The 144,179-nt window shown below is 25.8% G+C and overlaps 3 protein-coding genes across 5 annotated transcripts; 2 read left to right on the top strand and 1 right to left on the bottom strand.

The window, feature by feature from the left end:
• Positions 1 to 7,533: 7,533 nt before the first annotated feature.
• LOC145833967 (uncharacterized) lies at positions 7,534 to 52,070 on the top strand. 3 transcript variants are annotated; one of them, XM_082941255.1, is made up of 14 exons: positions 7,534 to 7,743; positions 8,403 to 8,662; positions 17,463 to 17,616; positions 20,176 to 20,310; positions 22,855 to 22,998; positions 27,896 to 28,019; positions 32,236 to 32,357; positions 32,645 to 32,750; positions 33,046 to 33,162; positions 37,926 to 38,058; positions 38,825 to 38,980; positions 39,709 to 39,896; positions 47,162 to 47,294; positions 48,936 to 52,070. In XM_082941255.1, exons 1-14 carry the CDS (start codon positions 7,547 to 7,549, stop codon positions 49,232 to 49,234), a joined length of 2,268 nt encoding a protein of 755 aa, XP_082797381.1. In that variant the 5' UTR covers positions 7,534 to 7,546; the 3' UTR covers positions 49,235 to 52,070. The 3 variants fall into 3 exon arrangements, with proteins under 3 accessions (XP_082797381.1, XP_082797382.1, XP_082797383.1); XM_082941256.1 differs by lacking the exon at positions 47,162 to 47,294 and having other exon boundaries at positions 48,936 to 49,149; XM_082941257.1 differs by lacking the exons at positions 7,534 to 7,743; positions 8,403 to 8,662 and adding an exon at positions 16,743 to 16,938 and having other exon boundaries at positions 48,936 to 52,069.
• A 22,199-nt stretch (positions 52,071 to 74,269) lies between these two features.
• LOC145834213 (uncharacterized) lies at positions 74,270 to 116,384 on the top strand. Its single transcript, XM_082941590.1, has 9 exons — positions 74,270 to 74,357; positions 74,413 to 74,577; positions 80,431 to 80,548; positions 81,654 to 81,776; positions 89,548 to 89,755; positions 92,908 to 93,117; positions 105,062 to 105,176; positions 113,329 to 113,484; positions 115,232 to 116,384. Exons 1-9 carry the CDS (start codon positions 74,318 to 74,320, stop codon positions 115,348 to 115,350), a joined length of 1,254 nt encoding a protein of 417 aa, XP_082797716.1. The 5' UTR covers positions 74,270 to 74,317; the 3' UTR covers positions 115,351 to 116,384.
• Positions 116,375 to 140,268, bottom strand: LOC145834214 (PCI domain-containing protein 2-like). The gene is made up of 10 exons (XM_082941591.1): positions 140,158 to 140,268; positions 135,457 to 135,623; positions 135,041 to 135,148; positions 134,109 to 134,252; positions 133,965 to 134,039; positions 133,453 to 133,548; positions 133,349 to 133,395; positions 122,597 to 122,771; positions 119,314 to 119,506; positions 116,375 to 117,098 (listed from the first exon to the last, which is right to left on the bottom strand). The coding sequence occupies exons 1-10, from the start codon at positions 140,182 to 140,184 to the stop codon at positions 116,943 to 116,945; spliced, it is 1,188 nt and encodes a 395-aa protein (XP_082797717.1). The 5' UTR covers positions 140,185 to 140,268; the 3' UTR covers positions 116,375 to 116,942.
• Positions 140,269 to 144,179: the final 3,911 nt, after the last annotated feature.

Here is a 144,179-nt window from a genome sequence, read left to right as displayed (position 1 = left end):
GCAATTTTGTGCCCTCGTCCAAAAATTTCTTCGTGCAATTTTGTGCACTCGTGCAATTTTGTCTTCATGCAATTTTGACTTGTTTCCATAAATAGTAAATACAACAAAAATATATAAAATTTTTGCTTTATAAAATAACAATCTAAACTTTTTCAACTTTAGTTTTACATAAATACAAGATGTATATATCTACATATTTAAAGAGTATGTATCTATTTATATATTTTAAGAGTATAGTGACCTCTCGCGAATCTACGCACATTGTGTCCACAGCAAAAGTGCGTCACTAAACGAGAGAACGTAATTAAACGATAGGTTTTTTGTTGCATTCGAAAACTTTTAGAGGTTTTATGAGTATTTTTTGTATTTTTTGAGAACTCTAAAAGCGTAAATAAAGGATAGTGCATAACTAAACGAGTGCGTAGGCTCTCGAGAAGTGATTATACTGTATAGACCAAAGTTCCCACTCTCTTTTTTGTAATTGCCTTCTTGGAAGTAACTTGAAAAATAAACGCCCCTTATGTTAGATATCGCTAATTTACTAGTTAGTTACTCATTTACTTTTTTCCCCTACTAGTTATTGCTCCCTGATAGCCAAAACTATCTACAAGAAACCTTGTTGTAAGAACTTAATTCGTAATATATATAAGCAAAATGGACTTTTTAGTGTCAAATACTAAATAACAAACTAAATATACTAAAACTACAAGCTAAAAAGTAAAAGATATATGACTGCTAAAAATTGTTGATTCCCCCTCTAACTAACTATGCCTATAAAAGGGCGATACTACTTCCTTTAAGGAAACCCTGGTACAGATACTTCAAAAACTACATTATTTCTAAGAAATTTGGTTGTTTTGTTTAGATCAAACAACTAAAATTAAATATATGTATATATCAATCAATAGTCTATGATATAGCAATAAAAAAAAGCTATAATGGCTGAACAGATACATAAAAATTTTGATAAAAACAAGTCCAAAAAGTTTAAACTAGAAACTTATGGTCTTTTAATATTTAAATTATGAAAAAGTAAAATAAATATATAAAAGGAACAAAGTTATTTAAAGCTACAACTCTAAATAGTTTTTAAAAATATAAAGCTACGTTTTAGGTTAAAAAAAGTAAACTTTTTAAAAATAAAAAATATATAAGTAAGTTTACGGTAAATATAACTAATACTACATGAAGTAACTATGAGGACTTTTCCTAAAAAAAGAAAAAAATGCAATTAAACTTGACGTAAAATGACGTTTTTTAAAGTAAATTTCCAAGACAAAGCTACAAACATTCAAATTAAACGGTAAGTATTAGATGAAGATAGTTAGAGAAATTTAATGATAGTAGTTTTCAAAATATTCTTAACAAGTGTGTTTCATTATATAATTGCAAAAAAAAAACTTTAAAATAGAACGTAAGCACCTCATACCTGTTTTTAAGAGATCCAAACAGCTTTATGTAAAAAGATGCTTTTTATGTCAACCTTTTTTCTGTAATAATCTACTATGATTTTTTTTTGAAGTCTTTTTGCAAAAGCTTTTTAAAACAACAACCTATTTAAAGCCTTAACTGATTCCTCAAAAATATATAATCTAAATTGTTTGTTATCTACTCTAAACTGAATTAAACTCTTTTAAACTACTAAACTAAACATAAAGACTAGCTGCATTTTATCTATGTTTTGGAATTTTTAATATAGGTTTACAATAATAAAGTAAATCTTGTGATAAGAGAAACCAAGAATGTTGTAAAAATAATATTTAATATGCTCCGTTATATAGTTTTTTTTAACTTATTTATATGAAAACGGATGTAAATAAAGTAAAAGTTTGTAAAATTTTAACAAGCATGTAATAAATTAGCTTTTTTCGAAATTTAGACTAGTTTGTTTTTATTTAAAAAAAGTTCTTTACTATAAAATTTAATGTTTTGTATTTAATGTACTTCTAAAAACTTCTAAAGTTTCTTTTTAACTCTAAAACTGTGTAATGTATAACCAATGCTCATAAATATTCCCTGTTTACTGTTTTTCCTTTATAAATTTACACAAATATTTTTTTTATTTCTTATTAAAATAATTGGTACACTCTTCTTAAATAAGTAATTTTTAGTTAGCTACAAGAATTAACACATTATAAATGAAACAAAATAGTATTATTAAAGGACTTGTATAAAAGTAGTCTACAAGTTTGATGAGTATATGTTTGATAAATAAAAAAAATGCATGTAAGCTGTAAAATCTAAAAACAAAAAAATATTTTTTCTAGTTTAAAAGATGCTAAGTTAATAAATAAGTATTAGTACAAACTAAACTTTAAAAACAATATTACGACACAAATTTAAGTCTTTTGTAAAGTATGGTAAAGGTATAAGCAAAAAGTTTTTATGTATGGTGAACAAATAAAACACATCTTTTGCTAAATATCAATATGAAGCTTAAAAAAACATAAGTAATAAACGTTGTAAAGTAAAGCTTGAAGCTATAAAGTAGCTTTATTGTGCTTTCAAAACTTCGTACTTATTGCTTTAGTTTTAACTATGTTATTTCATTAAAAAATTATTAAGCTTTTAAGGTTTCTTCTTGTTAAGTTTCTAACAAATATTAAATAGGTACTACACACATTTTAAATCATCAATATTAAGGTCACTAAAATTTAATAAAACTAAGAAAAAATAAGTTTTTAATAATATTTAAAGTTAATACGGTTTTAAATATATTTCCCAAATATACAAACAATTTATATTTAATACAGTAAAACTTTCATTTAATTATTTAAATTTAAACGCTAAAAGAACTTAATATACTATATATTATATTAATTTGAAATAAATTACAACTAAACTATACGTATCACTATTTTGCATATAGAATTTTGTTTACTGCTAAAAATAAACTATACGAAAAGGTTCTTCTGGTAGATTTAAAGTACATTGATAACAATCTTTTTTAGATTTTCTAATAAAAACTGATAAAAGCATTTCATTAAAGAGTTAAAAATTTTAAAAATTAAAAAATAATAAAATATCGATAAATAACGTTAGATTATAGTGAAATAAAACTTATATAGAAAATTAGAAACTAGTTTGATTTAATAGTTTTCTGAATTAAAACTAGACCATAATATAAAGTAAAAAAAATATGAAACTTGCACTATCAAACTATGATTTTCTTATAAGCTTATGAGATTTTAATTTTACAACCTGAAGAGAATTTTGAAGAGAAAAAAAGATACACACCTTTGTATAAAACCGAATAAGTAAAAGTTGAAGAGCAAGAAGGAGTAAATAAATAGCTTTTTGAAAAAAGCTTTTAAAACTTTATAATTTTTTGAAAATATCAAAAGTTTTTTAACGAAAGATAATAAAGCATTTACTATATATTTCAAGACGCGATATGTAATAAAATTATATTGTTTCAGAAAATAAATTTAATTAAATACTAACTACCTTTTTTCTTTGGATTTATTTCAATTGTAGTTATGGTTTATGTTTGTTAAACGAATAACATATTATTAACAGGATTTTTTTTTAGAAGTGTTACGTTTAAGCTTTATGTATTTTTCAATGAAGTATTTTTTAACTAACAAAATAAATCAATGTTTGATTTAAAATATGTGTAAAAGTGTAGTTTTTTAAGCTTATTAAACAAAAACTTTAATTAGATTTTTTTTTTTAATCACTATAAACTATTTATGAAGATAATTACGTTCTGCTTATATGCTTTATTTAAAAATATTTATAATTTTCAAACGTTTCTGTAATTATGGGTAATAATTTTTTAAACCTTTTACTGCTTTGTTTGCTTGCTTTAGACAGTGTTTTTTACATAAAAACAAAGAGCTAGTGTGTTTCAAAGACAAAAGCTCAATTTATACACGAAAGCCAGGTGTTTAAGATGTTTCTTTGTTTTAATACTATACTATTTTTATTTCTATCGAATAGATTACCTAATACAGATATATTTAGATGCTTCTATACTTTAAACTTTATTGTTTTTACTAATAGTTAACATGAAAAAAAAATTAACAAAAAAATTATGAACAGTATAGATTTTTTATGAAAAAAATAAAATTTGATGAAAAATGTTAATGGTAATAAATTGTTAATTCAAAAAACAAAATTGCTGTTAATTTTAATTGTTTCTATTATAAGTTAGCTAAGTTTGAATAAAGTATTTATTTTATAATTTTTTACTATTTTATATATACTTAAAATAACAATAAAAATGTTTTTTTTAATACAATTTTTTTGATATATAAGTAAAACATTTTTGTAGATTTCTATTACACAACTATAATTAGCTTAATAATTTGATTAAGTATGATAATTTTATTCTAAAAAGTACCTTATTCATAGTTAAAAATCTAGTTTCAAAGTTTAAAAATTATAAAAACATTTAAGTTAAAAAATGAAAACTTGTTATAAAAATATGTTTGACTGCTAAACTTTATTTCAAAATTTCTGATTTACAGCAGAGGAGTTATTTTTTTAGTTTTAAAATCTTTAAATATACTTCAACTAAGTTTTTTATTGAAAGAGAAAAGTTTGAAAGTCGTTTAAAATTACATTAAGTTGTTAAAACGTTTTTCTTTTAATTATAACTATCAGTTTAAAAAAAAATAGACGCAGTTGTTTTATAATTTATACTTTATCGTTCAAAAACAACTGTTTTTAGTATGTTCTACTAAAGTATCATCTACCTTAATTTTTGTTAAATATTAACAAAGTTTCTCTGTTAGCTAATTAAAGTATTTAAATGTTAAAAATTTTTATTTTAAATTTCAAAAACGTTGCTTGTCTGGATCTTTAACATCAAACTTTTGATTATCCTACCTATTTAACTATTTTTTTAAACTTTATAGATGGAAATACTTGATTCCTTAATTTCAAATACCCGTGATTTTTTTGTATAATATTATAGCTTTATTACTAAGTGTAGTTGTCAGTTTTTGCTAATTTAACTTTTGTACTCGTAAATACAATCAACAGTGAAAAGTGCATTTAAGTAAAGCTAAGGTATAAAAGCCCGATTGTTTAAATAGCAATAAACTCATTTTTAAACTATGATGTAAACGTTATTTCGTATTAGTTTTTGAAAAACGAAAAAGGTTTATCTTAAAAGTTACTTAATTAAGTTGTCTTCTACTTTTATTTTTTAAAATACGTAATTTTAATCTTAGTCTACTCATAAAAAGTTTGTATGAAATATTTAAAGAAAACATTGCCGAAATTATAACAAGTCTAAGCCTCGACTTACATATGCCGTGAGACAAGCTCAAGTTAACATAAAGGCTTGTGGTCTGATGATCTAGGTTATATGATCAAACTTTTATGATAACCTAAGCTTGTCTCACGGCATATGTAAGTCCAGGCTTAGGCTTCTTAAACTTTCGCCGAGCTCATTACATAAGGTGAGTTCCAAACAGGATACATACCAACATTTGTATGGCAAGTCATCAGATACATGATATTTAGGTATAACTAGCAGCAGAATACCAACTTACTTGCAAGTACTGCTTTGTTATGAGTCATATAGGAAAAAAAAGGTAGATTAAAAATGGGTACAAAAATATTTTTTTTTAGTTAATGCTAATAAAGTGTTTTATAAAGAAGTGAAAGTTCATTATAAAAATATATTGTATCTCTCTGAAAAATTTTCCAGGTTTAAATATGACTTGAAGAAGCTACTAGCGCATCACAAGTCATTAGCGAAATGTAATAAAGGTAAAGAAATAGACAAGGGAACCATACACTTATGGCCTAGAGAGACTGGAAAGTAAATGAAAAAAAAATGACGATATTAATTATTTTTATCTCAAGAAGAAAAACATCATATAAGAAGCTAACAGAACAGCTAGTTGTGATTCTTTAGACAAAACAAACTGTGAATATTGTTTTTTTAAACTACAATAAATGAATACATGTTTCTAGACAGTCTACAAGTTATCGAGGAGGATAGGATGGAAGTGATATACCTGAAAAAATAAGAAACGCTTTAGAACTAAGCTAATGTAAAAGCACTTTAAATTCTTTGAACTTTCGTTTTCAATAAAAATATCAACGAATTTTTGTGATTTATGTGTTTTCTTAAGAAACAAAACTGTTTAAAATATTTTTGTAAAAAAGGATGAAATATAAAAGTTGATATAACCACAAAACTGAAAACAAAATAAAAAAATGTATAAAATAAAATTTGAACCTTCCTGTTGACCTTTTCAAAAACTTCAATATAACTAAATTTCTAAATACTATTAACTCAAGTTTGATATCAGCTAGGAGGCTAATTTTTTGTCTTGTTTTCTATATTATTTAAAATACTGAGAAAAAAGTTACTGCAAACTCTAAATTTGGGGCACCAGGTTCACCCTAATGTCTAGAGTAAATATAGTGTCTCAGAGTTTGAATTTCGAAATGTTTTAGTTACGACTTCTCCTTTGAAAGTCCGTTGGACAAAAATATACAGGCTTAGTTGCGAGAAACCGCTGTTGTGATCAATTGACGCAGGCAAACGTCGTTGGGCTGTGAACAATTTTGGACTTTACCCTCAAACGGTCGCTTCAGTGCATTTGCACTTAACTCCGCTTGGTTAAGATCACAACAGCGGTTTCTCGCAACTAAGCCTGCCTGAAGAGTCCTAAAAAGGACGAAACCGGTCGTAGGTTGTCTCGGATGTTGTTGGTCGTGCGGTGAAGTTCATTGTTTACTAATTTAAAAATTGATACTTTTTTGTTTGGTTTTAAAAATACAAAAGAATTATTTACGTATTTTAGATAAACTAAAGGTGTTTTTAAGTTTGAAAAGTTTCGTTTCCTAGGTAGTCGATAAAGATGTTTGCTTTAAATGGACCTAGAAATGAACCCAATACTATCCCGTCTGTTTGTTTATACATTTTAACAATTAGTCAACAATACTAAATTTAACATTTTGTAAGCTTAAACTTAAAATATTTTTTAAAGTATACTTTAGTTACATTTTAATTCAACAAGATATTCTACTAACGTGGCTTGGCTTAAAGTACTCTAAATTAAATTTGATTAGTGACGCAACTTTCTATATTCAGTGTTATGTTTTAGTACTTTATTTGTTATTTATATTATATACTAAAAGAAATATCAGTTTTCAAGCAAACAACTTTATCAGTAAATGAGAAAGTTATCCTTAACATTAATTTTAATACTTTAGATAAAGATAATTATTTAAACATTTATTCGGTGTAATTCAAAATAGTTAAAAAATAATAATAAGTGTATAGTTTTAAACAGCATTAAGTCACGTAACTATCTTATTATTTCAGTTCCCGTCAAACCTGGTTGCTATGTATTTCAAACAGTTTAAATAATAACTTCTACTTCCAAATTTTAATAAACATATTTAAAATATCCTTTAAGGACAATGTTTTACGAATGTACATGATATGTTTTATATTAAAAAATTACAAACAAAACTTTATATACTTAACCTTGTCGAAATTATTATAAATAATGCTAAAAAAATTAAAGTTTACACTTATATAAAAATATTTATTGCAGATTTATAATCTAATAAAATGAAACTTTACACTTTTTGTTGTGTTGTTAATTACTTTTTAAGCTTTTGTTTATACTACACAAAAGGAATTGCTATACATCCAAATGCTTATGAACATCTAATTGCACCAAAAATTGGTCAATATGAATACAAAAGTTATCAAAAGTCTAACAAACAAAAGAACACAAACTTTCAAACAATTCAAAGTTCTGCGAGGTAAATTACAAACTTTTTAAATTTTGAGCAAAGCTAAAACACAAGTAGAGCTAGTATACAACTAACCAAATTATTATTAACTTAGCTAAAAAAAATAGTTTTAATTCGCTGTTTTTTTTTTTCATTCTTATAAACAAAAATCTTTGTACTAGTAAATGTCTGAACTTTTAGTAACAATGAACTGTAAATGTATTTATAAAAACAGAAATCGACCAAGAATTAATGTTTTTATAAATAAACATTTACTGACATTATAAAAGTAGCAGAACTGTGTTATTTTAAAACAGACTTTTATTTTTAATCATGAACTGTACTAAATGTTTGTATAAAACAAGTGTAAATAAGTACTCTTATTTTGTTGTAAATTCTTGTAATGAGTTTTTGACTACACTAAGTTTTGAAAAATCAGACTTTTACTGAGTTTTTCTTATCATAAAGAAAAACTTAGCTTAATGTTTATTTGAAAATTTACAAAATAAAGTTCTAAAGTATGAGTTCTTATTGATATTTGTATAATTTATCAACATTGTTCTACAGATTTTTGGTAACTATTTTAAAATCAATTTAAACGTTATACGTTCTTTGATTTTTAGCCGGAATTCAAAGATGTAATTTATTTATTGCTTTGTTAGTTTTGTACGAATGCTAAAAATTTTTAGGTACCAGCGAGTTTATGTTGCACAGCCATTATCTGTTTCAAATAGTGATAAGGATTCTAAAGCCTATGTGCCAAGAAGAGTTGCTAGTAATACATACAGAAAACAAACTATAGTAAACCCTCGCGTTTCAACAAAATCTACTTTAAAAAAAGAAAAGTATTCAGCATCTCAAGCAAAGACCCACAAACAGCAAGTACATGTGTACTTACACGATTCCTCAAATTTATCAAACGGTATCAACGTTACTGTAAAAGGAGGAGGTAAAAATGACGTCTGTATATTAGTAAAGCTAAAATAGTTAAAATTTTCAAAATAAACGTTTAGTTAGATTATATTAAATGATTACACTCATTTAAGATTTAAGAGCTTTTTATAAGTGTATAATTAAGCACTTCATATAGTTTACAAACATTAACTTTTTAGTTTTAACTATTTTTATAATAGAACATGTTTAAGTATATTATTATATGAAGTGTTCTTACTGATTTATCATAATTTATACTCAGGGTGTCTTGACAAACTGCAAAAACGAAAATCAATATGACTATAGCTTGTTAAAAAAGTATCTTTTATTTCGAAAAGAATTTTTTTTAGTGTATACTTAATCAAAATAAATACGAAAGTATTACAAAATAGTTACAATTTCATAACTTTATAAGAATAGTATTACTTAATTAAAAAAATTGATAATTAACTGCTACAGCTATAATTTAGGACTAAAAAAAATATTTGTGACACCAAATTTAGAGCTTTAGAGTCAGAATTGACGATACCATCGATACGATGTACATGGTTCAAAAACTTTTGCACATGTTAAAATTGAAAGAGTGTGTAGTTTATATACCATTTGCAACCAAGTACATAGATATTACTTTAAAGTTTTGAAACGATATAAAAAAGCTAACTCTACAGCCTGGAATCAATATTGATTGATGAAGAACGACCTAAGTTAAATACGCTAATTGCATTAAATAGAAAAACAAAACTATTAACAATTTTAATTTAACATAAATTTACTTTAGTTTTACTTGCTAAACTCTAAAATTTGTATTTATTTGAACTCATTCATACATCATAATTTAAGCTTGTTTTTTAAATTGTTTAATTGACCAAAAATTTTTCAAATTCATTAAACATTTACCACTTGAAACTGAAACTCGTGTAGTTTTGAAATGCTTTGTGAAATAAAGTATAAAATAAAAATGAGTAATCTCTATATACTAAGTTTGAAATGGTATATAAATACGTTTAAAAACCTTCCTATAATAGTGTATATTATGTAATAGGAACATTAAAAAAAGCGCCACTAATCAAGGCTCTGCATATTAAAACGAATTTAAAGTTTTTTTAATTTTTAAATCCGTTTAAGCATTACTCAAAATTTTATGAATTATTAGTTAACTTAAGGCTTCTATGTAACGATCCTTAAAAATACTAAACAATTATTATTTATTATCATTTATCATTATACAAAGTGTTATTTAACTAAAAACTACTATAAGTTATCTATAAAAATAAATGTTTAAGCCAAATATATATAACATTTTTAACTTAAACTTAAAAAAGTTAATAAATGCAAAAATATTGTAGTTAAACTAAAAAGTATAACGTAAAATTAATGACTGTAATTTATAACGGTTGATCTTGGTAAAATTTAGTTATACTTGTTGAGTCTTTAAATTTATGTTTTCGAAATTAATGCCTATCAATAAATAACAAAGTGTGTTAAAAATATAAAAATTTACTAGTTTGTTTAAATTATCCTGTTTTTTTTGTTAGTTTCACGTATTAATTTTTAAGTAAAAAAAAACATAAGTTACTACAATATTGATTAAAAGAACCTTTGTTTTTTGGGATATGTTAAAGAGTGTTTCAAATTTATGTCTTAAACTTCAAAAATCTAACAATTTCTATAAGAATAAGTTTTTCAATAAAAAAGGTAATGATAAGTTAACTTTACCAATTTTTCTAAACTTAAACAAACTAGAGAAATTAAATAAACCAAAACACTAATATTTTTATAGGTTTAGTTTTGTAGCACATACTTTTATAGGGGAGTCAATTATTTCTTACCTGCGATCACTTCTAACCCGATCAGTAAAAAGTTTCTTTGTTTTTAGGTTTTTAAATCAGGATTTATTTAAAAAACAAACTAATCTTAAGAGAACTGTTCTTACATCAAAAATTAGATTATCTAAAAAAAAAAGTGTTTAGATAGTTTTACTTAAATAATATTTTTAGTATTATTATTATTTTAACTTTATATAGTTGAAATATTTTAAATAGTTCACTTTTTTTTTACAACAATCTGCTTCAATAGAACTTTTTTAGATTAAAAAAAATTTACAAACTGTTTAATTTTTTTACTAGTTCTGCTTCGTAGGACTAAAGCTAAACGGTCAGTCGACATGACATGCTTTTGCGGTTTGTTAAATAACATAACTCTCATATAATTTTTTTTTGTAAGAGGTAAAAGTTATAACATTTTACTAAATAAAACAAAATTTATTCAAGCTCGCTTAATATTTGTGAAGATTTCATTATCTAAATAGGTTTGTGGAAATTGTAGAATATTTTGTGCAAGTTTTTAATCTGAAAATGTAAACTAATCGAATATAAAATAGTAATAGGTTATCCAACAACTATACAACATTTGCGCTAGACTTATATCATAGCTTATATACTGCATTAGAGGAATTTTTTTATTTAAAAGTTGTATTTGTAAAGGTTTTACTTAATGTTTGTATAGTTTTAATTAAAATATGATTTAAATATCAACTTCAATTAACGTATTATAATTTCAAATTAATTTTATTATTTTACTTTGTTCTATCAATTTACTTAAATGGAAGTTTTTTTTTTGATTATACAAGATTTACTAAATTATCTCACATTTTTCAAATTTCTGTGTTAAAAGATTCTAGCTGCGCAAAAAGCAAAAAGATACAACTTAGATATAATTATTAGAGCTTAATTTAAGAATCTTACAATGAAAAATAAAAAATAAAGTTAGAAACAATTCAGTAAGTCCTGTATAATCAAAATATAAGTTCCTTTTAAGCAGATTGATATAAATAATAATGTAAAAACAATGAAATTTGAAAAAAATGGCAAATTTAAATAAACACAAATATAATTTTTTTCAAAAAACTGTATAAACATTAAGTTTTGTTTAAGACAAAATAAATTGAATTCTGATATAAGGACAATTATATTAATATAAGTATGTGGTTAAAATAAATTCTTATTAAAAAATCTTCAAGTAAGAAATTTTTGCTGACCGGGTTAGAAATGAACGGGTTAGAAGTCTTTGGGTTAGAAATTATTAAGTTAAATATGATCGGGTTTGAAAAGATCGGGCTAGAAATGATCGGGTTAGAAATGATCGTGTTAGAAATTATCAGGTTATAAATGATCGGGCTAAAAATGATCACAGGTTATAAATGATAGAAAACCCTTTTATAGACACTTTAAATAAATGACCGTCTTCGGATTTTTTTCAAAAAGTTTTTCGATAGTCTTTAAAAAAAAAAGTTTTTTAAAAACTACTATAATTAAGAGGTAAGTAGTCACTTCATATGATTTTACAATATTTTCGATATTCTATTTACAAAAGCTATATTTGTATGCAATCTAAGTCACATGACTTACTGATTAGGTTAGCGTTGTTTAAATAGGTTTTATGATCAAATACAACTACATTTATGCTTTATACCATTACAAATAGTTTACCAAAACTCCAAGACAGTATTTGTGATTTGAAAAATGTAAGGCTGAAGTGTATAACTTTTGCAAAAATTTTTAAACTTTATTTTGTTCTTGTTTTTAAATTTTATACAATTTTAAATTATTATTTGGTATATGTAAAAGTAAAATCATAATAACTTTTATTGGTAAATTTAAACTTAAGCTATATACTTTCATATACAGCAGCGTTTTGAAGTAAGAAAAAATAAAAACAACATAAATTGGTTTTAAGGCATGGTTGTATGTTTACTGAAGAAGTTGAAAAAATATTTAAAATCAACATTCCTTAAGTGTCAAAATTATTAGTTGTTTAATTCTTACCACATTGGTTTTAAAGTTGAAAAAGCAATGTTGAGTCAAAAGATTTAGAACTTATATGATAAACTTTTTATCATTACAAGATAAATAGAAGTAATGTTTTAAAAAAATATCTACATATTTTGATTTAATTTTGTTTTTTCTTCAGAAATAACTAAAATATTTCTTAGTTTTAAAGCATAACTGTTTTTACTACAAAAACTGTAAAAAAATCTTTATTATTTATTGATTTCTAATCAAAATAACTTCAGTTGTCAAGTAAAAACGTAATGTTAAATCAAAGAAATGATTTGTGTGTTTTTCGAAATATTTTAAACCAAAAAAAAAATTATACCCGAAATTGTTATAAAAATGATGACTCGTGCGTAAGTGAAAACTGGTGCAAATCCTCTATCCGTTCATAAGGTTATCCGGAAATTTTTACATACATTCCTCGTAAAACAAAGGAAGTTCTTAAAGTTGTTAAACATGTCTACTACTTTTTGTTTCAAGTATATACCTATGTATGTCTGTTACGTTTTTATTTTTTATAAGTTTCTAAAAGTGTATACATATTCGATATTTCGTTTCACCAAAAATAGACCTTAAATATATAACTTGCTTTTTTAAATTAAAAAACGAACGTAATTGTTTTTAGGGTAAACTTTCTTTAATTTCAAACGAACATACAATCTATGCTACAATTATGTAAGAAGTTATTTACTCCTTGATTACTTATAAACAAATTTTAGAAAAAAAAAAAAACTAAACTTTAAACATGTGTTTTACAAAACAAAGAAAGTTGACATAAAGAAAAAAAAAACAGAGGTATATAGAAATGTTTAAACTTAGTTGAAAAAACTGCTTTTTAAGTAAATAAAGATCTAATAAGGATGTTTTTAAGTATGTTTTAATCAAATTCGAAAAACTTTTTTTTACGTTCTGTGCTAACTTTGGTACTTTTTCAAAAATAACTGCTTATTAGTTTGAAAAAAAGGTTGTATAAAAAGTTATTAATTATTTTTGTAATTTTACGTTTCGTTTTTATTAATCAAAAATAACTAAGCTTTTCTAAAAACAAAACATTATTTTTTTTAGTATAAATTCTACAAAAGAACTATTTTTTCTTTTTTTGAGGAGCTTAAATTAAAACTATTATAATTAAAACTACAATTTAAAATAACTTAACAAACTATTAGGAATAATAGCGTTCAAATAACTTCGTACTTTTTGCTTTAAAGGTTGCAATCAAAGTTCTCGACTTAAAAAGGAGAATGATTCAATGATAAATTTTTAAAATTTTATTACAATACAATGTTTCACTCGTTTAAAAAAACGAGATCTTCAGTTGTTTAAAATCTGTAAAAATTTATGTGATAACAAGTAGGAAGACATTAGGCTAAACTTTAAATAAAAGAAGTTAAAAAGAAAAAAGTATAACAAAAAACTGGGTAAAAACTAATTAAAACCTATAGTTTAAAGTTACCAGCATATGATGATTTTAATGTTGTTAGGCTAAATTTAGGAAAATGCACGTTACTTAATAATTATACAATCTTAAAACTTAAACAAATAAATAAAAAATATACAATAAAAAATAATTATACTAACATTTAGTGGCCTTGTGAAGTTTGTAGATAACTAACAAAGAAAAACATCTCTTTAACTAAACCTTCAAGTTAAATTTACTCGTTTAAAAAAGTTTGGCTATTGTATTATGACGTAATTATATATTGGTTTAAATACTTGTACAAATTAAAATAGATATTTGCTAATCAAAACGCTCTTAAGTTTTGAAATAAAACTTCTTAAAGTGTATACAAGAGCATATTAACTCGTTCCTTTTATTTAAAGATGTTCCCAGGTCAGCGTTCGCTATTTCCATTTTTTCATAGGAGCAGGTCCTGCAGATTTTCTGCGGTTTTCAAATAACTTCAACAACTTCATTTTATAACTTCAGAATACACCGACATATATCGTAACATATTTTCTTAAGTATAAGAGTTTTTTAGGAATGTTTTTTTATTTACAGATTAATTTCAAGTTTGTGAAAATGGATTTAAGCTTGAGTCGTCGATAAAGTAAAAAAAAATACTCAGTAAAATAACAGTATTGTAATTAAACTACTTTGTAGATTAAGTGTCGACTTTGTTTGATAATAATAGTAATGAATCTTAAATTATAGTTAAATCCGGGTCATAAACTGACAAAGTTTTTTAATTAAATCAATTTAGTTTTTTTTAAACTTTATTCATTTTTAAAGCATGTTTCAAGTTATACTTTGTTTTTGAATTTTAAAAAACGTAAATAAGCTCTTTAATTTAATTTACATTATAGCATAACCTCGTGGATATGTATTTTTAAAGTTGGGCGTTTTTAAGTACTTTAGATTTATAAAACTTTTCAAACTTAAGTTTATTTTTAATTTTTTTTTACAGAATTAAAACATTTAAATGTAGCATATTTTTGATTTAATATAACTAATACATTAAGAGCTTAAATTTTTGCCGAAAGTTACCATAAAAATGGCTATATAAACAAAACAAATAAGTATAAATAGATTAAAATTAAAATAAAGCAAAAATATAATTTACTTTGCATAAAATATATAAAAGTTGTTTTATAGTATTATAACTACTTGAAAAAACTAAGGTTGCTTTCATGATTTTACAACAAAGGCATCACTATTTTACAACTATTAAAAATAAAAATTTAAAATAACTATTACTAAACTGTTTTTTATTTATAGTTTATAACAGTAAATAGTATGGAAATACACAAATACGTTAATGAAATGGAATAATAACTTTATTTAAAAAAAACTTGTATTGTAGAACTACTGTTTTAATAATAATGAAGTACACAAGAATTTTTAAATTTACTTACTATAAAACATATTTTTATGTTATTAAGCTTTAAAATAGAAAGAAAGCATACTTGCATAAACTATTTACGCATGAATATTCGAGAAAAACATACAAAACAAAAAAGAATAAATTACGATGTTTCTTTTAATATTTTTAACTTCAATACTTTTTCTTAAAATCTTTTAAGGCAATCTAACATTATATAGCTTTTTATTACTAGTATTTTTATCTCTTATAATTGGAGATAAATGCTGCGTTTTTTATATGCTTGATTTCTGTTTTCTTTTTTTTAATTTTCGTTCTCAAGTTTGCCTCTAACAGCGAGAGCTTGATGAAAAAGTGCTAATTACAGCAGTTAGAGTTTAGATATACAAACTCAGTTTTAAAAAGTTGTCAATAAGTCATGATAAAGAAAGTAGATACTCAATAAATAGCTTAATTTTGTTTTAAACTTATTATCTGGAAATTTTATTAAAATTTTAGGATTTATTCGATTAGAATTGTAAGCTAATGTTTACAATGAGCTTTTTGCGACAATTTAGCGTCGTGAATGAGTTTTTTTTAAATATTAGGAGCCATTCATTTCATTATTGTTCAACGTACCTAATAAATTGTTGCTTTAAAAATTTTCAAATACTTAAACCAATTTAATTTGGAGTTTTGTTATACTTTTTGTTTTTATGGTGCAATATGTGTTAAGTCAAAGTTTTATGTAATAGTTTATGCAGAAATCATAATCACACATTTATGAAAGATCTATTTAAATTTATTTGTTTTTATTTATCTATATTTTTTGCTCCAGATATACTTTAATAATGCTGTTGTTAATATTGAGATTGAGATTAAAAAGTGGCTTTGGTAACTTTTGTAAGAAGTCAAAAAATATAAAACACTTTTTTTTTTGAGAAATTTCAAATTAAAAGTCTAACTAGTAGTTCTTTTTGAGATAAAAGACTAAAATTTTCATAAAAAATTTAGCAATTAAAATTTAAGTTTTTTGAATAATATCAATGTAATGAATGCCTATATATAATTAAACCTTTTACTTAATTAAATATGTAATTTTTTTTTACTATAACAACAGTTTTTTTTTTGTTTATGATGATAATGAAAATACATTAGAAAATCACAACTTTTATAAACATATTTTTTTAAATAAATCTAATACGTCTTTTCTTTCAGCTTTAAAGCTTTTTATCTTACAAGTTAATTGAATATAATTTAAACATGTTTTTCTATCAAAATTTTGCTATATACGAAAATTAGAACAAAACATGTTTACTTATTGATATATATACTTATTGATTATATTTTTTGTTGTATAAAACTGATACTCAAAAATTAATTGTGTTCTCTTAACTTAGTTGTACATGTATAAAAGTTTTACACTGGCCGTAACAGTTTTGTGAAAATCTTCTTATGTAGATTTTATTGTAAAAAACATTTCATCACATAAAAATTGTCCTTGATAGTTTAATTGATAACTAATGATTTCAAGTTCGACTTAATCATTCAAAGTTGTGGTGAAAAAAGTTAAAAAGTTGTCCTAATGGTTTTGAAGCTTTGGTATATAGGAATTTTATTAGTATTTATCGCCTTAACAGTTGAACCATCATTCAGCAGAAGTAAGTGGTAATAAATAGTTATTTTATCACCACATATCTTATTAATTTCCTTACGTAAAAATTTAAAATAAATAAGTATTTTCTACTATTCATCCTACTACTATATTATTTCAAATAATAAAAAGTGTCTTTTAAGAAATGATGTACTTATACACAATTAACAATTTTGACTTTGATATTAGAGACTTAGTTCTTTAAATTTTAAAGTTAAGTTCATGTTTTCTGCTTGAACAGTAAAAAATATGACACAACACAAAATATAATAGTTATCAATATCTTTTATTATTTATAATAAAATAACTATGAAAAACAGTTAAAGCAAACTTATTAAAAAAAAAGCGATAGAAGCTCAAACAACGTATCTAACTAAAAACACCAACATTTATTATTTATTTTACAAACATTGTATATACTAAAGTAAAAAGATAGTTATTCTAAAGAAAATAATTTAGCGGTTTTTTAACTGTTATATATATATTTTTAAATTAAAGATTTAATTTCAATTATAATTTATAAAAATACAGGCATCGTTAAACCAAAAGTTACAGCAGTATTGAAAGGAGAAAGACTAAACCACAATGTAAAACCGCCATTGGTAAAAAACACGTCATCAATTGATGAAGTAGCAACGGTAAGAAAGCAAAATAGAAAACAGCAATGGATTCACAGTGCTAAAAGGTATAGACTTGTTTTGGGTTTTGGTATAGAATATATTCAATACTAGTTTTGTGTATTCCTACACTGCTTAATTTTTTTTAAACATTAATTATTGCTCAAGTTGTCATTAATCAATTAAAATTTTTTAATCGGTATGTTAAGGCGTAATATGTTCACATTACTTGGTCTTTGTAGTAGATATGAAATTAGTTTACTAATAGTACGTGAAAGGCTTTTTTTAAGTGCATACAGTAATTAACACGAAAACTTGCTAATTTATATATTAAGTTTTATGAGTAATAAAAGAATATTTAAACTGGCGTGTTTTCTATTCTTTGTTTACACGCTTATTTTTCAATTTTAAATCAAACTTAAAATCTTAAAATTTTAATTTATAAACTATCTAAAAAAAAAGTTAAGTATTTTGAAAATTAAGTAACAGCTTAATAGTCTGTGTTTACTACTTATTTTTTATTATCAATCGTCTCTAGTTTTAATATTCTAAAATTATTTATTTAAAAAATATAACGAAAAACATTTCATTTTTTAAAAATTTATTTTAGTACTTTCGTAGTAAGGCTCATCAGAAATTGTATCTTACTAAGTTAGAATGAATAGAAATTGAAATAAAATCATACTGTAGTTTAAAGTTTTGAAATATAAAATGACGTAATAATCGAATATTAAAAGTTAACTAAATGCTTATGCTGTATACATTTGGTAAACTAATTAAACTCGTTAGATTAAAAAAAATCTAAAACAAATCAAACCAGCGATAAAAATTAAAATTAAAACTACACTTTAACAAAAAATTTAACTAGAAACTAATTACTTTAAAATTACTTAATATAAGGATTTAAAAAGTCTAGTTTGGTATACGATCTTTTTTTGCTTACATAAACTGGGCCTTAAAGATTGAATACATAAGGCTTCCAGAATATGCAGTTGAAAAGAGTTCTCCCATCTCACTAAAAATGAAAAATTCTCCTTTTTATAATTTTAAGCACACTCATGATTGTCCAACAAATGTTGCCAAATCGCCGAGAAGTATTTTTTCGTTGGTTTCTTCGAACGGCCATCAAACCAGCTTTTCAAGACTTTCGGAAGATGCTGATCGATTTTTACATGAAATCTTTGAGATGTTTTTCCCACGTAGTCACTACCACAGTGACAACTAAATTTATAGATGATGTTACTTTTTTCTTTGGTAGGAGAAACATCTTTGTAAATTCCACTTAGAGGTCGATAAGTATACAAAATTGTTCTTAAATAAACAGAGCTGAAAACCTGGTTTATTTCCTCAGAAATTTTCTTAGAAAACCTCTCAGAAATATTTCCAAGGTAAGGAAAATTTAAGTACACTGGACATTTCTGAGGGCCAATTATTTTTAAAGCAGTTGAATTTCTAGCTCTTGTTATAACTTTCGAAACTACAGTTAAAACAAGAGCTAGAAGTTCAACAGCTTTAAAAATGATTGGCCTTCAGAAATGTCCAGTGTACTTAAAACTTCCTTACCTTGGAAATATTTCTGAGAGGTTTTTAAGTACAAACTTTTATAACTCAAATATTTTTTTTTGTTTATAAGATAAGATTAGTAACATCATCAAAGGAACGCTAACATTTAACATAGTAAACATTTTAGTAATATTTTGTCACTTATAACTACGCTTTTAAAATATATTTGACACTTAAAAGATAGAAATTTATACTTTAATATTTACTGGGAAGTTTTAGCACATACAAAAATCAATTTAACTTAAAACACGACTGTGATTTTTGTAATAAGGAAAAACATGAGCGGATTATAAAACTGCAGTTCTGTAATATGCATTTATGATAATTAAATTAAAACAAAATATATGATATTTTTAACTCATGTTTTATTTTATTGTCTACTTAAAAAACTGACTGATGCAATATAGTGAAACATTTGTACCAGAACACCCCGTAGTGTTTTATTAGTAACATATACTGGCACCTACAATTCCTGGTAGAGAGCCTTTCTACTTTTATTATGTTAGAAAACTTAAAATACCAATTTTTATAAAAGTAAAAAAACTAGTCCTTTTATAAAGATACTTAAAATTATACTTTACAACCTTTAAAATAAAATCTGATTATGGGTAATTTAAAAAAGTATCATTAATAAAAGATTATTTATTATATCTTAATAAAAGTATTTATTGATGAAAATTTTAGAATATTTATTATGACATAATATCTATTTTTAAACTCCTCGACTATGATAGTATTTTAAAAATATAAATTCCATGAAAGCCACAAAAATGTGGGAGTATTTCTTTATACTTAGAATTTCATATTTATTATTTCATTTGCAACTGATACGCATTCTTATAACCTTGTTCGGTAAATAAACTGCTAAACTTGTATAAAAACAAACCAGTCTATTTATACATGTCTGTAAGTTGTATCAATATATTTTCTCATGATATAACATTTTATATTCTAAAGGTCAAGTATGTTCTAGGTATAAAAAGTAACAATAAGTATTATTTACATGACAAAAATAACTATCTAGTGCCTGTAGCTAGTAATCACTTGAATCTTTATATTAACAGAGTGATAAACAAAAGTAGAAAAACACTTCAACCAGCTACATTAGACAAAACAGATAGTCTAATTGTTTCAATGCCTAAGATAAAAGAAAAAGTTCGAGCTTTACATCAAGCTTTAAATTCTCACCGTCAGCGGAGGTAAGTATTTGCTTATAGAGTACATAAAGTTTTAAATGCGTTTATTTAAAAAAACATTCTATCAAAATATTTGTTGTTAAGAATATTCCTAAACTGGTTAAATTAGCTTTTATTCTTTTTACGAAATTTATCTTTTCTTGATAGTTACATGCTTTTATGACCTATTAAGCACAAAAAAGTATTCGTAACTACTAGTCTAAAGACACATGCTTTAAAATTCAATAAAAAACAACCTTATATATGGGTTAAAGAGTTTATTTTATTTTGAATATGGTAAAAAATATATATATTATTTAAGACTTTGATTAAAAGTACCCATAATATCAACAATTTTTCAAAAATTTAATATTTACATACTTTCCTTTACCATACAAAATGAGAAAAAGCATGATTAATGAGTTAATTATAAAATACTGTTAACAAAACTTTCTAAATTCAATGTTTTTATAATTAAGCTTTGTCAGTTACCTTACTTTTTTAACTTTTTGTTTTAGCACATTAGTCGAAAGAGTTTTAAGCTTTTCATTTTCATTAAATTATTAAAAAATTGTAATACTAAGTTAAAAATAAAGGTATTTTTGTATGTTGTTATTTTTGTAGTTAAGTCTTACCTTAAATTTTTAAGACTAGTCTATCCTACTAACGTGTTTGCTAAAAACTGTGGTTAACTTTAATGGTCATAATGTACAAACATTTATTTTTTCAAAAACTCGTTACTATGCTTAAACCATTTTGTTTTAGTTTCAAATGAAAAATAGTTATCTAACCTTTAAAAATATATAATAACTATTGAAGACAATACATCTTAAGACTTAATTATCCAGATAAGTAAGTCAAATAGTATACTCTACTAACGGCATACATCCGTCCTTTAGAAAACTAAGTTTCTGCAGAATTTGTAAATGTTATAACATTAAACGTACTATAGGAAAAAGCAAGCATAAAAAAATGTGTACAGTATATGTCTGTGTTTTCGAAATTTCTTTCTAAAAATACGATCATGTGTATCAACTTTATACCATACTATGTGATGTTTAAAATTTTACGTATGTCAATGCAACTTGGTTAATAGTGTAATTTTTAAAACTCAATATACTTTTTTTTTAAAGTGTTTAAAATATCTTTAGAATATAATCATAAAAATTGTATTAACTTATTTTAAAGTTCTAAATATTTGGAAAATTCGTTATAAATAACCTAGATTTGTAAACTAAAACCCGTACTTAAAGTATTTTTACATAACATTCAACTAGTTTAGTTATATTATACTATGGATTTCTAACTATCTAGCAGGAAAAGTACATGTAGAAGCTGAAGGTATTTTTAGGTCAGATATTAACAACGATATCACATTTTGTGTTATATTATAATGTATAGCATTTATTAGTCTACTTTATACTATTTTTTTATTTCACGTACAGAAGCTACTATTCAAGTATGAATTATATTATAAACTAAATAATATATGCCAACTAGTCTAACTAATGCAAGAAGCATTTAGCTCCAAAAAAATTGTACATAACTTGAATATATTGTTCTGACGTAACCATTATTTTAAAACTTATAAAATATAGTTTTATTCAAAATCTTGTTAAAGTTTAGTTTTAAAAAGAAATTAGTTTTACAGTGTATTCAAATATCATTACTAGTTTACGTACTATTGTAGAATGTTTACTAGTTTCTAGGTACCCTTTGCAACTTGATATAAAGAAATTGCTCAATTTCATGCTATTATAGCTTTTATTTTTCACAATTTCCTTCGACATATACTTTATGTCGTTTTCAAATGATGAAACTAGATTAAAAGTTCCATACTAAGTATTCTGAAATGTTTTTAAAATAAAATAAGTATTAATATATAAGGATATTTTATAAACTCTTGATTTACTATGTAGTATTAAATTCTTTATTTTTCACTTGCGAAGGGTTTCCAATATAGTATAGAATTTTTATATTTATAACAAATATTTTTAAATGTGCTCTTAGTTTGATTTTACCTGGAAATGAATGTTTATTTAAATAATATTTCGTTACAATATTGTTTTTATAGAGTTTTTTTAAACTATTATTGTAAAAACATTCAAAACAGGCATCTAGCTAAAACATTTTTCATAAAGTCCAGCTTGAAAAATATTTTTTTCTACTAAGACTATCCCGCTGACTACAAAAATTATTTACCCCTGTTTTGAGGTTGGTCTACTGACAAACCTCAACTTTATTAATTTTTTAGGTGTGACGTTTTTCAAATAACAAGATCTAATGATTTTGATAAAAAATTCTACATTTATTTTTTATCCTTTGTTATTCATATTAATCAAATTACAATCTACTTACAAGTGTTTCAGTGTACAACCTTACTTTATTTTAAGCACCTAAACTTTAATAGACTGCTCTATCTGTTTTGAGTTACTTTACATTGTTAGTAATTACAATACCATTTTAGTCTAGAGAAGCTAACATAGAAGTACCAAATATACGCTAAGTTAATCAATACAATTGTTTTATAGTAAAAACAATTGATTTAATTACAATTTTTATTTATAGCCGGTCAGAACACAAACGTATTTGGAAAGATATATCTAAAACGAAGAATGATGTTCGAAAAGTTTTGAAAACGATCGCAAGTATAAAAAAAAATAACTCTGACTTTAGAGAAGGGTTGAAAAGATCTACAGAAGACTACAACAAGTAAAGCCATATAAATTTTACTAAACATATTTTAAACTAAAACATAAAATGTATAATTTATTATGTTCTAACTATTAGTACTAAGCGATGGTCTTATTTTAATCAACTTTTATAAACTAATTTTTTTGAAGTGTCTAAGTATATAACTTAATTAATAGTTTTAAATCTATAAGTACTTGCTTAACCTTACAGTACAGTCAAAGTATATTTTACACTTAAAAATTTGTTTTAAGCATTAATATTTTGTTAGTTTTTAAAACAAATTAAATCTTACTTTTCAAATAGTTTTTATAATAAATAGCAGTGGCGTTACAGACTTTTTAAGATGGGTTAGCAGATACTCTATGTGTCCGATGATGTAATATTCTTTATAGTACCTTTAAACAAAACACCTTATAAAATGAAGTAATGTCTACTACTTTATGTTATAGCATTTGTTTATAAGATTATAAACAAAAGTATGTGTTTGTAAAATTAATATTTATATTTTGTTAATGTTTTTTTATGTAATTTTTTAAGAATAGTCGTTTCAGCTGTCAACTAGCTTTTTTTTCAAACCAGCTGGTTTTCAATCTTATTAGCTTAACTAAATCTGAAATAGTTTTTCTAGTTTATTTTGTTCATATACTTTTAAATAAAGTTTCTTCTAGATTTAACTGAATGTTCTATTTAAAATATTAATAACTTTGCAAGAAAATAAGAACTAACAGTGCAAACTAGATTTAGTTTATTTTAGTACTTGAGAAAATATACTTTAAAACCAAATACTAAGTAGTACCTTTTTTTTTTGTATGTATTTTGAATGTGGTATTTTAGACAACATTTTCAAGACAATTCTTTAGAAGTCTTAGCAACAGTTATAACATTTTTTTTAAATAAATAATAATAAAGGTAGTTTTTATATAAACAAATGGGTATATCTTAGGTTGAGCTACAGGTTTTGTTTAAAAGGAAAAGTTGAATACACTTTTATTTAAACTTTATAGCCCAGTTGGTTGAACAACTGATTTAAGACACCAATCTAACAAAAAAGTTATTAATTTCTAATGAATTTCTTTCTGAAGAATTTAAAACTTAGCAACACTTTTATTTGAGAAGTTTGAACCTTAACTTCCTTGACAATTAAAAGTTATTTTTTCATCCAAACTATTAGTTTTATTTAATTTAGATCTTTTTAAGTAAAACAGAACTATAAGAACGAAATGTTTGGGAATTAAAGTATAATATTAAAACTTAAGTATATAAAAAAGTTCAAGCTAATAGAAGATTTTAGTTTATTGGCTTTTAAAGAAAATGTTGAAATGTTTTTACATTAATGTAGTGCTTAATAATTAAAATGACATGATCACTGACCATTAGTAAGTTTTAGTGAACAATAAGAATCAAAGAGAATACAATAAAGTATCAATAGGAAAATATCATACTAAAAGATTGATGAAAACCTGCTTTAATATAACCCAACTCTAAGTTTCTGTAAAAATAAAATGAACGACATTTTGACTCACATTAATTATTTGTCTAAAGTTTAACAAATGTATTTAAGCTTTAATAACTAACATTAAAGTAAAACAGTAGTTTTTGATTCATAAAATGTGCATATACTTCAGGGCTTCCTAAACTTTTGTCATAAGGCTACCTTTACAGAAATAAAAAGCTATGGCGCCCTTCGAAAATATTTCTTAAAAAATACCCTTAAATGCGCCTATAACCTTTTTTTTCTCTTCATTATCAGCTCCGAAATGTCTAGTGTAAGTTTCAAATTATAGCCTCACGACTCTCTTATGGCCCCCTAATTTTCTGAAATGGCCTTTAAGGGCCCACTTTAGGAAACCCTGATGTACTTATACTATGGATTTTAAAATAAGACTTTAAGAACATTAGTAAATTTCTTTTTAAAACTAAGTTTTCATAAACTGATGATTCATTATGACGTCATAATTGATATTTATTTTACATCTGTTTCAGCTTATATCAATAGCACCAGCAAATTAGAATATCTAACTATTGTTTCTATCTTATAAGTTCAACATTTATTGTTTAAAAATCAAGCAAAAAATCAAAACCGAATACATTAGCATGTGTAAAAGTTCTGTTAAACCAAAAGTTTTAGTGAATAGTGTAAGATTTGTTTTTTTTCAGGATTTGCACAGGCTTCAGAAAACTAGTCAAATCACGCTCCTGAAAACTAGCAAATAAAAATTTAAAGATTATAACAAAAAATATCGAAAATACTTATAAGTTTACAACTTGATGTAACCTTTACAAACATTATAAGTTTTTTTTAAGAATTTAACTTTTGAGGTTAACTTGTTAGATGTAATGATTGTTATATTTGTTCTTAAAATAACTAAGTACTGTTTTTTTTTTTTTCAAGCACATAAGTCATAAATGTTTTGTATAGCTGTCAGTTTAGCTTTAATTAATTAAAAAAGTAAAAATCATTAGTCTTTAACAGTCTATTTTATATTTTCGAGGATTTATGGTTTTTAATTAGTTTCTAAAATAGCTTATCTACATACTAATCTACAGTTTTAGTAGTGTAGGTAGATATGTTATAAAACTTTGTCTAACTTATTAACTAAGTTAACTTGAACTTAACGAAACGTTTTTTACACGATGTATAACTATTTCAAACTAATACAGTAGTGTTATTTTGAGCACAATCAAAATTATCTTATAGAAAATAAAACAATATTTGTCTTAATACCTAATTTGATAAAAGCAATAACTTGATAAGTAGTTTTTACTAAATCAACATACTTTAATGTTGGTTTTTAGTGAATCTTTTAATTATATTTCTATACCAAGTTTTAATTTCCGCTATTTTGGAAAATTAGTTGTTATTTTTGAAACAAAAAATGTTAAGTACAGTCACCTTCCTCTTGAGTTCGCATTCTTTTAGTTCGCACTTCCCGTTGAGTTCGCACTTTTTACCCAAATGTGTTCGAAGTTTAAGTTTTTTTTAATTTAACTAAAAAACTCTACTACTAACTAAGTCTTCATGAAATACAATTTTTTGTTTAAGGTTATTTTATTTAGTAAAAAACTAAATCAAAATAACATCAAAAAAATCTAATAAAAAGTTTGAATCTTCCTAAAAAAAACGAACACAAAGAATAGTGCAGTTTACATCTAAAATTTCATGATTATAAATAATAATAAACTCAAAAATTTTCTTAGACACTGTAAACAAAGACGAATTTTGAAATTTAGATTAAGATCATTTATAATTGAAGTATTTTTAAAACGCTATTGATTTTTAAACATTATGTTTAGCCATTTTATAAAAAAGTTGACCATGATTGCTTGAACTTGCACTTCCTGTTAAGTTCGCTCTTTTGGTTTTTGTTCAATAATTAATAAAAATAAACTTACTTCAAGTATATATAATAAATAGTCAAAAATTATAACTAGTACATTTTTTTTAAACAATTTTTTTTTTTTTTTTGTTCTTAAAAATACTTCCCCTTTAAAAATAGATTATTAAGATGATCAAAATTTCATACAAGTTTTTAAGTAATTTTTTTTTTGTTTATAACTCTAATAAAGAAGTACAAATCTTAAAGCTTAACAATTTTTTCTTAACTGAGTATATTCAATGATAAGAATGATTAAAACAATTTTTTTTAGTATTTATTTCTTTCTTAATTTAAAAACTCTTTGTTGGTTTGTTTTTGTACTTATTTTGTTATGGCAAACCACTAAATAAGAATTGTATAAAAACTATTACTACTACTGTACAATAACATACCTATTAACTTATGAAAATTTAAACATTTAAAAGTTTTATAAGTTTCAAATATAAGAAAATTAATAGTAAGTAGAAATAAGTTTATACTAAATTTTAAAAACTTTTAGTAAGTATTTTAATTTAATAATTTTGAAAATTCTGATAAAGTATTTTTATTTGCACCTTGTCACGACCTTAAACTAAATAATGGTACTACTATGTTATTGTTTTTAGCAACACTTTTACCACTATTAATATTTATGTAATTCTTGTGTATGTTTAAGAATATTTTGTTTTTTGCAGTTTAGCAAACTGAAATTATCTTTTATGTACTCTGTAAACCTTCGTTTTTAATTCTTTGAAAGTTGTAACTAATAATTTCAATTTTATGTTAACTATAATGAGCATTTTTTTAAATTCCGGTAATAAAGTCAAACTAGCAACCTTTAGTTAATTTTAATTTAAAGTTTTATTTAAATTTTATCTAAAAAAATTCTTTTTGTAACTAAATTAAGTTTAAATGTGATTAGAAAACTGAAACTTATTTTTCTCAAATAAGGTACGTAAAAGTCTTCCTTACTTTTGTTACTAGAAGCTAATACCATTTCGGTCAGATAGTTTTAATGGATTTTCTAAATTATACTAATTTTCTTAACAGGACACTCATAGGGTTAACAGTAGTAATGTAACTGTTTCTAATAAAAAGTTTTTTTTGTTGAGCTGTGTCTCCTTTACTATTTTTGAACTTTAGTTTTACTGTCCATAATGTTCTCAAACGTTTTTTTTTTCTCAGTATTTAGTCAATTTCTATTGCCTTACTATCTTTTTTGGAAAACTGCATCAAAAAAATTCATGATATATCTTTACAGCTCTAACTTAATTGTGTTAATTTTTAATTAATTAGTCTAATTGTTTTAATTAAGATCATAACTGAAATAATAGAAATTGTCTTAATATAAATAAGTATTATACCTCGTTTTTATGCACAAACATAAGTCACATAAGTCATACACAACAGAAGTTTAGAATTTGCAAATTATTATATCAGTTTTAGTACGACAGCTAGTAAATTACAAATAAGAAAATAATTACTAAAGTTATTTACTAAGTAAATAATGTAATTTTTTATTACAAACTAACTTTAAAGTCAGCATAAATAAAAAACAGACATAAAAATGATGTCCTATTTAGAATAGAAGATATTGAAAACCATCAGAAAAAACAAGATTTAAGATTTTTTAACGGATTTGAATCTACACAAAACAACTCAGTTGACATTGCCGAACTTAAAGTTAGTGCTTGAATCGATTAACATCAGAAACTCAAACTCTAATAAAATGTTTACAAATTGCAAGTTAACTTTTGAAAATATAAGGAATATATAAGCTTGCAGTTTATTCAATACAAAAAAAGTAAAATTTTCTACAAGAAATAAAGCTGGAAAAGTAGTTTCTCAGTTTATAACAGTTGAAATAGTATTTTAAATTCTAGCATAAACATACTTATTATATAATTACTACTAATAAAGATGTGCGGTATGAGAATGTTTAAATTACTACTTATATCAATGACTTTTAATTTTTAGTTTAATTTCACTTTCTAAAAATACAAGTGACTATTTGCAAAATCTAGTTATAATTAAAAACTTTATAAAGCTTGTTATGTCTGCAGAGAGAGAGCCCTATAATAGGAGTCAGTAAAAAACATCAAGTACAATACATTACATTAGTTTTCATTGAAAACTTAAAGTAGTTTTAGGAAAGGATAGTGTGATAAATTTTACTTTGTTTTTATCTATTGACTCCTATTTAAAGAGCTCTCTTTGCAAACATAATCAACATATAAAGTGTTTAATTATAAAGTAAAAATAATGTAAACGTTTTTGAGACTCTAGTATACTAAATTGTAACTTGTTATTACATTTAATTATATAAATATAAATTTTAGATTGGTTTTAGAAGTTAACTTAAACTTTTTATGAATAATTTTATTTTATACATATTGTTTTAAAGTAATATACTTTAGACCTTTTTAAACTTGTTTTAAATAAAAAAGGTTGTGAAACTTTTCAAAAGCTGAATACTAAACACAAACTAGTGAAAAAATACAATGAAATACACTTAGATGTTCGATATTTAAAATTCGATTGAAAAACTTCTATAAAAACTATAAAGCTAAGTGTTAAATTGTGTCAAAATATCACAACTTAAAATCATTTAATTTAAAAGATTTGTAGAATTTATATAACTGAATTTGGATATTTAAAATAAAAGTTTAACAAAAATGATAGCTGATTCATAATAGTTGTTAATCACCCTGTGTTATTAAAAAAGTTTATTACAACCGTTAACAAACATGCAGTGATAAAACAAAACCAACTTATTAACTAATTACCTTATTTTTGTTTAGTATATTTTACCACTTTATAGAAGAAAACCGATAAAAAATATTATTTTAAATTAAAGTTTACCTAATTAGCTATTCAAAACTAAAATATCCTTTTAATCATAAAAGTATGACGTAATAATCGCGCTAGGCGTGACAAGCTCCATCAAGCAACATACATCGTTTTGCGGTAACTATTGTGACGTCACATTCCTGGTGATATTAATGTCTAGCTTTTGACGAAAGATGATGATGATCAAACATGAAAATTTTTACCATTAATTTTTGGCGTTTTATTATAGTATTTACTTTGTTTAAGCGAAAACAGATTGAATTGCAAACTGATGGTTATCTTTATACTTTATTTCAATACTGAGTTGCATTTTTTCTATATTTAACTTCAGAGTAATATGTTTAATTAAACTAACTTGTTTTTTTATTTTAACGTAAACAAAAAATAGACAAAATTTGCATTTACTGATATCATTTTTTAGTCATGACGACTACCATGTTTAAAAAAGCACTTTTGTATACAAAAGTATAAAAGTTATACAATAACAACTATTTCTAATAAACTAATTTTTTTTTGCCAATATTACCTTAATAAAACTAAAAAGTAAAAGTTTTATCGTACTGACGTATTTTTTTAAATTTTAATTCTTTCAATGTTTATAGTGACAAAAACGTGTTTCCAGTTAGTTTCATTTCACAATTGCGTACATATGTAGTTCTAAAGGTGTAATTATTTTAGAATTTTGTACATTATTGTTAATACCAATTTTATAGAAGAAGTTTAGATTAGTAAGCCTTACTATAAAATACATTTTATTGTTATTATTAGTTTATTGACCGACAAAAATACGCTCAAAATATTTAGTCCTAGGACCTGGTGCACGAAGAACCTTTCGGTTATCAAGTCGTACACCTTTTATCTTATCCAGGACAAGACATGTCCAGGACAAGACGTGAACTAAAATTTAAACTTTTTTGTTTATTTTTATTTTTTAGAATTGTTTTTTTAACTTTTTTAACTAATCCAATTATATTTATTTTAATTTTATTTATTTTATTTTAATAACTTAATTTGTTTGTTTTATTATTTATTTTAATTATTATTTAGTTTAGAATAGTTTAAACAAAATGCCAACTTTCAAAGTTTTTAAACTACTATTTGAACACATCAAACTTTGTTGTAAATCTACTGAAACAATCAAAAGAAATATACAAAATACAATTCTTAACGTGAACTTTATTGAAACCTTTTAATAAAACATTTTAAGGGTGTAAGTTTTAGGTTTTAATAAAAAAGCATCATTTAACATTAGCAATAAACAATTAAGAACAGTCTGTTTATTTTCACTCATTTTAGAAAAGTTTTGTAAAGGGTTAAACGAAGAGTAGTAAAGTTTTATTAAAAGATAGAAGTTACAAGCTAATAGTAAAAAACCAAATCATTCACTTTTTATTACCATTGATGTGATTGATGCCATATATTTATGTTTTACAACTTCTACATCTTATAGCTGTTACGTCTTGTCTTTAAGAATTTAGTTTTAAAATTTGTGTATTTATTTTTCGAATTTAGGATTGAATTAGTTCTAAATTTAGGTCACAAATACTTTTTTTTAATCAACCTACAAGTATTTCTTTGACGCAAACTTGTAGTTAGTTGTTGTTATTGATCTCTTGCATCCAGCTCTTTTAACTTTATAACAAGTAAGATCAGAATAATTTAAAGTTTTCAAAATACAAAGTTATACATTAAACTCTAAATACGGTTTACTTTTAACTTTTAAAATGTTCCAGGAAATGATTAAAGCAATTACATAAGTAATTTTTGTTTTCTTGACTTACAATTTAATCAACCTCCTTGTAGGACATGAATAAAATATACGATTTTAATTGATTTAATAACAAAAACTATCCATCAAAATAAGAAAAAAATTGCTGTGTTACGAAAGGAACGAAGAGAAATGACTATAAAACTATAAATGAACATACTTTTTATGAATATACTTTTTGAATGCGCATATAAGGTCCAAGTTGAGATTAACCTTTGAACTTTTAATTAAACAGTTGTTAAGTTTTCATAGCAACTAAAAAATCTCTGTAAATATTACAATAAAGGTTTATTAATATTTCTAAAACTTTATGTTAAGGAAGTTAACCTTAGGAACTTATGTTAAGTTTATTTTGACTATTGTTTTAATTAAACACGTTTAACTTCTAAAAAAACTTAAATGATACTCTATTAAAGTTGTTTAATATGAATATTTTTCAGAACAAAATATATTTCATGCTTCTTTCGTCAGTTGTATACTAAGCAATAAAAAAAAATTTCAAATCTAACTTATAGAGTAGAAATGCAATCAACGTAATTAATAATAAAGCAAAGAGTAATTAACAGTACATAAGTACTTCTAATTACAATGCAACTAAAAAATAATAAAACAGAGCAACAACTTATAAAACAATTTAAGAAAACAACGAAACAGTATTTTCGATTATAAAAACAACATTTAAGAAAACAAGATTTTGATTGTACTGTTTCGTTGTTTTCTTAAATTGTTTTATAAGTTGTTGCTCTGTTTTATTATTTTTTAGTTGCATTGTAATTAGAAGTACTTATGTACTGTTAATTACTATTTACTTTATTATTATTAATTACGTTGATTGCATTTCCACTATATAAGTTAGATTTGAAACTTTATTTTTATTGCTTAGTATACAACTGACGAAAGAAGCATGAAATATATTTTGTTCTGAAAAATTGAGTCTTATTAATATTGTTTGAAAGAATTTATTTTAATGTCTAATAATGTTTAATATGAATATGGTAAATTGTTAGATTTCATTCGCTTTGAACTTGTTTTAAGCTTTTTCTAATATTTAAAACTATTCAAATTACGGTTAACAAAAAAAATCCTAATAGTTTTCATATAAGCCTTAAGTTTTTTGTTAGTTTATTAAAATTAAAATGATGAATACTATTGTTACAGTTATTTTTATACTCTTCGACCATTTTTTATTGAATTTAAACATTTGTGTTACTTTTTTATATACCGAACAAACTTTTGTTTAAGAAAATTATAGATGTAGTAAAGTTATTATATATTAACCAGGCTCAAGTCCAAACACTAGCAGACCAGTTAGAATTTATGGTACATGAAAAAATGTTATCAAATAATCAAACACTGTTAAAAGTTGACAAAATGTCTAATCATTTTGAAGTTGCAGTAAATGGGTTAGCTGTATCTAATAACTAATTATAAAAACAACTGAAAAAAATAACTGTTATAACTATAAATTTGATGTAAGTGGTTTTTGTACTTAATTAAAATTTACAAGACAAGTTTTATTAGGTCTTTTCTAGTGACATAATAACACTTTTAGATGAAAACAATAAAGCAAAAACTTATTAAACAGTTTTATTTAACTTGTTTATGTTATTTTTCTCTTTACCTTAAACAAATATAAGCGTTTACTTTCAAAGTACTAAACGTAGTTTTATATATAAATCATCTTTTTAAGGCAACTAGAACCACTTCGAGCTCTATCAAAAGAAGAACTACAGGAATCTCAAATATTTATAGAACCTGGAGACTACCGTATGATCGAAGAAGATTATCATGACATTGTCAGAGCTTTTAAAATAAATTATAAATAAGCTGTCAAATATACTAGATTTTAAATGGTTTTTATAGGAATATATTTTAATACTTTAAATAATAACGAATAGTAAAAAACACTACTTGTATAAAATATTTAGTTTCTAGTATAACTTATTTGTTTTCATCAGAGAAATACTGTTAAAAAATGAAAAAATCAATATTTTGTAACGTTAATTTTTCTTTTTATAAATATTTCAAAATTCATTATGTTAAACTAAAACTAAGCTAGTTTTTTTAAATATTAACCCCCGAAAAATTTAGGATGAAGACCAAATTACCGAACCAACAGTAGAAAAATCACAGCTGAGTGATGTTATAGGAAGTCAATCTCTTGTTATTAAAAATCAAAACAAAACAATAAGTTCATTAATTGATAGGGTTATTTTGTCATTTATATTTTAGATACTAAAGTTTTTTTTACGATGTAATAATTCTATAACAAACTATTCATATAAAGTTATATATAATTATACCTTTTATTTGAAAAAATACTCACTAGATACTGTCAAAATAAAACAGTCATTATAAAATCTACTTTATTATTTCGCTTTCGATTTTCGTTATAGAAATTTTATAGAAAGAAAGTTTATACATTATTTTAATTTAAGATTAATTTGAGGCCAACAAAAAAGTATATATTGTTAACCAAGTTGTTACAGAACGATAATAAAAAAAATAAACGAAAACTCATATTTTAAAGTAACTTAACTAAAATCATGAAAATTAATAAACTGTGTTTAAAATCTGAATAAGCAAAATTTTTACATTTGAACAAAATTTTTTGAATTTGATATTCATTAAACATTCTAAAGTTTGAAAGTTTTAAGTTTAGCTATTTCTATCTAAAGTTTTTTTAAGTTTTTCAGCTTCGTATGTCAAATAAACTAAATTAAATTAGAAATAAATAATATAGTTTTATATACTAAAGTAAGAAAATTAAAAACTAAAGCAAATTTAGTAAATAAGTAAACAATACAAAATAGAGGTTGTATTTTTAAAGACAAAAATCAGATAAAAATAGAAGTTTTTTATTAGCTGCAAGTTTTTTAAGCCTATTAATCAATATACATAGAATTAAAACTGTACACTAAGTTGGAACCAATACACTTTGGAATCTATAAGTTGTAGTAGGTATTTCAGTTCTGACAAAGCTGTATTTCGTCTGCTGATAGTCAAGATTTACACTATGTTCTTTCCAAAAAAACTTAGCTTTTTATCTATGAAGGAGAATCTCTGGTCGACAAAAAAAAACTTTAAGAATAAAATACTTTGATTTATTTTACTCTATTTTTGATATTGTATGCTAAAAACAACCATGTTTTTTCTATAGAATAGCTTTTTTTGTTTCGAAAAGTTTTATGAAAATTTGTTCTAACAAATATATGAATTTTTAAGCAGAACTTCGCTTAAATAAAAATATAGCAAATCAAGTTTTTGGAATAACAAAAAAGAAAAAACAACAGTGGACCTAAATTGCGTTGAATTGAAAATAGAAAATAGAAACATTTATGAATTCAATGCTTGTATATTATATTAAAAACTAAATTATACTATAGCGCAAAATGAATATAAGTATCCACTATGTAAAAAAAACTGTTAAAGCATAAGTTGTAAGATTTGAAGTTGTAGCTTTTATTCTAAACTTAAAACAAAGCAAGTTAACTAATTTTTTAGCTGTTTTTATTTTTAACAGCATGTAAATGTTTAATAAAGGTTGAATAAATAACTTTGATAATAGTAAATAGCTTGTTTTACTAAAAGTGTTTAGTAAGGGTCAAAATTTGAATTCTAAAGCTAGTTTTTCAAGATACGTCAGCTGAAAATATTTTAAAAAGTTTAAAAGTGTCTAATTTCGCGTATCAGCAATAACTTTCAATTTAATTATAGTTATTAAACTTAAGGTTTGTTAAAACATACTTACTATACATTTACTACAACTGTTGTTGTTTATTCTTCAACGTTGGACTGGTATCAAAACTTCAGTCGCTTAAACAAAAGACACACTAAGAGTAAAAACAAAAAGTAAACACTAAAGTGGCATATAATTGTTTGTTATAATTGTATATAAAAGAAAATAATTAATGAATAACATACAATAACTCGAAAAATAAATAGTAAATACATACAAAAAAAATACTTTTAAGTAAAAACGCATTTTAAGATAATGTAATATTAATAAAGTACTAAAAGAAAATACAACTAGACCTTTCAAACTAAGTAGTCGGAAAAACTTTTGTTTTTTTAATTGATAAAACGATTTTACTGTTTAGGGGGAAGGCGTAGGTAAAACATTACTGTATTAATTTTTAATCATTAGTATTAAATGTTTTGAATAAAGTTAAGTTCTTTCGAGCTTAAAGAAGTATTTATTAAACTATACTGACAACTAATTTATTTAATTTAAACTTTGTAAGTTTTGATCGAAAATTTTCTACATTCCCGCTAAAAACTACATCATCTGGTAACTTATTCAACAAAATCATTGTTCGGTGAAAAATTTTTTTTTCATTGGCTTTTTGTAAAATCATGTTTGCATTTATTTGTTGTTTCTTCTTAGTACATGGCTCTTTTGTCAGTAACTAAAAAAACTGATTAAAACAATCTTATGTGTACTACTTACGTTTTAAAAGAGAGTTAATAAGTCAAATTTCCCTCTTATTTACTCCAGAGATTTTAAGCCAAGTTTAGTTAATCTTTATTTATATTAAGAGTTGGAAATATTACAACGTTTAAATACTAAGAGATGGAAGTTTTTTTGTGTTTTATCAAAATTCTGATGTCTTTTTAACATAAGAGGAACAAAGTGGGGTATTGTACTCATACGACGAACATAAATCGTAAATAATTTGATTAGAGTTTTAATTGTATTATACTTGAAAATTTTAAAAGTCTGGTATGATGATATTGAGGCAATTTCGTTTATATAATTAATGTGATCATTCAATTTTAAATTTACAGATATAATTATTCCTAAGTTTTTAAACACTTTGAGTTTTTAGTTTTATTAATTAGTAGATCAATAGGGCTAGTTTTTTTTTGTGTGTGTTAAGGATTTGACATTTTTAGTTTTCTTGTATTAAAACATAAATACTGTCAAGATTTAATTGCAAGGCACCATTTGATTTACCGAACATTTTCGTATCATCTGCAAACAAATTCATTTAACTTTCAATACTAACCTCTCTTGCGATGTTATTAATATATGTAAGTTATGACTACTCCACCTTGTGGTACTCCACTAAAAGCAGTTGAAGGATTTAATAATGTGTTGTTAACAAGTAGTCTTTCTGTTCAGTTTAAAAAAAAAAAACTTTTGTAATCAATTAACTATGCTTTTGCTCAGTTTATATTAAACTAAAGTGTTTATTAACCTTTAGTATGGCACTAAGTCGAAAGCTTTTTGGATGTCAGTATATGCTATTATAATATTAATCAAGGTATTAACCAAGAATGTAAACAGGTCAATAGCTTAATAAACAGGGGAAAACAAAACCAAACTGCTTAGGTGTTAAAGATTACGATTACAAAGGTGAAAAAATACTTTTATAGAAATAACGTGTTCAAAAACTCGAGAAAAGCAACTGGTTAGGAAAAATAGTCTACAGTTTAATGGATTGTGTTGTGTACCTTTTTTACGTACTGGTATGACAATAGATGTTTTCCATTGTTTTGGTATGTCAGATAATGCTAAAGTACAATTGAAAATAAGTGACAAAGTAAATATATTGCTAAAAAGTGCGATAATTATCACAACCTTAGAAGGTTTACCTAGTTAAGAACAAAGATTGCCTTAAATAAATATTTTTTTGTTTTTTTATTAAAAAACTGACAAATTTTGATAAAACTAATTTTCAAACTTAATAGCAAAACTTTACATTACTTTTTGTAAACTATTAAAAAGAAAACAAAATATTCTTTTTGATGGTATTTTTAATGTTTCTCTCCTTGATTTTTTATTCTTAAAAATATCGAAATATAATCGAAGAAAATTCCTTCACACGAGCTTTCGACAACAGGCATTAATTCTGTTGTAGACAGAGTTTTTTTTATTTAAGTTTAAGCTTTAAATACACTGGAAGGCTTTCTAGAAACTACTTTTTAAGTAAATGTTAAAAAAATAATTTTATCTATTTCCAGTCGTGGGTGAAAAGTAATGTAATATTCGACTACTGGTTTGTCTGCAATATTGTCAGAACTCTGTTGGTCTACTTTGAGTCAGGTGATACAGTGTTTCTTCTACAATGCACATAATTTGTACATAGCGATTATTTTACTGCGCAAGGAAAACTTGGTAAGATATGAAACGACATTTAAGAAATAGATATATGTTTCACTTTATTCCATTATTTAAGGTTATTTTTGATTGTCATTAGTGAGTGTTTAACGTTACACACCGATAAAAACAACTTGAAATATGTTCGGTCCAACAACTTGGTGTACGAAAAAACTATTCGGTTATCGAGTTATACATCACGGATACCTTTTAAGGTCATGTCCAGGACATTGATACATTGAATATTAATCAGAATAAAAACTTATTACAAGCTTTAGAAATTAAATAAGTTCTTAAAACAGTTTAGTTTATTAAATAAATATAGCCATACCGTGGTTGGTGCATATACTTTATTTATACGATTTTTTCAAATTATGAACATAATAATTAATGAACTTTACAACAAGATCTACGACAACAGCATCCGAGACAATCCTACGACTGGTTTCGTCATAATTAGGACTCATCAGGCAGAAATAATTGCGAGAAACCGCTGTCGGGACCTTAACCAAGCGGGAATAAGTACAAAGTACTGATGCGACCGTTTGTGGGTAAAATTGAAAAAATTGACACAGCTAAATAATTCACAGCCCAACGTCTAAACATTGTCAGATGCCTGATGAGTCCTAATTAGGACGAAACCGGTCGTAGGATTGTCTCGGATGCTGTTGTTGTTGATTTTGTTGTAAAATTCATTAATTACTATTGATGGCGCGAAACATCTAAACTCTGTTGATGATGGCCGTAATAACTACTGGTTAAATTATAAACATATAATATTTTTTCATAGCATGGTCTAACTAAAATAAGATTTAATTAATTTTTTATTAAGTTTTAGTATTTTTTGAAAAACAATTAATTTTTATAGCTTTTGAAACAAGACAAAATGATGCACAATATGATGGAGGATCTGGAATATCAACAGGAATCAACTAATAAGTTAATGAACATTTTAACTAGCCTAGGACAACAAATGAGAGGTCCGGTAATGCAATACAAAGGTAAAAACATAATAACAATTAAAAATAACAAAACAAAATAACTGTATAACACTAATTAAAAATGTAAATAATAGTAATAATGACAATAATAATACCAATATAAACAATAATAAAAATAAATAATAATCTAGCAATAAACTTGAAAAAATCTATAACTAATAAAACTGTTAAAATAACTAGTAATTGAAATACTTTTTAAATGGTTTGTTCGTTCTCTTGGGCCTACTGAAAATTTTTGTTCCTCTTTCATTTAGTTTCTTGCTTATAAGAGATCGCCATGTGTTGCGATCATCAGCTATTTTTCCTGATAGATTAGATTTATATATGATTGTTTCTTTGATATAGTAAAGAGTTTTTAAATAAAGTAAGTCTTTTGAAAATTCTTTTTTTTTTTTTTTCATTGAGTTTGTTAAACTTTTTCGAAAACTTAGGGCTGCTAATGAGCAATCTAAAGGTATTTTGAGGTTTTAGGAATCCTTACTTTTTTTTTCACAGGCTAAGTAACATATTATAAAACATTAAAAATAAATTTACAGAAGGTTCTTCTTTTAGAAGCAAATTTTTTTTGAAAATTTTAAAAGCATTATTTTGAACTTTTTGGATTCAAATTTTTCAATTTTTCTTTATATTCATGTCTTCTAGATAAAAGTAAAAGAATCATTTTAGTAATTAACTCTTTATATTATGTACTATCTTAAAACTAAAAAGTAGTAAAGTTGGAAATACATCATAATTGTTAAATCTAGTAATTAAACATTAACTACAGACTGTCATGACTTATGGCTTGCTGGACATGCAGAAAGTGGAGTATACTCTATTGTTCGCGGAATGGAAATGCAGCCAGTTTTTTGCAATATGACATCACAAGGAGGCTGGACTGTTATTCAACGTAGAATGGACGGCACCCAAGACTTTGACCGAGGTAAAATTTAAATAACTAAATTGCATATTGGAGTTATATACAAGTTATGATATTAATAACTTATTACTTCTGAGAAAAACAATTACTTAGTTTCACCGTAGAGCGGATTTTCAAATTGTAGATCTGTAGTAAAATAATAATTGTAAAAATGACAAATAATTAAAAATTGGTTTTAATTAAGTTTTTTGTTGACAAAATTAAAATTAAATAAAAATCAATTTAGAATTATAATAGTGTTAAAAAACCTTTAATTTGAAATTATTAAATATAATCCATAAACAAATACAATTGAACAATGGTATATAGTGGGGTATTCAAACCAATTTTTTATTATTTGTCATTTTTACCATTATTATTTTACAACAGATCTACAGCTGAAAATTCATTTTGCGGTGAAACTTAGTAATTGTATTTCTCAAAAGTAATAAATTGTTAACTATCAATCTCTCTTGTGGGTAGATTACTGTGTCTTATTTATTTGTTTTGAACTCAATAATTAAGGTATGGTATTGCCTAGTTGCAGTTTACATAACTTACAAAATAAATACATTAAAATATGTTTCTAAACTGTAATCACTTTATTGTTGTAACATTTTTAAAACTAGTTATCAAAAACTCGAAACCTAATACTTGCTTTTTTTTTGAATTTCTTGTAAAAACGCATTTTCAAAATATTTTAGTCTTTTCTAAAGAATAACAGTTTTGATTAAAACTCTTACTTTTTCAAGATTGGATAGATTACTCTAAAGGTTTTGGTAGTGTTTATGGTGAATACTGGTTAGGATTAGAAACTATAAGATGGCTTACTCACAGTAGAATATACAAAGTTGCTTTTATATTCTCTGACTGGAGTAATACCAAAAGAATTGTAAACTACGATCAATTTCTAGTTTATGGGCAAGAATATGTGTTGTCTGTAAGTTTTTTAAACTAGTTTTAATAAAGTATTTGTTTTATAATAAGTTTTTATAAAATTATTTGACCATTATAACACTAAATCGTAATAATAATAATATTAATTTTTTTTAACAAACGAAAGACTAGAAAAAGAAAACATACAACTAAAAGTTAATTGCAATAATTAATTTTACATGCTATTTTTTTTTTTCAACAGGCTTTGGTTTTCAGGCAACCTAGTTTCTGTTTAACTTCTAAAATTTTTTCTAATACATTAAAACAGTTTCAGGACTGTAAAAAAAGTTTTATTGTAAAATTCTGTGACACATACATTTTTTATGAAGGAACAATTATAATTAGTATATTTTTACAAGTTTTTATCTACGGTTTCCCAAGAAAAAAAATTAAAAAATAGGACGCTGTTTTTTAAATTTGTAAAGTATATAAAAAAACACATTTCATTTATTTCTTAAATTTATTTGAGTACTTTCGTAGTAAGTCTTACCAAAAAATGTACCTTACTAAATTAAACTGAATTGAAATTGAAATAAAATTATACTGTAGTTTAAAGTTTTAAAATATAAAATGACATAATAATCAAATGTAAAAATTAACTAAATGCTTATACTATAGAGTAGGGGTGGGCAACGTACGGCCCGCGAAGTGAAAATGACCGGCCCCCAAACCTTTTTTAAACTTAAATGGAATCCGGCCCGCGGAAAAAATTGATCCGGCCCGCTAAGAATTTTCAAAATTTATATAAAATCCGGCCAACCAATGTAAATATTACAAATTTGTAAAAAACCTTTTTAGAATCATTTTAATAAAAGAAAAATGTAAGACTTTGACTCTGAAAACGTTTGTAAAATTGGATTTATATTTTTGTGGTGATAAAAACACTCTTTTGTTAAAGTATCTTTTTCTGTTTTGAGTCAATTGAAGTAATCCTTTCTCAAATTATCCAAAAACAATTGTTTGCTGAACTAACTTTGATGATCTTACCTACCATAATGACTTTCATAAAAAATGGAAGTGCTAAAAATTACCTTTGTCTTTACCAGATGTGTAGTGAGTTGTTTTTATAGTTGTTTAGAAAAGTAAAAAAAATCTTTTTAAGCTCTGACAAATATTTGAAGTCAAACTGCTCAACATTAAATTTTAATAAAATATTTTAAGTTGAGACTACAATTTCCACTCTTTTCTGCTATTGATTTTTTTATTTATGACTTTTTGATTAATTATATGGTTTAGTTTAGTGATGACCAATTGATGACAATAGTTTCACATAATAATGAGTTTGGTCGTCGTTTTGCAGATAATCAACAACTAATAGAAGAATTTGATATTGTGTCATCATAGTTGACGTTTGACAACGAAAATGCACCTAGTAATATACAGTTAGAGCTTTTAAACTTCAATGTGACAGTACACTAAAAAAAATTAAACCTTAAAAGTTTGACAGATTTTACGCCCTACTTACAAGTCAAAGCTTGTTAATTTTGTTAAGATGGCAATGAAGTTACTTGTTCTGTTTGGGTCTACATATACTTGCGAACAAACAATCTCAACTATGTATATAAACAAAAGTTAGCTGCGTTCAAATATTACTGATACCAATCTGCAGTCAGTACTGAGAATATCTACTTCGAATATACTTCCAGATTTTAAACAACTTGTTAAAAACTTTGATGATCCACAAATGTCTCATTGACTTCTTTTTAGTGTAATTATTCTTGCTAAACTCTTTAACCTTACATTTAAAATATAATATGACAGTGTTATATGTTAGTTTCTCGTTTAGTACTATTTTCATTAGTGAAACTGATCTTAATCTAAAAGTCTATTAAATTAATATGCTTATTATGTTTAATTATTAATTAATCTCTTTTTTATTTTAGTATTTCGTTATTTTATGTTATACTTTTATAAAAGTGTTTTAGATGAATTGTTTGATAATATTATTTTTAGAGTACAGAAATTAGTTAAGTTTCATAAGTTGATCATTACTGTTTGATATTTTGAAAGTAAAAGTACTAGAATTTTAAGTCAAAGTAGTTTTTTATCTAGGTTTAACTGTTTTTTAGATATGTTGATATGAAAATTTAAATCAATCATATAATTTTCGTTGCTTTTAGTAGATTTTTAGATAGTTTTTTTATGTATTATTGAACGAGCCAAACTTTGTCAACTTCAAAATATGACCATGAAACTAGTTGTTTTTTTCGAGACTTCATACATTTAAAAACAAACATTTCTGACCATAAAAATTAACAAGGATAAGCTAATTTCAAACCTAATCGGTATTTCAGTGCACTTGCAGATTTAGCCGGATCGGAATAATATTTTCAAATTAGGATCCGGATCTAAAAAAGGATCCAGCTGAATCCGGTAGATCACTAACTCGAAATGCTCCGACCCGCTGAGGACCTTTTTTTTTTGAATCCGGCCCGTCAACTGATTACGTTGCCCACCCCTACTATAGAGCTTTACTGTACTTATAAAACTTGTTAAACTGAAATCAAACTAAAATAAACCAGCAATAAAAATTAAAATAAAGCTACACTTAAAAAAAATTTTTTACAAAAAACTAATTACTTTAAAGTTACTTAATATAAGGATTTGAAAAGTCTTGCTTGGTATACGAACTTTTTCTGCTTACATAAACTGAGCCTTAAAGACTGAATGCATAAGGCTTCCAGAATGTGTAGCTGAAAAGAGTTCTCCGCTCTCGCTAAAACTGAAAAGTTTTTTTTTTTTTTAATTTTCGCACACTCATTATTGTCCAACAAATTTTGCCTAATCGCCAATTGAAAAGTGTTTTGTTATATATTAAACATTATTTGACATTAAAATAAATTCTTTCATACACTATAAATAGGACTCAATTTTTTAGAACAAAATATATTTCATGCTTTTTTCGTCAGTTGTATACTAAGCAATAAAAATATAATTTAAAATCTAACTTATATAGTGGAAATGCAATCAACGTAATTAATAATAATAAAGCAAAGAGTAATTAACAATACATGAGTACTTCTTATTACAATGCAACTAAAAAATAATAAAACAGAGCAACAACTTATAAAACAATTTAAGAAAACAACAAAACAGTATAATCAAAATCTTTATGTTTACACAACTTATGTTTTCTTAACAAAATACAAATAGACTCAAGTTTAATTAAATCCGAAACTTGAAAACGATTTTTAACAATTTTAAATCTTTTTAAATTATAATTACTAGCACAATCAAGATTATTTACTAAGTGTTCAGAAATAGCAGATCTTTTTGAAGCATTTATTACTCTAATAGATTTAGTTTTCTTATTACTCTTACAAAGTTCATCGATACTTTTTGGAATATGTTCTTTTATTCTTTTGCCAAATTGTCTTGAGGTCATCCCGACATAACTAGCTTCACAGAAGCAGTTAAACTGGTAAACTACCATACTTTGTTTAAATTCTGCTATCGGATCTTTTCCTCCAGGTCTGAACCAACACACAAGAACACATTTTTTTACATCCGTTTTTAGAAAGAAAACTTTCACTGGTAACTACTTAAATTTTCATTCATTCTGTAGCATGAAGAGAAAAACAAACTTAATAAGATCGCTTTTCCATCGAGCACATAAGATCTGTTCAAGAGAATTATTTGATGACGAAATAAAACAGATAAAATTGTCATTAAATAAAAATGGTTATCCACAAAAACTTGTTAAAAAAATTATAAATTTACATCTTAATAGTTTGAACAAGATAAAGCCAGCAGGGCCGGAGAAATGCTTGGTTCCTTTAGTATTGCCTTATGTCAATAAGAACTCAGGAGTTTTAGAAAGAGAGATTTGTAAATTAGTAAGTAGGACGTATCATTCGGCCAAGCCGATTGTTATTTTTATATCGAAACCGATGTTCAGACCTGGAGGAAAAGATCCGATAGCAGAACTTAAACAAAGTATGGTAGTTTACCAGTTTAACTGCTTCTGTGAAGCTAGTTATGTCGGGATGACCTCAAGACAATTTGGCAAAAGAATAAAAGAACATATTCTAAAAAGTATCGATGAATTTTGTAAGAGTAGTAAGAAAACTAAATCTATTAGAGTAATAAATGCTTCAAAAAGATCTCCTATTTCTGAACACTTAGTAAATAACCTTTATTGTGCTTGTAATTATAATTTAAAAAGATTTAAAATTGTTAAAAATTGTTTTCAAATTTCGGACTTAATCAAACTTGAGGCTATTTGTATTTTGTTAAGAAAACCTAAGTTGTGTAAACATAAAGATTTTGATTATACTGTTTTGTTGTTTTCTTAATTTGTTTTATAAGTTGTTGCTCTGTTTTATTATTTTTTAGTTGCATTGTAATTAGAAGTACTCATGTTTTGTTAATTACTCTTTGCTTTATTATTATTAATTACGTTGATTGCATTTCCACTATATAAGTTAGATTTGAAATTATATTTTTATTGCTTAGTATACAACTGACGAAAAAAGCATGAAATATATTTTGTTCTGAAAAAGTGAGTCCTATTTATATTGTTTGAAAGAATTTGTTATATATTTTAAATAAGTTATGCACAAAAAAAAAAAAAGCTATTCAAATTTGTAAAGGTATAAATTTCTGATTTTTTATTATCTTATAAAAATCTTAGCATTAATTTCATAAATAAGAATTAATTTTATATTGACCATATGTGATTTCTCATAAAAATCTTATGTCAGCCACTACAGCTTTAATACTAGTTTAAAGTTTTATTGCTTCCGTAATTTTATGACATTTACACAAAGTATACATTTGTAATCAGATTTCACGTTTTAAAAGCTTTGTTTATTAACGCCTGTTTTCAAACTTTTGTTATTTAATAATCATTAGTGTTTTTTTTAATGAATAGATCTGTAGTTTATAGTGCTTTTTAACGTATTTACATAAGTTTCAAAAATAAAAATATTATCGTAAAATACTTTTATTATGCTTTTACATTTTATTTTTTAATACTTATTTAAATTTTGATGTATAGTTAATAAAGCTAGAGTGTATAACTAAGCTTAATTTTGCTTTAATTGTTTAACTTCAACACTAAATTACTTACTTTATTTTTGTATTTTTAGCATCTTAATGACTTAACTTTTACCTTCGAAATAAACTCCTAATTTTTAAGAACAATATATATAAGTTAAAAAACTGTATGAATTAAAGTGCTCAATCTATATAAAAAACTTAAGAGCATAAGTTTATTCAGCAAAATGTTACTAAGCTAACGATGTTTCATCTATAAGGACAATATATAACAAAACACATAAACTGTTTAATTTGTTTTTTCAAACATTTTATCTTTTAATTCAATTTTTAAAAATTTATATTAAACTTGAACGTGTTTTATTATTGTATTTTATATTTTGAGACTCAATTTAAAATCATTCTATAGTAAATTTTATTTTTACTTTACTTCAGCTTTAATACTTAAACTGTAGACTTGTTTATGTTTGTCTTTGTATGACGAAACTGTTTATAAAGAATAAAAGAGTTAATATTCAATATTTAAAGTTTATTAATTAAGAAAATTTAAACTAAGAAGAATTAACCAAAAATAATACTTTTAAAACTGTTTGAAATAACTGATGCAATGTTTTTGTCTCAATTCTTTTTCTGACTAAAACCAAAAATATGACTTTTTAATGCTAAAATACTTAATCAAGTTTGGTTCGACTTTTACAACAACTCATCGTAACTTGTCTGCCTAATGATTCGTCCTAATAAAGATTAATTTAAATGGTCTTACAGTTTAGTAAATCACTAAACCTTACTTAAAACGATTATTTACTAACAATCTAGTAGTAGAAGTTATTGATATTTGATTAAGATTACTGTACCACTCAGGTTTATATCATTCACAAATCCCAAAGTTCGTGTGTAAATAAATACTACTTATGCCAGTTTTGAATGTTAAGTTTACTTTTAACAGTAAAATGTATAAATAAATAAACGAAATAGAAATTGGTTAATCTTTAGGTATAATCTTAAGCAACATTTTGTCAGCTACTTAGAAAACGAGCTATTCTTGAGCTCAAAAGTACATTTAGCATATAAAAGATATGTAAGTAACGCTTTTTCTATATTAAGTATTTGAAAGTGTGACATGTTTATTACTTAAGCATTCTTAACGAAAACCTTTCGTTAACAAAAGAAGATTAGCCACAAACTCATTATACTGTTTTGATGTTTTTTCTAAAATATATTGATTCAAAACGGTAAAATCCTAACAAAAGAGAGAAAAATATTATAAACAAACGCTTTAATACGAAATTAATTAAATACGTTTTTTGACCAATACAACGGCTCATCGTGACTTTGTCTGTCTGATTAGTCCTAATGAGGACAAAACCAGGTCGCAGAACGTCACATGGATTATTCTTGATGGTTGTGAGGTGCCCTCTAGTGCATATAGTATCGTTAACTCGGCTTAGTAATATTTCGTCTTTTAAGGTTTAACAGAATTTAAAGTATCGTTATTTAGATTCTTTTTATGTTCGAAATTATAAATTCAAAGTGTACAAACAACTATATACAGCTATTTAGTTATTTCGAGGCTTAAATTTATATTGCTTTCTTTCAAACATTAGTTTGTTTCATTTTATCTTACTGAGATATTATGCTGTCGAACTTTTGTTAATATTTCTTTATAATAAAATTTATTAGTTATTCTAAGTTGTATTAAAAGTTATATTTAACTTGAAAAGCAAAAATTAATGTAATGTATGTATCATATTTCGAATAGAATAAATGTTTTCTTTTATTATACTTAAATAGTTTATTTGTTTTTTTTAATGTCTAGGCAAGCAGTTCTTAACCTTTTTTTATTGTTTACCCCTTTTTTGGAAGGTTATTAACAAATTTACCTCCAATGTACAAAACAGTGTTTAATTTTAAAGAAAAAACTATATTTTCTGAACTTTAAGTTTTTTAAATATAAAAAATTGTAAAACTTAAATATTTTATTTATCTTAAAAAAAACTACGGTTAAATACTAACTTATAAATAAAAAAGACAATTTAAAAACGATAGTTTACATAACTTGTTGTAAAGAAAATGTACCCTCTAAAACAAAGGGAATTTACCCCAGGTTTAGAATCGCTGGTCTAGGCTATCTTTTACTAGTTTATGTTATACAGCCTTCTGACTCATGTTTGTATGTTTCAATACATTTTCAATACAATTTATTCTGATTAAATGAAGCTTTTAAGATTACAAATACCAAAAGATAATAGTTTGAATACAATTGATAATTAGGTAAAAGGCTTTAGCGGTAACGAAAAGGATGACATGGTTAGTGCCAGCAATGGTATGCCATTTAGAGTTAGACACCAAGACAGATCAACTTCAATAAACGCAAATGCTGGTTGCACTGCTACCAGAAGATCAGGTTATTTCTATTATTGAATTATTATAGAAACAAGTTCATTTGTTTCAGCTATATTCTTCTGATAATAAGAATACTTTAAACACATCATTTTGTACCATCTTAAAATTTTAAATTAATTTGTTAATTATTTAACATATGCTCTTAAAGTTATAAAAACTTTTCAATTTTCAAACTTAGTTTTCATTTTTGTAAAAATAGCGATCTTCAATTTTTAAACTTTAATAATTTATATATAACAAAACAACATTAATAGTTTTTTTAAATAGTCCTAAGAAAAATATGTCTTTTGTAAGTTATTATTTAATTGCTAAAACATTCCATAATTTTAAAGACTTCGATCTTTTAAATAAAAGTATAAGTCTATTTATTTGATAAGAGCATCCGCAGTACCTTGAAATTGTCACAACTTAGTTATCCTTTTTTAAAAAATAAGTAAAACTTTATCGAAAAGAACATAAATTCCTAAGAACAAGAAAAGAAAAGCCCGTTGAAACATCAAACAACTGTTTTTATACTATTTTTTTTTAATTCAATTAACAATATTGTTCTGCCCGCAAATAATGATCAAATCTGCTAAGTTATATCACTATATCATACATTAATATAGTTAATAATGTGTTGTCAAAAAAATCTAAAGATTTATTGCACCTTATTTTTAATCATACATAGATATTTAATTCAAAATTTTAAACATAAGTCACTCATTTAAAAAAGGTTTATTAATTAATTTCGTTTAGTGCATCCTCAGAATAATCTTGCTAAAAACTGATACTATTATAGTGTAAATTTAGTTATAAACAATAATTTTGAAATGTCTAGCAAAAAATAGTTACGTCATAAAGTATAAAAGTCTGTTTAAAATGTTTAAATTAGAATTGAGTTATACTTAGCTGATTTAAAGTAATTTATAAGACAAAATTGACAATTAAAATATAAAACTTACTCATAACTAAAATATAGTTTTATTTCAGTTTAAATTCAGTTTAATTTAGTAAGATACAGTTTTTGCAAGACTTAATTGAAAGTGCTCAAAAAAATTTAAGAAAAAATGAAATGTGTTTTGTTATATTTTTTTAATTAAGTTATGCACCGCAAAAAAAAATGTTCAAATATATTTATAAACAGAAATACTTAATACGTAAATATATAATCCTTGAAAGACATACAGATAAGTAAAACTCTTCTTGGACAACTTTTAAGCTAAAAAACTCTGTTTGATAAATAAAGTGTTATACATTCTAAAAACAGTTTTTTTTTGTTTTTTTACGGTCCTCGCTTGTCTCGATCGTACTTAACATACTGTTATGTTATTTCTTATAACAAAAGAGTAAACATTTAAACAATCCAATTTAAAATAACAGTATTAGCTCTCTTATTGTAATTTAAAGTTTTAAACATTTTAAATAAACTATCAAACTTCTTTTTATAAAAGTCTTAAGTTTTTATACACAAAACTTATTTTATAAAATTGTTCTAATGTTAAATTGCATCTTATTGTAAACATTTTTTTTCTAATAACACCCACACTAACGTTTTTTAGTTACAAAATTCTAATTAATAGTATTTAGAATAACTTTTAAATATTTACTTTCAATTTTTTAAGTTAATTAAAGTTCATTTAACATTGCATAACAAAAAAAGGTTGGTGGTTTCCACCTGACTGTGGACAGGCTAATCCAAATGGCCCATATACAATGTCAGTCCTTGCACCTGTAGAAGGTCAAACAAAAGACTACAACCTAAAAGGAAAAACTTCTCAACCTCCAATGGTTCGATGGTTAACTTGGTGTGATGATACTGACTTTTTAAAATCTATAACTATTCAAGTTATGCCATCGCAGTCGATGGAAGCAGTAACAGATGGTTTAACTGAATCAACAGCTGGATTTGACTCCGTAAAACTTCCAGTTGATGTAGTTTCATCTATTGATCAAAACTGAGATTTCTAAATGAAGTTATGATGGTCAGCTCTAATATTACAGGCTTAATAATTCACTTGGTATAGATTTAAAAATTCTGCTGTTTGGTACAACGTTTTTAACTTCACAAAGTTAGTGAAAGACAAAAGAATAGTACAGAAAAGTCAAGTTTGAAAGCGAATTTACTGCCAATTGTTTTAGTAAGTGGATAATTATTGTCATTAAACAATTTAAAACAAGTTGCTGCTTTGATTTTTTTTGTAACTTTTACAGTTTTGCAAGTTTATTTTTAGCTTCTTTATACTTTTTTTCTAAAATAAGATTAAGTGTGTTTATCAGTTTTACTGTTTAATTAACTGAAAAACTTAAAGTTTTATTAACAGTGTTTTATCTCAGACATTAGATTGTGTAAAGTTTTTACTTTAATTAAAGGTTTAAAAGTCTAAAATTTACTTATTTGTCTGCCGAATAGGCAATCACTGTGTTTGAAGTAGCTAGTTTTTTTTTTCTTTTACACAGCCCTGTATTTAAATTTAACTTTGTCGAATTTTGTTTTTGTTTTTTTTTATATCCTCTTAATTTATAGATTGTAGACTCTTTCACAATTTATTTAATAAATACTATTTTGTTAACTTTGCTAACAACAACTTTGACCACCTTTTTTTGTTTACTTATAGACGTTTTAAATACTTTAACTTCTTAGTATTAACAAATACTTATAAAAAATTGCTAGTTGTTTATCAAAAAAGATGGATTAAAATGTTTAAAGTTAATTAGCATTGAAAAGAATAAATAATTTGATTTAGCAACTCAGTAGCAAATACTTTGCCCATTATTTTGATTTATTTTTTTAATTCAAGCAAACTGTATAACCTTGAGTTATTCAATAAAAAATTTTTGATTTCATTTAAACTTTTAAGAACTATTTCAAAGAGATACACATTACAAATTCATAGTTTATTTCGTGTTGACGCCGTTTAGACTTTTCTTCAGTCATTATCAGAAGCAAAACTGTGCAAAATAACTAAAAATTAATGTAAAACAACCAAATATATAAGACAAATTAAATAATAAGATATATATAAACAGTTATTAATAATACAAAAAAAAACGAATGTTTGTATTGATACTAAAGTTTCTACGCATTACGCGTTTCATCAGAAGAATAATATGGCAAACAGTATTTTTTTTTTAAATTACAAACTAAATTAAACATTTAATTTGCACATCTTTATTTATATAAGCTCTTTATAGTTTAGTAAATTGAACATTATTTTTAAGTTAAAACAAGTAACTATAAAGAATCACAAAATAACACAATATGACGTTTCAAATGAAATTGAACTATTTTAGTTAGCTAATCTTAAAAACAATTTCTGTACAAATTAACTTATGTTTTGTTTTGTCTTGTTTGTTCTTATTTTTAGTTTTTTTTTTTGTTGCTATTGATCAGTGTTTTTGTTCTTTTAAAATACATATTTTGGTTGTAAAGACAGGGTTGCTGTCTTTCTTTTCATTTATTCAGTGTTGACTCTTTTTTATTTTTTTTCGTTTTCATACTTTTCAAGGCTACACAAATGACATGTTTTTTTGTTTCTCGGGTTTTTTATAGTTCTGCAGAGTATTTCCTATTTTAAACTATAGTCTTTGTTCGCGTCTTTTAATTCCCATATCATAGTTTGATAACTCATTATTATCTCTTTTCAATCTGTTATTAAAGGTTTTTATATGTCTACTATATCTATTTTTGAATGTTGTGAAAATTTTGTTATGTTGTTTGTTTTTATAGTATAGCTCAGTAATTTATATTGTTTGCTAGGCAGTTATTGTCTAAAGGGTATTTTTCTTTCCTGAAGTTGCAGGCTTTTTCTTGCTGTTTGAGGTTTAGGTTGTTTAATATCATGTTATAGTATTTAAGAATTTTTGTTTTGAAATTTTCCATGCAGCTATAAGAAATTTTAAGTTTATTCCTGTTAAAAATGTTGTGGCATGGGTGGTTTGCGTCAAAGTGTTTTTTTATTAAACTTAAGAATTCTTTGCCTGTTTTAATGGCTACAGTTAGGGTAAAAGGTGGGTTTAAATAAACAGTTTTTCTTTGCTTTTTTGTTGTTTTATTTGCTTTTGGGTATGTTAGATTGAATTTGTGGTTGGCTGATTTTAGGGCTGATTGGTGATTATGTTTTATACGATAAATTGATTCTTGGTCACTTGATAAATTGTATGTCTTTTGTTAATAGTTGTATTATAGGTAACTGTTTTAATATTTGATTAGGGTGATTCGATTGGTTACTCACATATAAGATATCCGAATTCGGTTTTCTAAATGGGATATATGTTCTGTTGGTTAAGTTTGACTCTATGTCTAGAAAGTCAGTTTGAATTAATCTGCGTCTATCGTTATTTTGAAACCAAATTTATTAAAAGTCTTATGTAGCGCTTTTGCTGTATTTTCTGCGGTTCTCGGCGCAGTTTCTCGGTTATAAACAGTTGTATATTAAAAATTTTAAATTTTTTTTCACCATTTGTAAATGTTTATGTGCATAAATTTTATTGTTAACCTTGTAATTTTACTGTAGTTTATAATTTTGGATATATAGCTGTTTATATATACCTTATTACTTAATCTGTTTTATATATCTAGTTGTTTATCACTAATTTTGTTTTGTTTTGCACAGTTTTGTTTTTGATAATGACTGAGGAAAAGTCAAGATGGCGTCAACACGAAGTAAATTATAAATTTAAACTAAAAAAAGTTATAGTTTGTAATAAACACATCTCAAACAACTGATTAATAATATATGACAAATCATCGTTTTTTAAAGCTCATCTAGACTTTTTTTGTAAAAATAAACATAAACTATAAGTCAAGAAAATTTTTTTATTAGTTATTTATTTTATGTTTTATAAAATTTCCAAGTGTTTAAAGTTATTGTGTTTAAAGTAATTTTCTGAATAAATTTTTGTTTAGTTTTTTTTCAAGTGTGCTTCTCAAAGCGTGCATTATAGTTTTTGGAAATCTATTATACTTCTTTAGCGATGATCAAAAAAATTGCAAACAACTAAAATAGTTTTTGTTTTAAAAGTTTTCATAGCTATTAACACGTACAATTTATTACATCAAATAAAACTAGCTAAACTACTCTTAAAAAACTGTTTAAATAACACAAAGTTTTAGGACTAATGCCATTTGATACCAAAAAGTTATTATACTTAAAAAACGCGGTGTAATTTTTTCAAGAAGACTTGTGACTTATACCAATAAGTTCTAATGTAACAACGATAAAAGTTTCGATAAAAATAATCAAATTTTATATGATTGAGTTTGTCATGATTGAGTTATAATTAATCGATTTTAATATGATTGAATTTGATATGATCGGGTTTAAAATGCACGAGTTTAATCTTAATAAGTATGATATTATTGAACTTCAAACGATCGCGAGTTAGAAATGATAGTAAGCTGTTATTTTTTAAAAGCAAATACAACATATCATTTAATTGGTAAAATGAGTATATAAAGGTATTCAACTTTAATTCTTAAGAAACATTTCAGGTAAGTTATAAACAGAAATTGATAAAATTATCGGCATTTAAACTAACATAACTTCTAAAATAGTTAAAGCTTAAAAAATAACAAAATCAGTTTTTAAAAGAAAAGCCCAATTTTTTTAAATTATGTATAACTTACATCTTTTATTGAACGACGAAAAAAAACGCTCAAAATATTTGATCATAGGACCTGGTGAACGAAAAAACCTTTCGGTTGTCGAGTCGCACACCACGGATAGCTTTTAACGTCTTGTCCAGGACAATAACTCTAAGTTTTATTTTCTAGTAAGTAAAAAAATAATTTATCGGTAGTCAGCCCATTGTGAGGCAGGTTCTTTTCAATAAAAGGCTTTAGAATTTATACAAGAAAACTTATTGGTACACTACTTAGCATTAAGTTTTTTGCTCGCTTCTAATAGTTTTAATTTCAAGTTAGTACTTTGCTTTTTAAAGGTCAGTTTATAAAAACCTTTATGTTAACTTAATAAGCTAAGCAAAAAGCTGACGTTTACTTTAGAAATTCACAGCTAAATATTTAAAAGGAAAGTTATTTAGAGTTTGTGTTAATAATTACTTGTAATAAATTATTTATATTTATGTGAACTTCTGTTATAAAAAGTTTCATGAGTTTTCATAATTTAAATTAAGTTTATTTATTCAAGTAAGTCGGGGAGCAATAAATAGCAGGGGTGATTCTGAAGTTTTGGGAAGTTATAGAATTTTTACTTTATATCTTGCTATTTAATAACCTTAGCTTGTATACAGTATTTGACTCTGAAGTAAGATTTTAATAAAAAAAAGATCATTTCGCTCAAGTAACATATATAAAAAAAACTGCGGTTATTAAGTCACGAAGGTTAAAGTTCAATCTTTTGTTCAGGACAAAGGATCGACTATTAAAACGAGTTTGGGAAACCCTGATGTAGACCTACTGTGTATCAAAACAATTATCCATAGTTATTTTTGTAAGTGCTATTGTTTAGTTTTACACACATTTATAATATTTTCAAAAGTAATAGTAATAAATGTTCGTAAGAAACTATAAAGAAATGAGTTATCTAGATTCTATTATACAAGTTAGAGCGCACGTTGCGTTATAAACCAGGCCAATAATAGTGTATAAGTAGAATCCTTTGTTGATAGCGACATGATGACCCGGACGTCCAGTTATTTATAGCTGGAATTGAACACAGATACCTTCATTAAAAATTCTACGTTTTTTAGATAGGGACAGAGTGGAATAAACCTGATTTAATAATAGTATAAATTTGAGAAACTTTATGGCATTTATTTAACCTAGTCAACAGGTTGGTAAAATTTATAAAAATGAGTTTAAAATTTCTAGTTGGAAAAACAACTAAGTAGTTCGAGTTTGTGATAGATTTGAGTTGTTTTTTTCTAATGGTAATTAGTTTTATTGTGTTTAATTTTATGTTAAAGTGGTTTGGGAAAGGCTAATCGACATGTGTTAGAACTAAAATGTATTTGTGGTGTATGATATTATCGCAATTCATCGTTGAAGCGTTTTTTAAAGTTAATTTTAAAACTTGTACGAGCAAGTTGAAGCAAAAGTTAGTCTTGTTTTCAAGTTGTTCCGCCGTCTCGTCAAACTAATTAAATATAGTTTAATCGTTTTAAACATTTTATTAAAAATTAAAATGAAATTAAAGGCTTCTAATAATAAAACTTTCTTATAACAAAAAGAGTTTTAAACGTCTATAAAAGTTAGCAACTGTAAAGTTTAATTGTTTTGTTTTCAAACAATCGTTTTAATTTGAACTATAATGGATAATAAACTTTTTAAACTGCATGTAAAAACATTGTTGTTTTTCGTTCGTCCTTGTAAAAATATTTGTATGAGGTTATTAAAACTTGTTTTCGAGTGTCGGTTATTGAAGTGAAATTTCTTAAATTTATTAAACTTAATTTAGTTTTATATTTAGCAACAATGTCATGTTCAAACTTTAAACTATAATATTTAAAGTTTTTTTTTACAATGACCTTGTTAATTGCTTGTAACAAACTTTATTGGCATGTTTTTTGTTGTTTTAAAGCTAGCCGTACTTACAAAAAATAATTTTTAACGAGGTCATTCGAGCTATTAAATGTCTTACCCGGTATTTAAAATCTGAAAATAAAAAACAATTTTGTTTAAAATTTGTTAGAATATTAAAGTTTTCAAAATCAGTACAAGTTCACTGGCTATATTTTTACGAAAAGAAGTTTAAACTTTTGAGACGCATGTGAACGCTTGTTTTGTCAACTAATTCGTGTAAAATGTGAAATGTTTTTTATTTTAAAGCTTGTAGAGAATTACTGTATATTGATTGGAGCCAAAAATGTTTCTCAATTACTTTGAAACTTAACAAACTTTAAAGTTAAAATATAAATAGACTAATTGATTAATGTAATGTTGTTGCTAACTAGTAGCATATAAGTTTGTAAATTGAATTTTTTTATCTTTTAATGTTTTAACTTGTTTTTAAAATTGATATTAAGTAGTGACGTACATTCTAATTGCAATTTCGCACGAACGGCTCGAGAAACGAATCGGCGAGGAGCGGTAGAGGAGACTTATGTACGAGGTGAGGAACGAGGAGATGAAAGAGGAGATGTATGGAGAGACGGATCAGAGGATTCCGTAGCGCCAACAGACCGCTGGGTGAGGCAAGGAGACGGATTCCGTGGCGCCAACAGACCGCTGGGTGAGGCAAGGAGACGGATTCCGTGGCGCCAACAGACCGCTGGGTGAGGCAAGGAGACGGATTCCGTAGCGCCAACAGACCGTTTAGGTGAGGCCAGGAGACGGAATCCGTAGCGCCAACAGACCGTTAGGTGAGGCGAGGAGACGTATCAGCATAAACCGGTCAAACGACGTGGAGATGTACAAGGGCGGAGCGAGTTCCAGCAGCGAAGAAATTTTTTAAACTTTCTACATTTGTCTGTCATTTTGAAAACTGTATCATACTTTTATTAATTTTGTGTATTTTAAATTAATGCTTTTTAAACTAAGGAGATAAAAGTCGGCGGTCGTTTTTCGTTAATTTTTCTATATAGGGAGTTTTAAGCATTCTTACAAGTGTTAATGAATAAAAATTAATGTTCTTTTTTGGGAAAACCAAGAATAAATTCTTAAAGTACGAAGGTAAGAGGAGAAAATGTACCGCTTACGCGGTAATTGTCTCTTTTTTACTTTCTTCTTTTTTCTCAAGCGAGTATAAATTCAACAGTCTCGAGTAATAGAGAGTTCTTTTAGTTTCTACTTCATTGAAGCGGTCTGAACTCAGTGCAGCTTTTCGCTGCACTTAAGTTTTAATGGTTTCAATCTTGTTGTCGAATTGATTTCGACTTTAGAATACTTTTGAGTTTGGTTTAAACATTTAGTGTTTAGTTTCTGTTATTCGAGTATTGTCGTCTTTTAAAAGAATTGATAATTTGGTTTATTAGTGTAATGTTGTGCAGTATTTTATCATCTTTTCGTTTCGCAAATTCATTGTAAATATAATCATGATCACAGATTTGAACTAAGTTTAAATTAGTATAAATAACTGATTTATTAAACCTTGAGTAAATAGTAAGTATTTCATATTAGTTTATTTAAGTCAATTATAATTTAAGCGTTATCTTGGGGACTTCTATTATACAAGTTAGAGCGCACGTTGCGTTATAAACCAGGCCAATAATAGTGTATAAGTAGAATCCTTTGTTGATAGCGACAGCTGGAAAACAGCTTAGCTGCTACAGTATGCGTAGGCTTATGACTATGACACGTTAACAATTTAAATCAAGTCGTACACCCCGTCGACGTTGCTAAAGTAGGTATATAAAATGTATACAAAACAAGATATAAAAACTACGAAATTATGAAGTAAAGTACAAAGTAAATGTTTTAGACAAACAAACAAATACTTGAACAAGAAGGTTTTGCTGGAGATCATCTAGCTTTTCAAAGATGGCGGCTTATGCTCAAAACGCCAAAAAAAAGGTTTTGCCGGAGATCAGCTAGCTTTTCTAAGATAGCGGCTTACGCTTAAAGCGCCAAGTGACGTGGAGCTGCTTTTTCTTGACATAAATTCGGTAAGACTTTCTCTCTTATTCGCTCGGCTGCTTATATATATCTCAATTGCATAACAATTCCGCATGATCAAGGCATGGTTCTAATCATTACATGCTGATTGAAGCATGATACCTGGCGTGACTAGTAGTTAATTCTACATGGCATTAGGAAAATGCGTCAACTAGCGGTTATTATTATTTGTTCAAAACAATGTCTTTAAAAAGCAAAGTGTTTTTATCATTTTAAGTATTATTAATAATAAAAAATCGATTTAAAGTTAAAATCATATACAAACTCGATACTTGGACTATCGAAGCGAAATTAATAAAATTTTCACGTCGATGCCCAACAATACTGCTTTATAAGTATTACAAAATGTTAACTCATTATGATAAAAGGCTTTATTTATCTAACATTTTTTTTTAGAAAATTTCAAAACGTTCTTTATTTATTCTCCTCTTTTTTTTGTTTCGTTTCTTTAAAATTTTTATAATAAAAGAGGCCTATTTCTTAAAAGCTTTTCAACCTTTTTTTCAATGAGTTTTTTTTTATAATTCGTATACAACTTAATTTTTAACACCAGAAATTTATTAGTGATTATTCAGAATATACAAAGTTCTTTAGAATAAAATTTTGCATATAAACATAGATATATAGAGTTAAATAAAAACAAATTATACAGTAATCTTCCTTTATTGTACCTTTATTGTATTTATATAGAGTTATTCATTACTTTTCAATACTGGACTTCGGACTGCTGAACTTCAGGCTGTTTATCTCAGGCTGCTTCAACTTGCACTTCTTTACTTCACAGATTTGGTAGGGGTAGGAAACAGTGGCGTAGCGTGGTATTTTGGTCAGGGGGTGCGCAAATTTTTTTCTCAAAAAATCCTCTAAATTAAAACTTTTCTAATTAGCTATAAAAAAACTTTTTGTAAGTTATATAATTGAAATAAATTTATTAAGTAAAATAAGTTCTTTAACTGTTTTAAAAAATATTTATATCTTACAAAATTAAACAATTAAATAAAAGTATAAATTTCATTAGAGTTACTTATACTTGCAAAAATATAAACTTACTAAATAAAAATTGTTTTTATTACTTATAGTAAAATTTATATCTTTAAAATATAATATATTCAATAAAACGAAAGCATCTGTTTTATTTACGAAAAAAATATCAATCTCTTTAATATACAATACAACAGTGATAACAACACCTCATTGCACATAATTTTAATAAAGTTACAGAGAAGTTAAAATAGACCAACTTTATAACTGATGTTACAGTTTATTACAACTTTGTAAAATAGTTAAAAGTATACTCTTTAAATTTAATTAACTTGATTGTATTTGTTTAAAATAAAAATCACAAACAAAGTTTATTTCTCATAGGCCGACACGCTTATCTTGTATGTTTACAAAAATAAAGTTCAGAAAACTAGCAGTAGTCTTAACAATGTAGCATAAAAAAAAATTATAAAATTGTTTAATTTTTCTTTAAGCGTGACGTATTTTTGTAAACTTTTTGTAGAAAAATAATTTGCCATAAGGATATACTACACTGGTGCGCTATATTAATTGTGTACTTTTTGAGTCTAAATTCTTAAGAAGTTAATGAACTTATAAAATGTTTCCTTATGTTTTTCAGAGTTTAGAGTTTTTCATCTACATCGGTGCGCATTTGCAATTACGCACCGAATCAGTATATTGAGTAATAACATGTACTTTCCTAACTTGTCACTAATTGGTATTCAAAATTTCGTTTAACTTTTTGAATACAAGATAAACATAGTTGAAAAAAGACAAATTAAGCAGAAAAAATAAACTATAAAGGATAAAGATATTACATTCTTTTTTTTACATTTTTCTTTTTTGGGTGGCACGCATGCGCCAGTGTCCCTCCCCACGCTACGCCCCTGGTAGGAAACGATCACTTTGGTTGGCGTAAGTATAGGATGACGCATATTGGAAAATCTTGTTTGTGACGTAAAATGTTGATTTACAAAAACTTAATATCTTTAATTTTCCATTATCATTTTTTTAAATTTAACATTTTTTTTAAACAGAAGGTTAAGTTGGGTGTGCTCGAAAGCTGTACAAACAATATAAACGTTTTCTAGCTACAAACAGTTTATAAATATAAAAAAGAACAGATGCTTTAAAAAGAGACAATTTATCAAATTTAGTGGAATGCTTTAAGAGAGATTTTAAAACATTTTTACAATTTTGAATTTGAATCGAGTATAAAATCATTAAAATCTTACTTTTGTTTTTTGACATTTTTCGAGTAAGAAAAGACTAGAAAGTCACTAAAAACTGTTTCTGTGAAAATTCAGCAAAATTATGAGAGTGAAAATTAATACACTTTTTTGTAAGAAGAATCTTATTAGGTTCAAAAGATCAGAACAATAAACATTTATTAGTTAATAAATTTCAACAATTTGTTATATTAACTACATGTACACAGACGTATTTATCGAAAATAATTTTTTTGCTGCAGTATTATTAAATGCTTTTACGGTTCATAGCACAGGTTTCAATACTTTTAGAGAAAACATTTGCGCTCTTCGTGACAACTTTATAAACTGCAATTATTGTATTAAAAGCTATTTTCCCTGGCGACTATCCAGTTTTAAATATCCCATAAACTTTGATAAGACTTTTTTTTTTCTTTTTTGAGTATCACTAATCCAATATATTCAGTGTAGGGTTCAACAAATTATAGTTTAGAGTGCTATATTTAAGTGCTAAATGGCCGCAGGTTTACCTTCTACCGTCTGCATCCTTATTAAGTTTAAAATATTGCGGCCGCAAATTTACCTTTCAAGGGTTACTTCGAGGCAGCTTGCCTACCCCTGATCTAGTCGAACACTTTTTTTTGAAAAGACTAATAAGTTTTGTACTTGTAAAACTCTGAAATTTTGTTTTGAATTAATTTAAGAAAACAAAAAGGTGTGTTGCTTGTACGAGTCAGCAACAGGGGCTCGTTTTTACTTTTTTGGAGCACATGCATCCCCTGAAAAAAAATAAGAAAGTTAAAAAAAAAAATATTTTGTTTTCTAAAAGCGATGTTTAATCATAACTTTTACATATATTATAAAAATTAATAATTTATTATTTTTGAGAATAAACAATTACTCAGTTTCACCGCAGAGCGGATTTTCAAATTGTAAATTTGTAGTAAAATAATAATGTTAAAAACGACAAATAATTGAAAATTGGTTTGAGTTAAGTTTTTAAACAAAAAAAAAATTATAAATTAATTAAAAATTATATTGATGCTAAACAACCTTTAATTTAAAAACTATCAAATTATAGTCTACAAATGATACAATTAAACCATGGTATACAGTGGGGTATTGATATCTAATGGATTTAAAAAGATAAAAACTTTTACAGAGTTAGAAGTTATGGAGTAGTATATACATATTATTAAGCACACAGTTCTAATAATAAATTAATAATGTAATAATGTTCAAAATAAAACCAGGGAGTAAACATTAAAAAAATTTATGAAAGCATTGTTGTTGTTGTTGTTAACACAGTTATATTATGATGACAAAGGATAAAATGGCTTTTTGTGAAATATATTAGATAAGCGAAAAATAGAATGAGGGTTAAATTTCAGATATTAAATTTAAAAAATTAAGATAAAAAAATAAATATATTAAGTTGAGAGATAATCAAAGAGAGTATAAACTACTAATAATCCAACTCAAAAAAAATTATTCTAATTCTCCAATAATTATGATTTACAACTGGAAATAGGTATATTATAAAGCATGCACAATTTATTTTATATCTTAATGTAATATATTTAACTAATAAACAGACTTGAAAAAGAGAAAAAATAAAAATAAAATAGTTTTAACAATTTAAGACTGAGAATGGGAATAATATTATAATACATGTACAAATAATAAAACATCTTAATAAAATTTTTACATATGTGAGATATAAACTATAAATATTCGTTTAAGTAATGTGGGCATTGGGTTATCAGTTCGTTTCTCTTATTTAAGGTTTTTCTTTTGTCTGCTAGGGCTATATGGAGTCTTTCTAGGTTACATAAAGTGCACATGTTAGTATGGTTTGTGTTAGACTTTACTGATTCTACTATTTTCCATTCAACTGAGTATTTTATATGGTTACTGTATAGATCCCATAGGTGGTTTGCAAGATGGGTACAATTTTTGGGTTTACTTTTAAAAGACTTGGGGAAAGAGGTTTTGTGTTCATTATATCTAGACTTAAATGTTCTTTTGGTTGAGCCAATATAAATTTTATTTCAGAAATTTTTTATTTCAGAAATTGTATAAAAATATCATACTGCTGCACACCAAATGTTATGGCCCTTATAAATTCACACAACAAAAAACTCACAAAAAAATCAGATAAAAACAAAAAACTTTGTAATTTTCGATCAAAAACAAACTGCCCCGTGGATAACAAGTGTTGCCTAAGTAATTTCATATATCAAGCTAAAGTTTCCACATCCATAAATGACCACAAAATTTATATTGGTTCAACCAAAAGAACATTTAAGTCTAGATATAATGAACACAAAACCTCTTTCCCCAAACCTTTTAAAAGCAAACCCAAAAATTGTACCCAACTTGCAAACCACCTATGGGATGTTTTAATCTAGTAATTTTTTATCCATACAATTGTTTTTTCGATGTGTTTTTTAATTCGTTAATTTTTATTTTCAAGTCTTCAAGATGCTGTGTAGGCTTTTAATCTCCCTATTGTTATAGAGTAGGGCTGGGCAACGTACGACCAGCGGGCCAGATCCGGCCCGCAAAAGTCAATATTACAAAAATTTTGTGAAACTTTGTATTACAATTTTATAAAAAATAACTGTAAGAATTTGGCTTTAGAGAACGTATTTAAAAATTGAGTTTTTATTTATGTATAGTGATAAAAACACCATTTTGTCGTAGCATTTTGTTATGTTCAAAATCGGTGGTAATGTCTTTATTTATATTGAATTAAACATCGTTATAGAATATGAAATGAAATATTATTAATATAATATTCCAGCACAAGGATGCGAAAAATAGATGCTTTTGAAAACTTAATAAAAATTTGTAAGTTTTAGCTTAAAATGTTACACTCGAGTAATTTTTGTAGTTATAAAATTAATATTAATTTGGTTAAGAGTTATAACAAACATAGAATTCTAAATACTTAATAAACGTTAATTTAAAATGTCATACTCGATAATTTTTTGTGAAAAAATGGATTTGAAATAGTGATTTACTGGATCTATAAAATTAATACCCTGTCGGATCCATTTTTTTAGAGATCCGACCGGATCTTATTTAAAAACTAGTACCTGGTTAGAATCGGGTAATATTTTCAAGTTAGGATCCGGAACTAAAAAGGTATTATCCGGTAGATCCCTTATCTAAAATGCTCCGGCCTATCAAGGACTGAAATTTTTCGGTTCCGGCCCGCCGATCAAAAACGTTGCTCACACCTATTATATAGGATACTCCATATGTTATCGTAATTGATTTAGTTATTTTCTAAATATCATATGAACTTTTTTTAATTCGGATCATTTAATTTCCTTTTCTTTGTAAGTTTTAGAGCTATTATTATGGTTATACCATATACTTTTAAAAGTGCCTTTCGTCGATCCAATATAATCCTTTTATTTGATGATGATATTATGGCTTTGTAAACTACTTTTTTATTAAATATTTATTATCCAACGGACAAAAGATCTAAGAGCGGCAGTTACAAGAGGAAATATTACTTTTAATGTTTACTTTTTTACATAATGCTTTATTATGGATTAAAATAGTGCTTTACAAAAAATTTATGTTTTTATGAATGAAACGTAAAACTAAAATTAAAAATATTTGTTCCTATTTAAAAATAATAATGTTTATAAACTTTAAAATAACCTTTTTTATTTTTCGGAGATACTTAAGCTTGACTTTTTTATTAATGAGTCGCAGCTATACATAAAGCTCTAAGAAAAAAAAAACAATTTCCTTAGCTCTAAATTTACAATAACTAATCATCAATTTATTTAATTTATAATATTAAAATATTTTAAAAACGTTGTTTATAAACTGAAAAACTGTTTTTTATCACCATGCATCAAACTTTTTTTTAATATCAACTAAATTTTTTGATAAACTTTAATAGTTAATTAATATTTAAATATTACGAATATATAAATTAAACTGGAATATTTGTTAAATTAATGAAAATTTGACATTAAGCTAATAAAGTAAAGTTTAGTTATGTAATAAAATTTAAATATAGATGTGCAAATTGAATATTTTATTTACTACCAGGTTTTGGTGGCAAAAAATGCGACCTTTTTAAGTATAATAAAATATTAGATTGTACATAACAATATTGCTTACCTATAATGTTACTTAAAAACCTATTTATGCATTTTAATCTGAACAAAAAACTAAAACTTAAAATATTCCAAAATTCAAGCTTATCACCGTATAATTAAGTAAAATTCGTACTAATTTTAAAACAAATTGAATTTAGTTTGTAAATGTAATCAAATGAGTCAAAAAAAAAAAACTTAATTAAGAATTTTTTAATTTTAAAGCTAATTTTACCTGTAATTTTATCTAAATGGAATTATAAACTATCTAAAATTAGATTTTAAGCCAAGTATCAACCAAACATTAACAAAACTCAAAGTCACTGAAAATTTCAAAACCTAATTTGTGTTAAGTTAATGTAAGAGTCACAATTTAAATGGATATAAGAATTATCTAAAAAATAAATTCTAAAAATTTATTTAAATTGAATTAAGAACTGTCTAAAATTTTTAAACTAAACCAAATATAAACAAAACTCAGTGAAAAAGTCAAAAACCTATTTTGTACTAGTATTATATTCTTTTTAAGTTTTATCGTTCTGGTTTCCAGTTTATTAATAAAATTTGTTTCTGCGTTTACAAATTACGTTTCTGCGTTTCTGAGTTCATTAATTCCGTTATTTTGTTGATGCAATTTGTATCAGATTCAAGTATTAATAAAGCATTTTTTAAGAACATCCTGCATGTTATTGTTTCTGGTTTAGATTTTTTTTTCCCTTTTTAGTATTTTCAAAGTTAATTTGTAGTTCTTATTTTCATTTTTTAATTTGTGTGTTAGTTTTGAAAGTTCAGTTGCTTGTTTGAACTGGAGGTAGTTTTATGTCTTTTGGTTTGCTATTAATTGTGGTGTTGTGTGTTGCTATACGCTTTTTTAGCTGATTAGCACTTAGTCCAATGTATATTTTTGATGAATTGTCTGTTTTTATTGTTGCCTGGCAAATTAAACTTTCTGCCTTACATTCTCCTCCTTCCAGGGGGAATTGTAACCCTAGGCCTGTCTTAATGGATTACTTTTATATAAAAACTAAGTTAAATATTATATAGTTAAATACAAGTGTTTCAGAGTCATAAATATTTCATTCTCTTTTATTTTAGATTAATAACAGCAATGATAGAACAGTTTATAAGAATATGTACAAAACTAGTCCAAATTACATTCACAACACGTATATACAATTAAAACATTAACTGCCAATACATAACAAAAATAGCCGAAAACTAAAATATAATTAATAAAAAATTGCAAATTTGTTATAGCATGTTTGTTTTTACTGCAGTGACATGATTCATCTTTGTTTATTTAATTGTTGTTTGTTTGTTATTTTGTGTGTTTTTTTATTATTGTTTCAATGTTTGTCATGCAAAGAGCGTTAATTTAGCTCGATTAGTATTTTTTGCAATTTAAAAAAAATGTTCAAATTTTAGATCCAATTATTTTTCTATCTTTAAAGCTAACTAAGATCTTATTTGAGTGGGGCCGCTTAGAAAAAATTGTTTTTTGTTTTTGGAATTTTTACTCTAACGGATGTTTTAGCCAAAAAACATAATTTCTTAAATTTTTTTTATCTCAATATTGTTATTTTGCTGTATTCTCAAGGGTTGTTGTTTTTTTTCTTAGTTTCTAATATGTTAATAATATATACAAATATGCTGAGTAAATTTAAAAAACCTTCAACTTTCTAATGGTCACTGTAGCAGATTTTGTTTTAATACACTTAATTATGACTATTTTGAATGGTTCACGCTGTTTTTATCTAAACTCTATTTATGTAAGACATGAGTCATGACTCGTGACCTATGTACTAATATTTCTTTTATGAGGGATTTCATGTTCAATTATTGATAAGTTTAGTAAAACGTCCATGGGTCAAGTTCAAGTCTTACATGAAAACAGTTTAGATTAATAAAAAAGCGTGAACCATTTAAAATAATACCAATCGGATATATTTGTGTATATCATTAAAATATTAGAAACTAAAGAAAAAAAAAACAACAACCCTTGAGAACACAGCAAAGTAAGAATATTAAAATAAAATAAAAAACATACATTACAGTTTCTTGATATATCAGAGTTGTTTTTGGTGTTAAGTTAGTCAGGTTGATTGGTTAACAAACTATTAGGTTAAAACAAACTTTGTTTAGAAGTTTTCTTGAATTAAACTGATTTAAATCGAACAGATAAAAATTAATCAGTTTGGAATTCTTCTGAAACAGATTTTTTTTGATGTGAACTGATCGGATTAAAATTTAATAGATAGAAAATTACTTAGAAAGCAATTAGTTTAAATAATGATCGGCATTGAGCTAAATTATCTAAAAACTGATTCTGTGTAGAACTGTAGATTATCGGGTGAAGATTGATTTTAGTTCTAATTTCTGTGAGTTGGAAAAGATCCGATTGGAAGTAAACAAGAAAAAAGTTTATTTGTTAAAATTAAATCGGTTCAGCTGCAGTTTTAAAGTGTTTAAAATATTTTAATACATAGAATTATGCAAATGAGGTAAAGTGTTATTGCAGCAAAATGTTAAAAACAGCTATACTCATATCCCTAACTTATCTTACTCAAATATATAAAAGTAAGCCATAAAAACTTTATCAATTGAAACTTAAAATAAAAATTATCAAAATATTAGCTAATCAGAAGCGACCTTAGAACTGCAACTGAAGCGATTAATTCAGGTGCAAATTGATCGCGGGTTGAAACATAGCAATTCCCAGTTCAACGCAATTACTACCATTAATATTGTATCGTGTTACATAACAATTTAAATCGTTTTAAACATTAATATATTTCACGTATATTCTATAATATCGATTTATTTAATTACAAGCAATAAAAATATCGGCGAAAGTCTAACATAGCTTAAACTCCGACTAACATATGTCGTGATACAAGCTTAAATTAAAACAAAGGTTTTTACCATATCACTTTGATCATCTGACCAAATGCTTTCAGAAGACTGAAACCCGGGAGTCGGGACCCGGATTTCGTTTTTATTGAAGCTCGCTTGTCAGCCGCAACCGAAAAACTAATTCATTACAAAAAAAACGTATGTTTATCTTCAACTTTCGAAAATTAGATTTAGAAACATCAACTGTTGCTGCTGCTAAGGATAGACAGCTATAATTTCTACCATTAAAGAAATTTTGTTACATGTTCAGTTTTACTACAACCAAATTAATTTACCTTTTATTTTTCAAAAGTTTGTTTGGCAAACTAATTTTAGCTCAATGAGCTTGCCACTAGATTAAAATTTAAATTATAGGTTTAAATTATTTGCCAGGTATTTTAATTACCTTTTTTTGAGTTTTTTTTTTTAGTATTAAGATTTAATTTATTCCCCAGAAAATGTTTATTGTTTCAAGGGGTAGAGTTTGAGACTGATGTTTTTTTACCATAAAAAAAAAAAAGAATTGAATATCTGTCCTGGACAAGACGTTAAATGGTATCTGTGGTGTGCGACTTGATAACCAAAAGGTTTTTTTTGTACAATAGGTCCTAGGACTTTGAGTGCTTTTTTTGATGTTCAGTAATCAATATATATTTTATTACCAAAACATCTATTACAAAACAGGTAATTACCAAAACAGCATCAAGATAGTCAAAACTGCTCTGCTCCACCCCTTATGATGTCAATATACATTGTCTCTTTATTTAAATACCATCATTTATGATAAAGTTTGTTTATTTTAAGATAGAATGTATTGTTAGAAGTTTTCTTGTTGTTATATATATGTTATGCCCAAAACCAGCACTCAGGGTTGCCATAAGGTCAGGAAAATTAGGTAAAACTAAAAAATGACAAAACTCAGGAAAAAAAATTGGGGTTTTTGAAAAAAATTTAGGAAAAGTCAGGAAATTTGAAAAAACGTCAGATTTTGTCAGTTAAAGTTTACAAAGTTCCTTATTTTCTAAAGCCTTCAAATGCTAAAAAAATAGTTTGGTTTTGGTACTGGTTTTAATTAAAAAGTTTAAACATAACTGACTCATTTTCAAAAAAAAGTTTATTTATTAATTTCGTTTAGCTCTCTTCAGAATAACATTGCTAAAAACTATGAATATTGTAGAGTAATTTTAGTTATATATAATGAATTTGAAAAGTCTAACAAAAAATAGTTACGTCATAAAGAATAAAAGTCTGTTTAGAAAAAGTTTGAAAAATAGAATAGAGCTATACTGAACTAACTTAAAGTAATTTATAAGACAAAATTGCTAAAACAAAAACATTTAAAATAGTAGAAATTTTTACCTTAAACTAAATTAAATAAAAAGCACATTAAAAATACGACAATAACAACAACGAAAAATAATACTACTAAAGACCCTATTTGTAAAGTTTTAAATTGTAAAAATCTCTTTGTTTGCAAATTTTTGGCTCGCGAGATCTAATAAATAGAGATTCTAGAACTGAAAGATGGTAGGTGTTTCTAGCTCGGGATAGGATTTCGAACCTATTATCCAGGTAGTTCTCGGCACAAACAGGGTTGTTGAGGAGGTGCTGATGAATAGATGACTGTTCACCTTTAGGCTTCACGTCGTCATTAAAAATAAACCTTTTAAGCTTTTTCGTGACACTAAAAAAATAGTTGAAAATCCTATTAATTCTTACTAAAGTTGCCAAACTTTCCTATAAACTTACAAAATTAAAATATCATTTATAAAACTGCAAATTTTTCTATTAACATATTGAACAACTACCCTACTTGAACAAGCAGTTTTTGTATGCTTTTTAGTATTGATGATTAGTGGCAAGGACACTTCCATTTGATAAACACAAGTATCAGGGTTGCAGGGTTGCCACTCGGTCAGGAAAAGTCAGGAAATCAGGAAAAGTCAGGAAAAATTAAAAAAAATGACAAAAGTCAGGAAATTTGATAAAATTTAAAAAAAAGTCAGATTTTGTCAGTTTAAATTTACAAAATTCCTTGTTTTCCAAAGCCTTTAAATGGTAAAAATTAATTAAAAGTCCTTTAAAAACAGAAAAAAATTCCAAAAAATTCCTAGAAATTTACAAAAATATTTAATTTTATATTCCAATGCCTTCATCTGGTATAAATTAGTAAAATATCCTTTATAAAACTGCAAAAATTTTCTATTAACATATTTAACAAGTACCCTACTTGAACAAGCAGATTTTGTAAGCTTTTACGTATTGATGATCTGTAGCAAGGACACTTCCATAGTGAGACTGTGATATATACACAAAAGTTTATCTAGCATAATTTTAGAATCAAAGTTTTTCTTGTTTAAGTAAATAATTGAGTTCTTTATAACTAAGCAGTTAGTTTAGTATTTTATGTAACAAGTTAATGTGTATACTTAACCTCGTTATAATTTTTTCAAAGTTGTTTAAGTTTATAAAATAAGTTATAAGAAAGGTATATGCAAAAATTAAATTTACTTATTATTTGTATTTTTTGTAGAGTAACTTAAGTTTTTAAAGTAAATAAGAGTATATTTATTTGTTAATAATTTATACTAAATGATAAGAGGAAATATTTTATACAACAGATATATAGTTCACTTTTTTATGTCTTTTTTATAGTTACTTAAGTATATTCTTTTGAATTTATTTTTAATTTAAGGATTTTATATTAAATAGTTTGGGTAGTATTTTATTAAACTAAGTAAACAATTTATATAGGTAGGATATGTTTTAAGTTTTTTATTGTTTAAAGGTTTTAATTGTAAAAGTTTGTTATTGTTTTAAGATTTTAGTTGTAAAAGTTCCTTATTGATATAAGGTTTTAATTGTAAAAGTTCCTTATATGTCATTTTGTTTATTTAGATACATTTATGCTAGGAAATTCTAAAAAAATGTGTTCTTTATTGTTTTAAGATTTAAGTTGTGAAAGTTCGTTATTAATTCAAGGTTTTAATTGTAAAAGTTCCTTATATGTTGTTTGTTTATCTAGATACATTTATGCTAGGATATGCTAAAAAATTGTGTCTTTTTCCAGACAAGCTGTGTTTATAAGGTAATATTACAAGTATTTTGCTGATAGAGCTTTTTATTACAAACATCTATCATACACAGATGGTTCAAGTGATGTACTGGAAGTTTGATGATAGAATTCAGCAAAAAACTGTTGTTTTTAACCTGTATTAAAACTAGATTGAAAGCTTTATATAGTTTCAAGTGTTAGATTATGTATTTTAGAATAAGTTTAATTTAAGAGTTTGATTTAGAAAAGTCAGGAAAATTTTGGTAAAAAGTCAGGAAAAGTCAGGAAATTTTTCTCAGCTTAATCAGTGGCAACCATGGGGTTGTCACACACTTAAGGAATTTAGGGAAACTCAGGGAATTTTCAAAATGTATAAAATCTAAGGGAAACTCAGGGAATTTTGGTTTTTTTTTAAACTCAGGGAAATTCAGGACATTTTTGTTTTTTACTAAAAATTTCAGAGAAGTTTTAAGGTTTTTTGAAAAATCTCAGGGAATTTTTTTTCTAGATCTAGAATGAGATTTAGTTAATCCAGTTTCAATATTTTGTTCAAAAAAGTTAATTTTATAAATTTTCAAGTGCTTATTTAGAAATATTATAGCCTTGCGGCTAGTTCTTCAATATTTTTAGAATCAACACTTTAACTTTTTAATAAATATTAAAACTATAAGGTTTAAAAAATAAACTCAGGGAAACTCAGGGAAGTTTAAGGTTACTCAGAGAAGTTTCTAGACACTCAGGCAAGATTTTTTCATTCAAAGAATGGCAACCCTGAAGTATTTTGCTGATAGAGCTGTTTATTGCAAATACATCTGTCATACACAAGCTAGAAGCTAGATGATTGAGTTCAGCAAAAAAACTGTTGTTTTAACCTGTATATATATATAAGATTTAAAGCTTTATATAGTTTAAAGTGTTTGATTATGTATTTTAGAATAAGTTTAAATGAGTTTAATTTTTAAAGCCAGGAAAATTTTAGTAAAAAGTCAGGAAAAGTCAAGAAATTTTTCTCAGCTTGATCTGTGGCAACCCTGAGCACTAAAACCCATAGTGCTGCGCTGGACACAATGAGCTGCATTGCTCCTGCCCTTATACCGTCCACCGTTTAATGCCTCCTGGTAGCTAGATTACAGATGCTTGCCAATGAGCCCAGCAAACTATTATACTAGTGTTATGCTTACTGCTTATAACATAATTGCCACACATTCATGGCTTTCAGGCTAGATTTATTTTTTATAAAAAATCAAAACATTTAAATTATTATCAGATTATTTTAGAAACTCAGACAATTAAAAACTTTTTTAAAGCTTTTTTTGGAATTCAATTTATTTTTTTTTCCCTTTAAAGTTTATTTGACACTAAACAGAGTTGTTAATACCCGGGTTTAAATTAATAATTTTTTTTAAATTGTGTGTTTACTCCTAATTTACTATTAATTTGATAAATTTTATGTATTTAAGGTTGGTAAACGATAAAAAAGGGTTGCCACTTACGTACAGGGTTGCCACTTAACCTGGAAAAACCTGAAATTTTGAACAAAAATCACAAAAAAAAAACCTGGAATTTTCACATGTTTAGTAGTAAAATTTTGATTTAAATCAAAAATTTTATAATTTGAATAAAAATTTTTTTGTCACCATCAAAAGTTTTTATTATTAAAAGGCATATTTTAAGTATCATTTAATGTTTTATACTATTTAACACAGCTCCTTACCTTAATATTAACTTTAAACTAAAAATATACCCAAGAATGTGTACTTTTAAAAACCTGAAAGAAGTTTGGAAAACCTAAAAAAAAATTGAAGAAACAAGTGGCAACCCTGTGAAATAATTTAAAATTTAATTTGCTATGCTTGCAGAAACTCTTGTAACTGCACCAAAAGTTAAAAATGTTTTTTAAAGAAAGTCCATAAAATCAGTTTTTATGACTTTCTCAGGTTTAAGCTCTAATTATTAATTGCACAAGGTTCTATAATTGTTATATTTATATGTTTCTGAGACACTGTTCATAAAAATCATTTGATGCTCCATCATAATACAACATATAGATTCAAACCAAATAAACTCGTCCAGCTATTGATGGGTAGTCCAGCTTTAAACTGGTCATTGTTCAGTTCCTTCAGTTAGAAACATTGTTATAAATAGTTTCCCAGGCTAATTAATTTTGTTAGCTGTAGCTTACATGTTCTATATAGGGTGTTATGGTTCTATATAGGGTGTTTTAAAAATAAGCTGTATCTAAAGGCTTAATGCTCAAAGCCTTTAAATGAAAAAAATTGAAAAAATGCTCAAAGAGGAGATTTTTTTTTATGGTTTTTCCCTTACTTTCTCTAATGTTAGATTGCTAGTCTAAACCTTATACAAAGCAAGCTTTTGAAATATAGTAGATTATCAAATGAATAGTGATTGTGAAAATAATAAAATCAAAACCCTGATGGTAAATGCTATAATACAGTATATAAAAGGTTACATTTCTTGGAACTTAATAATTTAGGCTAAAAAAACCTGAAATATGAGAAATTTTGAAAAAAAAAACTGGAAAAACTTGAATTTTAAACTGTTTTTACATGCTAAATAGTAAAATTTTGATTTGATACAATCATATAGATAATTTTTGTTTGTCATCATCAAAACTTTTTTTATTAAAAAACTTATTTAAAGTAGATTTACAGTATCTTTTCAATATTGTTATGCTACTTAGCACAGTTTTTAACATTGAACTTAACTTTAAACTAAAAATAAATCAAAAATAGTTTATTTTCAAAAACCTGGAAGAAATTTTCTCAAAAACCAATGGCAACCCTGAATATTTATATGAGTCTTTTAGACCAACTGGCCCCAAACTATATGGACTTCAAAAAAGTTATAAGGATGGTACCCCATTCAGACAATATGTCCAGACCTTATGACCAGATATGATAAATTCTGCCCAGTATAATATAGCAAAGTTTTTAATTTCTGTTTTAAATCCAGTTTCTGTAAAGTTTTATAAATTTTGGATAAAATACTCCTTTTATTCTGTTGTGACTCTTTGTAACAACTCCAGTTTGTTAGACTAAATGCGTTCTTTTGACATTAAAAGTCTTTTTACCAATGATCCCACTTGATGAAACAATTAACATTTCTATTAAAGAACTTTACAACTCAAATCTTAACCCACCAATTATTCCCAAAGAAGTAGTTAAGAGTATGTTATATATGGCTGTCAAGAATGTTGAATTTAGATTTAACAATTGTATTTATAGACCAATTGATGGTGTCGCTTTTGGGAGTCCTTTGGGACTTTATTAGCAAATATTTTTGTTGGATTTTTTGAATCTATTTTATTCAAGAGTTTAGATAAGCTGTTATATTACTTTAGATATGTAGATGATATTTTTATCTTAAAAAAAAAGCTACAACGTAGAAGATTTACTAAATAAAATTTTTAACCTACATCCCTCACTTAAGTTCACTTGTGAAAAAGTTGACGGTTAATTACTTTTTTTATATGTGTCATTACAACAAACATCAACTTATTTTATTACATCCATATATAGGAAGCCAACGTTTGTTTGCCAATACATCCCATGGAAGTCCTTCTATCCTACCTTACAAAAAGTAATTCATATTTTGTGTTTAGCTTTTCTAGAGTATAAAATCTGCTCAAAAGTCAAATTAAATGAAGAAATTAAAAACCTCAGTAGTATATTCAGATCATTAGATTACCCAGCAGATATTATCATTAAAACGATTGACAAGACCATCATAAAACTCACTAGTCCTACAAAACAAGGTCCAAAAAGGTTCTCAGTGTATTAAAGACTTCCCTATTTATGTAATGAAGAAGATCCTGAAAAATAAAGTAAAACACACAATCAATAGTACATTTGGAGAAGTTAATCTTCAAATTAGTCACTTCATTAAAAAACCTTTAAATAGAATATTTAAAGATGTTACTCCCAATTCTGAATAATTTTATCTATCAATTTAAGTGTCACTGTGAAAGTGTATATATCAGGAGAACTTCTCAGAGTCCATCGTAAAAGCAATTGGCATGTACCAAAATCCCTTAGAAGCTGAATGGCCAATAGAGGTAGTAAACCAAAAAAAAACTGCATTTACTAAACTATCAGGAATGCTCCAAACATTATAATGATAACAAGTTTACAATTTTAACTAGAGGCGTAACGTATATCATTTAAGTGTTATAGAATCTCTTTTCATAAGAATATATAAGCCAAAGATTTTTAAACAAAAGTTTGTTTACAATACTAACTTGCATAAATTGTTATAGTTCTTTTTTTTCTTAATTAAAAAATATTAGGCTCCTTATAGAAGGCGGAAACTAAAACGACAAAAATAGACTATTTCACTAAAAATCAATCTTCTTCTACATTTTTTGAGATAACTACCTTAAAATTTTAAGAAATCTTTCTTGATATTTTTAGAATTTTTTTTTGGAACATTTTTTTTTTAAGTTTAAAAATAAATTCTTATGTAAAAAATAAACAAAAAAAACAGTTTTTTTTCTTTTGTTTTTTTGTTAAACATTTTTTATTTTTTAATTAAAAAAAAAAAATTCTGACACAATTTTCTATATATTGCAAGAAATATTTTCTGAAAATTTAAGGTAGTTATCTCAAAAAATGTAGGAGGAGATAGATTTTTAGTGATTTCTAGTTATTTGCCGTTTTAGTTTGCGCCTCCCATAAAGATTATATTGTTGCCTCCGACTTTGACCGGCTATATTTCAAAAATTATTTTGAATTTTTTAAATCTGTAAAAACATCTTGTAGCTTAGTAAAAACTATATAAAATAAGATCAAATTTCGAAAAAAAGTGTTTTTTCCCCCCTATGCCCTTAATCGCTTATATTTGAAATAACGATTTTAATAATAGTCCAGAATGTATAGCATGAAAACACCATATTTTTTCAACACTAGTTTTTATTATTTTTAAATTTCAGTTGGAACCCTGTATACAGGCTAAATTATTGTTTACTGTTGATGTACTACTTCACTAAAATGTGTTAATATTTAGTTTAAGATATTGGTTTATATAAAAAAAAAAAAAAAGTAATTAATATGTTTTATCTAGACTTATCTAAACAAAATAAGTAGTTTTCTTTTACTAAATTAATTAAATTTACTATTTTATAGTTATAAAAGCTAGCAATATATGTTTGCTTTATGAATCTATAAGGTGATGAAACTAAAAAGGTTTTTACTGCGCTACTATCCACCTGGTATGTTTACTGTTTTTAATTTCAGTTTTTAATTGTTTTAAATTATATTTCTTAGGAATAATATTGGAGTATGAACAAGCTAATCAGATCAAAACCAGAACTCATGATCTTCTTCATTTAACAACTTTTTCAAATCCGCAAGATGTTGCTGTTGAACTTTCTTCTAAGGATCCATTAATAACAAAATCTAAAATTAAGCAAGTTTATGATCTAGTTTCGAGTTAGTTTCATTTTGAACAAAATTTAGTTATAGTATATATATTTACTTTTTGTAATAGTACAAAAATAAAACTTAACAACTTTAAACCATGATTAGTGTTTATTGTTGATAACAATTCAAATAAAATGTAACACTTTATTTATAATACTTTTTATAGTGTTTACTGGGCTTCTTAAACTTCTTGAATTCCTTTATTTCTGAAATTTTACAAAATAAATAATTTGCATCTATAAAAATGATAAGACCATAAAAGATACTTTTTTTGCAAAGTATTTAATTAAGGGCATAGGAGGGGGTCCACCTTGATTTTTACAAGTTTATCTTATTTTATAGAGTTATCTGACCTATCAGACATTTTTAACCGCTTGAAAAAATTCAAAGTTAGTTTTGAGATATGAGCTATCAAACTTAGTAACCTAAAGGAAGGCACAAACTAAAAACGCAAAAAAAGACCATTTAACTAAAAATATGTCTCTTTCATTTTTTAAGCAATCTTCTTTAAGTTTCTATATTATTAAAAAGATTATTATTAAATGTTTAAAAGATTGAATGCAGGATTTTTTTTATTCTATAAAAACTGGCTTGTAGTTTGTACTTCAAGCTTTCATATAAGATCCAATGTTGTTTTTAATTGATAAAGCTCATCAGTTATACAAACTCAAATTTGATTAATAATTAAAATTTTAAACATAAACAAAATATTTTTAGACTATAAATTTTATAATACTTTTTAATTTTATAGTTTTTTGTTTTTAAACATATGAATGAAATAATGATAGGACAGAACACTTATTTTCTTTAAGAGTTACTTACTAAGTAGTTTATATTTTAATTGACTTGTTATATACTTGATTTGTTTCCAGTATAAAATATTGTATTAGTTTGAACTTTTTATTTTATACTTTTGAGTGTCTAAAAATAAAGTTAAGCCTTTGAAGCAGGGTTTCCCTTTTTTTTCAAAAGGCCCACTTTTAAGAAATAAAAATAGCAATATCCCCTCCAACAAGATTTCTCAAAAAAAAAACATTAAAAACACCTAAGACCTTTTTATTTATTTTGCTTTTCATCATCAACTCCAGAATATTTAGTGTAAATTTGAAGTTATGAACTCATGGCCCCCCTGTAGCCCCTTTGCTGCTTATGACCCCCAATAATGTATACCATGCCTAACTTAATAGCTACAGAATGACTCATTTTCATGTTTTTAAACACAACATTTATATATTGAATACAATACTCATCTGTTTTGAACACAGTTTACATTTGTTTGTGATTTTTTTCACGGCATCAAGTAGATGAAATAATCTAATAATTCTTTGAAAAAAATCTACAAATTTTTATTGCAAATTCAAGTTCAAAACGTTTTCAAGAGTTTTTAAAAAGTTTGGTTTTATGACAAAGAGATAGAACTCTTGAAAACGTTTTAACTTTAATGTACTTAATTTTTTTATGGATTTTAAATATGCCACAATTTTCAATCAACTGTTTTGAAAACTTTTTATAAAATTGTAAACAAATTGTAGTTTGAATTGTTTCATTTTAAATTTTTTAATATAAAATAAGTATAAACTATAGGTTGGAAAATAATTTTTGTTAAATATAAGTTTTAGTTTTGAAAATTTCTTAAGTACAATTTTTCATGAGAATGCAGTTAGAAGTTCTTGAAAATTTGTTGTCTTTAGGTTAAAAACCTAGAAGTTAATACATTTTTAGTAAATATTATATTTTCAATAAATTAAGCTATTAACAAACAGACTTTAAATTTAAACTCATAGCAATTAATGAATTTTACTCTTTGCAATGAAAAAATTTTTTTTGTATATTTCAAAAATCGATTTTGTTTTAGTTTTTTCAAAGTCATTTACTTAGGAGGCCAAAAGTAGAAACTAAAATCTTATTTTACAATTTAGAAATAAAACATTAGGTATATAAATATATAGAGTAATAATAAACTACGTTTTAACTAAAGAAGTTGTTTTACTCACCTTTAAAAGTAGGATAAATTTTTAGTAAGTTTTGTAAGACTAAGTACTATTATAGTACTAATAGTGTATACTCAATATATTTAGCTACTGCAATTAAGGGCATAGGGAAGTAGGAGTTTTTTATGCAAATTTATCTCATTCTAAAGATCTGAGTGTAGCTATTTTCATTTATACTAAATTATTTTTAGGGTCAGGGTTTCCTGATCAAAGAGTTAATGCTAAAAATGGGATAAAATCAGTGATGCATTACAAGTGTATTACTAAAAATCAATCTTTTTTAAAAGTAGGCAACATTGCTTCTTAGTAGATTACTTACTAAAATACTGCAACAATTAATTTGCGTAGAAAAATATTTGCATAGAACTCAATTAGCAGGGTTGCCACACACTCAGGATATTGTGAAGTTTTTAAAAATCCCACAATATTATAAACTTAATTGTCAAACTCAGTCTGTCTTAGGATATTTTTTTATTTTTCAAAAATCTCTAAACATGTTTTTCTAGGTTTTGAATGAGATTTAGTTTCAATGTTTTTTTAAACCAATTTTGTTGAAGAGCTTGATTTTTAATTTTTTAAGGATTTAAAAAAACTCAGGACACTTTAAGGTCTATCAGGACAGTTTTTTTTGACTCGAGGAGTGGCAACCCTGAATTAGTTACAAAAATACTGTATGTATATATATTTGGGTAACCAATCACTTCTAACCCGATCATTTTTAACCCGATTATTTATAACCAAATCACTTCTAACTCGATCACTTCTAACCTGATCATTTCTAACCTAATCACTTCTCACCCAACCGTTTTTAACTCAATCATTTCTAACCTGATCATTTCTAACCAAATCATATCTAACCCAATCTTTTCTAACCCGATCACTTCTAACCCGATCATTTCTAACTCAATCAATAGTCATTTTATTTATTTTTAGATTTCTTTATTCAGAATTTATTTTTTAAACAAACTAAACTTTATAAAACTGTTCCTTTTTTGAAACTTAAGTTTTCTGTCTTAAACAAAACTTAGTATTTATGTTGTTTTACTTAAAATATACTTTTAATTGTAACTTCAAATCAATTTGTTATACCTTCAATTTATTTTTCTTATTTTGACATTTTTTTTAATATCAATCTGCTACAATCGAACTTTTTTTTTTTGAATATAAGATTTACTACATGACAATCATTCTAAAAAAAAAGAGAAATTAGGGTCTTCTTGCTTAACAATTTTTATACTAATCTAAATTCACAGATAGAAAAAATGTCTTTGTAAAACATTAAACAAATGTTAAATTAATTATTTTTAATGTGCAACTATTTACCACAAAAGAGTCTATGAATGTTTTTTTTTAGTTTTAGTAAAATTTAAAAACAATGTTTTATATAGCATTTCCGGTTTTTTAGTATTAAAAAAATATCGTTATTCGTCAGTGAACTTAGATTTTTTTTGACCAAGTAAGAAGACCCTAAATAAAAACAAAAACTAAAAAAAAGAAGACCAATACCCTAAAAAATACCAAGTTTATATAAAAGTTAAACACTGACTCTTTTAGTTAATTAACTGAAAAATATTGAAAAGAAAGTTAGTAGAAATTTATATGTTTTTTTTTTGAGATATTTTCCACAGACTAAAAAAAGCCAAAATATCCCACTTTTATATTGGCTCATTACCGACCAAATAAACCCGAAATCAGAAAAAAAACGTAATCCGTTATAGCTGTATCATTTAGCTATTAAATTCTGTTAAGAGTATACTTTAAGATCAAAGAAACTGTTGTGTGTTGAAACTTTTAAGTCAATAAAAATGTCTTAAATGTTTCCTTATTTTAAAATGATTGTCGTATTAACAAATTGTTTATAAACTTTTTAAAATTCTGCTTTGTAGGGTTTTTAATATAAGCTTTTATAACTTTATTTAAGTTAAATCTTCCGCTCAGTTACGTAGCTAGAATATTTTTAACGTTAAACATATTTTTTTTAAAGTTTAACCTTTACAAATGTAATAGTCAGATACAAAGGTCTTCATATTACAGTCTATAAGTTATGCTGTAAATTTAGTGCAAACGTTGTACAGTTGTTGAGTAATCTATTACCACATTTAGTCAGTTGGTTTCAATTTTTACTTAAAAACTTCTACAATTGTTCTACAACTTGCACAAACCTATTTAGATAATGGAGTTAAAATTAACATTAGGTGAACCTGTACATTTTTGTTTTATTTATTAAACAATTATAATTTTTAGATATAACCATTCTAAGTAAAACGTATAATATAGTTATGTCATTTAACAAACGGAAAAAGCATGTAATGTCGACTGACCGTCTACCTTTTATTTTATAAATAAATATCTATTTATACCTAGAGCGAAATAAATCAATGACACTTAACCAGACTTGTTTGTTAATTTACCACGCGCGAAAATGATCAAATCTCGTCTAGTTCATTTCTTCTTTAACATTTTCAGTTAAGTTTGTATTCTAGATGAAAAGCTTTATCATTTGATTACCTTTATATATATATAGTTTATTGAACGATAAAAAAAGAGCTCAAAAAATTTGGTCCAAGTACCTGGTGTACGAAAAAATCTTTTGGTTATCGAGTCGTACACCATTTTTGGATACCTTTCAACGTCTTTAATTGTTTAGAGTACAACTTATGCCGAAATATTAATTATTTTATGTTTACTTAATTTAAAAGATTTAAAAAAAGTAAGCATAAACGAAATAACAACGGAAAAAGAACTAAATAAAACTAAAAAATACTTGGAGTTAAATTAATTACAATTACGAGCAAAAAATAGTTGAAACTCTTTTTTATATAGTAAATGTAATTGTAAAAAAAATAAATATATCAACTTAAGTACTAGTTCAAGTCGTAATTAGAATACTTTGGATATTATTATATAAACTTCAGTGAAAGTTTTTAAGAAGATAAACTAGACGAGATTTGATAACCCTCGGATTTTTAACATAAATAAACAAATCTGTTTAAGTTATTATATCTAAAAATTATGATTTTCTACTAAATAAAACAAAAGTGCTCTAAATTGTTTGCTGTTAGTTTTAATTCCATGATCTAAACAATTCTTTGCAAGTTGTAGAACAATTTGTGCAAGTTTTTAAGCTGGAAAATACAGATTATAAAATGGTATAGATAAGTCAACAACTATACAACGCTTGCGTAGACTTACAACAAAGCTTATGGACTGTAATATGAAAACATTTGTTACCGATTATTACATTTGTAACAGTACTTGTGTTATAATGATATTCTAGTTACCTAAATTGCAAGAATATATAACTTAAATAACATAGTATAATAAATAACATCAGTAAATAGTGTTCTATTTTAATTAGGTTTATATGAAGAAAAAATTCAAAATAAGAAAAACAATTCAAATTATAACAATTCAAATTAAAATTTATTTTAATTAAAGCTATATAAACTTTTTTTTTGGTTAAGTTGAAGCAAACTATATTTTGATATAAGAACAATTTTTATTAACATTAACTTGGTTTTGAAATAAACACTGATTAAAATAAGTCTAAAAAACAACAAATTTTTACTGATCGGGTTAGAAATAATCGGGTTAGATAAGATCGGGTGAGAAATGATCAGGTTACTAATGATAGGATTAGAAATGATCGGATTAGAAATGATTGGGTTAGAAGTGATCGGGTTAGAAATGATCAGGTTAGAAATAATCGGGTTAGAAGTGATCGGGTTAGATATGATCAGGTTAGAAATGGTCGCAGGTTAGAAATGATAGTAAACCATATATTTGTACATATAATTAAGTTTATACTACTGTAATTAGTTGTATAATAATTTTTTTGATTGTTTTTAATTAAAATAAATAAATTTTTTAGAACTACAGCAAAAATTACAACAAGTTTCTTTAGCAAACCATCAGTATTACTTGTTTAAAGTTCTAAGAGCTCATATACTTCCCTTGACAAACATTGCATTTAATAAATCAGGATCTCAGTTAGTTTGTTGTCAAGTTTGTTTCATACAATATAAAATAAGTCACATTTTTTATAAAGTTTAAGCTTTTGTTCTAATCATTTTAAGAGCTAAATATTTTATGTATTTTGTTATTTTACTTGTTGTTTTTAACATAAATCATTAAAAAAATTTATAAGATAATTCTATGTCTTTTGAATTCAGCTTTAAATTGTTTAAAAATATATATACGTTTATTTTTTTTAATTTGTACATCTTAAAAATTTGTTTGAATTTTGAAAAGCTGTAAAAAGACGTTTTTTTAAACTCTACAAAATAAGATTAAGTTGTAAAAGTGTAATTTACCCCACCTATAGCCTTAAGGGCATAGGGGGGGGTAAACACCCTTTTTTGGTTTTTGATCTTATTTTATATAGTTTTTACTAATCTACAAGATGCTTTTTACAGATTTAAAAAATTCAAAATAGTTTTTGAGATATAGCCAGTCAAAGTCGGAGCCAACAATAGGTTCCTATGGGAGGCGCAAACTAAAACGGCAAATAACTAGAAATTACTAAAAATCTATCTTCTCCTAGGTTTTTTGAGATAACTACCTCAAATTTTCAGGAAATACTCCTTGCAGTATTTAAAAAATTCTGTCGGAAGGAATTTAAAAAAATATAAAAAATAAAAATTTTATAACAAAAAAACAAAAAAAAAAACTGTTTTTTTTGTTTATTTTTTAAATTTTATATTACTTGTAAATAAATAAAAACTAAATTTAAAAAACAAAACTCATGGTTTTTAGGTATAACCAGGTCAATGTTAAACATATGTAATTTATTAACTTTTAAATTAAATATATTTGGAAGCAAGAGAACAAATCAGTTTTATTTTTCAACTTTTAGGAAAAGTATATTAACTTGTATAAAATAACTTTATTATACTTTTTTACATACAAAAATACTTTCTTTGTTGAAGTTTACATTATCTATCAAAATTCAAAACATAAATACAGTTTTTAATGCTTTTGTGTAATCTCTACACTTTTTATTTGAAAACATTTGGAGCAACTTATTATTTAGAAATCCTAGCACTTATAAAAGTTCTGTTTAATTTTTGTAATTCAAATAACTTTACCTTTAAGCTTTATTACCGGAAGTTATGATAGAACTTGTAAAGTTTGGGATACGGCAACTGGTAATGGAATTCATACTTTAGAAGGTCATAGAAATGTTGTTTATGCCATCGCTTTCAATAATCCTTACGGGTAAGTTCCTTCAAAATACTCCAAACGAAAAAAAATGTTACATTGTTTAGATATGTTTTATTTATTCGGTGGTTTTACGCATTTATAGCTCTTAAAAAAAATATATATGATATAAAAAAAAACCTTCATAATATAAATCAAAAGAACTGCTGTGTAGTTTTCTTAAATAACAATCTTATAAGTGTTATGTTATTTAAAGAATTCATACGCGTCTGGCCAATTCAGGCTAAATCAGTTTTTGCTTCATTTGTTTTAATTAATTGGCAAAATGTCAGTTCAAACGCTTTAAATTTTGAAAATCAGTTTTTTGAGTAAAGTATTACGTTGTGAAATTCTTTTTGAATAACCTTATGGTTTTTGTACACTGGCAATATTGGTAAAATTTCATTTTTGATTTACTTTTATCTGGCTATAAGTTCAACTGGGTTCCAATCGATAAAGGTTACGAAAAAATGGCAATAATTCCAAAATTTTGCGTACAAACCCTGTGTAGTACTAATCAAGAACAAGTTCAGACATTTTTAATTAAAAACAACATTATTGAGAGTAGAACTAAAACATTTAAAAAATAATTTAAAGCATAACTTAATGAAAATGATAACCTATTAGTTTTAACATAAGTCTGATAATACAAAAAAAAAGTGTTGACTTTTTATTATGTAATAAAATGCGTTTAAAAAAAAGCAAAATTTATATAAATACTTAAGAGTTATCTTTCCCATTAACAACCCAGTTGAAGTGTGTTGATTCGTTGACACACAGAAACATATGTTGGTAGAATAAAGGTGTAATGATATTAACATCTCATTTTCGTATTTTATAGCGGATGTTGTAAACTGTTTTACGCAGATTTCGTGACGTGCTTCCAGTATTAAAAACAAACATTTTTATTATTTCAAGGAGTTAATTTCATTTCAATGCGTATATATTTGCGTTTGTCTTTCAAATACGCGTTAGTTGCTTATTTAGTTGCTTAGTTATTCCGCGGTAAGATCAAGTTACGATTAAGTTCAACGTTTAATTCAAGTTTCGAGAATAAAGAAAACGTATACATCGCGGAGTTGATGTTAGTATTTATATAACTTTACGATTGTTGATACTTTTTATAGATTTTATTTGTGTCGTGATTTAATAGTTTCTTTCTTCTGAACTAAGAATTATTATTGAAAATAAAGTAAATTGCATTTATTCAAAGTGTGTTTTATTCATAACTTAGGAATAAGTTTGTAACTATATTGAGCTACTTATTAGTAAGCCTATTTGGTTAAAGTGGAATTCACGCAGTGTCTTTTAAGAACCTTGAATCTTCTGGTTAGGAATCTTTAAGAAGTCAACAGAATAAATGCACACAAACAACAATGACGATATCAATCTTAATAATTCTCATCAAGCAGAGATGATGAATGATAATGCTGAATTTTATCCGTCAAACAGCATTCAACAACAATTTAGAAAATCAAGCGAAGTTAAGCAGCTAACAAATGAAGAAGAGTTAAGAATTTTGCAAAAGCAAATAAAAAAGTTAAATAATAGATTAAAGCAGTCTAGATCACCACATTACGAACGTGCGATGCTAGAAAAACGCGAACCTTTTTACGATGATTACAAAAATAGTAATCAAAATAATTTTAATAACTTTAGCGACACATTAAAGGCGCAAAGACTGAGTAAAAAATTTAAAAGGTTAGACTTTGTAAGAAACCCTCGTGATATTATTAGTTTTTTCGAGGAGGAAATGTTAAATGAAAATATTTCTTGTAATACAGAAAATTATAAATTTTTAACTGGGTTTTGGCCGAGAGAAGAGTTGTCAGACTATTATAAAATGACAGAACGAGGTGAAAGAAATTACAGTTCTTTAAAAAACTTTTTTATTAAAAGGGACAATCAGTTAGCTGAAATTTTAGATAAAGTTCCAGTTTGGAATGAGCGTACAACTTTTAATAAATTGTTTTCAACAGCCGTAAGTTGGGCCAAATGTCCAGAGCAGGACAGAATTAAGTTTTTTCTTGCATACTTAAAGCCCTTTTCGATCAAAGATAAGATTAGGGAACATTTTGGTGAAAGCTTAGAAGTTTTTAAAAGAAAAGGACAAGCCATATGGAATGCTTATAAAGAAAACGCATTAATACCTAAGCAAGTTAATTACGATAGACTACAGCAGTATGAGCAAAGTCATTATAAGTCTAAAATAAATTACCATAAGCGAGTTCGTCCTAATAATCAACAACATTTTCATTTAAGAGATAATGGTATTAATCATAATTACAATTATCGTCAACATAATCAAGATAGAGATAATTTTAAACCAATAAAATCATACAATGGGAATAGTAGTATAATGTTAACATAGCACAGTGTTTGTCATGTCATCAATACTTACCCACACAAACATTTAATATAACTAAGGCGTCACAAACAGCCGAAGAAAAAGCTCAGGTAACCAAAAACACTAAAGCAATTGGAGTAACTGGTCAAGTAGTATGGTTTAATGTTCGCAAGGGTTACGGTTTTATTCAACGTGATGATCGGAACAGCGATATTTTTGTTCATTATACAGCTATCATCAAAAACAACCCTAACAAATTATTAAGGTCTCTTGCACAAGGAGAAAAAGTCCAGTTTGATATTGTTGTAGGTAAAAATAACATGCCAGAAGCCGCAAACGTGACAGGTCCTAATGGTAAAACAGTTCAAGGGTCTAAGTATGCTGTAGATAAGAATTCAAAGTACAACCAAAAGTTTCAACAAAAAAGATTAAAGGGAAACTATTATTCAAGTAACCTCTAACAGCAGAAAATAAAAGCTAGTAGAGCTTATAAGCAAGCTTTTGCTTTTACAACAAAACAAGGTAAACTAAGGAAAGAAAAACATCGAAACCAACAGCAGAAAAATAGCAGTTACAATAAAAAATATGATAGCGAACCAAAAAATAAAGTGCCAACATTGCAGCTTAAAAGTTATAAACAAGACTCAAGCTATTACATATCTTCAAAAACAAAATCAGAAACTAGTGTATCAAGCAACATATTAGCTAAAGAGAAAAACAATTTGGCAGTACTTAATTCCTTTGACAAAAAAGAAATTATAACACAGAATAAAAAAGAGTCAGAATTACTAATAGTAGGTCTAAAAATTTTAACATTTATCATAAAGCCGTTTTGAAGATAAAATATAAATATTTTCGCAAAACTAACAAAACAGACTTTAATAAAGGTAAAAAATTGTAATTTTTTAATTAACATGAAAATCTATTTTTATATTTGCTAAACTCAGGTAATTTTTTTAAGAAGTTAAAATGAAAGAAACTATTAACTGTATTTATTTTGTATTCTTTTCTGATAAAATTTCTGAATTGTAAAGTTTATAACTTTTTTACTTTTAATGATGTGTTATAAAGTTTTATATATTATAAATTACAGTTTGGTAATTGAACTATTAATTAAAAGTTAAGACACAACAATTATACAATAAAAAAGTTTTATAAGCCTATTTTTATATTGAAATTTTAGTAACTACATTTTACTCTAACTTTAAAACAAAACTGATTTACCAGATTTTTTGCTCGTAAAATAATCAAGTTCAAGTTTAAAGCTTTCAAATTCGACTCGTGATAAATTTTTCCTATAAATTTTGAATTTAAAAGTACTTTCAACTCCCATTTAGTTTTGACTGTTAACGATCGAAAAAAAGCACTCGCTAAATTTTTCTCTTTATAAATTTCTATAATGCTTAAGTTTTGTGTTGCTTTAATAGAAATACTTTATACTTGAATCCTATAAAAGTTTGTGCATGAAAATACTACTTATTGTTTTGTAAAATACTTTAAAGAAAATGTTTTCTGTTTTGTTTATTAAAGTTTGCGAGTTAAATATTAAGAACATATGTTTTTCTAATTTAAAAACAAAATTAAAATGTTTCATATGTTTTAAAATATTAAATTTCTGTTCAATGCATCTTTAAATGCTTTTTTTTTTTTGTTTTGTATAAAATAATGGGTTTAAAAGTAAATACTGACAGTTTCGTTATTGTCTTTTGGCAAAGTAACATAATAGCTTTTACTGAACTTTCTTGGAAGAATATCTCAAAAAATTTTCTTTTAGCTGCTTATTTTTGTATAATGAATACTACACATATATAAATGTATACTACAATGATGGACAATGAAAAGATGAGTTTTTTCTATGTCAACAAGTGACTTCGATGTACTTTTGAATTTGAAGTTTAGAGAAGAACAAGCAAATTAAAACAACTCCGTCCTGCTAAATAAATCACCGTAGAATAAGAAACCGAAGGAGAAATGCCGGAATAGAAAAAGCTCGAGTACAAGAAGCCCGAGGACAAGAAGCCCAAGAACAAGAAGCCTGAGGACAAGAAGCCGGAAGACAACTAATGACTATCATTTTTACTTTGTCCTTATGTTGTGTTTTATCTTAATTTTTGTAAATTATGCGATTTTTGAGATAATAAGTAATACAGTTTCTTTTTCTTACTTTTTTTTTGACCCGCCCTTTTAACAATTATAAAAAAGTTTAAAGTTAAGTAGGATTTTAAGGATTTAAATTATTTAAAACCAGGCTTTAAACACTAAATTAAAAATTTAAAAAGAAATAATGTAATGATATTAACATCTCATTTTCGTATTTTAAAGCGGATGTTGTAAACTGTTTTACGCAGATTTCGTGACGTGCTTCCAGTATTAAAAACAAACATTTTTATTATTTCAAGGAGTTAGTTTCATTTCAATGCGTATATATTTGCGTTTGTCTTTCAAATACGCGTTAGTTGCTTATTTAGTTGCTTAATTATTCCGCGGTACGATCAAGTTACGATTAAGTTCAACGTTTAATTCAAGTTTCGAGAATAAAGAAAACGTATACATCGCGGAGTTGATGTTAGTATTTATATAACTTTACGATTGTTGATACTTTTTATAGATTTTATTTGTGTCGTGATTTAATAGTTTCTTTCTTCTTAACTAAGAATTATTATTGAAAATAAAGTAAATTGCATTTATTCAAAGTGTGTTTTATTCATAACTTAGGAATAAGTTTGCAACTATATTGAGCTACTTATTAGTAAGCCTATTTGGTTAAAAAGGAAGATTACTGTATAATTTGTTTTTATTTATATTCCAGTGAAGTTACTTCACTAGGATCTTTTGTTAGCAAGCAATTAAAACTATATTTTGAACAGTTATAAATACTTAGCAATTTTTTAAACACATCAAAAAAAATTAAAATTTAATTTTTTTACCAATGCTTTATAAATCGTTTACTATGTTTTTATCAGGGTTGCCAATGAAATCCTGGAAAAACCCGGAATTTGAGAAGTTTTGAAAAAAAACCAGCAAAAACAGGAATTTCGAGCGAAAATCACTAAAAGAACTAGAATGTTAATACATTTTAAATAATAAAACCTCGATTAGATACGATAAATCTGTCATGTAGAAAAAAAATCATAATTTTTCAAACACATTTAAATTAGCTTTGCAGTATATTTCCACTCTTTTTGTACTACTTAAGACAGTCTTTTACTTTAAATTTAATTCTATACCAATAATGGACCAAAAAAGTGTGTTTTATAAAATCATTCTGTTATTTGGTTTAATAGTTTATAAAAACGTTATGCCTTTATTCTTGTACTTGTGTTTTTACACTTTCTATTATTTTAAACATTTATAACAACATAACACATAATTAATATAGTTTATTTTAAACAACCAAGTTTTAAGTAGAACACCTAGGTTAAAGAAAGTTATTTAAAAATACACTTCAAATTAAGGTAGGGGTCGACAGCCTTTTGTAAGAGGCAGGCCAATTTTTATAAAAAAAGTTACTCGTGGGCTGCACTGTATAGAAAAAAGTTTTCTGCAGACCGGAGTTATTTAGAATAATTGATAAATACTACTATAACACAAAAACACTACTTTAAACCAAAAGTGTAATAAAGTAAGCAATAGTAAAGCATTATTAATCAGTAGTTATTAAATTAAGAACCTGATTGTAAATTTTTCAACAAAATATATTCAATATTGTCTTAAATAGTTATTGTTTTAGCTAACAAGCTAAACGACTAACAGTTTCCACGAGCTAATTTTTACAAAGAAACTCACGGCGATTTAAGAGTCAGTTCATAAACTGGTCACTTTGACGTTATGAAAAGCACTAGTGTGCTTACGCTTTAATAGATGGGGATAAATATGGGTATAGAAGGAGATATTTAGTGAACTGCGTCCTTGATAAAAGCTTATCTTAAATTCATGATAAATTCTAATCTTAGATTCTTAATAAAGAGCTAATGAGGTATGTTTTGTTTACACAAAGTAAAGTAAGAAAAGAAGATTCAATGAACAATACAGCAAACTAGATTAAAACTACACGTGATAACAAGTCATTTGAACAAAAACAAACGATAAGATAACTTATAATCAAACTTAGAATTTACGACAACGAATCGACTACATTTTTTACACATACGTTAAGACTTAAGTATAACTTTAAATTGCTACACTCACAACGGACCACCTGACTCTGCTACTGCGCAAAACTGTAAGTAAAATGTTGTTTTATACCAGGGTTTTCCAAACTTTTTTCAAAAGGCTCCCTTTAATAAGAATAAAAAATGTTTGGCTCTCTCCAACAAGGTTCTCAAAAAACTACCATTTAAAACGCCTTAGACATTTTTTTTTGCATTTCATCATCAACTTCAGAATATCTAGTGTAAGTTTAAATCATGGCCTTAAGACTCCTCCTTTTACAGCTTATTACCTCCTAAATGTTTCTATAATATTTAGTACAAGTGTCTAAACTACCATTAAAAATGCCCAAGACGTTTTTTTCGCTCTTCTTCGTCAACTTTAAAATAACCTAGTGTAAGTTTCAAATTATGACCTCGTGGCCCCTTTGCTGCTTATGGCCCTCTAAATTTCTGTAATAAATTTTACTTGGCCCACTTTGGGAAACCCTGTTTTATACTCATTACAAAGAAAAAAACTATTTATATAAAAAAAATGTTTACGAAAACTTCAAAGCGTTGTTAATTTGTTTTACTATTTTTAGCTTACTTGCGTATTTTTAGAATCTATAAAATTCAAGCGCTGCCGCGTCACAACTAAATTTAATACTGACAATAATTTGACAAAGCTGTATAATCTTGACGTGATTCGTTTTTTTTTCACTTTAATAGTTTGATATAAACTCAAAATCTTCAACACAGCAAAAGGGTATTTCAACAACTAAAACGCAATTGAAATAAAAACATTGATATATACGCATTCCAACGAATGCTAACTCCCTATTATTATAGTAAAAAAGCATTGTTTTTTTTTACATAATTTTGAATACATAAACTTTAAAGGGTTTTTTTAGCTTATTTTGCTTGTTTTCTAAAACAATATAATGAAATACTCAATTTCCTTACAAAGCTAAGTTTTTTTGTAACTTTAGTTTTCTAGAAAACGTGATAAATTAAGTTAACTTATAAAGTAACTTTATTATATAAAATAGGTTTTTCATTACTTTATCACTATAATTGTTTGTGAATTCAACATGGTCAAATGCCTTTATAATGCATGAAAAAAATGTTTCAACGTTTTTTTGCGAACTTTAACTAGTTTATAAACAATAACAACCCTTTTTTAAAGTTGAAATGTCTTAATATGTTGCACAGAATATTTTATATTTACTATTTAATAATGTATTCTTCACTGAAGTATTAATTATTAAATGTTGATCTATATATTTAACTTAAATATTTTTATCGTCTTCAGTGATAAAATAGCAACTGGAAGTTTTGATAAAACGTGCAAGTTGTGGGATGCAAATTCAGGATCTTTAATACACACATATAGAGGTCACAGTGCAGAAATTGTATGTTTATCGTTTAATCCACAATCTACTGTTATTGCTACAGGCTCTATGGATTCAACTGCTAAGTTATGGGATGTAAATAAAGGTATCGAACTTTCAACCTTAAAGGTTAATCAAGGGTTTAGTTATTAAGATTTCTGGTAATTTTATGTTTTATAATATTGTTATATTTAAACTTTAAAAGCCTTATTTGGTAATTTAAGTCAAAATATATTCTAAAAGTATGAAAATAAGCTCAAATGTTGAAATCTTTTATAGTGCGTATTTAAGCCGCCTCGTAAGTACACGTCAGGTTACTGTAATCTAAAATGCCTTTTAATTGTGCTTTAAAAAATGAATTTTTTTAATAAAAATTTATGATTTGTACCTTATTTATCGTCCCTGATGTTTTTTTGCAGATAAGTAACTTTTTCAAGAAAGCTTCGTCAATGCAACATTTTAACGTTTTAAGGAATATTTCCTTAAATTTGAAGTCTCTAGTTTAATAAAAAAAAATTTGATTTTTAAAAAACTTTAAAAAAAAATACAAATGTGCAATAGAATTTTAGTCTATCTATTTAAGTACTAATATTTTAATTGACTCTGTCTCAAAAGTTTAATATTTGTTAAGTTCTGTAAAAAGTGACTTTTACTTTATATTTAAAGTTTTACAGTGAATTTTTTTGTCTACTATTTTTTATTTGACTAGGTCTCAAATTGATTAGTTTTGTAAAAAGTGACCTATAATTTATATGTTAAGCAGTGTTTCCGCATGGTCAGGAAAAACTAAAAAAAAGACAAAAGTCAGGGAAAAATGGGGGTTTTTGAAAAAAAGTCAGGAAATTTGACAAAATTAAAGAAAAAAAAGTCAGGTTTTGTCAGTTTAAATTAACAAAATTCCTTAATTTCCAAAGCCTTTAAATGATATTTTAATCTAAATTAATTAAAAATCTTTAAAGAATAGCCTTAATTTGCAAAATTTTCCTATGAATTTACAAAATTGTTTAATTTTAACGCCTTCATCTGGTATAAATTAATAAAATATCCTTTATAAAACTGCAAAAAATTTCTATTAACATATTGAACAACTACACTTTTTGAACAAGCAGTTTTTGTAAGCTTTTTAGTGTTGATAATCTGTAGCGAGGACACTTCCATAGTAAAACTGTGATATATACACAAAAGTTTATCTAGCATAATTTTAGAATCAAAGTGTTTTTTGTTTAAGTAAATAATTGAGGCAGCACAATTGGAGGCAAAAATAAATGAGTGCAAAAAGAAAAGAAATGAAGCCCACAAATTTTGGCTAGATTTAGAGAAAAGATTCTCTTCGACAAATGTAGGGTTAGCAGATAAAAACGATTTAAATAAAATGAGGCAAATGGTTTTAACTGCCAAGAAAATGAAGTGGGATGTAGACCAGATGAAGGAAACCATATCTTCATTAGGTGACAAGGTTGAAGTGCTAATAAAGAAACGAAGAAAATAAACTTTAGTACATATAATCAAATAAAAAACAGTGTTTGATTAAGTTGTTTATTCTTTTAAGGTTTTAATTGTAAAAGTTCGTTACTGTTTTAAGAGTTTACTTGTGAAAGTTTGTTATTGATTTAATGCTTTAATTGGAAAAGTTTCTAATATGTTGTTTCGTTCATTTAGATACATTTTTGTTAGGAAATGCTAAAAAATTGTGTCTTTTTTCAGACAAGCTGTGTTTGTAAGGTAATATTTATTATACAAGTATTTTGCTGATAGAGCTGTTTATTGCAAATACATCAATTATACACAGATGATTCAAGTGATGTAGTGGACATTTGATGATTGAATTCAGCAAAAAAACTGTTGTTTTAATCTGTATTAAAATTAGATTTAAAGCTTTATATAGTTTCAAGTGTTAGATTATGTATTTTAGAATAATTTTTAAATTAAGAGTTTGATTTAGAAAAGTCAGGAAAATTCTAGTAAAAAGTCAGGAAATTTTTCTCAGCTTGAACTGTGGCAACCCTGTCCCCTAGAAATTTACAAAGTTACTTTTTTTTCAATGCCTTTATTTGGTAAAAAATAGTAAAATTTCCTTTATAAAAGTGTGAAGTTTTTTTTATTAATATATTGAACAGATACCCTAAATGAAGAAGCAGTTTTTGTATCCTTTTTAGTATTAGTAATCTGTAGCAAGGACACTTTCATAGTGAAATTGTGATATTCAGGGTTGCCACTTAACCTGGATACCTTGAAAAACCTGGAATTCGACAATTTAGGCAAAAATAACCTGGAAAAACCTGGAATTTTGAACAAAAATCACTAAAAAAACCTGGAGTTTTAACAAAATTCACATGTTCAGTTGTAAAATTTCGATTTGACTCAAAAAATCTATCATATAGTTAAAAAATTTTGTCATCATCAAACATTTTTTTTATTAAAAAACATATTTAAAGTAGCTTTACATAATCTTTTCAATGTTTTTATACTATTTTACAAAGTTTCTTACCTTAGACTTAACTTTAAACCAAAAATAGACCCAAAAATGTGTACATTTAAAAACCTGGAATATGATTATGTATTTTAGTAAAAGTTTAAATTAAGAATTTGATTTAAAAAAGACAGGAAAGTTTAAATAAAAAGTGAAGAAATTTTCTCAGCTTGATCTGTGGAAACCCTGGTTAAGGTTATTAGGGAAAATGTTAATTTTTATATCCCCACATGATGTTTACAGAAAATGTTCGTATTTCACAACTTATGTATTTGTATGTTATTTTACTGTAAAAACACTTGTTGTTTCGATTTAACACTATTACCAATAATTTAATATTAGTAATGAGATATCCCCCATATCTTTATCTTAAGCTTTTTTTGTAGCTCTTTATTTTGATAAAAGTCAAAAAAAAATTAATGCTAAAGAGTAAGTAAATGTAAACGATTTTTTAAACCTATTTAAGCAAACTTTAAAAACTATAAGTTTATAAAGCTTTTTGAAAAAACTCGACAGTTAATTGTTGTTATAATAAAATGTAATATCGAATACAGCAGAGTATTAAATATTTGTTGGCTATAAATTTAACTTTAATATATTTTTTAGTAAATCCTATATAATAACATGTATTTTTTAATTATGCGTAAAAAGTTTTTAAATAATGCTTAAACATCTCTTTTAGGTTTTAGTTCTTGTTAATTCTATTGTCTAGTAAAATCTACAAATAAATGTAAATCTTCGGATTAATGATTGTAGGTATTTTACAAGTTGTCGACTATTTTATTAATTATGTTGTTACGAATATTTTTAGGGGCACACGGGTGAAATTATTTCGTTGATGTTTAACTCACGTGGTGAAAACATGCTTACCGGTAGTTTTGACAATACCGTAATGCTTTGGGATGTCAATACTAGCCAAAAAATAAATACACTAATAGGACATAGAAGCGAAATTTCAACTGCGCAGTTTAACTTTGACTGTTCACTCGTTGTTACTGCTTCCATGGATAAAACTTGTAAAGTTTGTTAACTATTTTTATCTGTTTGATCTTTCCATTAGAAAGCATTCGATGCTCATGTTTAAATCATAGCATTTGATAAACATATAGCTTTTAATTAGTTAATAAAACCATTAGTTCTAATTAGTCAGTTCTTTATTAGTTGAGTAAGAATATGCTAAACAAGGTATTTAATATAAAATAACATTGAAAATTTACAATAATAGAAGTTTGTTAAATGCTTGCTTTATTGAAATGATGTATGTATGTTAAACTCAAGACATAATTCCACGAAGTTCTGAAAAAGATAAGTAATTAAATGAATAGAAAATAAAAAGTAGAACACATATGTACTACCTAAACATTAACCATAAGTATAAGCTAACAAATTAAGGGCATAGGGGGGGTCCGACATTTTTTTTTACTAAAAATAACATTCTAACTTGTATGAAAGCTTGAAGTACAAACTACAAGCCAGTTTTTATAGAATTAAAAAGTCTTATTTAACTTTTGAGATATTGTAATTTTTCTAAAAAGTTTCCGATACAAACGTATGGACCACAAATTTTCAACGTCAATTTTCTCAGAAATTTAAAAAATCACTAAAAACCTATCTTCTTCTTCATTTTTTGAGCTAGAGACCTCAAACTTTCAGGAAACGTTCCTTTTGTAATTTAGAAGACTTTGAATGTTGGAATTTTGAAAATACTGAAAAATAAAATTTTTAGATAAAAAAAAAAAAAAATATGTGGTTTTTTTTAATAAAAGTTTTATTTTTCAAAACTAAATAAATTCCTGCATTCAATCTTTTTTAAATTTAATAATACACTTTCTGTGGAAATTTGAAGAAGATTGCTTAAAAAATGAAGGATGAGATAAATTTTTAGTGAAGTGATCTTTTTTCGCACTTTTAGTTTGCGCCTCCCATTAGGAACCTATTGAGGTCACCGACTTTGATCACTCATATGTCAAAAAATACTTTGAATTTTTTCAAGCGGTTAAAAATGTCTGATAGCTCAGATGAAACTCTATAAAATAAGATCAACTTGTAAAATTCAAGGTGGAACCCCCCTATGCCCTTAATAACTAATGATAATTACAACATATATTAATCATAATCGCAATATATTTAATCATATAAAGTATTAGATTATAAATTCTTAGGGAAAAGAGGGATAAAACACTTGTTTTCAAAACTTAGTCTTATTTTTTACATAATTAGGTAAGCTACTTGTTACTTTTTACCGCTTCTTAAAATTCAAAGTAACTTTTGAGATACAAGCGATCAAAGTTAGAGCGTTTAATAGGTTCTTTATGGGAGGCGCAAACTAATATAGCAAAAATAGACTATTTCACTAAAAATGTATCTCCATCTTCAGTTTTTGAGCAATTGTTTTAAAACTTTTTCAGATTAGATTTTAATAAATTTTAAACAACTTGTAGGAAACAGAGTTTTTAATTAGAAAATATATATATAAAATAAACAAAAAATGATGATTTTTTTTTTAAATTTTGGTCATAAGTATTTTTATTGTATTTTTTCAAAAATCCGCTTTTTACAAGTTGTTTGGGTTTGAAAAGTACGTTTCCAGAAAATTTGAAAAAATTTGCTTTAAATTGCTTAAAAGATAAAAGAGGAGATAGATTTTAAGTAGAGTTTTCAGAATTCTGAGATAACTCGTCTTGAAAATTTTCGATTCCATACGGTTGTATCGATTTTTTTTTTTATAACTGGCGATACTGCAAATGTTAATCAACATTTTTTATTTTGTGAATAGTAAATTTAAGCTTTGAAATAAGAGCCAATGTTAATTTTTGTAAAAAAAATTTTGGACCCCTCTATGCCCTTAATTTAGGGTTGGGCAACGTTTTTTACACAACGGGCCGGATCCAGAAAAAATTTGTCATTTGCGGGCCGGAGCATCTCGAATTAGCTATTTACCGGATCCGGTATCCGGATCTAGCCGAATAATGACTTTTTAGATCCGAATCCGACTAGATACTAATTTTAAATCGAGATCCGGATCCGGTCAGATTCTAGTTTAAATAAAAGTTTTGGATCCGGCAAGAATCTAATTTTATAGATGTAGTTGATCACTTTTTTGAATTCTTTAAATTCACAAAACTTTTTCAAGTCTAACAGCTTAAGATGTAGATTGAGACATGTCACATGTTCAAATAATAACTATAAATATAATAGACATTGTAATTGACAAGAGTACGTACTACGTATATGAAATATCGTACTTAAAAAAATACTTTGCTTGAGGTAATGTGACAAAAAGATATTCAAAATAAGTTAGAACAACACAAAATATTATGACAAAATGGTGTATCTATTGGTACACATTAAATTATAAAGTCATTTTTTAGAATTTTTTTTTGAAGTCAAATTCTTACAGTTTTGTTTTCTAAAAATATGATACAAAGTTTTATAATATTGACCCTTTGCGGGCCTGTCACTTCGCTCGCTGGCCGGATCCGGCCCGCGGGCCGTACGTTGCCCACCCCTACCTTAATTAAATAAGCTTATAAAGGGTTGTACAATGGTTTTTCTAATACAACTTAAAATTAATTACTTATCATATGTAAAACGATTTAATTATGAAAATTTTAAAACAGGTTGATAATAACTAAAATTAAATAAATTAACATCTACTCACATTCATGAAGCTTTTGAAGCAACTAAAACTTAAAACACATATCGAAGAGATAATTTTTTTATAATAATTACTTCATAATGTTGAGCCTGAGATTTGTTATACCTATCCATTGCATAGCTGTATAAATAGTTATATACAATTTAATTATTGTGTTTATTATTATAAACTAATTAAAATGTTAGAAATATATAAAAATTTTACAACCATTCTGAATGTAGAGTAATGTAACAAATAACATGTGTTAATTTAAGTCTGTATTCTTGCTGGTTATATATAAAAAGATAAAAGAGCACGGCTTATACTGTGATTTGAATACTAGATCAAATTTTAATTGAAAGTTAACACATGAAAAACATAATGATATAAAATGAGAGTTAAGAATTCAAAGTAGAAAATAGAAAAAAAAAAAACTGTAACAAACTAGAATAATTAAATAAGTAAATATATTTCAAGTAGGTGTTTTTTATCTTCAGCTGCTATTTCCATACGTTCTAGGTTAAATATTTGGTAGATTTTAAACACGCCACTCATGTTATTTTCGGCATGGTGAAGAATGCTCTATTCCATTTCTGTTTTGGTACCATACCTGTTTAAATACTGCCACACAAAGTCTGTTAGTCTAGTGCTGTTCAATTTACTAACGTGGTTAAAAGTATACTTGTTACCAGTGTGTTTATCTATAAAGGAGCTTCTCGCGAAATTGTTGTTTTTGTTATATTCCAACGAACTTGTTTCTTTCGGATCTTTTTGTATGAGAATATTAGGCATGTTATACATAAATTATTTACAAAAATTATTTTTTTATAAGTATGTTTTTTTGTAATTTGTATAACCTTTAAAGAACTTTTGTTAAGGACAGCAACATCTCCACCCCTACTAAATTTATAATTTCGGATGATATTATAGTTAGAGGGACAAACTGTTGCACCATTGACTTAAGACTTCATCCATGTTTCAGTTAAAATAAGTATATAAACTTATTTGATAGTATGTGTTTCTAAAAATACAATTTGTATAAAAAAGATCTAATATTAGTTTAATCAATTTTTAAACAAACATTATATTATTGCTAACAAAAAAACGTACTAATATTATTAGTAAAGTTAAAAGATAGATTGAATAATTTAAAATCTGCAAAAAAATGGTATGTTTTTGATAAATTTGATTTATAATTTTTATCAATCCCAGAGTTCCTTGGTGTTGAAACGAAAGGACTGGTTATTCCTTTCTTCAATTTTGATGTTTCTAATGACGTATTTGATATTTTCGTTTTTCTGTTTTGCTATGGCCTTTTTTTCTTTCTTTTTTCTCGTAGTCTCTTATAAACTTTGATTTCTTACATAGTGCTATAAGAATTAATTTAAATATTTGTTCTTTTCCACTATACATCACTTTTAGGTTTCTCAACTTCAATGGTCTGCTTTTTCAGCTATATCATTCAATTTAATAAAAATAGGTTTTATTTTGTCTCTTATTGTTATACCAACTCGATACAGTGTATTATGTTTATGTTTTTCTTTTTTTTTTCTTTTAATACCTCTTGAATAACTTCAAAAAATTTTAACAAGCTTCTGGTAAATTGTTAATATAATTTCTACTGTTTTCTTCAGGTGTATGTATTGAATTAATAATTTATTATTTAGAGAAAACAATTACTCAGTTTCACCGCAGAGCGGTTTTTTAAATTGTAAATCTGTAGTACAATAATAATGGTAAAAATGACAAATAATTGAAAATTGGTTTGAGTTAAGTTTTTTACAAAAAAAAAATTATTAATTAAGAATTATATTGATGCTAAACAACTTTTAATTTAAAAACTATTAAATTATAGTCCATAAACAAATACAATTAAACCATAGTATACAGTGGGTTATACATAGTATAGACTACTGTGTCCTATTTATTTGTTCTAAACCAGTGGTCGGCACGGTGTACACTGGTGCACACTAGTGTACATGAATTTCTTTTAGGGTGCACAAAACTTTTGGGGTGCATGAAACTTATTTTGGGGTACATGATTTTTTTTTTCGGATTGAAACTAAATTAAAGTTTTTTTTTTTAATCTTCTACATTTAAGACATATTCAACCTTGATATCTGATTGACCATTTTTGTACTTTTCTAGTTCTATTCTGTTACATTATGTAAAAATTCTTCCACCCTTAGCCGCCCAAAGAAAAACCGAAGTGTGCAAATCTCATAGATTCTTAAAACAAAATAAAATGGTTAGTATTCTATTAATGTTTAATTTTATTAACTTATATTGTTTAAAAGCGTTTTGCTACATTGAAATTTACCATTCAATAAAAAGTACCAAGACTACTGATTGTTAATTGGGGTAATGGCGATGTATTAAATTAATCTACCTAGTTTTTTAGACCTGAGTGATATAAGTAAAATAATGTTGTAAAAATTAGATCATTGATATTAAAAGTTTATTGAAATGGATAGGCTAAACTGGTAAATTTAAAGTTAGTGTGTAAAAATTAACTGGGTGTTACCGAATTATTAGTAAAAAAAAACGGTTAAAAGTGTTTACATATTCTTAAACACTAGCGGCGCTAAAGAATAAAAAATTGGGCGCACAGAATTTTAATTTTGTGATTTAGGGTTCACGGATTCGAAGTAACGTGCCGACCACTGTTCTAAACTCTATAGTTAAATATGTATTGAATGCTATAACATTGAACGCTTTTTTTTCCTTAATTTCTGTTCATTCTTTGCTTCAATTTTTTCAGCTACTACACCACCGTGGACTAGCAAGCGGTCATTGACCATTTTAGTGACTAGAAAATTATATCAAGAGTTATATCTTATTGTTGAGAGCTAGGTTTCTTCTTTTTAAAATTGGGTTTTGTTCTATTCTACTAAAGAATACTAAAAGTTATTACAAATGTAGCAAACCCTTGCTGTTTTGAAGTTTAAGAACAACTTTGAAATCCTAAAATTTATGTCAAGAGTTTTTATCTATAAGAATATAACTATTTTTTTGGGTTTTAAAAGCGATATTTGATGCCTATTTACTTTTTTTTTAAACAAAGTTTTTAATTTTTAGTTTTTAATTAACTTTTCTAGTTTTTATTTATACATTATAACATTTTTAAGAAAAATGGTTAAGAAAGTTATATAAATAAGTATTTCTGTAACTTTCTGCAAGCAAGTTTTTGACGAAAACTATAAAGATTTTTGAGTAGTTTTTACATTGTAAAAGGCAACTTCTGTAATACTTCAAGCAGAAAAGTAACAATACCATTTTTTAAATTAAGAAATCAAGATTTATCTAACTACGTTTGTTGTAAAATATTGATCTTTTTGTTTTATGTCAAGTTTTTATCATAAATACATTCTGTTTTGTATAACTTTATAATTCTTTGTTCAGGGTGTTGAATTTTTTCTTTCTGTTTATTTTTTAGTTTAAGTGTATCGGTTTCAAGTATTTTGAACTCTTTGTCTTTTCCTTTTTTAAATGCTTTTAGTTTTTATTTTAACGCTTTTTCAAATTTTGACGATTAAATTAAGGCCATAGGGGGGTCCGACATTAATTTTACAAAAAATAACTATGGCTTTTATATAAAAGTTTTAAATACAAACTACAAACCTGTTTTTATAGAACTCAAAATATCATTTAACTTTTGAGATATTTTATTTTTTGTAAAAAGTTTTCGATACAATCATATGGACCGCAAATTTTTCGGGGTCAATTTTCTCAGAAATTAAAAAATTCACGAAAAATCTATCTCCTCCTACAATTTTCAAGCAATCTTCTTCAAACATTCACAGTCTAATCATTATATTAAAAGAAAAAAAAAACGTTATTTTAGAATTTTTATAATGTAAAAAAATAATAATTTAATCACAAAAATTAAAAAAAAGTGTTTGTTTTTCAAAAAAAAACAATTTTACAAAGTTTTTTTTTAATTCCAAAGCAACGTTTTTTTTTTTATTATATAAAGATTAGACTGTGAATGTTTGAAGAAGATTGCTTGAAAATTGTAGGAGGAGATAGATTTTTAATAAAATAGTCTATTTTCGCTGTTTTAGTTTTCCCTTTCCATAGGGAACCTATTATGCGGCCCGACTTTGACTAGTCATATCTCAAAAAATAGTTTGAATTTTTTAAAACAATAAAAAGTATCTACAAGCTTAGAAAAAAATTCCTTTAAAATAAGATCAACTTGTAAAAAACATGGCTTACCCCCCTATGGACTTAAACTTCCGATTTCTGCTTCAGATGGCATTTAGTTGAGTGGTTTTTTATACAAATACCTTCTTCTTCAATATATTTTTTTAAATATTAACGGTTTTTGTTTTGTCTATCATTGAAAGCCTATACTAATCAATTATAATTTTTGCAAATATTTTTAGCATACTTTGCATAGTTTCTAAAGCTATAAAATGAATTATTATTCAATTTAGTTTCATATTTACTTATCTAAAAAAAACCCTATGCAATTTCATGTTTTTATAGTTTTGTATTTTATTTTTCTAATTTTTATATCTTAACAAGGTTTGTAAGGTAGTTTTTAAAACAGTAATGATAGAAAATGGTATTGTAGTCTTAGTTAGTTCTGCGTGTGCTTATTGTGTTCTTTCAAAGTATTCATTTTTATTATTTATTGCAAAGTAATGATATAGAAATACTATTTTGATAACACTAACTAAAATAAGTACAAAGCACAAGAAACTGTAAGTAAACATTGTACAACAAACAAAAGCTAGACTTAAGCTATATGCAATAAAAAGATAAACAATTAAACAAAAGTTAACGAAATAATTAGAAACATTATTGTTTCGAACAATTGTTAGGTACTTGATATTTAAGACAACGAAAATCGTGTACATTTTATCAAACTGACATACAAAACTTGCAACTTAAAAAAAATATATAAAAGATGATACTCTTTTCTTACGTACAAACCTATTTATTATATTAACAATAACTTATTTCCGTTACGAACTTTAAAATATGTCTTTTTACATAGACGAAACACATACTATCAGGGACGTAGCTAGCTCAAAAAAGTTACGAATCTACAAAAATTAAAACATATGAAATGACGGCAGATAACGTCCTAGCGGGAACACAGCAACTTAAACTACCTCTAATGTTATTGAACTTAATTTGAAACTATGCAGTTATGTTAATACATCAAAAATGGAATGTTGAAGTACGAGTGATAACTGTATACAAGGCAATTTATTTTGCCCCACACCCACTATGACTCTTTATGTCATGCCACTTATATAACCCAGAAAACGTTCATTAAAATTAAGTATAAAAAAATCACAAATTAACTCAAAAACATTAAAAAATTAAACATTTAACGTGTCAATAGTAACAACAAGTAATGCAAATTTTTGTAACATAAAATTGTATGATTTTGATTTTTGAAGCTACAGCTTTCATTAGCATCAATTTTGCATTGTAGCTTTTTGACAAAACGAAGCTTTAACGCGCTAAATGTTACAATTTGGATGTATTTAATTCGTTCAATTTTTTTACGACACTAAAAATGCTAAAGAGTACATATATGTCAAAATTATCTCTCAGAAGTGCATAACTAAGTTTAAATGAATACTTTAAGCTAAGAAAGCAGAGTCTTTTTAAGCTAAAACAAAAGCAAGTTTTTTCGCATATAAGTATACGTTTCTGTAGATTTGCAGAAACGTACCAAGCCACGTGCCTGCATACTATTATCTTTGTTTGTAAAAGTTTTTTTATTACATTGTTATTTTATGTAATAGATTACAAGGTATTCAAGTACATAGTTTATGTAAAAAGTAGTGATCTACCGAATCTTAATTCGTTCAATTTTTTTACGACACTAAAAATGCTAAAGAGTACATATATGTCAAAATTATCTCTCAGAAGTGCATAACTAAGTTTAAATGAATACTTTAAGCTAAGAAAGCAGAGTCTTTTTATTATCTTTGTTTGTAAAAGTTTTTTTATTACATTGTTATTTTATGATTACAAGGTATTCAAGTACATAGTTTATGTAAAAAGTAGTGATCTACCGAATCCAAGATTTGCACTGAACCCTAATATCAAAATGAGATTCGGATCCGGCCCAATCCTAAATTTAAAAATAACACTCGGATCTGGCCCAATCCTAATTTCAAAATAAGATTTGGATCCGGCCGAGTCCCGAAATTTCGGATCCGGTAGACCGCTTTAAACTTTCTGAATTTTACTCAATTATTTGTCTAAAGTTAGATGAAATATAAAACTAATTGATGATTTCACGCTTGAGTTGATAAAACAGTGCTTTTTAACTTTTATAAAAGCCTTCTCAACTTTGATTTAGAGTTTTGCACATAGTATAAAAACTATGATAAATTATTTTTGTTAGACTCAAATAAAATTAAGTACGTTTAATATCTGCTTTTTGGATAACCGCTAATACTTAAACATCATATGTTTATTTTTTTATGTTTGCTCGTGAACCTATTTCGGTTCAAATAACATTTTGGCTTTTTTCTTACTAGAAATAAGTGGACACCTTTAATTAATTGTTATTTATCTTTAAAGCATATATTTCTTTGAACGCGCATTAGTTGAATGAAAATTTTAAATGCAAACATCGCGTTTGGCATTGCCGGGAAATGGAGGGTGTGCACACTGACCAAAACATTTGTTATTACATTCAGCAACAAATAATGAACTTTACCACACGACCATCAGCAACAGTATCCGAGACAACCTACGACCGGTTTCGTCCTTCTTAGGACTCATCAGGCAGGCATAGTCGCGAGATATCGCTGCTGAGAACTAAACCAAGCAGGCTTAAATTCATATGCACTGAAGCGACCGTTTGTGGTTAAAGTCCGAAAAATTTGACGCAGCCAAATTATTCACAGCCCAACGTCTCAGAGATTGTCAGCTTATTGAGATTTTAGTCTACGCTCGTTTGTCAGTTTTAACCAGTATTTATTACGGCCATCACCAACAAAGTTGAGATGCTTCGCGCCATCAATAACATATAATGAACTTTACCACACGATTATCAACAACAGTATGCGAGACAACCTACGATCGGTTTCGTCCTTAATAATAAAATAATTACACTCAGGACATGCTTAGTGGTTGGAATATTACCTTGGATCATGTTCATGTTTTTTTGCGAAATAATGCAAGAAACATTAAAAAGCACAAACAAAACAAAAAGCATTGCTTCTTGTTCAAGATGTGGATACAAGGTGGAACTCAACATATCTTATGCTAGAGAGACTGAAAATGCTTTAATCAGGTGTCCGGTACTATGTGGCTAACTATAGATCAAGATTCGATTATTACAGATAAAGAATGGCAATTGGTTAATCACATTATTCTACTACTTGAACCTTTTTTTTGTAACAAAGGAGTGTAGTAAAAACAATGCATTGCTCTCAAGCGTGATCCCGCATGCAAGATCACTGACGATGTTTTGTTAACACTAATGAAAGTTCAGAAGAACTATCAAATTTTTGTAAAACTTTAGTTAAAACTATAAGAGAGGCTTGCGAAATAAGGTTCTATACTAGTGATGGGCAATGTTTTTAATCGGGCCGGATTCTAAAGTTTTTGTCTTTGGCAGGCCGGAGTATTTCGAATTAGTGATTTACCAGATCCAGTATCCGGATAATTTTTTTTTAATCCGGACCAGGCCAGATCCTGATTTAGAAATATTATCCGGATAAAGGACAAGTTTAGTCTTTTGTAGTATAAAAAAAACATGTTTTGCAATTGTAGTTCGTTTTATATTTTTAAACATTTGCTAAGATTAATTTATATTTCTTTTTTGTAACGGTAAAAGTGTAATCTGAAGTGGAACTTAAAACTTTTTATAACAATTGTAATTCCTATTCTTTTTTAGGCCTTTACTATAGTTGGTATTATATTTCATTTTATTTCGGCTCCATGTTATTTTCAATTGCACTTTGTTTTATAAATATAAACACTTACAAAAATTTATGTTCTAATTCGTTTATGGTCACAATAAAAACTAACTCTTAAGTTAAACGTAAAATGTTTTAACATTGTTTGTGACCTGTTTTCTGCTTTAAGCATTTATTATAGTCGATGATTTATTTATTTTGCATAACAAAAATAATTGTTTGCATGAATATCAAAATATTGAAACCAAGTTTTTGTGTATGTAACTTGATTTTTTTACAGCAAGACATTCGTTTTTTTTTTCTCTTTTAAAATAATTTATACTTAAATAAATATGTATTTATATATTAACACGTTAAAAATATTGTTCAAACTTGATTTACTAAATAAGTAATAATATAATAAGTATTAATCATTTATAAACTTGTATTGTATTTACATTACAAGCAGCTTACATCTTTAGGATTCCAATTATTAAAGTATTCGGATCCGGATTAATTTGAAAATAAGATTCGGATTCTGATCCGGCCGAATCTAACATTTTTGGATTCGGTAGATCACTAGTAAAAAGTTTTAAAAATTGATATAGTTTATTAAATTGAATAAATTATTAGATAGTCTGTATACTATTTTTGTTATCCTTAAGAGTTATTTGTTTTATTTCAAAGTAAATAATAATTGCTTAAACAAATAGTTATTTAAAAAGAACTGTTAATATTTTGAATTAAAATTTTTACCAATTTATATCGTTGCATAGAGGACTATACTTTAAATTAAACCATCATTTTTTATTTTTTTTACTTTGAATACTATACTCTTTTAGCGACAGCTCCATTAGTTTATTCAATTTGCTTTAATAAAAAATTTGTAATTTTACATATAATTCATATAGTTTTAAGATTTCAAATACTATAATTGTTTTTTGTCAGTGACTGTTTTTAATACTTTTGTAATTATATTTTCTTCGACATTATTTATTAGTTACTGCTTAGTTATTCTACAAAAATTGTTTTATTGAATTATAACTTGTTTTAAATCTAATTCTAAGACTCCAAACCAAACAAAAAAAAGTTATTATTGATAGAGTGTATTATTTTTTTAGTTTTGAATTTTAAAAATATTGAATATTGATGCTTTTTTTTTAATTTTGTACAATTTATAGAAGCCGACCTTACAACTTGTAATTGGTTATAAAACAATAAATATGGTTAAACTTGTATATCTTAATCTGTTCTTTGCATAAAATTGAGAATGTTTAAAATATTTGTTTAGCCTATATATCAGGTATAGTTTTTAAGTAAAAAAATAGCATATTAAAATTATTTAAAAGGAAAGTAATTTTAAACCAAAATTGTCGAGACCTGTTGTGCCCAAGGAATAATTCTTGCATATATCATATAAAATGAAAGTAATGCAAAATAATGTATAGATTTGGGACATCAGAACCGGTCAATGCATAGGAACTTTCCGTGGTCACGAAGATGAAGTATTTGACGTAACGTTTAACTATCAAGGAAATAAGATATGCAGTGGTTCTGCTGACGGTGAGAAGTACTTATAAAATATATCTATAAGTTTATTTCTTTATTATTTTTGTTATCTTGTAATTTTTGTTCTACTTTGTCAGCGTTGTGAAATTTCATGTCCTGTTTGATATATAATACAATCATTTTCTACTTGATTATACATTTAGTTTTAATATTATTTTTTTACTAAAACATAAAAAAATCCACTTGCAAATATTAATAAAATAAAAAACATAATTTCAATAAAGTTTTCCCATTTATAATGAAACAATCAAATTACATACAAAAATACTCACACACAGTATATTCTTTCGAAATTTTAACGGAAATAATAAAGGGTGCAACTAACACTTACATAACTATAGTCAAAATAAATAAAAATCCATATTGAAATTTAGTAAAAATAAAATAAAAAACAGTACAATTAAAATTTAATTAGAACTAGATATTCTTAAACTCATGTCTTTTAAGGTAGCCTGTCATTTGGCTCTAACATAAACGTTTTGTTATTGGGAAGTTTTATTTTCAATTTAATTTTAACGTTGTTGAAAGCAGGTTGTAGCGTTCCATAGTTGTTACAAAATCTTGCATTTCTGCTGAAAACAGCCATTCTTTAGGGTTTGTACGCGTCAGGTTAAATCAGTATATTCGGCAAAATTTTCAGGACTTCTCAGTACAAATGCTTAAAATTCCTAAAGTATCCTTTTTTTATTTGTTTTAATCAGGACTTCTTCTTATACTTTACGTCTAATCATAGTATATGTTTTTTTGTTTGAGTTGTACTAACTATAGATAATGTCTTGCCTAATAGACAATGTACTAAACGTTGCACGGCTCAAGACAATGCTGATGTCAATGATAAATACTAGCAAACGGTTGCTTCATGGTAAAGCAAATATTAACCGTTTGTAGAATACCCAATGCAAGTTTTTCGGTTGCAGCTGACAAACGAGTTTTGATTAGAACGGAACCCGAGTCTCAATCTACCGAAGGTTTGTGGTCTGCTGATCGTATTGAACTTATATTAAACTTGTGCTTCTCTCACGGCATACGAAAGTCCAAACTTAGGCTCTATAGACTTTCGCCGATGTTTTCTGTTAACTATAAACAAAGATATAAGTGATTAAATATTGTCTCTGAGAGATGCGTTAATATAAAATGTCTTTCATTTTGCAGATTAATTAGTATTAAGTTTTAGTATTAGTAACAATTTTCTTACTATTGTAATAGTAAATTTATTTTGTACTTTTAACTGACGCACTCTGTGATTGTTTACAAAGGGGTGAGTATATATTACAGTGGAACAGCAACTTGACAACCCAAAAGTTTTAATTTTGGAAAATGGTAGCCAGAAAGAAAATATTCTAGCGCATTTAGAGATTAAAACTAGTGATGTACCGGACCCGGATACGTTTTTTTTTCCGGACTTTTTTTTCAAATTAGAATCCGGCCGGTTCCGGATTTTTATTTCAAATTAAGATTCGGCCGGAACCGGACCCGGATTTTTTTTCAAATTAAAATTCGGCCTGATCCCGAACCGGATTCTTAATACTCTAAGTTATTTGTAATGTAAGTAGTATAAAAACTACTATGTACGGTAATGCAATTTTATATAACTAACTACTAGCTAAGTATAATTGTGTGAAGTTTATCTTTTATGTGTTATATCTAACTATATACTTTTAAATTTTGAAAAATTATAGTTAAAAAAAAATTAAACTAAAAAACATTAATGTGCTGCTAAAATAATTAAATAATAATAAAGTTTATGATATGTTATTAAGGTCTAGTTAAGATTAACAGTTAAAAATAGTAGCTGGTATGTTTTCTAATTTTCTGAACAATATTTACATTTAAATTTTATTAAAATTGAAAGAAGAAAGAAAAACTTAAAATTGAAAGAACAGTAAAAAAAACTTCAAATTGAAAGAACAATAAAAAACACTAAAATATCTTTTTTGCTAAACTAGTAAACTTTCCATGATTTTTGGCAACCAGAATATCACCTAATTTTAGCTAATACCAGGGTTGCCAATCTTTGATTCAAAAAAACTAACCTGAGTGATTATAAACTTTCCTGAGTCAGAATGAGGTTTTGAAAAACCAAAAAAAAAAAATTACTTTAAGCTAATAATCAGTAGAACAGCTAGTCACAAGGTTGAACATTTTAAGTAATGTTTACAATTAAGGCTATAGGGGGGTTAAACACTTTTTTTACAAGTTGAATTTATTTAATAGAATACTATCTTAGCTACCAGATGCTTTTTATAGCTTTACAAAATTCAAAGTAGTTTTTGAGATATAAGCGGTCAAAGCCGAAGAGTTCCATAGGGACCTAATGGAAGGCGCAAGCTAAATTCGCGGAAATATCCATTTAACTAAAAATATATTTCCTCCTAGGTTTTTTAAGCTAAATACCTCAAATTTTCAAAAAAAATTTCCTTACATAGTTTAAAAGCTTTTGAGTGTTGGAATTTAAAATAATTGAAATTTACAAATTTAAGGTCTAAAATTTGAAACCAGAGGAGGTTGGCATGCCAACTTCCAAGGGTTTGTTTAGAAGGGTAGGGGGGTTAATGGTTGACTCATGGCTAAGAGGTCTTTGGCTCTGAATGCGAGCACTCTTAGCCCGAGTTTGAATCATAGTTTCTGGAAGACACTCTGGATTTGGACTGACCCGTGACATAGTTTAAATTTACTTTAACAAAAACTATTTAATAATATAAAATACAAAGCAGTTGGGATAAATTTATATACTAAAAACTTGAAAGTAAACCAATTTGTAACAAAGTATAAAAAACTTAAAATGAATAAAGTAGTTAAAATTAGACAAAAATTACAATAAAAAACTCAGGTTTGAAAAAATCAATAAAATTTTATAAACTGTTATAAAATTTTATACAATGTTAACAAAAATCAAGAAAACACTTAAATTTGTCTAAAGACAATTTAAGTATCTTGCTTATAAAAAAAGTCAATAAAATTAGTCACTAGCACACAGGAAAAGGTGGATCTACTGGAAGACAATCAACTCCACTCCAATTCTTTCCTCAGAACTCAGACTACTGTCTCTAACAATGACCCAAGCTCACAATAGTCATTTCTTTGAGTGATGACTGTTGTTATATCAACAATTTTAAACTTCTTGTACTATAACTTGTCAACATCTCATTTTTTGTTGTTTATAGCTTGCCCAACAACAAAGTGTTTCCAATTAAAAAATAGAAAATTGTAATTAAATAACGTATCATTACAAATTAAAAAAAAACACCTTTTTTTTTTTAAAGGGGACTTTTTCTCAACATAAAAAAAATTTCTACACTGAAATGATTTAAAAATTTACTAAAGAGTAAACTGTGAAAATTTGAATAAGATTGCTTAAAAACTGTAGGAGGAGATAGATTTTTAATAAAATGGTTTTTTTTTCGCCTTTTTAGTTTACACCTTCTATAAGGAAGCTATTGAGCTGGCCGGCTTTGACCCCTTGTATGTCGAAAACTACTTTGAATTTTGTTAAGCTGTAAAAAGTATCTGGTAGCTAAGATTAAAATCTGTCAAATAAGATCAATTTGTAAAAATCAATGTGGACCTCCCTATAGCCTTACCAATCTAAAATCACTTAAAATCAAGTTCTTGAACAAAATTAACTAGAAAATCACAAAATATTGAAAATTGGATCATCTTAAACTCATTCAAAATCTAAAAGAAAACTAACCTGAGTTTTTCAAAAAATCTTAAAACTAGCCTGAGTTTTTATAAAAAACTAAACTACTCTGAGTTTTTATAAAAAACTAAACTAGCCTGAGGCAGCCTTAGATTTTCAAAAATTTTCAAACTAGCAGGGTTGCCACTGTTTAAGTCAAAAAAAACTAGCTAGAGTGAGTATAAACTAGCCTGAGTCTATAATTACTTTAATCTTATAATCAGTAGAACAGCTAGCCATAAGGTTGACAATTTGGTAGTAAAGTTTTTAATTTTACAACATAGGTAAAGAGTTGCATTTCTGAAATGTTTTTTTCATAGTTAATGTAAACAAATGTAAATTAGTCACGTGTACAAAATGAGCCATTCACGGTAGGTGTTTAATTTTCGAACGTATTTTCTGACGAAAATGACTCTTTTTGATTTACACAGGGTTTGTTTTTAAAAAAATACTTTTCTGTATGCTTTTTTTTACTAACTAGATCCGAATCGGCCGGATCCGGACTTTTTTTTCAAATTAGAATCCGGCCGGATCCGGATATCAGACAAATATGACAATATCCGGCCAGATCCGGACCCGGATAGTGAGTCCGGTACATCACTAATTAAAACCTAGTTTAAATTTTCCGTTGACAACAGAATTTTGCCAGTTGGTACGAAGCGGTTTTAAATATTTTCGCATAGTTCAAATTTCAATGTCCTTAAAAATAAATAAACAACCGCCAAGAAAAATAAAAACTGCTTAAATTTATTTTAATATCTAATAATTATTTTATTTCATATTAAAAAAAAATACTTCAAAGTTTTGTTTAGAGTTCAATTACCAGTTTTATTGAGTTTTTTTACAAATTAATGTAAATGTTTTTTTTTTGTTGTTTATCTAGCAAAAATTGATGGACTAAGGTCAGGGTTGCCACGGGTCAGGCTAAGTCCGTTTTTTTTAGGTCAAAATGTCAGAATTTATCAGTTCTAATTTACAAAATTCTCAATTTTGAAAGCCTTAAAATGATAAAAAATTTAAAAAAATCCTTTAAAGTCATACTATAACTGCACAATTTTCCTATAAATTTAATAACAAATCATTAAATTCCAAAGCCTTCACATGGTAAAATTAAATGAAAAATCCTTTATAAAGTCAGTCCTAAATTGCAAAATTTTCCAAGAATCATTTGAACTATTATCCTATTTAAACAATTAGTTGTAGTATGTAATCTTTTTAGTATTGATGATCTGTGGCAAGGACACTTCCATAGTAAAACTTTGATATATAAACAAAAGTCTAGTTTGAAAAATTTTATAATCAGACAGTTTTTTGTTTAAATAAGTTATTACGATCTTTATGATTAAGCACTTAGTTTAGTATTTTATGTAACAAGTTTATGTGTATGCTTTACCTCTTTAGATATTGTTTTTAAAGTTGTATAAATTTTAAGAATAATTAAAAGCATATTATGTTATTTATTTTTTTATTTTAAAGATTTCATAATAAACAATAGAATGAAGTATTTTATAAAACAGATTTATGGTTTACATTATTATAATTTTGATAAAGTTTGTAAAGTAAAAAGAGTATTACACAGAAATTTAAGACATGATTCGTTCAAAAACATTTTTATTCAAACAAATAAACAAGCAAATGGATTTCGGCTAACTTTTATCAACTACTTATGTTAGCAACTAATTTTAAGAATAAATTTGGAGTAAATAAATAGTTTGAGGTTTCATCAGAAAAAAATTAATTAAAACTAATTAGCAAAATTGAGAAAAATAATTAGACCATGGTGTGTGTATATATCACCAGAACGTCCCAGAGGTTCCATATTAGAAGAGACCAACATGTTTCAAAATCCCTCAGAAGTTGGATGAACACGGGTTTAAAAAAACCATCTAACAGGTCATCGGCGATTGCCAAACACTTATTAAACAATTTTTATTGTGGAAAGAATTATAGTGACAGTAATTTTTCAATTATAAGTAAAGCTCGTAATGATTATCATCTAAGTGTTTTATAATCTTAATTTATAAAAACGTTCAAACCTAATTTGTGCAAGCAACAATACGTTTATAATTCTAATCTTTATAAGTCGTTATGACTTTTATTTTAATTTTGTCGCTTATTTTATTGTTTGTTTTGTTATTGTTGCCTATCTTAATTAAATTACTGTTTAACTATTTATAAATATGTAGTTATGAATTGTGAGTGTCTAATTAATTTTGCTAATTAATGTTAATTGATTGTTTTTCCTAATGACACCTTTAACTACTTATTTACTCAAAATTTAATCTTAAAATCAGTTGCTAACATAAGTAGTTGATAAGAGTTAGCCGAAATCGATTTTACTTGTTTGTTTAAATAAAAATGTTTTTGAACGAATCATGTCTTAAATTTATGTGTTATGTATGTAGCACAACAAAGTTATATAATAAGTAAGAGTACAAAAGTATTTGTTAATTTTTTAATTTAAAGATATGAGAAAGTATTGAATTTATTAAGTAGAACATGGTTAAGTTTACTTGTTTGTAATATTTTGTAGAATTGCTTAAGTTTTTAAAATAAGTAAGAGTATATTTCTTTGTTACAAATTTTCAAAATCAAATCAATGGCAAGAGGAAATATTTTATATAACAGATATATAGTTTAATTTTTTTTTTTGCATTCACTTTACTTTGTAAAACTAATCATAGTAGATTATTTTCTAATTGGTTTTTAGTTAAAAGTTTATATACTAAATGGTACTAGGTAGTATTTTATAAGTTTGTGTTATTTATTTTTACATTCCAATAACTTATTATTACAATTATTTTTCGCTGAAGTACACATTTTGAACACAGCAGCTACTCAATAGAAAGTTTGTAGGTTCAAACTCTTTAAATCGGTCAAATTTTTATAAAGTCAGGCTAAATTTACAAAATTTTGCGTGGCAACCCTGAAAGATACGTTCCAGACAATTTGAGCTTATATATCTTCATACATGTTTTAATTTTTTTTAGTGTTTAGTAAACTTATAAAACTTTTCGAATAATACGCAAAGTATTTTGTTAATATTTTTAGAAGGTCTTAGCTGACGTATTCTACAGAAATACTCTATGCAGCGGTCTTCACAGCGTGCACACTAGTGTGCTCTAAGTTTATTTCAGGGTGCACAGAAGAAAAAAAGAATTTAGTTTATTAATATCAAGCGATATAGTTTAAAATAAAAGCTAAATTAAGCTCTAGTAATTTATTTTGCATTTCTGACGTTTTCATTACTCGCTTAACTTTACTCTAAATTTATTTTCATATATTTTGTTAACTTAATGCAGGGGTTGGCAGGCGTTTGGTAATCGCGGGCCAAATTTCGAAAATAAAAGTCTTCGTGGGCCGTAGTTTAAGTTACAACGTGATTTTTTTTTGGTCATCAATTAATTAACTTCAACAAAAATACAACGTGACTTTTTTTACTCTTCATATAATTTATTTCAACAAAACACAATGTAATATATAAGTACAGGACTGCCAAAAAACATATAATTTAATAGTTTAGACAAATAGTAATATAAGATATTTTAAAAAAAGATCACTAAAAAACCTTAATTACTGTAATCACTAAAAAATGCCTAGAATTTTAAATAATTTTCATATGTAAAATAATAAAAAAGTTATAAAGTAAAAAAAGTATCGTATACAATCTTTTTTTATTTAATTTTGAATTTTATTTACTACAAATGTAAAACACATTTAAAGTAGGACTGCAGTATCCTTTCAATATTTTTTTACTGTTTGAGACATTTTTTACCTTAATTTTAAAATAAATATGAAAAACATAATTTGTACTTTCAAAATTCTGGAAGAAACTCAAAAAGCCTTTGGCTACCCTATAAACAACTTAGTTACAATTTAGGCTGCACTGATTTTTTAGATGTTTAGTGTGCACCGTTTTTGACTACCTTGAGGACCACTGTTCTATAGGACTTGATTTTAGAGTTTAATTGATTAATTTGAGTATAAAAAGTTGTTTTACACTATCAAAACTTTACATTTATACTAAGTACTTAACAAGCTCTTACAGCAGAAATATTATTAGATATTAATTTAAGTTGACTCATTTTAAAGTTTAAAATAAACTAATTTTAATACCAAAACATAAAGTAAAAACATTTTAGAAGGCTACTACTTTAAGCCTAATAACTTGTTGTTTAAAAGAATTTTTTTACTTAGTTATACTAACTTCTTTTTATTACCACGCAATCGAAAGTCAAACACTTTTATATATGCAATTCGACGAATGCAACTCCCAATAATAACAAAAAGTGTGTTTAGAATGTTAACGAAAACTTCAAGGTGTTGTCTGTTTGCTCAAATATTTTAAACTTATTTTGTACACTTTTAAAATTGAGTATGCAATCTTGGTACAATACTATCAAATTAGTTTCTTCTTGGAAAAAATTAAGTATACTTATATTAAAAGTCTTCTCAAATTTGACTCAGGTACGCTTCGACTATGCGATATTTCTACACAAAAATGTATTTATGCTATGGATGGGCACGTTGGTGAAGTTTCAAAAGTTAGCTTTTCACCCCAAGGCAACCGAATATTAAGTGGCTCTACCGACAAAACTGCTCGAGTTTGGAATGTTGTTTCTGGTTTGTTTTTGTCTTTATTCTAGGTTATTTTTTTATTAATTAAAAATTTATTTAACATTTATTGAATTGATATATTTTGCATGCACAGTATGTTTCAAGTAAATTTAATTAAACAAAACCTATGTTAGAATTTTAGTCTTTAAAAAAGATACTTTGAAAATTCTCAAACATAGAGAAAAGGAATATTCTTGAAAATAAATAGAAGTTATTACTAGCCCTAAACAAAAACTTGTTTTTTTATTTGCATTCTTTTTATTTCACCAGTTTCCTTTTTTTTCTTAAGTTTAAGATTAAGTTGTTTTAAATATAACTCCGATCTTACTTGACTCACGTAATGAAATTTTAATGTTTGCAGGCCTTACTTTAACCTTTATGGGCCGCATCTGGCCTTTTGTTTATTGTCAAAATAAACTTATTTAGCTTGACGCGTATGAACCATTCTTGAATAACTTGTTTATTTTTTCCCACAAATTCATGCTAAATTTTTTGCTTAAGGTGTAACAACCGTGCAGTCTATTACCTGCATTGATATAAGACATGATTCATCAACTTGGCCTTAATATTTTGTCTAAAAGTTTGTATGAGTTATTGTAAACTAGGGTTTCCCAAAGTAGGCCATGACAGATACTCAGCGGGCCATGAGCAGCAAAAGGGGGGAGAGGGGTCATGTGCAGTTAAGGAGCCACAGAAGGGCCATGAAGTCATAATTTAAAACTTACACTAGATATTCTGGAATTATTGAAGAAAAGCAAAAATAAAAGGTTTTAGGTGTTTTTTGAGTAATCTTGTAGAAGGGGGCCATTTAAAAAAAAGTTTGGGAAACCCTGTTGAAACACTAAACCTCCCCAATAAATAATTTGTGACAGTTTTGAATTAATGTTTACCTTCAATTTATTCTTATTTTATATAAAAGAAAAAAATACGATCAATTTCTTAAATTTGCTCAATAACACTATGCAAATAGGTTGTATAGTATTTTCTGTTTTGTTTTAAATAAAGCTAATTTTAACTTAACCCACCAAAATTTCATAACTTTTAAATCGTACAAATCCTGTTTCTTGCGATAAAAAAACGATACAATTAGTACTAAGATCTTCATATTTTTAATTACTTCAATTTGAATCATTATCTCCAGCTTTCAACTAATCCAGACAATGATGAAATTTAGTACTAATTATTTTAGTGTAACACTTCAACAGTGTTTTTGCAGTCGAAAGTGGCTTTCTTTCTTTTCTCTCAAATTTATTTAACTTAAAGTCAGTAACGCGCTTGTTTTGTGGAGTTAGTGTCTTAGTTGATAACACGTCTATTTCTTGCAAGTGTTGTGTTACCGTCATACACTTGTACGACGGCGACTGTTTCTATATGAACTTTTGAATTGAAGTAGTTTATTTGTACAGTTTGCTATATTTTGTTTAGTCGTTTCTATTCATTAATACACCTTTTTGTTCAGAGACTCGATTTCTTTAAATAAGTAATTAAGCATTCAAACAATCTTACTACTTAAATTAGGCTAAGCTTAAATGTAAGCATAAGTTAAAGTTGCGTTTCATAAATCGACTTAGCTGAATAACTTAGCTAAGTCAATTCTAAACATTTAAGTAACCGTCACCGATATTGTTATACTAACGCGTTAAGTCAGTTAATATCTAGGTTCGCGTAACTAAGTAACAATTTTACATCGATCGATAAATTAGAATTTTTAAATTCGTGTTTTTATACGTTATTTAATTTTGTCAATACACAGGTGAATGCTTACAAGTACTAGAAGGTCACACAGATGAAATTTTTAGTTGTATTTACAACTATGAAGGAGATATAATTTTGACTGGTAGCAAAGATAACACATGTCGCATTTGGAAATAGTTCTTTTTTATTTTTTAATTTTGTTTAACTTTTTCAGTTTGTTGTTCACTTTAAATCATTCAAATTGTTAAGCTTATATTTTAATTTTCCATTACTATTATTACATTAGATAAAACTACCAAGTCGAATACTTTTGTATATGGTATATTTTGAAATATAATTCAACATTTATGTGAATTTGGAAGTATACATTTTAGATTAAATTCAATAAAAAATTATTTAATTGTCTCAAAAACTTAGTTTACCATAAATCTGCTACGTGTAATTCATACAAAATAATTTTTAAACATAAACATTGTAACTCTTCTTTAAATTATATAATTTTTAGATTTTCATTAATATTATTTTCTTTTATTAAGAATTGAAAGCCCTAATAATAATGACAATTTAATGTACTTAGAATAACAAACGTAAAAATTTAAATTTTTTGGTGATGAATTTTAAAATCTTGATTAATCTCATTCTTTAGTTAGGTAATGCAGCTGTTTTTCAGTAAATTAATAATAAATAAAAATACTTTACTCAGGGTTGCCACTCGTTTTTTCAAATTTTTTTCCAGGTTTTTCAAATTTCTTCCAGGTTTTTAAAAGTACACATTTTTGGGTCTATTTTTAATTTTAAGTTAATTTCTATTAAGAAACTGTGTTAAATAGTATAAACATTGAAAAGATATTGTAAAGTTACTATAAATGTGTTTTTTAATAAAAAAATTTTTTGAAGATGACAAAAAAATCTTACTTATATGATAGATTTTCTGTGTCAAATCAAAATTTTACTACTGAAAATGTAAAAATTGTTAGAAATTCCAGGTTTTTTGATCAAAATTCCAGGTTTATTTCAAAATTTCTCAAATTCCAGATTTTTCCAGGTTATTTTTGCCTAAATTGTCAAATTCCAGGTTTCCAGGTAAAGTGGCAACCCTGTTTACTTAAGTACTTCTTTAAGATGACTTTTTATTAAGTGTACTTTTAAAAGGTAAACTTTATGTGTGTATATATATTTTAATTGTTTCGACTATATGCAGAAAATAATAATCTAAGTAGTAAATTTAAATTATAAGTCAAAAAATAATACTAGTTTCCAAAAATTTTATAGAACTTTTAGTATTTCGTTTAAGTATGTTTTGCTTTCACAATACAAAAATTTGAATATGGTTTTAATTAATTTTAAAAGTCGACTATTTAAAGCAATTTTTAAAGTTTTTTGTTATTAGGAGGATATATAGTTCAAACAAGCTGACAAATTTCAAATAAAGACCCGATTACTAGCTTTTAATCTATATTACAAAACACATATACACCTTATTTACTTAAAGTAAAATTTAACTACATTCATCAACACAATTCCTAATTATATAAATTCATAAAAAATCGTTAGAAATAGTTGATCTAAAACAAAAAATTTTATCTATTTTAATTGATTATAAAGTCAAATTTTTTAACTTTATTTTCTTTGCAGCCAATAAATTTGCATAAGTACGTAATCAGTATTTAACTAAAAATTAAATACACTTTATAATCTATATAAAATCAACCAACGTTCAAACTTTACTAATTTATACATACAATTAACATTATTAAGCAGATTAAATTTTAAGTAGCAAGAGGAATGCTTGACACAGATGGAAAAGCATTTACTTTACTGACTACCATGGTTTTGTGCTGATGAGAAATATAACCTCGTATTCTACCTGAAAATATAAGACCCGCAGCTATGCACTCTGTTTCTTCTATATCTATATCATCAATCTAGAAAATAAAATGTTAAAGTTCTACTTTTACTCTTGACTTAAAATATTAGTAAGAAGGTTGCCACGCAAAATTTTGTAAATTTAGCCGTACTTATATTTTTACCGATTTAGGCTGAATATTACCTTCATTTTAGATACGCTGTTAAGTACGTATTTTGAGTACACATATTTTGACAAGTACGCATTTAAGTACGCACTTCTTATTCAGTACACATTTTTGAAACAAACTAAAAAATTTTTGTCAGGTTTCTTTCTTATTTAGATTAGTAATTCTTAGCTACAAACTTTCTATTCGGTAGCTGCGGTGTTCGGAATTACTTCAGCGAAATATAACTGTAATAATAAGATATTGAATGTAAAAATAAATAATATAAACTTTTTTTTTTAACTTGCACTGAACTAGGTATACTTTTTTCTCACTGCTTACCTCTTTGCAAATAGGGTAGATGTCTAAATTGCACGAAAGGTCACTTTAGCACGAGCAGACAATTATGCACGGAGACAATTTTACACGGGTTAAATTTTTTATTAATTTTTTATCACTGCTAACCCTTACCCTCCGTCGGTAAATTTATTATTATTTTTTTCTACTATCACTGTAACCCCTTACCCACGGTCGGTAGCTTTTTTTATAAATTATCTTTTTTTATTTTCACTATTACTGTTATCCCTTACCCTCGATCAGTAACTTTTTTTAATTAAATTTTTTTTTTTTTTTGTTTTACTCTCGTGCAAAAATGACCCTTGGTGCAAAATCGTCTCCGTGGAATTATGTTCCCTAATGCAATTGTGCCCTCTTGAAACTTTGACACGTTCCCATTAATAATTTATTGCTAGCCAAAGGGCGGAAACTTACTATTTTTTTAATTTACAGTAAAAAACACCATAATTTGACTCTACAATAAAACTGAGAAACACAACCAAGTAATAGACTGGCAAGTTATAGCCTGACTTTTTTGGCGACTAGAAAACTAAACTAAGAGTTATACTTAGTTGATCTGCTTCAAGAATTTAAGAAGTTATGTAACTTTGAATTCGGTCAACTTTTCTTAATTTTAAATTATATACTTAGCCGAAATATTTCTTAGTTTTACGTAAAAATTAAAGTTTGCAACAATTAAACTAAAACACCTGAAATACTTGTATACGTATATTTTTTAATCTAATACAACATGTTTCTCATTAAAAATAAATTTTGTACTTGAACATTTTTTGTTCTAAAATTGCTTTTTTTTTTTTCGAATTTGTAGGGGCGTGTTATGGGCAATTCTAGAGTTAATTTAGGGTCGTATAACTCTTTTTGCTTGAGAGAAACTTCCTCCTTTTCTCGGTCAAAAGAACTTATAATAAAAAAAGCTAGAAAAAAATTGATTCTCAGGCAAAAAACTATTTTTGTAAGTAATATTTTGAAGAATGTTAATGTTTTTTTGAAAAAGAAGTAATTAAATAAAATAAAAACAGTTCTAAAGCTTTTTTAAAACAACTTAACTTATTATACAATAAAAACAAAATCATTTTTAAGAAACAGGTAAAAATATTTGTTATTGAACGTTTTTCAGGCATTTTAGTGTGATTTTTGCAAGTGAATTTTTAAAAAAATTGATGAATTTCTAGTAATTTTTCACCTTAAAATAGCAAAAACTCGTTGCATTTGAATTTAAATAACTCCTGAGTACTTCAAGCAAAAAAAAACAGTTGTGGAAACAAGAAACTAAGTTCTGTCTAACTATTTATAACAACTGGCTTTATTTTTTGTTTTCCAAAATTATTTTTCTGTAGTAAATTATTTTTCTGTAGTCAACTGCCGCTTGATCACCCTTTTCAGCCAACTGTGCTGATTTTTAAAACAGTAATGACTTTTATTTAAACAAGTAAATAAGTTTATACTCGACTCTATTGTCAAAAATCAATTCTCCTTAGTTTTGCAAAATAAAATTATTTTCGAAAACTAACCAGCTTATATTTGCTTTATGCAGGTTTATGCAATAAAAAGTTTCAACTCTTAAGTTATTTATAAACTTTTATAAAAACTTATAAACTTTTATTTTTAGTAAGACATTTTAAGGATATAAACTATTTAAAACTAAAAACCCAAGTAGTTAGAGCAAAGTTAGTAAGTTTATGAATTCAAAAAATTTTTAGGTTTACACAATAAAATATAGTACAAGTAAAAGTTAAAAAAGTATAATTTACAAACATCTTGATTTACTAACACCTTGTTTTTCAAGTACAGAAAGAAGTTTCTTTAAAGGAATTTGATGAGACCCAAGGATCAAGTGAACTTTCCTAAACAAAGTTCTAATAGTAATAGACTTAAGTTTTTCAATAATTAAATACGTTCCAGTATGAATGAAGAACTTCTCGTGTTTTGCAAGAGCCTCATTTAAAGCTTTCAAATTTCCTTCCCTTTGTTTAAAAATAAAATTATTAAATTTTGATAGAAAAATATTTTGTAGAGATTTTTTATTTTCTAATATTGACTGTCATACACCCCTATCTAAATTAACATTTACAAATATATCTTTGATTTTCTCTAGAAATCCCAAAATGTAAAGTAAGTTTAGTTAAGTTTAAGTAATCTTGTTTTTATTTTAACTATTTTTTTGTGTTCTTAAAAAAAAAGACAGAAAATATCAAGTTGAGTTTTAAAATAATTCACGTTTAGTTTTTAAAGTTTACTAATGTTGAAGTTATCACAATAGTGCTAAAAAATATACAAATTAGTTAAAACATTTTTGAATTTTTTTCTTAAAAAAATACTTTGCTTTTCTCTAAACAAATTTAAACATAGACTTAAATTTATAAACTAAATTTCACAAATTTATCACTTAAAAACTAAACAAGATGTTTTCAGTAAAACTTAAAAGTATTAATGAATGTTAAAAAAATAATTTTTGTTTCACTTAATATATTTTGGGTAGTTGGTTACAATTTTGATGCCTAATTACCATTTTCTTTGAAAAATATCTTAATAATTATAAGCTAAAAAACTTTAAAGTAAAACATTTATTATAACTTTAATTCATTCCTTTTTTGTTATATTTTTGAATGTATAAAATTAATTTGAGCTATTTAAAACTAAAAATAAAGTAAATAATTGTTTCTAACTTTAAAAAAAATATAGATTACAACATAAACAAAAGAAAATTACTTAAATTAATTTTCTAAACTAACTTAAGAAACTGTAAGATATAATTAAGGGCATAGGAGGGTCCAACATTTTTTTTTTTAATAAATATAAAATTGACTTTTATATGAAAGCTTTGAGTACAAACTACAAGCATGTTTTTATAAATTGAAAAAATTTTATTTTACTTTTGAGATATTGTAATTTTTGTAAAAAGTTTCCGATACAAACGTATGGGCCGCAAATTTTTTGGGAACAGTTTTCTCGGAAAATTAAAAGCACTAAATATCTATTTTCTCCTTTATTTTTTGAGGTAAAGACCTCAAACTTTTAGGAAATGTTCCTTTTATAATTTAAATGTTATAATGAATGTTGTGTGTGTTATAATGAGTTTTGCGATTTTAGAAATATTGAATAATAAAATTTTAGATTAAAAAAAATGGTGGTTTTTTATTATAATATTTTTATTCAATCTGTTCTAAATTTATTATGGACTTTCCGTGTAAGTTTGAAAAGGATTGCTTAAAAAATGAAAGAGAAGATAGATTTTTATTGAAATAGTCTTTTTTCGCGTTTTTGGTTTGCGCCTTGCATTAGGAACCTATTGAGGTCAACGACTTTACTTTCTTGTAGCTTAAAAGTTACTTTGTATTTTTTCAAGCCGTTAGAATGTCTGATAGCTCATATAAAACTCAGAATAAGATCAACTTGTAAAAATAAAGGTGGAACCCCCCTTATGCCCTCAAAGACAATAAAAATATTATACTAAGTCATAAAATTGTTTTATTAACATCATTTAAGCTTAACTATCACTAGAGAAAGTAAAAAAGAAAAAATCATATGTAAATAATATGGTAAATATTAAAAACAGACACTTAAGTTAAAAACTGTTTTATTTTTTTAACTTTATTGACAATGATTTTGAGTTTTTTGAAAACTGTGAGAAATATGGATAAAAAAAAGTTATGACAAAAACTATATATGATTAAGTGTCTAGGATTTTCAAAAGGAACTGTACAAATATATTATCCATTACAAAACTTTTATTTATTATGAATTAACTAAAGCATAAATACAAGTAAAATTACATAAAAATTTGAGACAACAATTCGTTTTGCAGTTTATTTTTTGTGAACTTAAAATTTTTCAATCTACCCTTTTCAAAAGTTCTTGTAGATAACTAAATAGATTTTTGTAAAATTAATAAAATTGTAAGATTATGCGTCATAATAGGTAAATAAAATTATATGTACTATGCGATGCTATTATAAAGTTGTTTAACAAGTATAAAGCTTAAGTACTAGAAATTGAAAGCATTAATAGCAATGTTTATAAGAGGAAACAGACTTATTTAAGCTTTTTTTAAAATAAAATTAAACAACAAAAACAAAACTTAGTAGCGAATTTACAATAATTTAAACAAATTAGAATTATAAACAAAATTTTGTTTGCATAAACTTGGCTTATTAGTTTTTATAAATATAGATTCTAAAACACTTAAATGGTACATGTTACGTCCTTTACAAACAATTGAAAACATATTATCGTTATAGTTTTTTGCGCATTCTAAGTTATTTAACAAATGTTCATCTATTGCCGATTGGCTTATTTGTCCCATAGATCATCCAGTTTCGTAAGACGTTGGTCACGTGTTGGTCCCTTCTTATGTGGAATCGTTGCGAAGTTCTCCCAATATACTCACTACCACAGTGGCATTTGTACTTATAAGTACTTCCACATAAAAAGGGACCAACACGTGACCAACGCCTTAAGAAACTGGATGATCTATGGCAGTGCTTCTGAAATGGGGTTCCGCGGAACCCTAGGGTTCCGCGAAGCCTTTCGAAATTTAAAAAAGAACATTTATTCAATTAAACATTTTATGTAGAATTAAAATTAGGGGTTCCGCGGAAAAATTGAATTTTGGAAAAGGGTTCCGCCACTAGAAAAAGGTTCAGAAGCACTGATCTATGGGACAAATAAGCCGATAAAAAGTGAGAATTGGGAGAACTATTAAAATTGCTATTAATGCTTTCAATTTCTAGTACTTAAGCTTTATACTTTAAATTTTGTTAAACAACTTTATAATAGCATCGCATAGTACATATAATTTTATTTACCTATTATGACGCATAATCTTACAATTTTATTAATTTTACAAAAATCTATTTAGTTATCTACAATAATTTTTGAAAAGGGTAGATTGAAAAATTTAAAGTTCACAAAAAATAAAATAAACTGCAAAATGAATTGTTGTCTCAAATTTTTATATAAAGTTAGTACCGAAAACAATTTATTTACAAGTAAAATTAATAACAATCAAGTTTCAGCTTTTCATAACAAAGATAATAATTGAAAACTTAACTAACTTTAACGCTACTGAAACATCTACAAACTGATTCAGATTGTGATTTTCTAAAATGTCTAAAGGAGGTAGTTTACCAAGTAACATTTTAACCGGTACTAAAAATATTAGGATTGATCGTAAATTTTTTCGTTTTTCTTTGTGACAATTTTCATACGCAAATGATAGATGTTGATCAGCTGTTTGTAATTATCAACTTTTATTTACTTTCTAAAATATTGAACCAAAGTAAATTTGGTACTGGAAGCTACTTAGTTAGTTCGGATTTTAAATCACAAATTTAAGTTGTTTATAAGTATTATAATACAAATATAATCACAAAAACTATTGAATAAATTGGATAAAACACTAAAAAATATTGATCCGATTATCAAATAACTTTTTGCTGCTAGTGTTTCTAAAAGAATGGAATTTGAAGCATGAATATATTGTTTAAACAATTAGGAAATATTAAATTATATATTAGATCAGGATTCAGTAAGCTGCGGACTGCAAAGCGAAAACCTGCAGCACATTTCAGCAAAATAAAACTTTATTTTATTTAAAAAAAATCAATAAAAACTAACACAGGGTTGCCACTCGTTTTTTCAAAAAATTTTCCAGGTTTTCCAAATTTCTTCCAGGTTTTTAAAAGTAAACATTTTTGGGTCTATTTTTAGTTTCAAGTTAATTTCTATAAAAGAAACTGTGTTAAATAGTACAAAAACATTTAAAAGATGCTGTAAAGTTACTTTAATGTGTTTTTTAATAAAAAAATTTTTTGATGATGACAAAAAAATCTTGTTTATATGATGTATTATTTGTGTCAAATTGAAATTTTAGTACTGAAAATGTTAAAATTATTAAAAATTCGAGGTTTTTCCAGGTTATTTTTGCCTAAATTGTAGAATTCCAGGTTTTTCAAGGTTTTTCCAGGTAAAGTGGCAACCCTGATAACAGCTATCTTCTTAAATCTATTTAATAATTACTAGTACTACACTATTGCACGTATCACATTTTGGTTCAAAATAGTTTTTTATTAATTATTATAATTCTAAATAACAGCGGCCCTCGAAAGATTTTTTGTTATATTGTGCCACTCTAGTGGTAATTGTCTCTTTTTTACTTTCTTCTTTTCTCTCAAGCGAGTATAAATTCAACAATCGCGCGTAATTTTGACTTTTAGTTTGTACTGCGTTGCAGCGAACTGAAGTCAGGGCGGCTTTTCGCTAGTTTATTATCTTTTCGCTAGTTGTTGCTAGTTTCAATCTTGTTTGTCGAGTTGATTTCGATTTTAGAACACTTTTTGAGTTTGATTTAAACGTTTAGTTTTTAGTTTCTTTGATTTAAGTATTGTCGTCTTTTAAAAGAATTGATAATTTGATTTATTAGTGTACTGTTGTGCAGTATTTTATCATCTTTTTGTTTCGCAATCTCATTGTAAATATAATCATTATCACAGATTCGAACTACGTTAAAATTAATATAAGTAACTGATTTATTAAACCTTTAGTAAATAGTAAGTAAGTCATATTAGTTTATTTAAGTCAACTATAATTTAAGCGTTATCTTGGGGCATCTAATATACAAGTTAGAGCGCACGTTGCGTAATAAACCAGGCCAATAATAGTGTCTAAGTAGAACCTTGGTGATAGCGACAATATAGTGCAGACCTCAGAAACTTTTTATGGGAAAGTTGGCTTGTGACTTACAACAGACTGCCAACCCCTGTCCTAAAAAATCTAAACTCATATTTCTTTTAATGTTATTTGTAAAACTATTTAGTTTTAATTTTGATAATAAGTCTTGATTCGGAATAAAGAAGTATAAGATATTGATATTTTTATAGAATTTTAAGGGCATAGCGAAAATCTAGCATTTTTTTTACTAAATTTAACATTGGTTTCTACGTTAAAGCTAAAAGTAAAAACTACAAGCCAGTTTTTATAGAATATGAAATTTTACATAGTTTTTGAGATATAGATTTTTTTATAAAAAAATTCTTATAAATCGTATGAACTGCAATTTTTTCATTGTCAATTTTCAAGGAAATTCAAAAATTCACTTAAAATTTAATTGCTCCTTCATTTTTTGAGCTAGAAAACTCAAATTTTTAGGAAACGTTCCTTTTATAGTTTGGAAGACGTTGAATGTTTAATATTTTTAAAATAAAAACTTAAGATAAAAATATAAAAAGTAGGTTGTTTTTTTAATAAATGTTTTACTTTTTAAAATTAGTAAACTTGCTCCATTTAATCGACTTAAATATTAGTAATGGACTTTCTGTGAAATTTTGAGAAAAATGGGTTAAAAACTGAATGATAAGATATATTTTTAGTGAAATAGTCTTTTTTCGTTTTTTTGGTTTACGCTTTCCATAAGGAAATTATTAAGCACACTGACTTTTATTGCTTATATCTCATAAGGTACTATGAATTTTTAAAGCGGTTAAAAAAGTCTCTTAGCTTAAATAAAACTCTACAAAATAAGGTCAAAACAAACCGTACCCCCTATGCCTTTAGGGGGTAAATCACTTTTTTCACAATTTGATTTTGTTTTATAGAGTTTTAACCAAGCTAGAAGATGCTTTTTATAAATTTTAAAAATTCAAAATTACTTTTGAGATATAGCAGGTCAAAGTTGGAGTCAACTATAGGTTCCTTATAGAGGACATTTTTATAAACCACAAACCACAAAAAAAACTATTTCACTAAAAATCTATCTTCTCCTACCTTTTTAGAGATAAATATCTCAAACTTTCAGAAAATGTTCTTTGCAATATTTAGAAAATTTTGTCGGAAAGAACTTTAATAAACTTAAAAATATATAATTTTATAGAAAAATTAACAAAAAAAAGTTTTTTTTGTATAATCTTAATTTTGTTCAGATAGAATTTTCTAAATATTGCAGGAAACATTTGCTAGAAATTTGAGGTATTTATCTTAAAAAACGTAGGAGGAGATAGATTTTTAGTGGTTTCTAATTATTTGCCGTTTTAGTTTGCGCCTCCTATAGGGGACCTATTGTAGTCTCCGACTTTGACTGGCTATATCTTAAAAATTATTTTGAGTTTAAAAATTCTGTAAAAAGCAAGTTGTAGCTTAGTTAAAATTTTATAATAAACTAAATTGTGAAAAAGATGATATAACAAAGAAACAAAGAGTTGGAAGAGATAAAAGCTGGTAATAAAACTATGCATGCTCTGTTAATTGAAATTGGCGATGAAAAAAAAACAAGAAATTCTAATGAATGTTCTTATAATTGTTTAAAAAATCAAAAGGAACTATTATAGTAGATTAACCAAATGAACAACGTTTTAAGAAGATCTAATGTTGAGATAGAGTATATCTGTACCAGATAATGAAAAGGTTGAAGAGATTTGAAAAGTAGTGATAGAAGTGTAAAAATTGATTGACTCCAGTGTTGTAAGAAGCAAAATAGCATAACTTTGTCCAAAAAAAGGCTGATTAAAGGTGTTTAACCCTTTTTTGTTTAGTAAATTTAAATATTGTCATCACAAAAAAAAAGATAATAACTCAAATAGAAAAATTAGACAAAGGCAAACAATCAGCAATGTAGTAAAAAAGATTAAAATAGTATTAATTGATGAAAATATTACACCATCTATATAGAGTTGTGTAGCTCATTGTATCATGTTTCAATAACTAGTATTACTTTTACACATTGTTCGTTTTTTATAAAAAAACTACAACAATTTAAATTTTTTTAATTTCTTCAATTTGGATTTTAGTCAAAAGTTTTTATTAAACTAAAAAATTCTAAAAAGACTGAATTGTTATGCAGAGAGAAAAGGAGAACATTAAGGCTATTGCAGTCCATAAGGGCAAAAAAAGATAACAACTTTTTTCAAATTTAGTCTTATTTTTTACATAATTAGAAAACCTACTCGTTACTTTTTATGGCTTGTTAAAATTTTTTTGTAAATTATTTGTTCAAAAAAAGGGATCTTATAGTATATACTCTTAAGCTTTTAAATAAGAGACAATGTTAATTTTTGTAAAAAAAATGTTTTACAAAAATTACTTCACGCTGAATAGTGAATCGAACAATTTAACAAATTTTCTTTTTCTTCTACATTAAATGTAAAGACTACTGTTAGTTTATGGAGCTTTATTTTTGAAAACATACAAGAAAAAGCGTCTCGGTTTATAAGAAATACACTTTATTTGTGAATTTTTTAAAAGGAATACAATCAAATGTATGAAAACCATAATATATATTAATAATCTGTATTATGAATTTCTTGTTAAAACATACTTGACCAATTAATAGGTTAACTGAAGTAAGGAATAATTAAACAATTTAGTTTAAAACTAAATTCAAAAAGTTTACTCGCATTGGTTTAAAAACAAAAACTTAGTAAACTTTTAAATTGTTGTAAGCTGTTTAATATATTTATTTAATTAATACTAAAAACCAGTCATAACGGTTCTAAAATTTATTGTTTACCAAAATTTATACTTGCCCTTATTTGAAAGCTTAAGTAAAACTGAAAATTATTCAATAATAATTATTACATTTTGTTATACTATTAACTATATATTAAACTAAATGTTATCTTTAGTTGTTTACAAAACTATGGGTAGCTGTCAAAATTGCAGGAGCGTACAAAATTGCACGAGGGACAAAACTCCACAAGCGTACGAAATTGCACAAAGATACTTTTGCACAAGGGGATAAAATTGCACGAATATACTTTTGCACGAAAACACTTTTGCCCAACAGACAATTTTGCACGCAGACATTTTTGCAAAGGTTTGAATTTTTTTTTTTTTGAATTTTATTTTTTTTTTTGTTTGTTTTTTTTACCATCACTGTTACCCCTAACCCTTAACAGTAACTTTTTTCTTATTTTTTAATTTTATTTTATTGTTTTATTTCTGTATTTTGACGTGCAAAATTGACCCTTAGTGCAAAATCGTCTTCGTGCAATTTTGTTCCCTCGTGCAAATTTGGCTTCATGCAATTTTGTGCACTTGTGCAATTTAGTAACCTCGTGCAGTTTTGTTCTCGTGCAATTTAGACCCGTTCCCCAAAACTATATACCTCCTATAAATTATTTGATAAACAATTAAATAAAAACTATTTAGTATTTTTTAGTGTATTATTTTACATCATGTTAATTTTTTCACTTACACTACACTTAAAAGAAATTTTCGTTATATATACTTTAAAATATAATATTTATGCTTTATTATAATAAACAAAATAAAATTCATAAGTTATATTTAGTATATAGAACAAGCCAACTACATTAAAAAAAAATAAACAGAAAAAATATGATCTATTTATTATACTTCTCAAACTTATTCTTTTAAATATAAATACAAATAATTCATTCCTTTAAATTTGTCAAACAGAAAAGAAGTACACACAGGTATACAACCCTAAAACATACATTATTTTTTATAACAAAAAATATATATATTAATCCTAGTTAGTATTTTTAAAAGCTGTTAATTTTTTTTTTTCGATTTTTTCATCATTTTTCGATTTACTACTTGAAAATTTAACAGAAAAATTATTTAAAAACAATTATAATATAAATTCTTACTATAGTTATAGTTTATAAAAAAACTTAATTCTAATTTTATAAAATAAGCAGTTGAGTATGTAACCATGATTCACTTTTAACTAAATGGTCAACAATAAAAATAGACAAATTCGGCTAAAAGTTTATTTTTTAAATTTAACAAAAACTGCAGTTAACAAAAATAATTCAATGTAGCGTTAGAAAAGAAAAAGAAAATTTGTTCAATTTATTATTCAGCGTGACGTATTTTGTAATTTTTTGTGTAATTTTGTAAATACAAAATAATGATGTCACATCAAATTATGGGCAGATTTGATTGCAGCAATTTTACCCACAAAATAGTACGCATAAAAAGTCCTACCGTTAGATCGCCTCGCGCCAAGTGACATAACTTTAGTTAAAGATGAAACTGTTTTGTTTAGTATGAAGCACTAAAAGCGCTAGATACTTGGCTTTCTACCCACAAATTCTTAATAAAAACCTCAATATTTTTTTGCTATTTTTGTTTCTGTGGGCCCACTGTGGGGGGTTCATCTTGATTTTTACAAGTTGATCTTATTCTGTAGAGTTTTATCTAAACTATCAGACATTATAAACCACTAACATAATCAAAGTAACTTTTGAGATATAAGAGATCAAAGTCGTTCACCTCAATAGGTTCCTAATGGAAGGCACAAACCAAAACACAAATCTACCTTCTCCTTCATTTATTAACTAATATTCTTTAAACTTTTACAGTAAGTCCATTATTAATATTTAAATCGATTCAATACGTAACTTTTGATTTTAAAAATTAAAAAGATTAAAAAAAAATTAAAAACCATCTTTTTTTTTTATTCGTTTTATCGAAAATTTTCACTTTTTAATATTTTCAAAATCTCAACATTATAAGTCTTAACATTTATAAAAGGAATGTTTCCAAAATTTCGAAGTTTTTAGCTCGAAAAATTAAGGATAAATTTTTAGTGAATTTCTAAATTTCCAAGAAAATTGACAATGAAAAATTTGCGGTCCATACATTAGTATCGGAAATTTTGTACAAAAAATTCAATACCTCAAGAGTTTAATAAAATATTTTAGTTCGATAAACACTAGCTTGTAGTTTATTTATTAAGCTTTCATATAAGAGCCAATGTTAATTTGAAAAAAATGTTTGATCAAGATAACAAGCCTAATTCATTTTAAATTATTATTAACTAATCAGTTGAAAATTTATTCAATTCATTTACAAAGTATAAGTCATAAAATAAATTGAGCTTTAAAAAAAAATCAATCTAGTATGAACTAGACTAATTTTTACAACATTTAAAACAAGTTTGAATGGTCTGAGTGTGTAGCAACACTACCAACCAAATATTTTATTTAAAAAATAAATCTGTTTAACAAATAAATTAACCAAAAACCATATTCACATAATGAAACATAAGAACACAAAAAAAGTTTTAAAAATCACAAAAATTGTATTAGTTTAATCCATAGAATCTATCTATTTTTAGTCTATCATTTTTTTTAGTGGTTCATATGGTAAAAAGTCATTTTTAATGTCGTTACCATAACAACATTTTAATATGTTTAATTTATTATTCAAGTTTAAGGGGAACATGGCTTAAACTTTTTTCAGACAAAAAAAAAAACTATTCAGAGTGACTAAAAACTAGCTTGAGTCAGCCAGAGTTTATTAATAGACTTCGAAAAAGTTTTTTTTGCTGATTGCAATTTATTTAAGCCAGTGTGCATTGTTTAAACTTATATATATACCATTAATATAATCAACAAAACATCGGCGATAGTCTACAGAGCCTAAGCCTAGAATTTCTTATGTTGTGAGACAAACTCAAGTTAACATAAGGTTTGATCATACCAATTCGATCATCAGACCACAAGCCTTCGGTAAACTGAGACCAGTTTCGTCCTTATCAGGACTCATCAGTCAGCCACAACCAAAAAACTTGCAGTATTGAGCCTACAAACGGCTTATCATGTAAAAACATGAAGCAAACGGTTGCTTTATCTTTTTATCATGATTTGTAAATAGAAGACTGCAAGTTTTTAGGTTGTGGCTGATTGATGTAGTTTATTGAACGACAAATAAAAGAAGCTCAAAATAATGCAGGATAAGTCCTAACAAGGACGGAACCGGTCTCAGTCTACCAAAGGCTTGTAGTCTGATAATCGAATTGGTATGATAAAACCTTACATACAACTAACATAAATAATTTTTTCAGTTTATAGCAGCTTCAAGACTTACAATTTTACAGATAATTAATCTATAACTCTATATTGAACAAAACATAAAACATAAGTTTTATTTGCCATCCTTAAAACCAAAAAAGCCAGCCTGATGACAAAAAAATAACTGGAGATTTTAGAAAAAGGAATTAAAAAATTGCCGGATTTGGCATGATATTTTAAGTCTTTAAACTAGAATGACTAAGTCTGTTTACTTGTTTATTTGCTTAAATTCAAACTATTTTGATTAACAATTTATATACTAAAAATTAATTTATAATCATTAAATAAATAATACCAATGATAAATTTTTAAATTTTATTACAATACAATGTTTCACTCGTTTTAAAAAATGAGATCTTCAGAACATCTATTTGAATAAGATTCTAAACAACTGGAGATCTCGTTTTTTTAAACGAGTGATACATTGTATTGTAATAAAATTTTAAAAATTTATCATTGATCATTCTCCTTTTATTTAAGTCGAGAACTTTGATTGCAACCTTTAAAGTAAAAAGTACGAAATAAATAATATATTAAATAAGCAATTCGAAAAAAGAGCATTTGTGTATATTAGTGTGATATGCATAGCAATTAACTTGACTTGCAAAGAAATATTATTTTAAAAAATTAAAATGAATTCGAACTAAATGCTATTTAACTTATGTCATTTAACTAATGTTTTTTTAATGTGCCTGTAAACAGTTAAATATAACTCAAGTGAAAATGTTATTATAATAGAAAGTTATTAAAAAAATGGTGTCAAAAAAGAGTAGCTGTGTACATTGCATATGCAGATTAGTGTGCACAGGAATTAATTTTATGTGCACAAAAAAAAATATTTTAAAAATAAAAGTTTGTTAAAAAAAGACTATTTTACCTTATGTCATATTCTCATTTAGTTTGAAGTTTTTATGTGCACACTTTAATATAATATTTAGTGATGATAAAAATATAATACAAAACTGTGGTAAAATTGCATTTAACCTAAAATAAAATAAGAATTTTTGTACATTGGTGTGCGTAGGAATTAATTTAAAATACTTATTAAGGGCATAGGGGGGGGGGGGTTAATCACCTTTTTCACAATTTAGTTTTTTATTAAATTTTAACTAAGCTACAACTTGTTTTTTACAGATTTTTAAAACTCAAAATAATTTTTGAGTTATAGCTGAACAAAGTTGGAGACTACAATAGGTTCCTTACGGGAGGCGCAAACTAAAACGGCAAATAACTAGAAATCACTAAAGATCTATCTCCTCCTACGTTTTTTAAGATAACTACCTCAAACTTCTATGAAATATTCCTTGTAATATTTAGAAAATTCTGTCCAAAAAAAACTTTAAAAATAATGATTTATGAAAAAAAAAGTCTTTTTTGTTAATTTTTTAGAAAACTTATATTTTAAAGTTTTTTTAAATTCTTTCTGATAGAATTTTCTAAATATTGTAAGGAACATTTCCTGAAAGTCTGAGGTCTTTATCTCAAAAAACATAGGAGAAGATGGATTTTTAGTGAAATAGTCTTTTTTTGCCATTTTAGTTTGCGCCTCCCATAAGGAACCTATTGTTGGCTCTGACTTTGACCTGCTATATATCAAAGACTATTTTGAATTTTTTAAATCTATAAAAAGCATTTTTAGCTTAGTTAAAAGTCTACAAAATAAGACCAATTTGTGAAAAAAGTGATTTACCCCCCAGTTCACCAGTTGTTTTTTAAAACGGAAATTATTATCTGGACTAAGAAAAAACACTGCTATAATGACATTATATCTTTTTCATATTTTCAAACCAAACCAGTAAAAAAAATTAATGGTTTTTAAACGTTATCCAAGGAATTAAACAAAAAAAATAAGGTTACACAAACTTTACCATAAAAAACACTCAAAAACTTAGTTTGCCGGCCCCTGGTTTAAACTTAATTTTAATTTTTAGTATTGACCATTCTTGTAACTTAATAATTGTAACAATATTATAAGTATCAAAATTTTAACCTTCTTAAACTACCTTTAAACACAAATTAGATCTGACTAAAATCATGAAAAAGTTATTGGGGTTTTTGTGATATATTGTAGTAAAACTTGCAGCAAAGAGGTCAATACTTTTTCAGAAAATCAAGTTTAGCTCAATAAAATTATTTAAGAGAGGGCACAAAATGTTTTTGTAAAATTTTAAACATAATTTTTTTTATCTGTTAACTCAAAGGTCAAATTATTATAAGCACCAGATTATTAAGCAGGGTTGCCAAATGTTTTTGGCAAATTTTCTCCAGATTTTCAAAATTTCCGCCAGGTTTTAAAAGTACACATTTTTGGGTCTAATTTTAGTTTAAAGTTAAGTTTAAAGTAAGAAACTGTGTTAAATAGTATAAAAACATTGAAAAGATACTGTAAAGCTACTTTAAATGTGGTTTAAAAATAAATGATGATGACAAAAAATTTTTATCTACATTATACTTTTTTGTGTCAAATCGAATTTTTACTACTGAATATGTTAAAATTGTTAAAAATTTCAGGTTTTCAAGTGAATTTTGTTCAAACTTCCAAGTTTATTTCAAAATTTCTATTTGGTATACAGGTTTTTTGGCAACTTAAAATTTTTTTATTGAGTACAAAAATTTATATAAGTTCAAAATATTTTAAAGGTTAAAGTGTAAATACATTTTTGAGTAAGTATTAAAAACATGTAACTTGATTTTTTTTCGGAAGTTAATTTTTAATAATTCTAGTTAGTTACAGTATACTTATTACTAACAAAAAAAACTTTACTGTACTAATATTAGTTTTAATTAGAAAAACTATATTCTATGTCAAATTCGGACAGAATTTTCTGCAATGCACAGCTTTTAAAATTTATGATAGCCACTACTTGAAACTTTTTAAATTCAAAATACTTCATTTTTTTATATTTAAAAGTTTTTCTTTGATAAAAAATATGAACAGTATTAAGAATTAAAAATAGTATTTATTTAAAATTAAAAAGTATAGTGACTGACCTTCAACATATTTACTGTCAAACATAGCTTTCCTTCCGACATAGTACCTACAAAATTTAATCATCTAGTAAACTTTTTATACTATACTAGAAGTAATAACTAACTTATAGGTGACTTGCTGCGCCAATGGAAACTCGTCTTTGTTGGTACTACTATCAATTGCTCTTATAAGTGGTTTACATAGATGCAAATTACCTATTCTGTTTATAAAAATGGGTATTATGTTGAGTTTTTTTTATGTTTAGTATATAACAACAAAAGTAGCTAACAAACTAAAACTAACAACGTTTCTTTTGTTAAACTATTAACAGGCTCACAACAATTAAAATTTAGCCATTTATAGAAAGAATTATTTTTTTTTTTTTTTAAAGGAAAAAATCAGCCCTGGAGTTTTTATATAATCTTAAAACTATACTGATATTTTTATAAAATATCAAAATTGCTTAGAGTCATCCTGAATTTTAAATAAATTCAAAAAACCCTGAGTCTCCCTGAGATTTTTTAGAATTTCAAAACACCTGGAGTTTCCCTGAGTACCGGGAGTGTAGGCAACCGCCGTGTGTAGGTTAAAAAATATATAAATATCAAAAGTCTAGTATAATTTAAAATCTCTAACTTAAAATAAATCTTGAAAAGTTGATTGACTAAGAACATCATTCCCCACTTTTTAGAAACTTCTTTTGCAGCACGACTGTAAAATAATATATACAAATTAATGTTAAGTTACTAAATTGGTAATTAATGTTTAAAGTAAACAAACCCATCACTAGCACACACCCGGAAACAACTCATAATGGAGTCTGCAGCTTTTTCATATGTTGTGTTTTCGCTCTTTAAAGAAGTTTCAACTTTATTTGCAAGGTATTTCAAATCAAGTATAAGTACATACATGATCGGTAAAGCCCTAAAGTATTGATGTAAAATAGTAATTGTTTTAAAGTGTTACAAAATTTATACATAAATCAACCAATTTTAATAACATATTATTTAATAATTTCCTTTAGCTCTCATCAGAAAAAATTGCTAAAATCTTATATTGATATAGTGAAAAATTTGAAAATTTATGAAAAATATTTACATCGTAAAGAGTAAAATGTAAACTAAGCTTACATAAAGACTTAAGTTCTGAATCAAGTCCTTAACTTATTTATAGCTATATCTAAGATAGAACTAATATAAATAAAACATTTAAGAATATAGAAACTTTAATTTAAAACAGAGTTAAAAAGTATGAGATGTCTTATTTTTTTTAATTTTATCCTAAATGTAGTAATAATTAATCAGTAAAAGACTACTAAACTCAAAACTAAAATCTTTACAGAAACGTGTTTGTCATTTGACTCTTATTGTAATTTTTTTATATTGCACTAAAAATTTTACAACAGCAATGTTATTTTTCAGTAACTTTATTCTGACAAAATTTCTCAAAAATACTAAATAAACTTTTCAAACTTTCAAAATGAGTGATATATGTATAGATATTTTTTTACTTTTTTAAATGCAAACATATAAACAGCAAACAAATTAAATAAACAAAACAACACTTTAATCAAATTATTTTACCTACAAAGAGTAGGTTTTCTATTTAAAATAGCTATATTTTAACTAAGTCAAAAATGTTACAACAACTAACTATTTTAAAACATTGTTTGTAAATAAATTAATCTACAAATATACCAATCTTTAACTAACCAGTTATCATCTTTGTCTGCCTGGAGAGCTCTAACAAAATTTTGAATGCAAACAAGTTGGCATGCAAACACTCTTGAGTGGTCATGTTGAGTCAATGCCCAACAACATCTTTGATAAAATTTAACTTAAATTAATTAAAAATTAGATTGAAATTATTTAAAAACCTTTGAAGTTTTTTTGTTTTAATTTTTTTTATTATTACAAGTTTTAAAAAATTATTTGTGATCCTCGGAAAAATTACTCACTTAAGTCTGTTTTTATTTGTTAAATTCTCAATTACAGCTAGGCCATTGAAATACCATTGTGTGGTATTATTATTTATTTAAAAAAAATTATTGTAAAATATATTTAAATTGTTTTTTTATACCAAAGCCTTAAATATTCTTTTAAACTTATAAGCTAAACTAACAACTAACTTCAGATGAGCTGCAAAAATTTCTCCATAATGTTTAACATGTATATTACTTTGACAAAATTGTTCTGGATGCTGAATTTGTAGTCTAGGATTTGACACATGGCTATGAGAAAGTGAGAGTAATTCAGACAAAACTTGAGCATCATAGCTGTCCAAAGCTTTGTTTATCTTTAATTTAAATATTTTGAAAAATAAAAATAAATATAATAGATACCTCAATTTAAGATCTATTAAATTTCAAAAAATAATTTTTTTTTTTTTTAAATAACTATAAAAATAAACACATACAATGGTTCAAAATCTACAAAGTATAGATTCATAAAAATTTTTTTACCCTAAATAGCCTTTGGAAAACTATGCTGTACAATAACATGAAAATTTAAACTGATTTTAGTGACTTTTGTATTATAATACAGTTCATTTAGCCAATTTTGCTGGAGTTACTGAGTTAGCCTTAGTTTTTCAAAAATTTTATAGTACAGTAACCTCTTGCTTATTTATGCACATTGTGTCCACAGAAAAAATGCGTAAAGATATGAGAGATCGTAAAGACACGAGAGGTACCAAATATACTTACTATAATGGCTGTTTTTTGATATTGCTACTAGTTAAAAGCAGACTGGGAACTTTCTAACTTTTAACAATTGTTTACTATATTTATAAGTATACAAAATATAAAACTATACATAAAAAAAAAGAATTAAATTTATATAATTTAATAATACTTGTAGAAAAGTTTTACTTATTTTAACAATAAGTAGATTTTATCTTTATCTGTATTTATATGTGACCTTCTTGATATTTTACATTTATTTTCTATTCTATTTAGAAAATTCAATTTATAATTAACCACTTGTTTACAATTAAGAAATGGTGTGTTGTCTATATTTAGATTTGTTTCTATAGACTTTTACAAAAATATGCTTTTGGTGCTGTAATGGATTTCTTCTTTTGAACAAAAATATAAAAAATATATGAAACATTTTTAATAAAAATCATTTATGTTACTACAACTTTTTTTCAATTAAATCTCTTATTGTTAACAAAATTTCTGATTAACTGAGGTATAAATGTTTATCAATTAGTCAAGGAACATAAGTTTACAAAGTCTAAAGATATAGAGAGGTGAGTTAGAATTTAAAAACATATTTTAAAAATATACAATAAACATAATTTGTGCAATATTAAAAAAAAAAAAAAAAAATATTTTTTGAATTTTTTAGAATTCTAAAATGCGTAACTAAACGAGAGTGCGTAACATCACGAGTGCGTAAAGATAAGAGATGTTACTGTAACCTGAATTATTGTGAGTATCTTGTGTGTGTGGCAACCATTTCATTATGTTTTAAAGCAGGTTTTAATTTTTAACTAAGTGTAGCTACTATTACAAACAATAACTTTATAAGAAATGTATTTTCAAAACAGTCTAGAGAACCTGACTTTTGCTATACTTACTTGTTTACTGTACATAGTGGCTCTCCTATGCTGTGTAATTTAAAAATTTGTGTACTGTAGATAAGTCAAGTAAAAGACTGGTACATACCAGGCTGTTATGTAAATAAATGTCTTAAAAAGTTATTATATGTAATGGTCAGGGTTGCCACTTGTTTTTGGCAAATTTTCTCCAGATTTTCAAAATTTAACCAGGTTTTTAACAGTACACATTTTTGGGTCTATTTTTGGTTTAAAGTTAAGTCTAAGGTAAGCATCTGTGTAATTTAGTATAAAAACATTGAAAAGATAATATAAAGCTACTTTATATATGTTTTTTTTATAAAAAAATGTTTAATGAAGACAAAAATTTTTATTAGTATGACAGATTTTTTGAGCAAAATCAAATTTTACTACTGAACATCTAAAAATTGTTAAAATTCCAGGTTTTTCCAGGTTTTTTGTTCCAAATTCCAGGTTTTCCACGTTATTTTGCCTAAATTGTTGAATTCAAGGTTTTTCAAGGTTTTTCCAGGTTTCCTGGTAAAGTAGCAACCCTGAATGGTTTAATGGTTGACATAAAATTAATTAAAAACAATCTTCTTCTTCATTTTTAATGTAAGTTACTTTAAATTTCAGGAGAGGTTATTTTTGATATTACAAACTTGTAGGAAGCAGCTTATTGAAACTATCATTTTTTTAAATTACAATTTTTTTTTTATAATGAACTTTTTAGTTTATTTAAAAAATCAAATTTAAATGAATTAATTAAAAAAAACATGTTACCTACAAATTGTTCAAAATTTATTAAAGATTACTATGAAAAAAACCTAAAACAACTGACCAAAAACTGAAGGAGGAGATAGTTTTTTAGTGAAACTGTCTGTTTTGACTTGTTTAGTTTGCACCTTCCTTAAATAACCTATTGAAACCTCATAACTTTGAAAGTTTATAACTCAAAAGTTACTTAAAATTGTAACAAGCAGTGAAAAGTAACTGCTAGATTTATTTATGTTAGAATAAGACTAAATTTACAAAAAAAAAGTCTTATAAATTTCTTAATAACACAAGTAATATTTTATATAATACATATAATGTTTCTAATATAAAATTCATTTTTTACATTCAAAAATTGTTGAAAATTATATGTTTTTTAATATACTTAGTTCAAAATTCTTAGGAATTTCATGATTTATTACAAAAATATCAAACTAAATCAATCTTCTATCTTCCTATTTTTTTAATCTCATGTTTTTCCGGGATTCAAGGTGAAAATGGTTGCGCAGTATCCATGTTAACATAATGAAAAGTATTTGCAATAAAAATTATTAAAATTAGTGCAGGAGTAGCATTTCAGTATATCAATATACTAGAATGTTGAGTTTATAGACCTCCTGATTGCTTTAAAAAACTCAACATAATGTAAGTTTAATTTTTTAAGTCTAAAGTCAGCAGCTAAAAAAAAACTGAAATCTGTTAAAAGATTGTTAAAATACTTTGAAAGCATCATTTGATTATGTTTTAAATCTGTAAAGCTATATGTTATACTTAATGAACCTTTTTACTGAAATTTAGTACTGCTTAAAGCTATAAAAAAAATTTGAACTTATATCCCCTAAGTTAATATAAGTTTACAATTTTAATTGTTTAGTTTTTTAACTCATACCCATAACATTAGTGAACCAAATAAATTTTGTCATAAACAATGCTATATGTAAATTAGAATTGAGCAAGCAATAGGCAATATAAAACAAAATAAAATCTAGGGTTCCATTATTTTTTTTATGATTTCAATATCATCAGGGATAATTTGTAAAATTGCATTTACCCAGGAAAATCCATAAAAGTGAGAACCCTGATTGTTTTGAGCTGTTTTAATTTGTGTAGTAATAAAAAAAATTAATTGAAGTATAAAAAATATATATAAAAAAATTTCATGTAAACATATAAAAAATTTAAAAAAAAGATGATAAGCACTCTTCTTTAAACCACATATATTAGATATATTTACAAAGTCTATGGGCACCACACCATTTCCTCCCTAGACTTAAATTTTGGAGTTATTTAAGGGCATAGGGGGGGGTAAACACCCTTTTTTGGTTTTTGATCTTATTTTATATAGTTTTTACTAAGTTACAAGATGCTTTTTACAGATTTTAAAAATTCAAAATAATTTTTGAGATATAGCCGGTCAAAGTCGGAGGCAACAATAGGTTTCTTATGATAGGCGCAAACTAAAACAGCAAAAATAGACTATTTCACTAAAAATCTATCTTCTCCTACGTTTTTTGAGATAACTACCTCAAACTTTCAGGAAACGTTCCTTGATATATTTAGAAAATTCTGTCGGAAGGAATTTTTAAAAAATTGAAAAAAAAAAATTTTATAAAAAAAATAAACAAAAAAAACAGTTTTTTTTTAGTTTTTTTATTATAAAATTTTTATTTTTTAATTTTTTTAAATTCTGTTCCGACAGAATTTTCTAAATGTTGCAAGGAACATTTCCTGAAAATTTGAGGTAGTTAGCTCAAAAAATGTAGGAGGAGATAGATTTTTAGTGATTTCTAGTTATTTGCCGTTTTAGTTTGCGCCTCCCATAAGGATCCTATTGTAGCCTCCGACTTTGACCGGCTATATCTAAAAAATTATTTTGAATTTTTAAAATCTGTAAAAAGCATCTTGTAGCTTAGTAAAAACTATATAAAATAAGATCAAAAACCAAAAAAGGGTGTTTACCCCCCCCTATGCCCTTAATATGTTTTATATTTTTACCCCTTCTACAAGACGGCCATAAAAATGCGACAAAAAATAAACAATTGGAGAGAAGAGGAAATTTAATAAAAACAGGATGTTTGGGGTAAAACTTTAGAATAACAACATAATCTAAAATAGATATAGTTTCATAGTTTATTAAACAAAAACAAAAAAAATTGATCAAAGATTTTTTGGTTCAAGGACTTGGGTACACAAAAAGACCTCTTGGTCATTGAGTTGCATACCCAAATACCATATAAAATAACCATATAATATAATTGAAGTTATATAAAAAAAACCAAAATTTAGAGTTAAACAGATTTAAAATCTATTGATGGAACATAACTTGCAATTTAATATATTAAAACTTTAAAACTTTAATTAATATTTTTTAATTTATTTTATCCAAATAGTATCTCTTTTAGAGATAACAATAATTATCAAGTTTATTTTTAATTATTATTATTATAGAAATTATCATATTAGATTGTATATATATAAAAGAAAAAGAACTCACTTCTCTAAAGTAGGCCAGGATTGACATTTTGCAGAAATGTCTAATGTAGTAAAACTAGAGTTTGTCTACACATGGGTAATTGAACTCATTTTAGTAATTTTTTATAAATATCTTTTCACACTAACTTTTAAGTTACTTTTGATTTTATATTCATTATTGTTTAAAACCAAGTCCAAATATATAGATATTTATTATTTTATGGCATTGAAAAAGTTCAATCAAAAATTTTATAAAATAAACAAACTGTACAATATTGCTTTCAGTAAAATTATTTAATCTGAAACAAATGTTGACATAAGTAAAAATTAAATAATTATTACTTTGAAAATAAAATAACGAAACTAAGTACGTTTTTTTATAAAAATTTAATACTTTAGCTGTTCCTTTTATTAAATTTAACAATTAAAAGATGGCATTTACAATTAGTTACCTTTAAAGTAGAAACAAATAGTAAATACAGAAATGCATTATTACACAGTCAAATTTGAAATAACAACAATATAAGAACACTTTATTAAACACATATGAACCTATCTTACCATATTTTAATAGAAACTTGATTAAATTAAATAAAAAAATATTTTTATTAATTTAAATGTAAAAACTTAGTGATAGTTTATTAAACGATAAAAAAAGACCCTCAAAACATTTGGTCCTAGGACCTGGTGCACAAAGAACCTTTCGGTTATCGATAAAATATTACATTAAGTTTAACTTTTAGTTAATACAAATACATATAGATTTTTTTTTAAACACTTTTTATAAGTAAAAGTACAAAAAAATTATTAGACATAAAATAACTATTTAAAAAGACTCTTCTTTCGTAATATTAAGTTTTTTGTAATCAAATACTTAATTACTATTTAAAAATAGTTTTTTCTAAGTTTGTACAAAACTTGATGTAAAAAATATAGATTTTTTAAACACCATTTCATCGCTTAATACACTTGTTTTTTCAATGTTTTACATTTAATTTACTTGAACTCTTTTTAGTTTTTTAATATAGTACTTTTGTTACCATTCTTTTAACACAACATTTTTTTATACGATTTCAGAATTTTATGAAACTTTGAGCTTAAGTTTAAGCCTTTCGAAAAACTTATATAATTTAAACAGTTAAAAGTATAAAACAGTTTAAAAAAAGAAAAACTGTACTATGCTATGACAAACTAACTAAAAAGTTGTATTAAAATTAATAAAACTAAAGTTTTTAAACCTACTACAAAATAAAAGTTATTTTACTGAATTCTTACAATTTTTTTTTTTAATTTATAAGCATAGTTTAATTGTTTTGCTTCCTAATAACAGTAATATAAAATGTTTTCTGCTGGGAAGTACTTTTACAATTTTTTCCCCAGTTACCTCCATCGATCGACTGAATATTTTTTGCAGTTACAATACTAAATTTGCTATGGCTTTTTAAATCTTCAACTGCTTAGCAGCGTACTTGTTACTTTCATTTTTATGTCTTAACTACAAGTAATAGAATATATTACATTTCAGGTGACTAGTTTTAATCAATTATTAACAAGTTCAACTATTTTTTTTCTTTATTATATTTAGTAAGTATGAGTGGCAAACTAAAATCTTTACAATCTCATTTTTTAATGTGTACCAAGTATAAAAATAATTCTGCTTACAAAAACAAAAAAAAATCCCAATAGTCAAATAAATATGCTTATTATTAAATTAACATATTAATAAAAAAATATTTTGTTTTAAAATTTGAAAAGTAAATTATAATCCGCAGTTACTCATTTGTGTCTTCTGATTCTCTGAGAAGTAACATGTTGATGCTCTTCATTAGCATTGCTGCTTTCTGATATCGCATTATGGTTTGGTGATAACACATTGTGTTGGTTAGATGTGGTAGTTAGCTCAGGATTACTTGCTCGAATATATGTAATATCATATAAGGCCTTTTCACCTGTTTGTGCACACGTTGCATACTAGGTAACCATTTTAAATGTGCTATTAGCTAACACGGATTGAATTTCTCGCTACAGGTACGCATATTCGGTATCAGGGATTAGTACCACCGGTTAGGGTTAACTAGATATTATTTAATTAAACTTTATTCACAAAAAAAAACTTACTTAGTCAAATCTACTAAAAAAGTATTATTAGTAAATTTTTTTTATTTCACTATGCTAATTTATAAACAACTAACGGCTATAACCATTTAAAATTTATTTTCTAATGTAAATAAGTAGTGATAAGAAAACAATACTCACATTTTATACAGTTCAGGGCTTGTAGGTCGCTTTAAAAGGGCGCTAGATGTATTTGAACTGCTTTCGTTCCTCGATAACTTGTTCTTGAGTAAGTTGTTTTCAGATTCGAGGAAACCATCACTTCACGTAAAACAACTTAAGATTGCCTAAGTTGAACAACAAAAGTTGATCAACAATCGAGGCTAGGTTGTGTTGCATTTGAACAGACAAAAAGTGAATGTTTCTAAATTCGTTATTAAGTTCTATCTACGGTAAAAGTTACTAAATAAAATATAGTGGTTTTAGCAAAAGGAGCTTAATACAACACACAATGCACTCACTTTAAAATATCTAAACTGCCAGCAAGTGCAAAATGCACTTGCTTAAAAAATCTTGAAATCTGTCCTATCTCGCGTCACTCGGCTTTTTATATCGTTTTGCAACAGTATATTTATATTTCTAAGTCTTTCAGAATAAGACAACCAGCAATGATTACAATCAAGTTTAATAAATAATTTGAATAAGAAAACTATTATTTTAATACCCGGAAATACAAAAAAAAGCAAGTTTAAGCTAGAATATGTAGTAAAAAATTAAACCAGCTTAGCTTAACATAAAATTTTCAACAGCTGTAATTGACTTTTTGTTCTTGTTAATGATTTGTTCTAAAAAGCTAATCGGAACAAAGCTGATTTAATCTTTTCAGAAAACTATTTTTGTTTTGGTATTCAAAGTTTGTTTACTGCCACAAAAAAAAAACCGACGAAAGCCTTACAGAGCCTAAGCCTTGTCTTACATATGCCGTGAAACAAGCTTAAGTTAACGTAAAGATTTGATCATACAACTTTGATTATCAGAGCACAAACTTATGGCAGACTAATACCCAAGTCTAACTTTCATAATATCACATAAGTGTTAAAACAAAGGTCGGTAAGAATTTTTTGGTCAAAGGCTAAATTTCAAACAAAAAAAATCGCCGGCGGCAGTTGTAGATTTAGTTTTTACTTTTCATAACAGCCCGAAATACATAATATAAGCTTCGAACTTCCGTAAATTTTGCCCTGAGACTTTTTGTTGCTCTTTTTTTTAATCTCTGAATACCTAGAGTAAGTTTTGGATATTTGGAATTCCTTTTAATTTTACCTAAGACCTTTTTTTACTCTTTTCTTCACATCTCGGAATATCTAATTAAAGTTTAAAAGTCTACTTGCTCGATGCCATCTTTTATGTTCGTGGTCCGCACTTTTACCTTTCGCGGGCCGTAGTTTACCGAGACCTGTGTTAAAACAATAAAAACAGCTTATACAAGAAGTTATAGCCGGACGTTTCGATTTAATTCATTAAATTAGTTTTTACAGCTAAAAAAAAGGTTTCATTTCAAACTTCATGCAAAGCAGTATAATTTAATAGTTTTTTACTATTTATTTGAAATGTTTTGTTTCATAGTATGAAGACATAAAAAAAATTTATTTATTTATTTCGAGTAAAAGAATAAAGATATTTTTGTTCATTAAAAAACTTTTTTTTTTTATAATCAATTTTTCTTTAAGCAGTTTTTATACAGCATCATATTTTCACAGAAAGTCATTTTTGCACAGTGTCAGTTTTGCATTGATGCCATTTTTAAACAAATTATCACTTCGTGTTTGCACAAAGCGTTATGTTTGCATGGCGTCAAGTTTTCACCGGTGCCATTTTTTGAGTCAGTCGTCACTTTTGCACAAGCGATAGTTTTGCACGGTTGACTTTTGTTAAATTAAGATAAAACTAAGTTTACCAAATTTCTCTAAATACATTTAAGCAAACTTT

This window comes from Thalia democratica, chromosome 4 (assembly GCF_965202585.1).
Source record: "Thalia democratica chromosome 4, ktThaDemo2.hap1.1, whole genome shotgun sequence".
In the NCBI taxonomy this organism is placed as follows: domain Eukaryota; kingdom Metazoa; phylum Chordata; class Thaliacea; order Salpida; family Salpidae; genus Thalia; species Thalia democratica.
This window is presented reverse-complemented; position numbering and strand designations above follow the sequence as displayed.

Coding starts and splice junctions, on each gene's coding strand:
- LOC145834213 (XM_082941590.1), top strand. CDS start 74,318: ATGAAACTAAAAAGGTTTTTACTGCGCTACTATCCACCTG. Junction 74,578..80,430: donor AGTTTATGATCTAGTTTCGA/GTTAGTTTCATT, acceptor TAAATTTTTTAG/AACTACAGCAAAAATTACAA. Junction 80,549..81,653: donor TTTAATAAATCAGGATCTCA/GTTAGTTTGTTG, acceptor TTTACCTTTAAG/CTTTATTACCGGAAGTTATG.
- LOC145834214 (XM_082941591.1), bottom strand. CDS start 140,184: ATGTCAATCCTGGCCTACTTTAGAGAA. Junction 133,396..133,452: donor GCGCAGCAAGTCACCTATAA/GTTAGTTATTAC, acceptor TAAATTTTGTAG/GTACTATGTCGGAAGGAAAG. Junction 117,099..119,313: donor CTGTACTTGAAAAACAAGGT/GTTAGTAAATCA, acceptor TTTATTTTCTAG/ATTGATGATATAGATATAGA.
- LOC145833967 (XM_082941255.1), top strand. CDS start 7,547: ATGAAACTTTACACTTTTTGTTGTGTTGTTAATTACTTTTTAAGCTTT. Junction 20,311..22,854: donor AATTCTCACCGTCAGCGGAG/GTAAGTATTTGC, acceptor TTTTATTTATAG/CCGGTCAGAACACAAACGTA. Junction 28,020..32,235: donor TTGACATTGCCGAACTTAAA/GTTAGTGCTTGA, acceptor TATATTAACCAG/GCTCAAGTCCAAACACTAGC.